Consider the following 138,030-nt stretch of genomic DNA (forward strand, 5'->3'; position numbering starts at 1 on the left):
CACGACATATTTGTTAGGTGATATATGAAGCTAAAATAACAATAAATAAATAAATTTGGAATATCTCAGAAAGTTATGCTCATTTTGTGAGAGCTACCTGGTCATTAAGTGTGTGAGTTTACGGCTTTCTGGTTCTTTTTTGTGGCACTCACTGACCGTGACAAGTTGTGCAAATGGTGACACTACGGTTTTCGCAAACCACCGGAATTCCCGGGCGGAATTCGTCTATGTTTGCGTTGTAAAAAAGCACACCGTGAATAGCTGACCAGGACCTCGACCATGCTGGTCACCCGAAGTCTGGTCATAATAATTTCCGCATACATGTAATGTAACGTCCCGTGTAACGTAAGCGACTGAGTGTCGGGCCGAAGTTAGCATTTCTCAAATCTGAAGGTTACTTAGGGCCTATATAAGTAGGCCTATAACGTAAGCGAAGTCCCGGAGCGAAGTGCGTATAGATTCTGACCACATCTCAGCATGTCCAAATCAGACAAATCAGCAATGCCCAGGCCACTTTCTGAGGACTTAGCTCACTATACAAAAGCGTTCAAATACATAGCAAGCGTTGGAGATTATTTTGAAGTTGCACAAAAATGGACCGAAGAGACTTTCTATGGGCACGTCGTGGAGAAACTGGTCACAAATCTAGGTGATGGTACCGATGGTAAACTACTTCGTGTCTTAGGAATAGGGAGTGGAAGTGGTAAGTTTAATGGATATTTAACCATTTTTATATTTTCAAATATCGAAATGGCTCAGAGGCAGTCAAAAATATTCATTTCCATTTATCTAAATCAATATATTTTTGAAAAATAAGATCTTGATAAGTTCATCTCTAAATCATATATACTTTGAAAACCTGCTACATGTAATTATTGATTTATTGTTGTTATACGTTTGACAAAATGTGATGTTGTCTCAGCCCTCGGCGACCCTCTTTACAACATAACACATACCGTACTTGTATGATTTGTAGAATGGACTTTTCCAAAACATCAAAGTATAAAGAAGTTATTTTTCAATATTGATATATTGATAATGAAAATTGATTTGTTGGCTACTTCGACCAACAATACCTTGTCTACCCGTAAGTTCCTAAACAACATGAACAAAGTTGTGATGTGTCAGAGAAGATGTACCGGTAACAGATCTCAAAGTAAAGGGTTCACAAAAAATAACTCCCCCCCCTAAAATGACAAGACATTTCTTTGCATAACTTGACATACATTTCGTTGATTTGAAAAATCTAAAAACCAGTGAATAAAGGAATCATTTTCATACCCTCCCAAAGTTCTTTTCTTAAAAAATCTTTTTGTTTTGGCCAAAAAAAATCACATTTTCCAAAATTGATGCTTTCAGAAAAAGTTGCACTTCTCCACATCCTATACATTTAATGTACAAAAACATTCTCGATATCAATGTTTTGATTTATTTAATGGTGTTTTTGTTTTCTTTAAACTTTATGTATACGATTACCCAGTCACCCATGCATCTTGCAGTATAAAACAATGACTAATTGACATGTACGGGGATTTTCTAGAAGATTTTATTGAGTCGGTGTTTCAAAAATGGTAAAATCAATTTAGGAGTTAAAAAACATTTCTTTGCATAACTTAACATTCATTTTGTTGATTTGAAAAATTTAAAAACCTGTGAATAGAGGCATCTTTTTGCTACCCTACCAAAGTTATCCTTCTCAAAATCTTTTTGTTTTGGTCAAAAGAATCACATTTTTCAAAAATGATGCTTTAAAAAAAGCTGCGCTTTTCAACATCCCATACATGTAATGTACAAAACTTTCTCGGTATTAATGTTACGATTTATTTAATTGGTTTTTTTTTTCCTTCACCTTTTTGTCTCTGAACTCTTAGTCAACCATGCAACGATCACGTAGTGCAAAAAAATGATTTGTTGAAGCTAATTTTGACATAAATGAGGATGTTGAAAAGTGCAACTTTTTCTGAAAGCATCATTTTAAGAAAACGTGATTATTTTTGGCCAAAACAAAAAGATTTTCAGACGAAAGAATGTTGGGAGGGTAGAAAAACAATTCCTTTATTCACAGGTTTTTAAATTTTTCAAATCCACGAAATGTATGTCAAGTTATGCAAAAAAATGTTTTGTAATTTTAGGGGGGAGTTATTTTGTGTGAACCCTTTATATACTATATTAGTCTACTGTAGTATACCATTTAAATCTATCATCCCTCTAATCCCACCATGGAAAACCACCAATCCTGTTCTGAGCCAACAAGCTCCAACAGCTATCTATCCATGAGAAAAATGCTTTTTTCTCTGGGCAGGGCATTAACCGGCAGTCACTGGGGATGTGGATGTGTTGTGTTTTATGCATGGTATGAATTGTTTAAAAAAGGAATGCAATGCAGTCTAATACTATATCTGTGTACATGTAACCATGGTTATAGACCTACTCATAAACATATATCGTAATCGTGACTCCAAGGTTTATTTGATTAAAATGATGTGGTGTGTGTTTTTTTTATAAGATAATGTTGGTTATTAAGGGGCCTACATATTTGGTATGTCGGAAACGGTTCAGGCAAACGTTATATTAAGCATCATTGTGGCTTTGAAAAATCTCCATAAAAATGTATTTAAGATGAGGTTGTCCAACAGCTTACTCAGGATAAATATTTTGTTATGCATTGTGACTTCAACACATTAATAAAACATGTTTTATATGAGAAGAAAACTTCGAAGGACACCCATATCGTTTGTGGAATTTGCCAGATTTCGGCTATAGCTTTTAAGGGTAAGGCCGAGTAAAAAAAAAATACATGTTTCTCGTCCGCGCCCTCCTCATTTTTTGAAGATTTTCAAATTTCTTTTTATTTTGTAAACTTTCAGTTATAACTTGTTGAAAAAGATGTTTCAGAAGTTGAAACTTATTTTACGGCTTTGTAAATGCATAATACATCATTTAAGAAGAGTTTTGTGATCACTAAAGGGGTCTACCTCTCAAAACAATAAAATAAAAAGGGCCTCCTCCTTTTTCTCAGATATCAATCTGTATGTCGAATACCCGAAATATGGTGCCAAATACAGGTATTTAGCGTCATTTTCCAATAAAAAATACAAAATAAAAAGGCCCTCATTCTCCTAATTTTTAAAAACCCGGACGAGAAACATGTTTTTATTTTTACTTGGCCTAATACGTAATTCCGATGATTTTAGGCAATGGGTGCATCTTGACGTGAGATGAACAGTTTGTTCACGGCCTTGTAAATAGATACTTAGGCCCACAATACAAACTGTGCATACATGTACCATACCAGACTTATTGATTTAAACGTATGTTCATTGAATTGTGATATTCATTGCAATAAGTACTCACCCGATGATCTAAGTCAACAACCTATATGGAAATGGTTAAATATATTGAGGCTATATTCTGAATATGTAGCACAGCCCTACACCAGGCACAAAAAGAAACTCGTCAGTTATATTCATCCTTGCTGTTCAATAACTTGATAATTTTGGATTATTCTGAAATATACATTTTGTTAATGGACTTTTCTTTCTCATTTGACACCCTGTTCGTGAAAAACGAACAAGAATTGACCAAGATATGCGCTTCCAAAGCCTCAAACCCCAAAATCAAAAGTTGCATTTTCAACGATTTTCAATGGAAACGCATCGTTGTATTGCACACAAGCACCACGGGCCAATCAATAAAGCACACAGTGTAACAGGCACAATTGAATCGTTAAAATTGCAACTTTTCATTTTGGGGTTTGACAGTTTGGAGGCGCATATCTTTGTCAATTCTTGCTCAATGTTCACGAACAGGGTGTCAAATGAGGAAAAAAAGTCTAATTAACAAAATGTATATTTCAGAATAATCCAAAATTATCAAGTTATTGAACAGCAAAGATGAATAAAACTGACGAGTTTCTTTTTGTGCCTGGTGTATATCGGTTTTGTTGTACAAGACAGTCTAAGACCAAGTATAAACTGTAAGTTACAGTATTAGATATTGGTTAGGCTAAATTATTGGAACTAATCATTTTCGGAAATAATTTTGAAATGAATTCCATTTAGATGTGGCCAAGTTTTTAATTAAAATTTGCCTTGTACTTTTCAGACCGTTCCCCACATTACACACCAAATTCGCTTTCTTCTCTGAACCAACATATCTATGAAACAACAAAAAAATTACATTTTCAAATCAAATCACTATGTTGTAGCGAAGATTTGAGAATATCAGCATTATCCTTGTACGTAAGATAGAATGTTTGAATGATCCTCATATAAAATTGTGTCTTTTCAACAGGGAAAATAGTACTCTAATACTTTTTTTACCCACAAATTATACTATAGGTAGGGATGACCAATGAACCATCAACTTGATTAGAACACTCCCATAGACATGCAGGGAGCTCAACTGTGCACTGCTTGCACAGACATTTCTAAATTGAGCTCATTCTTTTATTTTTCATAATTTTTCTGTAAAAATTGGTGATGTTAATGCCAATTATGTTTTGTAACTATCCTGCAAATTACAGCATCATAACTTATTTGGTTTTTCTGTAAGTGTGAGTCAAAATTGGTCCATCGCCACAGTGCGCTTAATTGCCAGTGGCCCAGTGCAGCACTGCTCAGAATGGCACAAAATATTCAGATGAATAAGATCAGGTGAACACCTTGACCTACTGAGCTGTAATTTGGCAGAGTTGTTGTTATTACCTCTATCATACCCTCTGTAAAAAGAAAAAAAACGGACAAGTAGATCTCGAGTTAAAATTAAATCACCAGCTTCCCTTTGGAATTTCCAAACACCTTTCGAATCATGTTAAATAGACACCTTTCTAAACATAATTGTGAAGTTTCATGCTCATTTGTTGTATTATTCACCTGATCTCAACCCTAAACATTTTCTTATATTTATACCATCTGCACTGACTTGCTGCTATACACGCACAGGAGCTGTACTTTTAAAATACGCGCCTAATCAATAATGAGTCTTTCACTCCATTGTTAAAGTACTGTGCTCCCTGTAGCATATGGAGTGACCAGTCCCTGGAGTGTGATGGTTTTGTAGCACATGACAGTATTCATTCAAGCCTATCAAGGTCAGTTATTAGCCACTTGCTGAATGGCTGGGCATTATCAGCTATCAAAGAGATACCTTATGCTGCTGCCAATCACAATAGAGGTTAAACATTTTGTTAAAACCCCAGAAGTGATATCAGGACAAAGCTGTGCATGTTGGTACTTGATTGTTTGGATTCCTATGTTGAAAATCCCTTGTAGTACATTAGTATTTTTCTTATGTGTAGTGTATATTGTTGTGGAAAAAAAGTTCACCTGGACTTTTGATTTTGTGCCACTTTGGCCATTATGGATGATTTTTGGCAAATGTTTTCTAAAAGCATGATTTCAGTGCCTCGGTTGGAAGAAATACTTAATGCTATTGACTAGTAAAGTGCCATTTCATAAGAAACCCCTTTGATACTTTCACAATATGCTTGTTTCATGTTTGCATATATATTAAAATAAAGAAATATAAAAAGGTAAATATATGCTTATACCAATTTTGCTCACATTGCTATATTTAGACTTTGTCAATTTATTTCGTTCCAATGACCGGTCAGAATGGGAAACTTTGAAAATTCATAATTCGAAAAGTTTTTGACCGATTTTGACCATTTAACCACCAAAATACTTCTGTTGATGAGTTCTTTCCAGAAAACAATCTTTTGTAGCAAAAGGGGCAACATGAAATTATGATGGTCATACCTAGGCTACTATAGGCCTACAGCTGCAGGCAATTACCGGGCCATTCACTTCGTACAAAGATTTATTCACAATATTCCTTTATTATATTTGCAAGTTATTTCTGCTGAGAAACACAATTAATAGCCATTACGATTATTATGTTTGGTTATTTCCGGGGGTGTCACTCCCATTGTGACCTGTACACCAACCGCGGACCGCGATAATAAAAACGCGTAAAAAGGGTAGTTTTTCGTGTTTAGGGTAAATAATCTGATCTGTATTTTGATATTCTTACAGGTGAACTTGAACTCGGTTTTCTGAATAAGCTGCTTACCAAATTTCCAAAAATTCAAAACTGCGTCGTGGAAGTTACCCAGTGAATCACTACTCAAAAAGTATGAGACCAACATCAAGCCGGAGCATGAGACGGGTATTACATTCGATTGGCAAAATCGTACATTCGATGAGTTCCTGGAAAATCAGCCAGAAAACAGCCAAAAAGTCCACTTTATAAGTGCTTGTAATTTCCTCTATATGTGAAGGACCTGAACGAAGCACTGCAAACCCTTTATGATATGCTGGCACCGGGTGGCATTTTGCTAGCAATAATTACCGCAGGTAGGCCCCTACGTATTTAGTTGACTAATCAAACGGGAAGAAATTGAAGTTAGAGTTGTAAAAGATTTTGATACAGCTATAATTAGGAAATAAGCTTGAAAATGATACCATATTTGTGTTTGCCTCACACAATACCATAAATTTATTGTTTGTGCGGGGGGGAGGAGGGGCACTTAAAAGGGCATTTCGTGATCTACAGCCTCATCCCCCCACTTTTCTCAAAAAAAGTTGAGATTTTTACATCACTGGAAACCTCTGGCTACATAATGTTTATGTACAAAATATTTCTTGCAGATTAATTCGTTTAGCAAAGATATCGTGAAATTTGAATTTCGTTCTGGTGCACCAGAACGAAATTACAACGCATTGTCTATGGAGCAGTGTAATACACATAATCACGCATAACTCGCGAACGTAAAATCGGAATCGAAATTTTGGGAATAGGTTTTTTCGTGGATATCTAATGAAACATGACATAAATAGAGGATGCTAGGATCATGAAATACTCCTTTAACACAAATGACCATACGGAAATATGCCGCCCCCGGAAAGACCCCTTTTGGATTTCACAGTTGTGAAAGACTCTCTAAATTTGACCAAAACAGAGCTCCGTAAGACCCTTGATTTCGATCATTTTATCTCTAGTAAAAGACCCCGACTAGACTGGTGCATTATGGTGCTGTACTGATGATCTTCTTCATAATTATTAGATTGCGATTCAAAGTTATGACCTCCTCTCGATGCACGCATCGTTCTTTTTAAAGAATGACTGAACAATATCAATTTGTAAGTGCTCTTTAGCAAAGTCATAGCTAGTTCATTGAATGTACAAAAGTATGACAAAACAGGCGAAATCAGTAACTTTTTGCACCGTTTTGCAATTTAAAGAGAATTGACCATTGCTCACTAATGAAGCTGGTATATGGCCAATATAAGTGTGCTCTTTCATTTAATGACATAAAATTTGACAAATAATGTAAGGAACACTTGAGGTTTTGACTTTTAAAAGCTACATTTTGGTCAAAATGTGCTTGGATAGGTAGTTTTCAACAGATGTACCACATTCGCCTTGCTATAACATTGAATTGCGTTATCTGTTGACCTAGTGTATAAAAAAGGTGTTTTTAGGGGGAAGTGTTAGCTTTCGTTCATACAAAAAAACCAGTTGATTTGATTAAGGGAACACTTGAGGTTTTGGCAAAAACCAATCACAGATGTCTATTTTCCACTAGATCTTACACAGCTCTTATGATGCTATGCACTCTACAAACCTCTCTATATGAAACGCAAGTAACACGTTCTGCTTCTTCTACTTTTCTTCTTTTCAGACTACACTGGTTATGGGAAGTTGTGGAGGACATTCCCTACTCTCGGGTGTGAGACTGCATCCCAGGATGGATCACAAGACAACTCATCCCCATCACATCGCATAGACGCTGGTTATGTACGCGATGCACTGCGTCAATTACAAATACCGAACCACGAAGACGGGTTTGCGGGAAATTATAAGATCACAGAGTGTTTTAGTGATGAAGAAAGCGACGAGGGCAATCTAGCGCTAGATTTTTTAACTCATACCATCAGATTCAGAGACGCGCCAAGTGATCTTTTTCAGCAGGTGTTAGCATGTATCAAAGAAAGCTGTGTCCAACGCGGAGATGAGCGGTATTTCCAATCCAAAAACGTATGCTTTGTCATTACCAAACCTACAGAAAGCGCCACTCAATAGGTTGATTCAAGTTTTTGGTTTGAATTGACCTTTTCGGTAAAGCCCGAGTACACCCGAGATGTCGTCATTTGACGTCATGCCGATCTGCACTGATGCCCGGGCGCCGATGGCGCACATCGTTGATCGAACCCCAGACAAACTAGTACCTGGTATGTCTATGGATCGAACATTGTTGCTGTGGTGCATTGCAAGTCGGCGTGACGTCAAATCTCAAATGAAGACATCTCAGGTGTACTCACAAAGGCTTATGGGATTTACCGAATAGGTCAATTTGTAACTCGCGCTCAAAGAAAAATCGGGCCTTTTAATTAAGTGTTTGTAATCTGTATTTCTAATCCATGCTACTGCCACTGATTATGCTGGTATGCTTCTTTAATATTTCATAACGTTATGGGTTCAGAACTGAGGCCTATTAATCGTAGGCTATTCATTCACAATCTCAATAAACTTCTTGTTTTTAAATTAAGATTTATCAAAATACAAAATAACATTTAATGCTGTATATTTTGTTGAAATATTTTAAACTGTTTGCAAATGTAGTGGAACTACAATAATAAAATATTTTTACATAATTCAAGATATTTGTTTGTTTTCTTAATCCACTAATAGTTGATGCAAACATACTACAAAATTATATTTTACAGTTTAGGCAAAAGAGTGATATACACAATTTATCTGACTTCATTTTATTTTTCATCTTATCATCTCCATATCGTATGGAATCCTCACCTCATCTCATCTTACCTCTTATCTCATCTCACCTCCTCTTATCTCACCTCCTCTCATCTCATCTTATCTCATCTCACCTCCTCACCTCATGTCACCTCCTCTCCTCTCACCTCCTCTCCTCTCCTCGCCTCATTTCACCTCCTCATCTCACCTCATCTCATCTCACCCCATCTCACCTCATCTCATCTCTTCTCACCTCCTCATCTCATCTCACCTCCTCTCTGATCTCATCTGATCTCATCTCATCCCATCTTACCTCATCTCTTCTCCTCCTGCTCCTACTGCTGATATCAGCATTGCCGGCTGATATTAGTATTAATGACAAAGTAGCTACCTACTGCTGATATCAGCATTGATGAAGTAGTTATCTACGGATGATATTAATATTGACAAAATAGCTACCTACTGCTGATATCAGCATTGATGTAGTAGTTATCTATGCGATTGATATTAGTATCAACAAAGTAGCTTCCTACTGCTGATAACAGCATTGATGAAGTAGTTATCTACGGCTGATATTACTATTGACGACGTAGCTATCTACTGCTGATATCAGCATTGATGAAGTAGTTATCTACGGCTGATATTAGTATTGACAAAATAGCTACCTACTATTACTGCTGATATCAGCATTGATGAAGCAGTTATCTACGGCTGATATTAGTATTGACAAAATAGCTACCTACTATTACTGCTGATATCAGCATTGATGAAGCAGTTATCTACGGCTGATATTAGTATTGACAAATTAGCTACCTACTGCTGATATTAGCATTGATGAAGTAGTTATGTACGGCTGATATTAGTATTGACAAAATAGCTACCTACTGCTGATATCAGCATTGATGGAGTAGTTATCTACGGCTGATATTAGTATTGACAAAATAGCTACCTACTGCTGATATCAGCGTTGATGAAGTAGTTATCTACGACTGATATTAGTATTGACAAAATAGCTACCTACTGCTGATATCAGCATTGCTGAAGTAGTTATCTACGGCTGATATTAGTATTGACAAAATAGCTACCTACTGCTGATATCAGCATTGACGAAGTAGTTATCTACGGCTGATATTAGTATTGACAAAATAGCTACCTACTGCTGATATCAGCATTGATGAGATAGTTATCTACCGCTGATATTAGTATTGACAAAATAGCTACCTACCGCTGATATCAGCATTGATGAAGTAGTTATCTACAGCTGATATCAGGAGGGCAAAAAAAAGTAAAAAAATGGGGCAAGGAGCCCCTATTCTGCCTGATTATGGGCCAAAATAGTGTCAAATACAAAATTTGTGCATGTGACGCGAGCACATTGTAAAGACAAAGCCATTTCCATCCTGATTATGGGCACATTTTTTTGCAAGCTATGCGTGCACATCGTCCCAATAAAGCCTTTTTTTGAAGCTGTCTCTATGTATTGTATGATGCAACTAATTTTTTTCGGCGGCTGTGGCCCGAAATTTTATTTTGCACCCCCACTATGCTAGCAAGTAAGGAAAGAAACTGTCAGATCCAGAATAAATGATACTTGATCATATATTTGTTTTATTTATCCATCTTCAGTAGAGTTGAACAACTTTCATTCCATGTAAGTAAGTACAATTGAAGAGTAGTTTTCCAAAATTCACTCAGCCCACTTAACCCATGAAGAGAAAATCACCTTTAAACTTTTTAAGAGTTTTTCAATACCAGTGTATTGCAATACCAAAGCGTGAGAACTGAGTGAGTTTTGAAGTAAAACAGATTCACCTGACCGATGATAGGGACCGAGTGATTTGTAATCATTTATGCATCAATATTCACTATAATGATGGGTGTCATTTGCTTGGTTTGACCACAACTGGACTGAGTGAGTTTTAGAAAACAAATCTTCAACTGTATACATAAGATATATTGGCGACTTGAGAATAAAAGTTTCACAACGGTCTGTTAGCCATCAATTTATATTACTACTCTGTATATTGCATTCATAATCTTCAATAAACTTTGCGTTAAAAAATTAAGATTTATCAAAATATAAATATAACATTTAATGCTGTATTTTTTGTTGCATTACTTTAAATTGTTTGCAAAATGTAATGGAACTGCAATAATAAGACGTTTTTATATATTCAAGACATTTTGGTTTTTTTAAATCCACTAGAGTTGATGAAATTATTGAAACGGATTGTACTGACAATCTGTCCACCATTTACGACATACTACAAATTTATATTTTACAGTTTAGGCAACAATTTCATTTACACAATCTAACCCCATGGACACTACTTCTTTTCTTACAGTGCCCCTGATTGGTCAGTTACATGATATAATCATCTGAGTAACCAATCAAAATAGAGCTAGCACACTTCCCTTCAGCCATACTGGCCATTCTTACCACATCTCTGATTGGCTACATATATGATATAAGCCTTTTTTGTAACCAATCAAAACAGTTCTAAGATAAAATGGCCGGTAGAGTCCATGGGGGTTATGATGATTTTGACACTGTGCAATGAAATGCTAACCCTGATACTGGCTTCAGACAGTATTTTGTACAACTAAAAAACATTTACTTATGCAACATTGACATGGGTGCATAAACAAACTGGCCTGCATTATTATCACAGCACCAACCTTGGGATTCCTCTGCCACATAACACGAACATGAAATTTTCCAGTTATAGTTAAATCAGCACTATATAGACGGGAATTGTTCATTTTTTGTATCTTTCTGTATACAAAAGTGGACCAGGCTAACACAAGCAACTAGTGTCGAATGTCTCCTGAAAGCATTTGTTGTTGCACCTACGAAGTTGTGCTATGCTGTCAGTATCAATACGCTGTCAGGAGGCCCGTCTATTTGGCACTGATTGACTATAGTTTGACAAAGACAAGTTTTTACCTGTTTGATCTTTGACAACGTAGCCAATAATGTCACAAAATACGAGAACAAACAATACAAACATGTAAATACAAGCACAGAAAAGACCCTGGGAAAAATAAGAACACAACAGAAGCAAACAGATATTTATATACCACAGACCTGATATGCATATATATAAATTGCTTGTAATACTATTAAGAGTACACACTGGGTATACATTGCATTGTCCCATTATATGTAATCCTCTCTCCTGTCCTGTATGGAAATCTCCAAAAATATAACACCATTTGTGCGAGTTGGACATTCGTTCACCATGTATTGTTTTTGTCATGTTGGAAAGCTTCCCGGGAGTTTCCAGAATGCTTACCAAAAATTTCCTTAGTTAAGCATACTTGCAGTATATAATGCATAATCATACAAATCAACCAATCTGTAGCTCATGTGATATAACGTTGTTGGGCAGGAAAAACCTCATGTGTACTTGTGGCCCTTGAACATGTTTAAACAAAACTGCCAAGAGGTTACATAAGAGGTTTTGCTTTGCTCAGGGGCCAAAAATATGTTTTTCTGCCCAACGACGATAGACAATATTAAGACATATCCAGTTACCAAGTGTTAGATGGCACTTGCATGTGTAATTGTTTATCCTTGGTAAAAGGAATTTCACACAGGAATTTAATAGACACTACCGTGTCTTTCACCATGGTTTTATAATTATTTCTTATAATATAAACAAACACTTTACATATATCATAGCAAAATGTGCTATTACATTGAGATAAAGATCAACTTCCCTGAACGGGAATTTAGAATTAATAGTATTTTGTTTTTCAACACACTGGTGTAATTAATTCTTAATTGATTGATAATTTTTATTGAAAAATATCGTAACTTTTTCACTGGCATAAACGTGGCAGTAGTAATACTTCTACATTAAAAATAAGTCTCTATATAATGGATACTATATTTGAAGAAAATGGTTTATAGTACTGTTAGGAATTTAATGCAAATAAAAATAACCTGGGCTTTTTGTGTTACATGTATCTTCAATATGCACTCTTCGAGCACCAAAATAACTAAAACTAAAAAACACACCTCATAAACTATCAACCAATATGCTAATTAAGTAACAAATAATGTCCTTTCCATATATGCAAAGCAACAACATTGGGCTATTCCACTTAAAATACAAACTACCCCTGTAGAAGATTAGAAGCGGGAGTATGAATTTCAAATGGAATAAGTACATTAGCAGCACCATTTGCAACTCACCCCCCCCCGCTGTGGAAGATTCATGTTGAATCTTTCTCAGAGGGTGTATGAAATTCAAATGGAGCTGCCTAATGAGCTAATTCCATCTGAAATTCATACTCCCCCTGTGGTAGATATTTCCAAAATCTTCCACAGGGGTAGTGTGTATTTTAAATAGAACAGTCCATTGCTAACAGTTACTACTCTCCTGAATCCAAAATTGAATGAGCAACTTTTTCTTCACAAAATACCAAAAAACATGCAAATGGTATTTGACAATTTATGTATCCTATTTGCATAGTCTATCCCCTCCTTCAATCAACTTTTGATTCATGTTCGAGTTGATGTATTACAGGATCTTTGCCTTATGGTATTGGCTGTGTCACCATTATAACCTAGAGAGTCACTTGCTGTGTGATTTGATATGGTTGATAAGACCATTGGTAGAGCTGTCATGTGAACTCACAGGATCTTTGCCTCGTAGCTCAGGTTGGATGACTTTGGCTAGTTGTTTACCCAATTCAACTCTGTAAGAAAGGTTACACACAAAATGTATCAATTGAGAACACTGAGCCATGGTTACATAAACTACCTCATAGGGCAGCTATGTATTATCACTATCTTTGAATTCAGACGATCTTTAATTTTCAGTTCTTCTATCAGACAAAATTTAATAATAAAGTTTAAAATTTTAAAATACAACAGAGACACATTTTCCTAATAAACCACACATATAATAATGAATAGAGCCATTATGAGGTGAGGACACATGTTGTGGTGCAGGTGCTCACTATGTTAAAGGAATCTCAAATAATCCATATAATATGAAAATCCAAGTATTTGCCCCACCAGGTCAAACTAACCTGACTGAATAATTTTCCCGTTCCCACCAAAAACTGTTGTAAGAAAATACTCTTTCTGGCCGAGAACAGTAACTGACTGGAACAAACTATACCATTTTTCACCCTGATGTGGCAGTGACATCAACACGTTGAGGCAGCTGTTTCACTTGCATATCTATGCAGCATCATTAGGCAAAAAAAAAAAAATTTGTTTGCTTGAATGAATTTTAAAAATTGGGTCGGTCGGTCGGGAAAAGTTTTTTTGTTTTTGTTTTTTTCTTTCCCTGTTTAGATGGTCTTTTTTCCAGGTACCAAACATTGAATTTCCGTAGCTGTAACATCACGCCATGGTCCAGCATCTGTGCTCGCCACTTGCACCTTAAAAAATGATAGCTCTTCTACATGTACAATTCTCCTAGTGTTTTCTGCTTTTCAAAACTACCTACCATATTAATCAGCGTTTTCGGTCCTTGCTTCACCCGTACAGATAGCGCTATACTCGTGTTGTGTCCGCCATGTTTAAAGTGAAATCATATTTATACTGAGCAATTTGTGCTCTTAATAAAAGTAGCCTCGACAAACATGTTGAAAAAAAATAGTGCATGTTACTTCCTTGTCAAACTGTTTTCAAATTTTATCTACTTTTACCATATTTTAAAATCTGCTATATTGTATACATTCTTGTACGATATGCACGGTTATATTTTGCCTGTAAATAAACTCATCCCTAGATGCGCCGTCCGAAATGTGCAAGTGGATAGCAAGTTGTATTAGAGCTTAGACACTGAGGTGGTATACAAAATTGCGGAACCCGACAGTCAGGTACAGCCGAACACGTAAACATGCAGGAAATAGTATTTTACAACGTTTCTTTTAAATCATCAGTTTTTCAGACGAAAAATACGTGCCATTTTTGGGAAAATTGCAACAAAAAAAACTTTTTTCAAAAAAAAGTTCTACGGTTGGGACTGCCAAGACGGTCGGTCAGAGGAGAGCAAGCAAACAACTTTTTTTTTTTTGGCCTTAAGAGCATGCGTGTGAATGCTAGCACTTTAAGCGAAGGCTATTGAATTGAGGCTGTGCCTAATGACATGCGCACCAATGTCAATGCCAAAACAGGGTGAAAAATGGTGTGTACTACATCACCACAATACAGGACTCCCAACAAATTCAAGAAAGAAGCAAGCAAAAAGCTACCTAACACAACTCCAATAAAAGCATTCGGAATGTGCACACTATTGCTTTCCATCTGGTTTCATCTGCAGTTTGGGAAAGTTTCGCTAAAGACACAGATACCAAACACAAAAACGAAACAAGCTTTCACTGATTATCATGACTTACCCCCACTGGTCATAGGAGTTGATGTCCCAAATAGTCCCCTGGGTGAAGATCTTATGTTCATACATAGCAATCAGGAGTCCCAGAACAAATGGCGTCAGTTTCTGGAACAATATGGAGTTAGTGGGGCGGTTGCCTTCAAAAACCTGCAACAAAATGAATAGAAGGGAACAATTGCTACTTAAAAAGGAATGCAATTTGCACTACTATAGTTCTAAAGAAGGTTCTTTTGCACTTGCCAACTGTCTTTCATTGGTTCCTTATCGATTAACTTGGAATAAAAGAATCAAACAGGCATGCTATACCATAATCAAGCCCATTAAATATTGTGTAGAACCTCTGACATCCTCTGGTTAGTGAGGCATTAAATAAATGTTTTCCGATTGTGCTCAGAGACTACTAAATTAAAGGGATGTCAACCGAATATGATGGAATAGAGATATAGGAAGAGGTCCAATTACAGAAGCAGGAGGACCCAAAGAAAAACCTGCAATGACGAGCATGGATCAGCAACCAAGCTCAATGTCGGGAATTGAACCCGGGCCGCAGTGGTAAGAAGCGAGTAATAAGACCACTATACTATTACTAACCCAACCCCTCTTGACTTAACATCCTGTCAATTATGATCCTATTGTCCTGGTGTTGCTAATGTACATCTGCTCATGCTTTAGGTTGATAAAAGATGGAGTTGTGCCCATATATTGCACAAGACCAGTGCTACACAGAGTAACCTCTGCAACGCTCAAGCTCAAAATCGCAAATTATCCTTCAATTTCAAGCTCCTGCCAATAAATTCTGGAGGCACACTATTTGCTCTCCATGTGTGACAAACCAAAATGGTGGATTTACCATAGTGTTACGCACAGGGTAATTCTGAGTTGGTACTCTTTGGGAATAACCTCTATGGTGGATTTACCATAGTGTTACTAACAACAATTTTTTTTTTGTTACTCTTTGGGTATAATCTCTATGGTGCATTTACAATAGAATTAGTGGGGAGAATTACACACAGAGCAATTCTGAGTTGGTTCTAATCTCTATGCATGGTTTTTACCTTATGTGGCAAGATAAGCTTGATTTGATCCTCTGGCATGCCATCCTTCTTCAACTCTGCCTCTGCTTCCTCCCTAGTCTTACCCATCATCAAGGCTTCTGATTGAGCCAAGAAATTGGCCAGCAAAATCTGTAGCAAAGTAAGGAATATACGGGTGTATGTTCATGTGTGCAATGAATAAGTGACTGAATATGGCACATACAATCTACAGGAAATTGGGAGTTATTATTAGACACATAATTGTGACACGATCAAGGGAAATGAGTCGGATGTCGCTAATATTGATTTTGAAATATTGGCAAAGAAAGTGTTAAAATTCTTTTATATTGTTTCCAGCGGATTGATAAATTGACGTAACTTCGCAATGAAAAGTTGTATCAACATGGGGTTTTCAGTTTCTGAAAGCTCTAAATGTCCTCTTTAGAAATGTATGTAAAACTCATTTTCGACCAGGGTCGACATGTGACTCATTCCCCTTGATCATATCACATGATCGCAACACAAAGTCTATGGCATGTACTACCAATTCTAAAAGGGGCCTGATCCAGTTACCAGGGAGTTAGGTAACCACTTTGCTGGCAAATTAAGATGAGTAAAGAGGTTGACTTCAACACTATAATATATTTCTTTCACCTGGCACTAGATTGACTATTTCTAATCCGTTAGGCAACAAAAAAAGAAAACCCTGTTCTACAGGCCCGACCGACCCAGATTTTGAACAAATTGGGAAAAAAAATGTCCTGTTCAAATGAATGCCGACTCACATTTCGGAAATTTCACGAATTTTTTTTTTGTATTTTCTCAAATTGCAAATTATTTTCAGATTTTAGTGATTTTTTGGGTCATTTCCAAAACAAAAAAAGGCTGACCGACCGACCCTACTTGAAAGGTCCGTCCGCCCGTAGAACAGGGTTTCTTTTTTTCGTCGCCGCTTCCAAAACTCTCCAGGAAAAACCTTTACATTTTCCCTATCAATCTGGTGGCCTTTAGATGCTCCCTGACAGACTGAATTGAGATAAAGGACAAGAAATAGATCCTATTTGGGATAACCTGCTGATGTCTGGGGCGATACAACATGCTATGACATGATGACATCATCTTGTCAATCATATGAAGTCACCAGATAGGACTATTCTGATTATAGGCAAGATATCATCCAAGCATCAACATCTGCTGTTGAAAGATGCTAGTTGAGCTAGTGAAAATATTTCAGGTAAGCAAAAAATAGCGTACTGTTGAAGTTTAACTCTTTAATCATTTTATCTACCGCTACGTATGAAGAACACTGATTTTTAAGAAAAATGCTGTTTCCTAATCATGTTAAATACTTGTTTACAATATCAAATGTTTTAAATTGTGTCAAAAACAGACTGGTACTCCTTTATTTTACAAAAACAATTCTTTGTGACAAATGTGTTTTGTTTAGTGGGTAGTTGTTGCTAGGGATGTCATGAAATCCAATATTTGTCCAGGGTTTTATTTGTTGAGAGTACAATTCCCATTCCTGAAGCTGTTATCATTTTAAAATAGCTTAGTTTAAGCTTTCTAATTTATTGGCTGTGCCACATTATTGATGCAAAAATCGAGTGGCTTGCCAAAGTGTTTGAGAATCGCTTATTTGACGTAGCTTACCTCATGATGCAGACCATTTTGGATAGGATTCTGGGTTTCCACTGGTGCAAGGAAGTCAGCAGGGACCAGGCGAGTACCTACAAATATGAAACAGATATAAGCAAAAATTGATGTCAGATATTCTTTGACAAAACCTTGAAATTTTTCTTTGACCACTGTATGTCACCTACCAGTAATCTGCTCTTAAGATTGTTCTTCAGTGCTTTGAACGACGTTTTTATAATCTGGTGCACCTGTTAACAAATTTTTGTATGCAATCTTTAAAATTATAATTTGTTCATTTCATGCATGTTTGAAAGTTTGTATATTTTGATATTTTTCAATACCTAGATAGTTAGTCTTTTGATTAGAGTCAATATTGTTGTGCAATTTTGTGCTTTTCTAAATGTAATACTTTTTTCTATATAGATGCAAATTTTACAACCAAGTCCACCTAGGCAATTGTTTTTATGACTCGGGGGGGGGGGACTTAACACAAATGACTATGGGTACGCTTCCCTGGAAAGACCCCTTTTTGGATTTTGCAGCTCCGAAACACCTCCAATATTTGACCAAAATAGAGCTCCGAAAGACCCTTGATTTTGATAATTTCAGCTCTAAAAGACCCCGAAATTGCTCATTCTTCATATTTCTGGGTTTTTTCCAGACGATTTTCAACCAGAAAGCCAAGAAAGACCCTTGATTTTGACTGTTTGCAGCTCCAAAAGTCTCCCATTTTACTTGTTCGCAGCTCCAACAGACCCCCTTTTACCGGTACGCAGTCAGCTCCCAAAGATCCACCACCTCAAAATTTTGGGGGACATACCCACCAAATGTTTTTGATGTGCCCCCCCCCTGGATTAGACTCCATACCAGTCTGCTTACCTTGATGTATAAGTTGATAGAATGCATGTTGCCCATTAGTACCTGGTTCACCCCATACAATAGGTCCTGTGGTGTAGTCTACTCTATGACCACTGCGTGTCACATATTTACCATTAGACTCCATATCACCCTGTTGGAAATAAGCTGCAAACCTATGCATATACTGTAACAGAAATGAAACATAACAAAAGACAAATTTAAGTAATTGGATAGCAACATGTGCACAGTATTCTTTGTGGGACCTGAGAGCACATCAGACACACCAAATTGCATTCTGAATACGAGGAATGTCCTGATGATATCAAATAAGTTAATTTGCGATATAATGCAAATGTTATGGCAAATTATTAAAAATTTATATTCTTTTTATTTTTGATGTTTAACAGTACTCAAAATACGTTTGTGAAGGTTGTCATTCATCCAGGTATAATCAAATATAAAATTAAACTTGTTAAATCTATTCAACTGGACTCACGGTTTTTGAGAGGCAGCGGTTTCACACCTTATCCTAGGTGCATCTTCAGGCCGCCTGTTGGTCTGAAGATGCACCTTGGATAAGGTGTGAAACCATTGCCTCTCAAAACTGTGAGTCCAGTTGAATAGATTTAACAAGTTTAATTTTATAACAGTACTCAAAGTAAACTTCGTAAACCTAATGATATGTACTGAAAGTGTATGTAGCTGGGAAGAAAAGCTGTTTATCACTTAAAAATTTTGACCATTTATATAGAGATTGTGCATATGATGTATCATACCCTAAATATGGCGGACTACTCAAATGCACTCAACAAAAGCATGATTGCAATCTACCGCAAAATAGTTCGTCTCACACACATAACAAATGCACTGCGATCAAATAGGGTGACGACAACATTTGATTGAATGGACTGCACGTCACTGCGCCATGATTAAGGTGAAGGACACTGGTTCAAAAACTTTGTTTGGAGACAATCAATAAAAGCATGCAGGGCCTCGATTGAAGATATTATTGAAGATATTTTCCCAAAAGACCTAAAATTTTTATTAGATGTTTTTAGGTATTCATTCTATTGATGTTTATAGAAACTAAAGCTGTGCACAAACAAACATACAAACCTGATCATATGGTAGCAATGCATGCGTCTCTGCACCACAGAAGTTATGATACCACACACCCAGCATAGCCAAGATCACTGGGATGTTCTTCTCCAATGGGGCTGTGCGGAAGTGGTTGTCCATGAAATGAGCTCCAGCTAAGAGTGACTCAAAGTTGTCCATGCCGACGTACAGAGCTATTGATAGGCCGATGGCTGACCACAATGAGTAGCGACCTCCGACCCACTGAAAATAAGTTTAAATTGGAAACTGTGTAAAACTATCATTATATGTGTAGTAATTAATTAATTAACCTGCATTTACTTTGCTTGGAATAAACTGGATTATTTATAGAATGAAAATGGTAGCAGTATACTGTAAAACCTTGTCTACAAGCATATAGAGTGATTCTGATGAAAGCTAAATTAATCCAGGCACCATTATGGAGTTTGAGCAAATAAATTACAGATCCAAGCATATACAAATAAGTATTATTGTAAGACCAATCTATTGTATTGGCATATTACCGCATGTATCGTATTAACTTAGCTTTCATCAAAAACACTGTATGCTTGTAGACGAGGTTTTACAGTATTAGATCTGCAGATTAGGTGCATTTAGGGCTTGTAAATATTGAACACTTTTTGTGAATCAAATTAATGGTTTATTTCATATAACCATACACTCCTGGGAAGATTGTAACCTTTTCTGATGTCAATTTGGAATAATAATAGCACAACGGTAATATAAAACAATTTATTTATTTCGTTTACAGTTGCACTCATGTTTGAGGGTATGTGGTTGAAGTTGAATATGTACCAAATTAACATACTTACATCCCAAAATTCAAACATGTTGACTTTGTCAATACCAAATGCTGTAACCTTGGCCTGGAAAAAAAAGGAGAAATGCAAAATGGTGGTTTTTTTTAAATTCATGATTAAAAACATACAATTTACATTGGGAAGTATAATGGTTATGGTATTCAGCAAATTCCTTCAGCGGGGTCCATCTGCTCTTTCCAATTATCATGTAGAAAGAACTAGGTCACACGTTGCTACGCAGGTTTACCAGCGAATGAGGTGCCGATGTGATGATAATGTGATTCAATTAGCCAATCTGGACCCCACTTCAGTATTTATGCCATAAATAGCACCAAATAGGCAGAACACTGAAGTACCTTGCTGAAACCTATAGTTGATTTTAAATGCTGAGTAGACCAAAACTCCTATTTCCACAGTGTCACACATTGACTTTGTTGGAAGTCCTGTCATGACACATTAAGGTGGTTATATAGCAAATTTAATATTTTATTTGAAAATTTATGGTCCATTTAGAGCAAATATTTGTCCCAGTCAAAGGGCATATCTGGTCAAAATTGTGCTCATTTATCACAAATGAGATGTTTATACCACTGGAAACCTCTGGCTACATAATGTTTATGTACCAAAAATTTCTTGCAGATTAATTCGTTTATCGAAAATATCGTCAAATTTGAATTTCGTTCTGGTATACCAGTACGAAATTACAACAGTGGCCAATGGAGCAGTGTAATACACATAATCATGCATAACTCTCAAACGCAAAATCGGAATCAACTGAAATTTTGGGAATAAGTTTTTTCGTGGATATCTACTGAAAAATGTTATAAAAAGAGGATGCTAGGATCACAAAATCCTCCTTTAACCTCAATTTATTTTCTCCAGCACCACTCTCCCCCTCCCTTTTCACTCCACTGATAAAACATACACTCACCTCATTTGTAGAAAGAGCAACAAAATGCTTAGCAACAGCAGCATTATCCTTGGCTTTTTCCAGGAACCAGGATTTTGCTGAATTTGCATTGGTGATAGTTTCTAGAGTTGTAAATGTCTGGGGAAAAATAATTAAAACTGATAAATGGATGGTAAACCATTAAATAAGTATGTGACACAAACCATAAAAGTAAACAAATTGGATACACAACTGCCTTGACATCCCATTAAAAATAGATTTCATTCAAAGTAATCTATATATATACAATAACTTCTATTATTTATATTCCCCATTAACAGAGCAGAGCATTTCGTGAGCCACAGCCTCCCCCCCACTTGTCTCCCGCCTCCCCTCACCACCACCATCTGAAACCTTTAGCAACACAATGCTTGTTTCCAAAAAGTAAATTCTTGCAGATTTATTCGCTTGACAAAAATATCGTCAAATTTGTATCTACAATGTATGTTCTGTTTACAGAACAAAATTTCAACACAGTGGCCTAGAGCCTGTGTGATACACATAATCATGCACTTAACTCAAAATTGCAAAATCAGAACCATGCAACTGACATTATGGGAATAAGATTTTTTGTGTGGATATCTACTGAAACATACCTGTAAAAATGGAATGATAGAATTACAAAATACTCCTTTTACATGCAAGTATTATTTTACTTGAATACAATTATCATTCAAACCAAAAACTGTATATTCAGAAAAATAATAAGTTGGCCTGTACCTATAAAACCCCAACAAATTTCTGGATATGAGAAAGCAAGTTTCTACACAACATTTGACCATTTGTGAAAAAAAAGTTGCTGCAAAATTAAGTTGCTTTACAGCAATCAAATGCTGTTATGCAGCACCTGACACCTGCCATTTAATTACAGAATTAATGATAAACTTTCTTATTTCAGTTATGAATCCACTTTTCAAAATTAAAATTACATATGTGACCAGATCTATTCCAATCAGGCTAATGTCGGCAATATAGGCCAGTAAATCTAGCATTTTCTAAGGAACTAATTGCAACAGAATTTTTTTCACCACAATGCATTTCCTTGAGGTCCCCAAAGTACCATACTAAAAGTCCCAAAATATCCAAGTATGGGAAAGGTGCCTAATTTGCATAAATCCAAAATGGCCGCCAAAATTTCAGAAAAATCTAGATTTTGATATATCTTCACTTCTAAATGGCCTATTACAATGGCTTAACTTTCTAGGAAAGGGGTTTTGGACACAACAAGTATCATAAGATAGATTAAAAATTGATTACATAAACAGATCATCGTTATATTTTCAAAATGGCCGCCAAAATCTTTTTACACACGTAATTAACACATCATTTTCATGAGAGAATAGCAATATTGTACTTGGAACAAATTGAAACCTATTTTTTTTTCACCACAACACATTAATTTGAGGTCTCTTGACACCAGACTAAAAGTCCCAAAGTATCCAATCATAGAAAAGATGCCTAATTTGCATAAATCCAAGATGGCTGCCTGTCAAAATTCAGAAAATGTCAACGTCGACATATATCTTCACTTCTAAATGACCTAACACAATGATTCAGGTCTTATGGGATAGGTTGGAAAATGATTACACAAATGAATCATGAACAGCTCCACAATATTCAAATATTGCAAAAGGTGCCTAATTTGCATAAATCCAAAATGGCCACCTGTCGAAATCAATAAAAAAATATAAACTTTGAAATATCTTTACTTCCTAATGACCACGATGACCAGTCTGATGGTTTGATTTTCAAGGATGTATATAATTATGATATTGTACGAGCCTGTAGAATGTAGAATCCTCCTGCATTTCTCAGAAAGCAGTGTGGGGAAAGAATTATGCCAAGAAGACTGCTAGAATTGTCTAAAATTAACATTTTTGACATGAAAAGAAAAAATCCTACTTGTGTGATGTAAAGCATTTACATTACGAAATATTCATATTTCATGGCAGCGATAATCTGAAAATCGTTTTTTGACCTGACATGTCTCCCAATACATTCATTGAATCCACAAACTACATTATATAAAGTTTAGCTATTGTAATGAAACTATTAGTGAGGGTGACGGTGTTGAATTTTGGAAATACCTACCTACCTACCGTGCATATCTGTACCTGCTGCCTTACGTAGGAAAAACTTCCACATGGCCCGTAGCAATTTCAGCTTCTTCCACAGACCACCTGGTGCCAAGTCTATCCAAGTCCCTCTGAATAACACTCTTCCAAGTTGTCCTAGGGCGTCCAGGTCTTCTTTTTCCATGGGTGGGATTCCAGAAGTAGAGATTTCTTGGGCCGCATTCGACTCTCATCCAATCTGTGCAGATGGACAAACCACTGTAAGCATCGCTTTCCTATGATAGTAGTAAGCTTCTGTTGTTTCGTCACTGATGATCTTATGAAGTCGTTGGTGATATGCCGGGTCCATTTGTTGCGAAGAATTTTCATTTGGCATCTCATATCAAATGCATCTAATCTGGACTCATCTCTGTCAGTGAGGGTTCAGCATTCAGAAGCATATAGAAGGGTAGAGAGAACGCATGCACTATAGAATTTCATCTTGGTGTCTAAGTTGATATACCGGTCCTTCCACACCTTCTTAAGTTCTTTAAAAGCACCAGATGCTTTGCCACTCCTATGATTCAGCTCCTTAGTATATGATCCATCAGCACTAAAGTATGCTCCCAGATACTTAAAGCGACCCATGACCTTGATGAGACCTTCATCTCCCATTGGAACCAACGGTGCTGAGCTCGAACGACCAAGTGATGGCTTCAGTTGTATCTGTCATCTTGGCATCAGAATCTTCTATAGGAGGGCTATGTCAGCATAGTCTGGATCAACCAGTTTTACCTCCGGTACCTCAAGCTTCGCCTAGGTTGAAGGGTTATACTTTTCTTGCTCTCTATACTGAAGTCGATGGGAAAGTAGTGGTGACCAAATATCACCCTAGCTGTCTTACGCCAGTGACTATACTGAAGAATTTGGAAAGGGAGCCCTCTGATTTGACCACACATGTTGTGGCATGAAAAGAGTTAATTATGATGTTGATGATCTTCCTTGGGATGCCATAGATGTGCAGGATTTTCCATAGAGTTGGTTGGTGAGTCAAAGGCAGCCTTAAAGTCGATGAAGTTAATTATAGCTTGGTAGCTGTTGGTTCAGACATTTCTCGATGATTTGGTTCAGGCCGAATGTTTAATCCTGGCATGAGCGTCCCTAAAACCAGCTTGGTCTTCCCTCATTCTTACGTCAACGTCATCCTTCACTCTTAGAAGTACGATTGTGGAGAAAACTTTGCCTACAATGTCCAGTAGAGTGATACCACAGTTATTGCCACAGTGAGAAAGGTCTCCCTTCTTTGGTAATGGAAGGATTATGTCTTGTCCCCATTCTCCTAGTGTTTTCTCGATTCGCCTTTATCAGTTTACAAATTATCAGCAACCATTCTTTGACGTTGTCGCCACCATCCTTGAGAAGCGAGTGGGAGGATGTTATCAATGCCCGGTGCTTTGTTTCGTTGGAGCAGGCTAAGTGCCTTGTAAAGTTCTTCTATGGTTGGTGCATGGTTCCGTATCAATTTTCAGTTCTTCGCAAGGATTGAACCTTGAGAAGTTTAATAACTCACTGGGCTCTTCAGCGTTGAGCAGGTCTTCAACAGATTCAACCCATCTCTACCAACAAGAACATTCTTCAGCTGGTAGACTTCTCTCTCTCATGTTGTTTTTACTTGAGGCTACTTCCAAGTCATCAGCGATCTTGCTTGTCCAGGTCTTTTTGTCATTCTTAAGCAATTCTTTTGTGTCTGTTGAGTTCACGGTAGTCACTATCCATTGCTGGTTTTACTACCTTTCTCTTGTCAATAAGCTTCTTTGTCTCGGTTGAGATCCAGCCTGCCTTCTTCTTCATTCTGAATCCAAGGTGTTCTACTGATGCTCTATTTACGGTATCAACAAATACATTCCACTCTTCATCAACATCAGTATTAGCATCTAATTCAGCCAATGCATGGAACCTTCCACCGATTTTAGCATTAAAGCATTTCAAAACATCACTCTCTAGCAGTTTACTGGTGTCATATTTTACGTGAATGGTAGTAATTGCCAGGTTATGGTCACTTCCAACATCAGCTCTTTTGTACACTCTAACGTCTTTTAAGGAGTTACGCCATTTCCGGTTGATTAAGGTTTGGTCAAATTGGTTGAATGTCCTTCCATTGGGAGAATTCCAAGTTAACTTATGGATTTTCTTGTGTGGGAAGAGTAACAATCCTACAATAAGATTGAGTTCTTTGTGATTGTGTAATGTTGGTGGCCATCTTGGGTACATTTATTGGATTTATGCAAATAAATCTTTCCCATCATTTCCCATAATACTTATATATTTGAGAACTTTTAGAATGTTGTTCAGGGAACTCAGATACATTGTATTAAGCATAGGCGTAGTTGTACATAGTGATAATGGTTGTGTAAATAGGCCTATGGCCATTTTTGAAAATATCATTCTCTATGGTCAGTTTATATCCTATTCCATAAGAATGGTTGTGTCCACAAACCAAAAGTTAAATCATTGTAATAGTCCATTTAGCATGTTTAGAAGTGAAGGTATGTCCAAATCTACATTTTCTGAATTTTGGCAGGCGGCCATCTTGGATTTATTCAAATTAATCATCTTTTTTGATACTTGGATACTTTGGTACCATTAGTATAGTATTCAAGGGTTCTCAAATGATTATTGTGGTGAAAAAAACCAATGTTTCAGTTGTTCCAAGCTATTCTACAATACGAAATGATGTGTTTCCTGTGTAAAATACAGATAATTTACATTTTGGCGGCCATTTTGAAAATATGCTAATGATGCTGCTGTGTAAACATTTTGTAACATATCCCATTAGACTCTATGTGTCCAAAAAACCCTTCCTAGAATGTTAAATCACTGTAATAGGCCATCTAGAAGTGAAGGTATGTCAAAATTTTGATTTTTCTGAAATTTTAGCGGCCATTTTGGATTTATGCAAATTAGGCACCTTTCCCATACTTGGATATTTTGGGACTTTTAATATGGTACTTTGGGGACCTCAAGGAAATGCATTGTGGTGAAAAAAATTCTGTTGCAATTAGTTCCTTAGTTGGCCCCCAAAAGTGCTAGATTTACTGGCCTAATAATGGAACTGAGATATAAGCAAAAAATGAGGAGAAAAACAATTAACAAAAACAAAAGAAAATAGACATGTCAAAGGTTCATAACTTTGCAACCAAGTATTCAAGAGACCTGGGGATTCAGCATTAGTAATTGTATGTACTGAGCAAGTTATTAATGGTACATGTAGTAAGTAACTCAATTTTCAAAATTATTGACTTTAGCCTGAGTGGACCAAATTGGGTCACATATTTATAAAGGCCACACAGTCATAACACACACACACACAAAACAATACCACCATGCCTCAGTGGCAGTTAAGAATGTCTCAAGGGCAGTTGAGATTGGATAAAAATTTCCTTTCTCTTGACCCAAATGGTGATGAAGCATGAAAATCTTTTCAATTGTACACTCTTTCAGCTAAGGAAAAATTGTGTGTTTACAAGGTCAATTTTAATCACAAAACAGTTTCAGTTGGTGATATAAAATTGATCAATATTGCATCTTATCTACAATTTTAGCTAGATAAAGATGCCACTCATATTTTATCTCCCGATAAAGATAAATTTTGGTCCTCTTCTGTCACTTTCTCACACATTTTTAGATAAGCTTGAAACATGAATGTGATAACATTTTCAAAATGTTTAAGACATGTGTCAATGAAGGCCAACCATTTTTTTCCTCCAAAATTTCACATTACATTTCACTACCTGGAGAGAAGTGATCAAAAATTGAATTCCCTCCTGAGGTTGGTATCTGTCAATGAGTTGACCAGATCACAAGGATGTCATATAGCTATAGGCAGTATATAACACAATGGGTGACTTTGGAGAACCACTGGACCTATTCTGAAGTGCTAGGACCATTCAGAGTGAATTTGAAAAAAAAAAAAAATTGGAAAAAAAATATGAAAAATTGAAGTTTTTAACAACATGTCAAATGCAACCTACCTTTGAAGCAATTACAAATAGCGTTGTCTCCGGGTCCAGCTTCTGCAGAGTAACAGCAGCGTGCGTCCCATCAATGTTGGATATAAAGTGACATTTCAAGTTACCACCGTATGGTTTGAGAGATTCAGTGGCCATCAGTGGACCCAAATCAGAACCGCCGATACCGATATTGACCACATCGGTCATTGCTTTGCCTGTGTAGCCCTTCCACTCTCCACTTCTTACCGACTGAAAGGTGCAAATTATAAAAGTGAAGAAGTCAATTGCCAAGTTTGAAATTGAGACATATTGGTTACAAGTTACAACACAATGATGACCTAAAATAGAATCAGTATTAAAGCAATATTATAACATTTTCAAACAAAATAGATTAGCATTTCTTTGCCATAAAATGTTAGCTTTTACTGTCAGATATATCCCTTTTATTTTTGAGCCGAACAACTACGGCAAAGCAAAGAAAATTGGAATTTACTACCAGCGCACATATGTCGCCAATACGTACCACTCCTTCGGTCATGTTGTGGTATGACCCTTTGTTGTGTATATCACCGTCCCGCACACCGTGACGTACTGTGTGTTATGAACATCGTGTATGCGTTCGACTAATAATTCCATCGTAATAATAAAGCGCTGAATCAGCCATTTATTCAAAATCGCGGATTTTGACAAAACTACAGCACTTAGAATCTTGATTTTTGCAGGGTATATTGGTTTAATAAAGTACAATTTAATCGTGTAAAAAAGGAATTTTAAAAATTCAGTGAGGGCGTCTTCCTCAGCAAATGTTATAATATGGCTTTAAGTAATAAATGACTGAATGTTCTTAGTCATCCAATAGTTTTTCAACAGAGTTTGGAATTAATACTGGAAATTACTTTTTGCAACTTTGCTATGTTACGTCTGGAATCACCAGACCAATCATGTGACCAGTCCAGCGGGTCAGTTGCCCGATGAAGTCTGGTGGTTCCAGATGCTATGTAGCAAAGTAAGTTCCAGTATTAGATTTATTTCCAAACTTTGTTAGTATTAGGTAATATTGGAACTAGGATTTGGATTTTAAGGAAAATGACTTGTGACATTGGACAATAGTTTAACTGCTCTTCTTCATCACTCTCGATTAGCTCAGTTAGTACAATGTAGTTCCGGTGATCTGAAGGTCCCTGGTTTCCTCCCGGGTAACCGGGTAACCCTTAATAGGGATCTGGGTAATTCTTGAAAGTATTTTTGTTCCTAACAGTTTTTATTCTAAAGGTTCATTTGCTGAAAACGCTCTTCTATGGAAGACCATAACCCAAAAAGGTTTCTGCATAAACATGTTTGTCATATTCAAAGCAATGACTTTCAGAATAATAGGTCGATCCTTCATGTAATTATTTCGTGTAATCTAATCCTAACTCTAACCCTAATCCTAACCCTAATCCTAAGCCTAATCCTAATCCTAATCCTAACCCTAATCCTAACCCTAAACTAACCCTAACCTTAACCCTAACCCTAACCCTAATTTCGTGTAAAATTACATGAAGGAATAACCGAATAATAACCTTTTGGAGTAAAACCTGTCGAAAGCAAGACTTTTCAGATCAAAGACCATTCAGAATAAAGTACTTCCAAAGAAAAACCATTCAGAACAAAAACACTTTGGCACATAGACCTGCATCCACCCTTATGTATGTGTAACCCATGAAAATTCCATACCTCTGTGAAAGTTCTCATTTGCTGCAATACTCGGTTGACATCAGGCATTACGTCTTTGCCGTTGACTTCAATTGGTGTATTAGACCGGTTCCTCAATGCAATATGCAGCACAGCACGGTCTTCGGTAAAGTTGATCTTTGCTCCGCCAAAGAGTTTGTCACGTGCTGCTTCGATGCCTCTGGCTCTGGCCTACATGTAAGATAAAAGAAGATTTACAATGCATTATCATTCACCTACATGCTCAAGCTTTTACATCAGGGCTTGAGATTGGAACTCCAGTTTCCTTTCTCACCAAGTAAGAGTAAAATTGTACAATTGTGTTTGGGAGTGGCCTAGCTTCTCTCTTTCTTCTTTTCCGTGCTATTTTCTTCCATTTCTTGCTTTGTTTAATCAAAACTATCTAGGCCAGCATGCATTTGATTAGCCTACACTGGCTATCCAGGCTTGTGCTGTTTTATAGTATGAGCTTGGAACGGTCCATGGATTTCCCATGGATTAGCATGTGTCCCTCACGGACCAACCTGGGTAAACCCGGGGTAAACAAACAAACAAACAAACAAATGTAGGAAAGCAGCGTGGATACTGATATTGGACTCTGTCATTCTTGACATTTGCTTAATAAGTAATAAGTTACCTCTTTCAGAGTCTTGGTTAGCAGCGACGTAGCTTGCGACACCATCACGGCGGCTTCAATCAGCGTATTGTTTACAATCCTGATGTAGGAAGTTTAAAATTTTGCAGAACTCCAGGTCTTTCTAAAAGTTGATGAACATGTATAAAAAGTTGCGATGATGCCCCCATCCCTGCCCCCCCCAATCACCAAAGGCCAAAACATTTTCCCATTTCCCATCCACAGGGGTAGTGTGGATTTTAAATGGAATAGCCTAATGGATCAACTTACCAGCTGCATAAGCAAGTCCAGAACTTCATCATTAATCTGATTCTTGGAGTAATCCAGAAGAAATTCTCCATTGTCACCAGTATCCAGCTTAAGACTGAAGAAAATGAAAATGAAGACAACAAAGATATCAAAAGAAGGTACAGCAGAAGGGAAGAGTAGAGGAAGAACAGATGGGCAGTGGCTTAGAGTCAAATGGTTCCCATAAGCACCCACATCTCCCTGCCCCCCCCCAAATTGATCTGAAAATTTAGAAAATCCCATAGGAAAATTGCCAAAAAATGGCTTGTGCTCCCTCCCCCATCAGACCCGGTGCCCATGGCCAGTGCTCTCCCCAATATGATGACCCATGCTACGCCTGGCACTGAGAAGGGGAGGAGAAAAAATCCAACATGAATATTAAAATATCTGTTTCTAATAAATACAAGCTAAAACACTCTCCCATTTGCGCAAATAGATTCATCAGGATTGTCCATTAAAATTATATTAAAATGTTCTCAAACAAATCCAAATAAAGGTGATGTTAACATACCTCAATGACGTTTAGTGCTGTAACACAGCACTTTCTCAAATTGAATGACCAGCTTTGACCTTTGGCGTCGGCTGCTTCCTGTTGGTAGCTGGACGTAGGTGGTGCTGTCAATAACTGATCATAGATGTGCGGAAGGAAGTAGTTCCCACAATCCCTGTTGAGAGTATTAGCCTGCCCCTCTTCCTTATCCATATTGATTCTTTGATGTGTATCCTTTTCCTGTTAGTTTCAATGTCTCTTATTTTGGCTTCTTCCCAGCCTATCACATGATTGTCCTCGGCGACATGGTCCGTGAGAGCGGATTTCTTAGAGGCGCTGGCGACAGATGTTTTTCTTTGGGCCCTGGTATAAGGTTTTTCTGAAGCCAGGTCCGATTCAGTTTTATGTTCTTTCATCCTTGTACCGAAAAGTCTGCAAGTCTCTCCGATATAGGATTTGGGGCAACCTAGGCAGGGAATTTCATACACGCAATCTGCTGTTGTTTTGGTATCCCGTTTATCTTTGGGATGCACCAGGTGATTTCTAGGCGTTTTGTGTGGTTTAAAGTTCGCTTGGTAGCCGTGTTTTTTGAAAATTCTTCTAGTCTTTTCCGACAAGCCCTGCTTATAAGGGAGGCACACAAAGCCACGACTTTTGGTGGTTTGAGATTGGTCAATAGAGAGCTTGCGAAATGAAGTTACTTTAACTTTAACTTTAACGTCTAGAGGATTATAGAGGATTGTGTATTCAAAACCACCTTGGTTTTGAATACATAATCTTCTATAATCCTCTAGACGTTAAAGTTAAAGTTAAAGTAACTTCATTTCGCAAGCTCTCTAATGACTTTTGGCTTACTGGGCTCCTGAACCTTTTTAAAGGCCCACTCCGGGTAGCCGCAACGCGTAAGGGCTTCCTTTATTTTTTACTCCTCCGCTCTCACGGACCATGTCGCCGAGGACAATCATGTGATAGGCTGGGAAGAAGCCAAAATAAGAGACATTGAAACTAACAGGAAAAGGAGACACATCAAAGAATCAATATGGATAAGGAAGAGGGGCAGGCTAATACTCTCAACAGGGATTGTGGGAACTACTTCCTTCCGCACATCTATGATCAGTCTTTGACAGCACAACGTACGTCAGCTACCGACAGGAAGCAGCCGACGTCAAAGGTCAAAGCTGGTCATTCAATTTGAGAAAGTGCTGTGTTACAGCACGAAACGTCATTGAGGTATGTTAACATCAGGGTCTTAGCTAGCCACCCGTCTGGCCGTCATTTTAGATGGCCAGTTTGCTCCTGGGACGGGCAAAGTTAATACCTTTGACAGATGCTATATTATAAATTGTATGTTTTGAGAAGCTAATTGCCCTTTTTAGTAGAACCAATTGGTAGAACAAGGCCATATCAACACATATTTGAACTCTTTGATCCCCCAATGGGCTATAGATGTCAGGTAAATGTTTTAAAGGTCAAATTAGGACAGGCAATTTTATTCAAATGACGGGCAACCCTCAATTTCTAGCTAAGTCCCTGGTTAACATCACCTTTATTTGGATTTGTTTGAGAACATTTTAATATAACTCTCCCATTTGATTCATATGTGATAGGCATCATTGAAATGCACTGATTCCATACACTTTCAGCGTGTTTCTATTGAGCAAACGGTTGCGGGTGAATTCGGGGTGATGGAAGCAAAATCAATATTTTTTATTAGTTTAGAAATACTAACCACATCCTCCTGATTATTATTTTGAAATACCGGTAGTACCGTATTCTCTTTAATTAAAGCCCTCTCTAATAAATACCTAGTCTGCCATTTTTCAGCCACAAGACCCACAAAAGTTTTACTGTGATATTTGAATGAATTCTTTGTCAAGTCCACTTCAAAATAACCACAACAAATGTCACCAGAGGCCATTACTATTCACAGGACGATACCAAACTTTGGCCAATTCACAACAGTTAACTAGTACTGTACTCTCACTAGTCTTAATGCTGATCTGCCAAAAATGATAAAGGACTCTTAGCTTAAAAAGAATACGTATTCCACTTTTTTGCAAAGACCTATCGCACTGGCCGACCGATCGCATAAAATCACGTCTGTGTTACGCTTTGCTACACAGATTGATCGGCAAATGAGGTCCTGATGTGATTCAAGCCAATCAGAACTAACTGTAGTAACTACAAATTTCGACTTGTTCTCAAGGTGTAGTAAGTACCATACATGTAGGGTGTCTTCAGTGAAAACTCTTTTCATTTAAAATTAGTATATGTTGCAAAATATTAATTTTGACAATAATTGACAATCTGTTTGAACTATCCATATTCAAATCCGTATCATACTTTGTGGTGAAAAATGATTACAAATGTGTAATTTGCAATCAGAGCAAAGACTTCTTCGTTGCTTGAGAAGTCTAGCTACGAATTTGCTCTAGTCGGATTCGCTGAAGCATGACACTGTGTAAAGCAATGGAAGTTAAGAAGTAAACACAGCCGATCATGATGGGTGATCGCATCACAAATGTTGCTAAAATTGCACTTCAACAAAATTTTAGACTGTTCAAAATATGCAAATTTTACTCAAAAAATACAGTTGACTCATCGAAATAACTTTCATACAAATTTCAACATTAACAAATAACATCCATTGCAAAAAATGGTAACACTGTCCGACCAAAAAAATGATAGCAACGTACTCTAGCATCGAATGCGTAACTATCGTGTGCAAATTCGAAGCTAAGAGTTCTCGAGTAACTTCTTTGTTCCGAGGGCTAAGTAGTACAGTATACCCTGTGTGGGTAAGTCATACTTCAGTATGACTTACCCTGAACGTCCAAATATACGCGTAAGATATAGAGACATTGCACGAGAGCCTGCCAATTTAAGCTTCCTATAATATCAATTTCATTTTATATACTGAAGTCACAAACTTACAAACTTCAATATGCACTTCAAATACTGCAGACCAGCTGTTAATCATTACCGATCCTTTAGAATAAATAACTCTTGTTGTTGTTTGATGCAAAATGTGATTTCACTTTTCCGTTTTCCTCCATGAACTGTCAAAGTGTGCGGAAATGGTGCAAGGCATTATGGTCGGTATCTAATAAGTTAAATATGCAAATAGCTTATGAATATTTAATAGATCAACGTCATCGATTTATTAAATACTCGTAGACGCTTATAATGCGATTTGTGATCGCTGGCGATATGAAAAATAGATAATTAATATTTTAATATAGATTTCAGTGTTGCCAAGTCAGCAGTCGCTCAAAATTTATAGAGAAGTATGACCTGACAAGCAGGATGACACTAGCCAGGTTAAATGTCGCAGTTCAATAAAGAGATGATATAGAGGCCTTGCATTCGTTTATCGATTGGCTCCAAACAAAGGATTTGAAGCGGTGTCCTTCACCGTAGTTATGGCGGAGTGCAGTCCATTCAATCAAATGTTGTCATCAACCTATTTGATCGTAGTGCAGGGTTATGTGTGTGAGACGAACTGTCACGGTAGATTGCAATCATGCTTTTGTTGAAATGCATTTGAGTACTCCGCCATATTTACGGGATGATACGTCACATGGAAGGCCTCTATAGGCCTACCACCGATTTGCGGAAACAATAAGGGAGCGATCGTTATTTACGCCACGGGGGGGGTCTCCCAGTCAGAACCCCCCAGTAAAACCACAAATTGCAAAAAATTGTCCGTAACATTTTTTTGTTTTCCCCGCCCTGAAATTATTTTTCTACTCAATGCCCCCCTAAAAATTGGTGGCGCCGCCATTGAGGGGGAACCCTAAATTTTTGTGTGGGCTTTGAGGGGTGAATTTTTGGTAGAAACAGGAGGGGGGATGTTTAATTTTCAATGGAGTAATGCGGAACAACAAGGGGAATCCCAGGGGGGATGGTTGATACATTCACCCCCCCCCCCAATGTTGACGTCTGGTAGGCCTAATGGGTGTCTGTCCAAGTTGACCTCATTTTTAGCCCAAATAGTGCAAATTGCGCACCTCGTACCCTTGGCTTGCCACAAATTGTTTGCGCTGCAGTTTCCCCCCCCCCCCCCCGCATACACACCCAACCAGTGTATAATCCCACCCACGGAGGCACTGACTCAAAATGTGTAACGGGGATGTGCAGCCACATTGACCCCCATTTGAACTCCCTCGACCCTCTCACCCCCTAATTGTTTGTTTTCTTGAAGTCCCCCTTTTTTCACAAATTTGTGGGAACATTCTGATAATCTCTCACTGAATGATATCAGTTTTTCAGTAGGCCTAGACTATTTTGTCTCGATCCAAAAATGTTCCCAGTCTTATTGAATAATCCATTTTGGGTCAAATTTTTCCCAGTTTCACTGAAACACCCCTTTTCCGGGGTCTAGGCTTTCACCGAAAGACCCCTAGTTTCGAACTGCTGTCCGCATATCCCTGTCACTTGAAAGTCAAGTGCCCCGCACCGAAAAAAAGTGACACGTTTTAGATTGTGAATGTTCATTACATTTTCATATACAAAATAAGTGTATCCACATCAATGTGGCATCACCAGTGCCATTCCTCTCATGGCTTCAATAACAAATCGTATATTTCTCGAGAGGCCAGTCTAAAGGTATCAGCCAAAATCGGGACGTTATTTGGGCGCACTAGTCCTAATGTTATTGTTTCTTTTGCCAGTCGTTTAACACGCAGCAGTCGTTTAAAGTTATTTCACGCCGTCGCAGTGTGGAAGATGTGTCAGCCAGGCCCGAAACTAGTGGAGGGGACAAAAATCCCAAAATGCCGACAAAGTGAACTTCTTTGAACCAAATAGGCCTATCCCATTTGTAGCGTAGGCAGTGCAAAAGCGTCTTTTTAAGTCAACAAACGTCCAAATTTGGGAGCCAAAAATATATATTGTTCAGGCTGGGGGGGGCACTTGTATTTCAAGGTGGACACCATGCTCATGTAAAAAAACAAGTAAAATGGGTTGTTTTTCAGCATTGGGCAAGTACAGCGCTGTACCTGTTTAGGGTGTCAAAAACGCCAAAAATCAGGAAAAAGGGTATACTTTTTCAAGCAAAATACTTGCTTAGGCCTTTTTATGGTACCAAAGTTTATGCATCAACTGCTACTAAATATGGGAATGTACAAAGAACATATAAATAATTATGACCACAGAGGAATAAACTATATTCATCATGTTCATATCTAGCAAACAGACACGTTGTTCCTTCCTCCTCCCTCCCTCCCTCCTCCTCCCTCCCTCCTTCCTTCCTTCCTTCCTTCCTTCCTTCCTTCCTTCCTTCCTTCCTTCCTTCCTTCCTTCCTTCCTTCCTTCCTTCCTTCCTTCCTTCCTTCCTTCCTTCCTTCCTTCCTTCCTTCCTTCCTTCCTTCCTTCCTTCCTTCCTTCCTTCCTTCTTTCTTTCTTTCTTTCTTAATTTCTTTCTTTTTTTCTTTCTTTCTTTCTTTTTTCTTTCTCTATTTTTCCAATCAAAACAGGATAACATTTTGTTAATCACAAGAAGTCATAAATGTAGCCTATTGTCTGCAATCGAGAATGTCGACTGCAATAAAACGACTGGACAACAAAAACTATTTTAAGGTATTGCCACACAACCTGTTTTGGTAACATTCTACAATCGTTGTCACCAAAATCAATACACACACAAATATATGCAAATCAAAATTGATCTGACAACGTCAAGCCTGGTCAAAGGTCAAACCTGGTCATAGGTTAAATTTCAATTTCTTTTGTCGTAGTCGAGATAGCATGGTGAGGCAATCTTTCTGCAGAAGAATTTGTATCAATTTTGCTGATCAATATAGTGGCGATGACCAGTGTTTACGTACATTGAGGACCTACAGGTACGTTTGTTCGTGATAGGGTACATTATATAGCTGTACAAATTGTACAAAATATCAATTTGACAGTGAACTCAAATTGTTTACAAAAATATATTTTTCCATACGTTGTCATTGTAGTGCAGGGTTATGCATGTAGTAGTACAGTGTCAATGCACACTAAACTGCGGCAACACATAGAGAGCACTTTTTGGAGCTCCTGGCGGGAGTTTCAATTATTGGAACTGATCAGAACCCCACTTCATGTTTACGCCATAAACTGCGCCAAATCGGGCAGTGCGAAAGATCTTTGCAAAATGCTGTACACTATCAAATCAAATCAAATCCAAATCAAATCAAATTAATTTTATCCAATCATCATGAAAACAATATACAATGAATTACATGAAAAATAACTATCATGTGCAAATTTAAAGCTAGAGTTCTCAAGTAACTTTTCTGTTGCTTTTGTTTGGCTAACACTAGTCATACTTAGCAAGTTCATGTTAACAATCGACAATATATACCATGATTAAACATGCTAAAGTATTTACTAAATTATATGCAGTCTGCAACCAACTTTATGCAAATACTCCGACATATACCTTTAAGTATTGTACTACTTTCTAACAAAGCAAACACACGGAAGCAAACAAACGCGGAAGTGAAATAATCACCTGGATGTTCACCAGGAAGTTAAAATCCAATGAATGTCCTCAATCATCATTGACTCAATGCTGAACACACAGGTAAGCTTACATTCACTCACCTATATTTATCGAATCTTTTAGGGTCAGCCTTAAACATCTGCAGTATATTCAGCTTGCCACTGGAATCCGTATGATATTTTTTGAGCTTTCCCCATACTGGATCTTTTGTCAAAGCCATTTTCAATAACAAATTTAAGCAAAATTTGATAACAACTTTCGCACGTAGATCAAGACTTGCAGCGCACGCTGATCCAGAGACCGGTCAGCTGTGGGTTGTTTCTAGACAGTGAATGTCTTGATGAAAATATTTCCCTAGTTGTTAAAAATTATTCACTTTTCCAGTTTTAAATCAATTACTTTTATCAGTATATGGAATTATGATTTTAATGATACATTATCATTACTATCGTGCTATGTATTTGGGAGATTTCGATCGTAAACTTTGATGTAACAAAATAAATTACAACAAAGAAAGTAAAAACGCTGTTTAAATGGCATGACCCGGTTTTCCAGGGCTGCGGTTTTCCGCATCCCTGGATGTGGGCGTGGCATGGGAGGTGTCCTTGTACTTTTTGTAAATAAATTTTAAACCAAAGTTCAGAAATAAAGAATAGACCTATAAACTCCCAAGATTTACACACGTTTCAACTTTTCAAGTTACCTTTGGAATTATTTTATTGGGTTCAAAATACCATTCAACATCAACACTATTTGTTATGATGTGCTTTAAAAAATATTGCTATCTTCTGAAGACAGCCATTGTACCCAGTGCAGTGCCAATGAATCGGTTTAACATAGGGATGGCTTTCACATAAAGGCTTTGTAACTCGACTTCAGTTTAAAATGTCTCTCACAAATTCAGCCCAGAGCTCGCATGTTTAGTCCATTTTTTGAAATTGTGTGGTAGCTTTTATAGTGAATGTTGCCACAATTTGAACATGTCCTTTCTGAAACAAAATTATTGACATTTCAGTGAAAAAAGAACTGCGTCATATGCCACCTTATATACAATTTCTGTCATTTTAATTTGTTAATTCTTTGCCAAATATTATTGGTAACAACTGGCTGGCAAGTTTTCTGCTAATTTTCAGCCAAACTATATAATTATGACTTTAATTCAAACTGGTTCTGTAGTCCTAAAACACAATGAATCCACTTGTTGGGACATGTGTAAACATAATTATACAAATGTGCCAAAAAATCAGGTTTGAAAAATATTGACCATAACCTATTTCAAAAGATCGCACATTCAGTGGCTTTAATAACATAATTTTTTTTCCAAACCTTCTGTTTTTGGCATATTTTAATATTATCTAATCGGGGAATCCGATCTGGTGCCTTTTGTATTGTATTTTATGAGGCTGTGGATCATAAAATGCAACTTTAGTTTAGCATCTTTCATGTTAAAAAACTTACCATAACACAGTTCAATAGCAGATAAGCTCAACATACACTGACAATATGTCTCTTACTTTCAATATTATTATAAGGATTTTAGGTGCTAGTGCCCTAAAAGCAACACATTTTTATGTATAGTACCATTTTTTCAACATTTTTTACACTTTTTCAAATTTTTCCGCCCTTTTTCTTTACTAATTCTTTTTGGCGCCCTTCGTTTTTTGCCGCCCTGTTTTTGCCGCCCTTCTTCTTCTGTCGCCCCTGCTTTTACCCCAGGGGCTTGCACCAAAGCCCCCCCCAAATATGCGCATGATTTTGGATCTCAATTTCTTTACGCCTGCAACAAAAAACTGACGGGGGGCACAAATTAAATTTTCCTTGCTTATTTGTTTTCACCAAATAGCTGCTATTCAAGTAATACAACACGTCTCATGCGCCCTGACACACACACTTAACATTTTCAGGATGCATGGCAAAATTGCCAATAGACACATTCAATAAAGAGACACATTAAAAATAAGTTGCACTTTTTATCATGGGAGAGAGGTTAGAGAGAGTTGAGGATTAGTTTTAGGCGGATTGAAATTTTCTTTTTGAGGGTTCGACTTAGCAAACCAACTCATTGGGGTTTAACACCCTCAAAGACCACGCTGCCCAGGCCACACTGCCTGCAGCATGTGACATGTTGATTACAATTTTCAGAATATATCTTATATATTTAGATGATCCAAATACACAAATTAAGACACATAGAAAGTGAAAATATGTTTATTTGCATTTTTATTATTACACTGTTTTGTAAGACATATCAATAGTCTTCATGAAAATCAACTGCTGTTTGCAAAATGGATTCTTTGTAACCTTTGACACTCCTAGCTACAACTTAAGGGGATCTGCCCTTTCTGCATACCAATATTTCATTCTTCAAGTATCATACTCAGTAGTGGCGCCAGGGATGGGGGGGGGGCAAAATGAATTTCGGAGGGGGGGGGGCAAAATCAACCAATTTTGAGCAAAATTGCTGCAAAAAGTGGAAATTTTCGCAATTTTTGGGTTTTACTGGGGGAAATAGTTCTGACTGGGGGCACCCCCCCCCGGTGGGCCGCCACTGACCGTACTCAACCTAAATTACGGACCCCTTACAGAATTTTTCAAGTGACAACTGTAAAAGTGCCCTCTCCACTAAATTCTGTCAAATGTTAAAATTACAATCTAAACCGTCAAATTGTATATTTTTATCATTTTCGTTGTCGTCTGCATAACATACTGTCATATCTCAAAACGCTGCCTTGAGTGAATTTTATTATCCTTGTTGTATTTCATATTGTTATTTTACATTCCTTTCTTTTAAGAATGGACATGGAATTGTAATATTAATATTAACTCACAATTGATATATCAAGTTAATTTTAAAATGCATTATATCACAATGTTTAGATGATTGTAAAAAAATCACACAAGGCAGCCTTTTGAGATACGACAGTATGTGATGGAGAGGACGATGCATGTACAATACTTAGCCTTGTATCAAGACAAGGATAATGTCTTATACAGCTTAGGGAATAAAGCTGTCTAATCCCTCAATGAAGTCTTGCCTAGTTTTGTGCATGCTCGCATGAAAGATAGAGCATATAGAGTCATTAAGGCCTCAGCACACTAAAATACTCTGTAATGCATAAGACATATTGTATATACAGCCAGTTCTCACTTTGGTTTCTTTTTATCATCTTTCACAGGGTCTTGACTTCTGTCTTTCATCCATCAATTGCTAACTGAGACAAAAATGCCTAGGTATTTTAGTCTTAGATTGCTAAGAGACCTCATAATTAAGGCAGAAGTGAAATACCTCATGTGACATCTTGTATACACTGGTTAACTTCAAGTTCGGTAGTAACGTCAATGCCATTACGTGATTATACCACAATCCTGCTGAAGATTGTACCTGTGTGTGTACAATTTATTTTACGTGCACAGATTCGATATTGCGACAAGTAATATGTGTATACGTCACTACCAAATTTGAGGTGTAAATTCTATTTTTTCCTTCTTGCTTACTTTCTTTTTTTGCTGGAGTGCCAAAATCAGGCCTTCATTTATACTAAGGAGCACTATCATGCTGGCACTCCTACTGCACACATAAACAAAAAATCAGTTCTCCTTAGTTTTCCGCCCATTAAAAAATTCTTTTCTGTAAACATTTAAGTTGATGAAGTTCTGTAAGTCCTTTTGAGAGCTTCAAATATGCTCAATTATATTTCATGCCATGCTGATAACTGATATTTATATATTTTCCTCAGTCACACGGCACACTCCCTTGGTATCAACTTAATCGAGGGAAAAATGTCAGATATCTGCAGAGACAGGCATGCATGATAAAGTGCCGAATTTTGACATACATTTACTTCAAAGTTCAAAACAAACTGCGCTCCTCTGTGATCCAGGCGAGTGATCTAAGGATTGCCAAAAAAGAAAAGCGAGTAATCGAGCACAATTATGTTATTAAAATGAAGGTCTGTCAGATGGATGGTGGCTTTTTTCACATCTTCCACAAAGTATCATTTCTATGCAGTCTTGGATATATTAAGGGGCATATTTGTTTCAATGACTTCACTCAGTAAGATAGAACTTGCATTTCTTGCCGATTGTTAGACATCAATGCCCACTATGAACAATCATGCAAGCAAAAAATGGCTGCTCATGCATGAGAAATTCCATTATTACAGAAACTGACATATTTAAAAGAGTTACAAGCACACGAAAATGTAATGTGATCTGCTGCCAAGAAATGTGCATAAAGTCGCCAAGTTGGGAGTTTCGAGACGTTCCAACTGTTGAGTTGATGTTTGAAGACACCTATATTGGCAGTGATCTTTCCTTTGAGAATGGGGACAGAATTGAAAACTGAGTACAGCATATCCCTATTCACAAAGGACATACCACAAGTGTCTTCAAACAAAGATCAGCCACTCAACAATTGGAAGGTCTTAAAACCATCAACATGTAACTCTACACTCATTTTGTGGGAACAGGTCACAAATCGTCAGCCTGCTACGCTAATTGCCTAAGTCATTTTTACATGTTTCTCATTTGCAATTTTGATTTTCTGAGTAATAAACCCATAATTAATCAAATTTCCAGCCGCATTCTTCATTAACTTGTGGAATATGTCAAAAGAGATCTCTTTTGACATATTCCACAAGTTATGGGTTTATTACTCAGAAAATCAAAATTGCAAATGAGAAACATGTAAAAATGACTTGGGCAATTAACGTAGCAGGCTGACGAAATTACCCCACTATTTGCCATTGACACAAACAACAGTCTGGTTTGATATGCAGTCATTAGGCTTTAGCCTACTCTATGCTCCGAGATGCATTGGATACATTATACACAGAGTTCTCCCTTTGTGTCTTTCACCATCTTTCACTGTCTCCCATCCACCAAAGATAATCACCACATTACCACAATGCACCATGCTTTTGCAAAAGACCCTAAAACTGCTTCCTGATGTATGCAAGTTCCCATTGAACATGTACACGAAGGAGGGCTTTACAGCAGCAATATCACACAGGGCTCATTATGCTTTGGGTGTTATTAATGGGTAACCAGAGTCTCATGTACTCATTATAAGTGTTCAAAAATTAAGAGCTCACAAAAGTAAGACAAAATAGAGTTATGAAATTTGAAATGAAAAATGGGAGCAGTCATCGAAATGTTGACCCCGAAATCAACCTAGCTTCTCTTTTGATGTTCACTGATGTATGTAGACCGCATTCAAGTTTCGAAAGGCATAACAGTAGGAGAGTGTGAAATTGGTTATTTGCACATGAAAGAAAATTATAATCCTTTCCTGGCGCATGTGCATATAAAAGATATGTCATGGTTTGGTCTGGCTGAAAAAGGTCAAATGTCATGTAAGTCACATACACAGCATATGGTGTATTCTGAGATGCTGTGAAAGTCTTCTTTGCCTGTCAACCATCGATTGCAAAGAGATCTCCTGCCGACGGGAGAGGCGCAAGACCTCCTGTGACATCTGGTAGTAATGTCAGATCTGGCAGGTTCTGTATATGTGATTTGAGTTCTTTTCTTACTGATGTCACTTTGGCAAGCTTTGATTTGTATTCCTGTGTGAAAAGACAAAAACAACAGAATATTATTGCTAAAAATAGAACATAACTGACTACGACAGCTTGATTTAAGTTGACCTCAGTATCAGGGGTCGCATTCTTGTGTGTCTGCGCATCCTGGATGGTTTGGACCTCTTAAATTACAAGTTGAAATTGGCCAACGGGTCCGATCAAAACTACATCTATCCCTTAAATTTTACGATGCACAGAAGCTTAAATTATGTAAATCCTTTGCCAAGTTGCTCATAATAAATTTGTTGATACAAAAAAGGAACCAATTATGACACAGAAAACCCAAGAAATCTTCCGAATAGAGCATTCCAAAATCATGTAAATAACAGTTCATAACTTCGGACCCCTTAAAATTCTCATTCGACCCCTCAAATTTGGGTTTAACAGGACTTAAAAGGGTCCGGAAAAAATCAATTGGACCCTTTAAAATAATGTTTGAGCTTGGGCTATGCCTGCTCATTATCAATATGTCATCTAAGAAACGACAGAGGATATTTTACATTCGCTTCAACAAATTAATTTCCGGCAAACACAGAAATGTTTCTGTTTTGTTCAAAACAGTTTAAGAACATTTAAAAGTTGTATTAAAAAGTTATGAAAATGTTTCATATGAAACCACACTTCCCTTACAACTACATTTTCAAAATGTTACTGTTATTAATTAATGTCTTGCAGTACCTCAAATAAATCATCCACAAGTCAAGGAAGCAACTAGTAAGTGAATGAAGAGACACAAAAGACTTGTCGATATTGGGGGAAAAGTTTCTGTACGGCTAGCTATGTTAAACACCACAAAAGGCTTCATACCAATGAAGGGCTCATTTCTCAGGTGCACAATTCACCTGGCATGAGTGATCATCTTAAACTTTGACATTGCCATTTCACCAAAGCCAAGAAAAGTACCAACCAAGTATGATTTGGAATTATAAGAAAGCTGACTCCACAACCAAAGTTCAGCAGTCGCTGAAGAAGGCCACAGAGGAGTACTTCTTATCATCTCCAGATCTACGCAATATGGATGAAAATTGAAACTACTTTAAAAATACAGTGTGTAACGAGCTGTAACGCCATGGAGAGCTGTATTCCACACAAGCTGTCAAAAGGGAAGATATCCCACCCAAGGATTTCCTGGGACATTAATCATCTCATGAGAAGACAGAATAGGTTGTACCACAAAACCAAATCTACCAAAAAACAGAGTGTCAGGGATAAGAACAGGGCACAGTGAAATAAAGTTAAAAGAATCATGGCAGAATCACACACAGACTACATCAATAATACTGTAGCTTCTGATGGCAAGAAATTCTGGTCATACATCAAGTCAAAAAAGAAACTTTGGGTATTCCTACATTAAGAACCAGTAATTGAGAACACTTTACTGGGTAATCCAAAGCTACTGCAGTCTGCACTCAATGCTCAGTTTGCATCAGTATCTCCCAGAGCCGATGATCTTCCTTTGCCTCTTAAGGGACTTTCACCATAGCCACATATAAATGAACTTATTGAAGAGGAAGGAGTAGCCAAGCAACCTCACCAACTTAGCAGTCGCGCATTGCACAACATGCAACTAGTGTAGCTGCTGCGGCCCACTGCATGCACACCATTACATATCAATATATGAAGAGCTTTGTTTCAAAACCCCTTACATCCACTTGCCCATTTTGAGAACACATCAAAAATCATCAAAAAATCACTGATATATGGGGGCTTGCAACAAAAGCAGTTTTTGGCAGGATGCTTGGGTACTGAGCATCCCGCCAAAAACTGCTTTTGTTGAAAAACACCTTACATAATATATCAGTGATTATTTTGATGATTTTTTGATGTGTTCTCAAAATTGGGCAAGTGGATGTAAGGGGTTTCGAAACAAAGCTCTTCATATGATGCTTTGAGTCTCGTTTTTTTGCCAATTATAATATAAGTCAAACAAACTATAGGCCTAACCCCATACATGACTAACTACCCACTCACCTCCAATTTCTCCTCAGCTGATTTCAGTTCTAATTTCTGTCCTAGTCTGTAGTTATGGAACATTTTGAATGTATGTTGCCTGTCCTCTAATTCTTTATTTAATCTGTCGTTGTAATCTGTCAGTAATGAGCAGGCATCGTTGACTAGCTTGGACAGGTTTTCAGCGGAATCTTTTTCTGTTATATGAAAAAATACGACCAAATGTTAGTTAAAACATGTTACTCGAATGTAAGTTCATACCGTATTTCGTCAAATAAACGCCCCCGGGGGCGTTACATTTTCCCAAGGGGGGGGGGTTTATTCAAGGCCAATTTTAGAACGATAATTCCCGTTAAAATCATTAGGTGAACTTAAAACTCACGCTAAAATAACAAATTATGAACTAGAAACACTGACTTCTGGTTCACTTCCAGGTTTCCAATCCAGATTTTTGCCAATTATTGACGCTATTATCGACCATGTGGGCAACTTGGTAAGCTGACTACACAAGAGAGCATGGAAATATAGGCATTTTGAAACATCTTGGTTGAAAAAAAGTGGTGGGGGCGTTTATTTGAGGGGGGGCGACTATTTGACTAAATACGGCACGTCCTGGTATTAAACAATTTCCAAAAGTTTCAGCACAACAAATTCAACTGACCTTGAACTTTTGATGTGTCACACACATCTTCATCAGAAGAAGTCCTATGACGTTGTGTTAGACTTGCCCTTCTGTTGACCAATGGCGATATTTGGTCGAATGAGGGCATTGTATAAGGATGGCAATTCTAGTCCCTGATTGCGATTTAGTTACATCTGGCAATTTTTTCTTGATTTGTATCACAAATACAAGGATGTACTATACTGAGTCTAGTCCCTCCCCTATTTAAGGTGAAAAATTCAGACGATGGTGGACTACATTATTCAATGTGGCAACAGCCAAAAGCGTAAACAAAACAGACAATATGACGGCAACACTGCCTGCACGATGGACTTAATTATTTTTTCCCGGAGCCAAGATCCGTTTTAGCTCTATTGGCGGGTGGCCCCATTACAGAAAAAAAAATGCACAAAATATATTTCCGAGTGCAATATATACATTTTCACATGAAAATAAATAATTTTAAATTCAAAAAAAAAAGAAGAAGAAAAATTTTTAATCATCGCCGGGATGGGAATCGATCTCGGGACCCTTTGCGTGGGGGCGAGATCCGTAACCACTACACCACGTAAACTCATTGATACACGAGAGGAAATTTTCAGTATATATCGTAACATATCGTATGCGTTATTCATACAAAAAATCAAAAAATCAGTACTTATAATGAGGTTCACTGGCGAACCTCAACGGATTTAGACTGATAAAATAGTGCTTAATAACATACGTACAGTTTTGGAATAATTTGAGACATTTTTGTGTTTACGTGTAAAACCAATGACAACGTCAAAATTGAGCCAATCTTGGCCGGCCCCCCCCTGGAAAAATGATCAAAACCGGGGGTGGGACTATACTCAAATAACAACATTTGTTTTGGATTTTGAGTGTCCCTGGAACTAGAGCTAAATGCTAGGATCATTCATGGTTGATTAAAAAAAAAGTAAAAAAATAGAAGCATTTTGTATTTTTAATATGCAAAGTTATAATTTGTGTTCATGTCATAGCATATTAATGATTTAATGGATACAAATCCAATGCATCTTGAAATCATTAATAGACAATGACATGAACATTAATGATATCTTTGCATATGGTCATTTTCACGGTAAAGAGTGTAACTTTGGATTTTTAACATTTTGATCCGTAGTGTTCTAATAAAGCCACAGAATTCCATGATTTTTGGCCACATAAGTCATCTAGTTAGCAGCTACCTTGGGTTGCATAATCATCTTTGGGAGTTACTGCATTCAGTTTTAGCAGGCTTAAATGTACTTAATATTGCCATTTTGAAAAACTATAAAAAACAGTAACATTTTTGTAAAACCCTGTGTTTTCTTCAGTTAGTTCATGGATAATTTTTCTTATCCTGAAAGTACGGTCATATGTTCAGTAAACACTGCCACATTAGATTTAATTTTGAACAGCCCTGTATTTTTGAGAACCGGACTTGATATTTGTCGTTTGGAGGCTTCATTTTCCGTTAACAATTGTTAACAAACTTTGTGGGTATAGCTTTGGTTCATAATTCTTGGTTATTTCTTCACTTCTTCTTGATTCATAACAGTTGATATCTTAACTTGAAATGGGTAACAAAAATTAGTCGATTTGCAAGCTTTAAAATTTTTTATAAAATCTTGACTTCAAAGAGCCGATTTTCCGTTAACTTTTTTGAAGCCTCCGAAACAAACTGTTCAGCAAGCTTGGGCAAATATAAATAAAAGAGCTCATCAAATCTATTTATCAAAATGTAGCAAAGTAGATCCTCAAGTCACTTGTTTTTAAATCGTGGAGATATATATCACCGTTTGAAAATGGGACCCAATAAAAACTTTCCGTTAACAATTGAAGCCTCCGAAACAAATGAAGCCTCCGAAACAACAATAAGATTAATTATCATCTATGCATATCTATATTGGTGTGTTTCATACTGATATCTGCATTGTAATTGTTACTTGATATGTGCAGAATGTCATAAATTAAAAATTTTTTTTGATATTATGGTTAAAGGAAGTGTCCGGCAATGACAACATTAGGTCTTATATGTTAGACAAATAATTATCAAGCACGGAGCACATGGTTTTATTTCAATCAAACTCATATTAACCATAAAAGCGAATAAACGCAGCCGGCTCTCGACACGCGATATGCAAGATTGCCGCGCCGAAATGTTCTAGAGCAGTGACGTCATGGTTATTTGTGCTCATTTGTCGTCAGGCTTCATTGAACTATTGGGACGCCACTGCTCTAGACAATTTCGGCGCGGGGATTTTGAATATCGCGTGTTGAGAGATGGCTGTTTTATTCGCTTTTATGTTTAATATGAGTTTGTTTGAAATAAAACCATGTGATTCGTGCTTGATAATTATTTTTCTAACATATAAGGCTTAATGTTGTGATTACCGGACACTTCCTTTAATGTTTGAAAAATATACTGATACCCAAAAAAGCCTGTTTCGGAGGCTTCACATGCAAGTTAACACCATACTTAACAAATGGGTGAAAAAATTAACATGTGATATTAAAATCTACAATATCTTCCGCATAGAATCATTGATTCAATACACACAAGAAAATAACAGCTTAGATGATCCCAACAGTGTTGTTTTCAAAAAAACTACTTCTGCAATGTTTAACCAATGTGAAACAAACAAAAATGACTTGCTGTGATAATTTAATTTTTGTCACAACTGAAATTCAATACTTAGAAGCAAAGCATGAAAATTGGTAATTGTGATATTTTTTACCTATTTTTTCATGTCAACTTGTAGTATTTAGCCAAATATTTTACTTTTATGATCACCTGTGTTGTTAACTGAAGCCTCCGAAACACAAATCGCTTGAATTGCCAATTCTAAAAAATAACTCCAATTTCTGTGAAACTTGGCTGGGAGGTTCCATTCATCAAGTAGTATTTGTACATGAAGTTAGACATTCAAATTATTTCAGGAACCCAATTAAAACTTTAAAAATATGTTTAAGGTTGGGAAATTTCCATTGTAAATGACACTTGACGTTAAAAATTTTCAAAACTGCAATTACAAACATAGCAAAACATGGTATAAAATGTAACTTATATCTGTTGACTTACTTTGGAATGGGATTTCACATGTATTCCAGCTTTCATGTCATAATTTTCTGAGCTTATGTAAAATACATTTTTCTTAGATTTTAACCAAAATGTTATGGAAATGTCAAATTTTTATTAGAAATCAAAAGGTTTAAGCCTTGAAACATTATTTTACTGGAATTTAAGTTGCCTCTATGCATGATTTCAGTAAACAGAAACATATTTAAGTGGTTTGAAATTTTGACCCTAAAAATCAAAAGTTACACCCTTTACTGTGCAAATGACCATATTGAAGACACAAAATACTTTTTCTTTTACAATTTCTAGAATTTTCTCAAAAAATTACGGGTGGGACTAGAGTCACTAGACTCGAAGTTGGGACATTACTTGTGCCAGTATGGTCTAAACATAGGTAACAAATCCATTTCCCGAGACCTTTTTATGCTTCATTTGAATTACTTTTAGCATCCACTTGTTTTTCCATTTCTGAATTTCTAGGAATACCCAGAGGATAAGTAAACCCCTATATGACTCTGTGATTCAGAAATTTGATTCAACTTGGTTGTGCAAAACCTTACAGAGCCTAATGTTTGTCAGGGATGATAGCGGCCTGAAGTGACTTTGCAGGAAAAGTCTGAAAAAGTGCGCACATTTGGGCTATAAAGTCTCAAAACAGGCTAAAAATAAATAAAAATGCAGAAATTTGAATTAACAAAAAGTAGAAAATCCTACAATTGTAGGAAATCTAGCATCCCTGGTTTGTATAAGGTAGTAATTATAGTAACTCAATTTTCAAATATGCCTCCTTTGGCCTTCATGGAGCAGGTTGTATCACATTTATGCTTTCTTTATTCAGTGTAGTACCATTCAGTGACAAGACACAGTTTTTTTCCCAGGAGGCCCTAAAATACTTCCAAATGTTAACACTTTTAAAAACACATTTCATGAAGTACCTTATTAGCATGTAGATTAATATTGGACTCTGTCATGTTGACGTATGCTTAAAAAGTTACCTTTTCAGAGTCTGAATAGAGCAGTGAAGTAGCTTGCAATGCCATCACGGCATCGTCATTCAGCGTAGGTGACCGGAGGAGAGTAATCACTATGCTGAATGAAGATGCCATGATGGTTTCGCAAGCTACTTTGCTGCTCTATTCAGACTCTGAAAAGGTAACTTTTAAAGATAATTATAAGTACCTTGTATTTTCTCCAGCATACTGATGTCTTGTACTTCTGGTGGTAATTTAGCAATCTTCTCTCTAACACCAGCATCACTGGATGCAGCATTCTCTAGCTCTCTTAATGATTTCACCAGTGCTTCAGGCTGCAAAAAAAATCAATGCATGCACAATACTATGGTTATACACTAACAAGAGCACCAATGGTGCTGCAGCTCATTTTCCCTAATTAAATATGCAAATTAGCTAATTAATATGCTTAACATTTGAGTTTTTTTTTTTTATATCAGTTACTTTGTACCAAGTTTTGAATTTCTATGATCTTCACACAAAAACCGATTACACCTGTCGTGACCTTAATATAAAGCAGGGCCAAATTTTTGAGCTGCATAGTCAATAAGATAACAATAATGTTAATTGGACCACTAAGTACTTATCTTGGAGACAAACAACTGGGTGAGAAGGAAAACAAGAAACAATTATATTGAGGGTTTAGGACCATACACTGCAAACCCAAAGTGCCTATATTTCAGCAGATCCTCTAAAATTGGTTTGGCAGTAACATTACTAAATATAGGCACACATTTAGACCACTATTTGGGGAGTATACAATCCAGAAGATCAGATTTCAAATGTAGTCTGATAAATAGACTCAAAATTAGACATAGTGTCTAATTTTGAGCCCAACACAGCATAGGGTGCATTTTACACATGGGTGGTTCTGGAATAAGAAGCAAACATGGGTATCATTATGGGCTCTTATAAATCATTGCAAAGGAGCAATTTCAATGGTGATGTTATTAATAGTAATTTTAACAGTAATTTTACATATAGTTGTACAACAATCAACATTGAATAATAGTTAGTGATCTTCAGAAAAAGTGTAAAACAACCCATTTGGACTGGTAAATTGGGAGGGAGCTAGCAGACCATGAATGTATAAAATGTTAACATAAAACGTCTTCTGTTATGATGTGAAGGGTTGATATGAAAACAGGGAAAATCTGTTCCAACTGACCAGCAGGGAACCAAAGGATAAGCAATTGATAAGATTATAAAAATCAGGGAAAATATGACACAACCTCCAATGGGGAATAACATAACGTCATAAAAGTTAAAAACTCTTTTCTCCGTCTTTTAACTTTGTTTATACATTTTGTGTTATTTCCCCATTGGAAATTGATGTTGTGTCATATTTTCCTGTTTTTAATACTCATTCTTTCATTTCTCTTGACAATTTTTCATTTGCCGCCCTATTCCTTTTAAAGGAATTTTTATTAATGCTATTTTCATTTACAGCCTATTATAGATCTGTAGTTACAGCCCTTTAAACATGAGTGTATTTTTTTTAAAATCAGATTGTATGATCATCTACTGTTTGGAATTAGGGGCTCCACACATAATTCCATTATCTCTGTTGCTCAGTCATTTTATTGATATTGATACAACAACTTGACCTAACAAGTAGGTGTTAATATGTTAAAAAGACACAGAGTCTGGACATTAATTTCTTCTATGCTAATAGTCAATTGATTAAATTTCCTTGCATTTCTGGTTTATATTTACAGTGTACATGATCTGTGCAAGACCAATTAAGCCATTACATGTTGTAGCATTTAATGTGTTAATTGAAAAACTAAACCATTGTGGTGGATATATTATACAAATATTTACTGCTCTAAATTCGGGATCTGGTGGAATCTATTGGTCCCCGAGGTGAACTGGAGACCGTGAGCCTACTATTTCCCGAGACCGCCAGGTCGAGGGAAATAGTAGGCTCACGGTCTCCAGTTCACCGGGACCAATAGATTCCACCAGATCCCTAATTTAGAGCAGTAAATATTTGTTTTATATCCTTCATTAATATATTCTTTGTTCATTAATTGGTTAAATAATAGAAAGGCCTTTATCAGAGACATAGGCCTAGGCATAAATGTAGGCTAAGCCCGGGCTAAGCCCTAGCATAATCAAGGCTAGGCTAGGCTTGCCGTGCTTTGTTTTGATTGAATACATGTAGGCCTACATGCACAAAGGCAAAGCACGCACACAATTGAGTGGCTATAAGCTTACCGTGGCGTTGTAATGTTGTAACCTCTACAATACCGCCGTGAAACGAGTAACCATGTTCTCTGTTATTTCGCCGTCAATATTAAGATATTGTTCCTGATGTAACTCAGATTATGTCATTAAACCGCCGTATTTTAGCTGCACCTATGTGCTGCTGCTTGTGTACTTCGCAAGACAACACGACTTGCTACACATTAATACCCCAGAACCGTAGCGATATCCAGCGTATGTGGCGAGTTGCACCGACCACTAGGAACTGCGACGCTGCTATGAGGTCATACTGGCGCTCAGAGAGGAGTATAGCAAAAAATATATCCCGGGAAATAGCACTTTGAGTCGGCTTTTTGACTGCTTTGCAAAATAGCAAAACTATTTTTGGTCACATGATACTCGTTTAACCAATTAATGAACGAGAATATATTAATGAAGGATATAATATGCTATATTATCTTACACTTCCCATAATGCATTTCTTCCATTTCAATATTCTGTACTGATTTGCTATGTTGTGCCACGGTCTACAAAATATAGCTCAGTAAACAGAGCACATCCAGATCTTGCAAAATATGTTTAATTCTTGACTAGCGGCCCTTGTTCAGCCAGTCTATTCTTAAAATGAAAACATGAAAAATGAAAAAAATGAAACCTGTACAAAGTAGTGGGAGCATTTGTTGAAATGAGGGGATGTATTATGTTGCAAAGGTTTCTGGGAAGGGCAAGATATTTTCTGTGCATGCTTGCTATCCCTATGGGTTTTCTTGCCCTAAACCTCTGTGTACATAATCTCTTATACCCAAAATTGTAAAAACACATACAGATCTAGGGTTAAATGCAATAGCTGCCAGGTGCTTTATCTTAAGATTATGTACAATGTAGAATGCAGAAATAGTCAAATGTCTATAGGGTAGCTATTGCAGATAATGGCCTTCTCGATATCATTACAAGTTTTGCAACATATGTTTGCCTGGCCTAATTAAGTGTATTAGGTCTCATTTTATTTACTCAGTAGTTCTGAATATGCACAAATTGGGAGAATTTGAGACACTAGTTGCTCATGGCTCGTGCACAGAAGTAAGGGCCTATAGAGAGCACAAGCCCAATTGGTGCTTTATCTATTGAAGGCAAAGCAACACTGAAAAGCAAACATTGTAGCCGCACTGAATCAGTAAAGTTCAACATCTCTTTGACAAAATCACCAGATCAAGGAGTTTGTACAGTGTTTATAATATGAAAAGCACCACAAACAGTCTGCATAGGAGACTATTCCATGAAATTTGGTAAAAATTTTCGTAACAAAATGCTCCAAAAATGACACTTTCCGTCCGAATTTTCCTAGCTAAATAAGTAACAATCCAGGGGTAGAAATAAGGGACCATTTCCTGATAGCCATCCGGGCTATCTAGCCATTTTTTCTGATAGCCCTGAAGGAAATTCAATAGCCCTGAAAAAAGACATTGTTTTTGCGCACAATTCAAACCAATCGTTCGTTCAAATATTCAGTTATTAGTGAGTAACCCTTACCCCCCATAATCAGGGGTAGCACTAGGTTTTAAAACCAGGGGTTCTCAAAGTGTTAAAAATATGCGCTCAAATCCTAAAATGAAGGGTTCTTTAGGCCCTTCACAATTAATTCTTAGTTTCCTGTTTCATGGTTGAAAACCAGGGATGAGGCGACTTTTATGAATTATCTTTTATTTTCTTTATTTTAAAATAAGTGGTCGCAACCTACATCAAGCCATTTTGACAAGGAGCATGCATTTAATTATTTTACTACTATGTTTGATTTTATACATAAGTAATGGTACAATTAGGTTCTATGTTTATTCATCATTAGGCCTATAGATGATATGATCAAAGTCAGAAAGTAGCAAATGGTAGTCATTAAAAGTTATTTTTAAAGAGAAAATCCAAAATATAAATAAAATAATTAAATATTTTGCAATTCTCTACTTTGGACGCGGGCGGGAAACAGGAAACTAAGAATCAATTGTAATTGACCTTATAATCTCGAATCTGTCAAGTAGGCCTATTACCGTTTTAATTAATTGGTATCAGATTTTGTGATTTTGGTTACAATGATGTGTTACCGGTATAGATTCATGGTATGAATAGTTAGCCCGGCAAAAAATGTGATCTCGCTTTTCACGCCACTATTCTCGCCTGTATAAACCAACTATCTCGCTTTTTAAGAAACTTCCCAAGCAGTTTACTTACTATAAAAGTGTTGCTTTATGCCATAAAAGTTCGCCGAATTCCACAAAATGCAGTGAACTTCGGCAAAGTGCAGAATTCAACACCATTGGCACCACATGGAACCCATGCATTTCTCAATAAAAAATGACATTTCATTGCAAATGAGTTCAAGTTTAGGCCAAATATTATGATATTTATTGAATTACTGGAGTATGATGACTATAAAACATAATTCAAGGGCAACTTTTTGTCACTTTTTTCTTCTGCGGCCGATCATTGTGTCGTATTTCACCGATGGCATATCTCCACACACCACCCACAAAGCATTTCTTTCCGATCCCTAGAATTAGAAAATTTTCCAACTCATGTACGTGTCATCATTCAGCACTGCAATAACTTAGCAGCAGTGGTTCTAGACAATATCGCAATCTGTGTAATTATGCCGGCGGAGTGTATTTTATTTCTATTTTTAAATTATGTTACAATGCTACGGTGACGTCACTTCAACAAATGTCGTTACATTGCATTTTATGTTACATAATTTCTGGACAAGCCGAAATATTGGAGATCGAAGCTTTTATTTTTCTTTCACATGTTTTCATTTTTCTGCGCGAATGAAAACCCCTGTAGCCCGACGGGCTACATGGAGATAAAACCCAATAGCCCGACAGAAAACCTAATAGCCATGGCTATCGGGCTATCGCTTATTTCGACCCCTGCAATCATGAACGATCATGCAAAGATCGCAGCCTCAAATTACCAGATCCATTGCTCAAACGATGTAGCAAGAGAAAGAAAAAAACATACAGAAATCTAGACTATGCCTATAGTGCATTGCGTTTACGCAATGAGCTAAAAATGCGGTCAAGATTCAAGAAGCCAATTTGATTGGTTTTCGGATGTATAATATCACACAATAGTGGATAGTGATAAAAGACAGCGCAACGGCAGCACGCTTGTTGATCCTCAATGATCGCGAGATAATGCGTTAGCATAATATATGTGCGCGAACTAAGAACATGGTTCGGCAGCTTAGATGTTTGTGACTGCTTCGTTCAATTAAAACAACAGGGATGTCCTCACAAAAGTAATATTATTTTTTTCTGGGAAAAAGCAGTTGTTCTTACAAAAATTATACTTGAACTGAATCAAAATATTTGCCAGCCCATCCATTCTGTCACAATATTGGATAGGCAAAATCCTGTCTTTTATTCTCTAAATAAAAAATAGTCCTTGAACTTACATCCGGCATATCGTCTGGGTTAAACTTCTCTTGGTCTTCCTCATCTTGCTCCTCAAGAATTTCTTTAAATTTTTCAGGGTTCACATCTTCTTCTTTTTCCTTTTCCTTTGGTTTTTTCTCAGTCATCTTGGCTTTCTTTGCTGTTCTAGGTTGTTCTGGGGAGTCTGGTGGAACAACTACCTCACCACCTAAATCAATCAATCAATCAATCAATCAATCAATCAAATAATCAATCAATAAAATAATCAATCAGTCAACATGTTAGTCAGTCAATCAATCAATCAAACAAACAAATTTCATGCAATCAAGAATCTAGCTTTTGGTTAGTCATCTTCTTACAAAGCTCTACCTTATAATTTTTTGTTACTGTGCATATCAATAAGTCCCTACTCATACTCGCGTAAACAAAAGCTCAATAATTTGAAAATCACACTCCCTGCGTGGAAGATTAAGGTCATATCTTCCATAGGGGTGTATGCATTTCAACTGGAATAGCCCATTGCTAGTGCCTTTTAACCACCTACCTGTGAACACAGCCTTCATTCTTCGTAAGAGTTCCTTATCAAACACATTACGTTGGGCCCAAACATTCAATGTCTTCTCCAAAGCTCTCTTAGTTCTATCATGTCTATCATTCTGACATTGCCTAATGACAAAAACAAAACAAACTAGAGTCAACAGACGCTGAATACAAGCCATAATTTGACCCTATAACTTGACCCCTGGGTTACGGATGGGGTCAACTGCTCTTGCATTGTGCTTAGGATGTCATAAGAAATATTCCTGGTCAATTTCAGCTTAATCGGAACTTAAACATGGATTTTGATTTTTTAAATTTTGATTGACCTTTTGACCCCTTTTTTAATGACCTTTGACCTCAATGAAAAAAAAAACCCTATGTACACCGACAAAATGCATTGTTCCAATTTTAATTAAAAAAATTCTAACATGTTCAGTTCTTGAGATAAAAATTCTTGAAGTTATTCAGCTAAAAACAGGAAGTGACCCCTTAATGACCTTTGACCCCCAAAATAAAAATACCATGCATACATCAGGGAACACTAATTCATGTATGTTGGTTATATTATTCTGGTCTGTTTACATTTTGAGATAAAAATGTTTTGAACATTTTGATAATTTTGGTTTTTGACCGAAGTAACCCCTTAATGACCTTTGACCCCGAAACTGTAGGCATCCTAAAGACCCTGGCTAATAGCAATGCATGTGTGCTAATGGCGACACTCTGCTATGTAATTTGTACAGACAGTGATATTTTGAATATTTTTTACAAATTTTTCAGATTTTGACCGGAAATGACCCCTTAATGACCTTTGACCTCAATTCTTTTTAGGAAGTTTTAAGCACTGCCACATGTTGATTCATATGCATGAGTCACATGATCATTGCATGTAATTTGTGGAAGAAGTAGCATTTTTGTGAAATCAACATTTTTGGCCATAAGGTCAAGGTCAAAGGTCACAGTCAGGTCAAAGTCAAATGTAAGGTTTGGCCTAGTCCAGTGGTCATTTGGCTGAAGTATGGTTGAAATCTGTCGAAGCATAAGAGAGCTAGGGCGAAACGTGGCAAGTCACGCAAAATGTCACGAGTTGCCAGAAGAAGAAAGAATTGAGAAGAGACAGAACAAGCCGACATCCGTCGTCGGCTTGTAATCAGTAATTGGTTGCCTGGACGCAGAGACAATTAGGTACAACCTACAGAACCCAGCTTGCTAACCATTTCTACTCCAATAGAGTGGTTGAGCATTGAAATAAGTTACCAGATCAAGCTGTTTCTGCAACTACATTGGAATTTTTAAAAAGATTTATGAGAGTCCTCCCAACAAAAATAAATGACTAGTCAACAAAGTATGTACCAAGTAAGTACCGGTATAGCAAGTAAGTAAGTATAAGATGTCATATTGGTTGTCCGGCACAAAACCAAAATCTGTACACAAACTACAGTGAGCCAAAGAATTAAGGTACCAGTTATGTTCACCCCTGTATATCCTAAATAATGACAAATATGTCAAAATTAAAACAAGCAGTCAATACCTGTATTCTTTAGCTCTGATTTAAGACCTTTTTGTTGAAATTGGTTGAGAATTAAAGAAACGATAATCTAAAACCTAATGAAGAAACAAAATCAAAAGTTGCACTTTTGTGTTCTAATCAATGAAAGCACGACGCTAGTTTTAACGTGTACTGTTAATCAATGGAAGCGCAGCGCTAGTTCTCTTGTTCACAAACACTTTGTGTACAAATCAATAGGGCATTTAATTAGGCAAACTGCAACTTTTAAATTGGTATCTTCCTTGGGTTTTGGGATCGACGTGACTTTATTTCTTGAACAATTTCAACGAATGAGGTCTTAAATTCGAGCTAAAAGATGCGGCTATTGGCTGTTAGTTCCAATTATGACATATTTGCCTTTGTTTAGGATATACAGGAGGCGAACATAACTGGTACCTTAATTTTTTGGCTTACTGTATTTAGACGCATCATTCTGTCAAATGGTAATGAGGATCAATTCATAATATACAAACTAAATTAGGCAGTAAAACAAATTACCGTATTCGTTCCAATAAGCACCCATGCCCCAATAAGCGCCCACCCAGGGTATTTTCGATTTGCTAAAGGGTACCATTAATGTTGAAGTGACGGATAGACGTCGATGTGAAATAGCTGGGAGATTAGAAGTCCTGTGTAAACTTGTATTTTACTTTTTTTTGTATCAGAAAAGTTACCCAGGACCCTTTAATAACATTATGTAAACCATGTAAAGAATAAGCGCCCACCCAAAATGCCTTTGTTACTGGAATGAATACGGTATGTATTATTTGCATTTGTAGCAATACTTGCAGTTAAAGAAACTTGTATCTGCCAACCAAAATATCTGGCCTGGTTGTCCGTTGGGCACTCTCCACGCTTGCCGTATTTTGTTATACATTTATCAAGTACCTTCTGTAATCCAATAAGCGCCCAGGGCGATTAACAAAGTCATTTTGGGTGGGCGCTTATTTTTTACATGGTTTGCCTAATTTTTTCCTGACAGGTGTTTATTAGAGATAAATCTATGTACGTTATAAAAGGGTCCCGAGACGTTCTAGTAGCTTTTCTGATGCAGAAAATGTATTGCAAGTTTACACAGAACTTCTAATCTCCCAGCTATTTCACATTGACGTCTATCCATCACTTCAACATTATGGTACCCTTTAGCAAATTGAAAATACCCTGGGTGGGAGCTTATTAGGGCATGGGCGTTTATTGGAATGAATACGGTGTGTTGAAGAATTTTCAATTCAATACTTACTCTACCACATGAGAGAAGGCCTTGTCAATAACAGTTGTGAATTCCATGGTGAACTCACTGCCTTTCTTCTTGCTATTTTGTACCACATCATTGGCAAGGTAGACAAAAACCAACTTCTTATTTGGTTTGGCTGTGAAATAATGTAAAGAATACAAATATATCAAGTTCAAAAAATGTCCAAATATTTGACACGTTCAAGGGGAATCAGTCGGATGTCGCTAAATATAGTTTTTAGTCTTTTGCTTTATATTGTTTTCAGCCATTGATAATTGCTCTTAACTCGGTAACCAGAAAACTTCATATTGAAAATTGCCAACAATCGGACATGTGACTCATTCCCCTTGATCATGTGTCAAGGAAAAAAGCAATTTGCAACCATTGGTATTGAAATACTGCTGTGTTAATATCATTGAAGGATTTGAGAAATTTTACTGTGAGTTATAGGATGTCAAGTGGTGAAACTTGAAACCAGCAAGTTTGCACACTATGAAGCCTGAAAATAAACAGCTGAGAATCGCATTTTCAGTCATTTTGTTATGATATCAACATGATCATATGCAGCGGGCGAGTGATGTACCCATGTTTATAAAATCGCAAAAAGGTTTGCCTGGGATACCTACATATTGTAACAGTTCCATTTGAAATAGATAAATAGTATACATTTGCTAGTCAGCCAAATTCGCCGAAAATGTCAATGCATATTTACATAGAAATTTAAAATAACTGGCCGAAGAAGGAAACCTACATAAATATGTTTTCTATACTTCACTTGACCCAAGTATATAATTTTTTATGGTGATAAGACAATCGCACATGGAATTTTAGAGGGATTTTGATAGCAGTTCCATTATTAAAAGCTGCTATCATAATGAGACTAAGATCTAGAAACACCCCCGAAATGCGGTTTTGGGGAATTTTGCTAGCTGAATCTTTTTGATGAAAGTCAATCTTTGACAAGATGTAACTTTGCTACCGAAAGTGCTATGAAAAACGGTTTTCAGTTTTGGCTTTGTTTACTCAAGGGCTTTAATTTGATATATAAAATGATGCAGTTTGATGGCAAATTTGAATTCACCTTGCATACCTACAATATCATGGCTTTAATAATACAGTGAATGTTTTTTTGGTTTTTTTTTACCTCTTTGAAGTTCACCCCACCAAACCTTTACAATTGCTTTAGCATGTTTTCTGTGATGAATAAGCCACAGTGACATTGTCTGGATGCTCTGCTGTGAGTTGTTGAGGCCACCAAGTTTTTCCATCAACGCTTTCTCCGAAAATGAGCTCATTTTGGCACACTTCTGATATGAACTTGTCATACAATCCAACACACCAAAATGTAAACATCAGCAGTCAGCGTGTGTACAGATTGGTGACCTGTGACCTGGTAAATTGAAGAAAATTAAAAAACAAGATCACATTTTGCAATATATATGTACTTAGATATAATTTATGTAAAAATGTAATTTACACACTTTTTAAAAATAATTTTGTTCTACAAACAAGAGTTTTTATTATTTTTATACTGTACTATAAAATCAAATGATGTAATATAATTGAACGAGTCTGAAAAGGTCAGAGATCAAACGCATTTTGGACGGGATTCGACGATTTTGTGTTTTTCACATGAAAAATACACTATAAAAATGCCGTACGCAAATCAGCCTCAGATTCTCATATCGGAACTTACCGAGGAAAACGTCAAATTTATAATTGAAGACACTGATTTGAGGTAAACACTTTTGAAGTAGTAAAAACTGTTATCATAAACAGGCACTGCTCATATCGACTTCAAAATTCGGAAACTGTGACAGGTTTAACATGTAAAATAAAACGAACGAAGACGGGAAACAGGTGTACAACAGCAGCAAATTTTCGGTACTAAGCGTACCTTCTTCAGGCTTTATTTATAAAATGACACAAGAAAACAATCTAAAAATAAGCAAGAAAATTAATGCGTAACACGTAAAAAAACAAGCATGAAAAAATCGCGACTTAAAAACGGATGCGTCGCAGTGTGTGGAGGCGCACCTTAAAAACGTGTGCGTGAAAAAGTGGGGGGGGGGGGTGAAAAAACCTATTCAATAAGATTAAGGCCTTCGGGTTGAAGGGAATGAAGCTTGTTGATCCAGAACAGAATTTCTCGCGCTGCTGGCGCTGGCGTCTTAATTTGGATTGGCGACCAAGAGATTCAATGACCGTGACTTTGACATCATCGATGCTGTGATCTGGAAGGTTTAACATGTTTAATGCAAGACCCGGGCACAGTGTCGACACCCTGTCCCTGTATTATAAATATTATTTCCCTGCAACTTAACATGCATGTACTCCGTTAACGTTGGTGAGCGCCGATGGGCGATTGGTATTTCACCGAACGCAAGAAATGGAGTCCAATCTGATTGGCATGAAATCGATCGCTATCGCCTCAGTCACGTCAGTCAGTGTGTGTCAGACTAATTCCAATCAGCCGTCTACACTTCGCATGTACTGTGTATGCTTCGTAGTGACAATCTATACGCAGAACATGGTACATACTTACAATCCACATACAAACTAGGAAAGCATACTTTCAATGTACAGCTGGTTTTTTTCACAACAAATGACTTACTCACCAATGTCTTCTGTGGCCAAACTTGATTATTTAAAGTCCTACTGCATTATAGTCCACTTAAAATATCAATTTGGTTGAAATTTGTTGCCAAAAACTGTGTTTTAATGTGTTTATTCCACCACATAAATTCTTGTGATCAAAATTCCCACCATTAGAATGTGCTATCTCCAGCATGTAGCCCTTTACACATAGCATGTAACCTCATCTCTGCTGTTACAGGCATGTGTATACAGCATGGTTTACAGATAGGAGCACATTCAGGCTTGGTTTAAAAAGTATATCTTGTTATGATATGTTTGGTAAATTGGCCAATTAGGTCAAGACATGTCATCAATTTAACCTTGGCATGAGAAACAGTTGCCACTCATGCTTAAAATCCACCACATTATGATGGATTAAAGAATAGCTTAATCTATTATGTACAGCTGTGTGTGGTCAAAAGAGTATACTTCATGACTTCTAGTATTATTTGCCCCAACACATGTGTCTGGCACTTAACACTTTGGGTGGAATATTTGGAAACAGGTATTTATTTATTTTTAGTCCACAAAATGTAAACATGGAGACATGTACAATTACAGAATTTGACCTACTGGAAATGGGTTTTTGCTGAACAAAAGTAAGGTCGTGCGTCATGAATTGGGGTATTGGAAAAGGTGGAGGCGTTACATTTTTTCATTTTATTCAGGACGTTTTGTCCTAGATCTGAATAGTGGAGAGGGGTACTGAACTAGTTTTGGTCTCATTTTGTTGCTTATTTATCTAGCTCAAATTATGGAAAGAAAGAACATCACACTTTATTTACTTCTTGAGATATTGCAGTTCAAACGATGTGAAGTCAGGGGTGGAGGATCCTACGGTTGAGGATCCGACGGTTGAGGCATGTGTTAAAGTATAGGGAATGTTGATTTTTCGCGCCTCACAAATATATTTTTTACTGTAACTTTATAACGCAGTAAGGTATTGAGATGGATTGTTTTGGTATTTATGTCTAGTTTGAAATGTGACCAGTTTTACTCCAAGCTAAGTTAATTTGTTGCAAGTGTGCTGCATTCTGTGTCATGGGTTCGAGACTTTTCCTATACGTTACTGTGTTAAGTATTCATTTATGCTCGAAATGTTCCAAAGGTCATATTTCTTGAAGGAGTTACCCTACTGCTGTAAAAGTTTACATTTTTGGATGGAAATTTGATGAGGAATTCAAATATGCCATTGGTTTTTGTGTAGGTCATAAAGGAAAAAAGGTTTTGATTGATTATGTAATAAAAATCATAAAAATTATGTACGACTTTTGAACACCCTGTATCTCAGTTGGGGAACATAACTCATCATTACAAGTTTGCTTTTTTTGGAAGCCTACAATGTTATTAGCACATCTAAAAAGGTTTCAGCAGAACAGGAATTTTTGCTAGTAAATAAGAGAGGAACAAAATTGTATACTTTTTGAACCAAAATTTAACTTTTCCACCCTATATGACATTTGTGGCACCCTGTATATTGACCAATTGTTTGTACATGTGTATTCCTGGTACCCTAAGCTTTACAGTGATATATAATTTTATAGGGTTTTGATGAACAGTTTATGAATTAGATCAGTCTAAGTACAAAAACATGCAAATTGTTCAATTTTTTAGTATGTAACGCATTTGGCCCCCAATTCATGGCGCACGACCGTAAGTAAACATTACGGATCATATTTTTCAAAAATGGATTTACAGGGTTTCAGTGTATTTTGAAAATGATGGGTTTGTGTGAATTTTTATAACTGGTGCAGTTATCATGTTTTGAAATATACACTCTTTGACAGCTCTCTCCGTGCCTGTTTGAATGCCTGGTTATACCATGTACCCATACACTAGGTATGGGTACATGGGACCAGGTATAGTGACAATCCATATCATGACTGACTTCTGAAAACTATTCAATGCGATGTTGGTTGTGTGCGCTGTAGCGCGACTGACTAGCGGCGCCCGTGTACCGCGTCGCTGTACCTCGCCGCTGTGACAAGATCGCGCTCTGAACTTCTAAAAACAACAAACTCGGTCAAAAGTTCAATTTGGACACAACTGCGCATGCTCTATGCCACAGGAATCGTGTTGCAAAATCCGTCACTTTTTTTCCCACGTAGTTTTCTCAGTCGTCAATCCAGATGGTTGACGACCGAGGGCAGTGCTCAGTCTATGTGTCAGTGGCGAAGTAGAAACTCAAAATGTAGAGATGTATTCAATTCAATTTGAATCAATATTCTATTATTGACGCAGATACAGAAAGTTGCATAGTGTCTCGATATGTGCATTGTATTTGTATTATAGACTTGTGATTTAATATTCTATACAGCACATGGATGGATCTGAGCTGATGGGCTATATTACGTGGGATTATAATTCTCAAACAGTTGAATATATCACAATTTTGATGTGCGATTTAAAATCGTTATGGTGAAAATGCAGTAAAATATATCCACAGCAAACAGCAATCGCCGCTGATTAGTGTATTGAATTTCCAGTTACAGTGTAGTGTATTGAAAACAAAACCTGGGTTTTACCTGACAAATCGATTTTTTCTTGTAATGGCAACCTCATATGGGGTACTGAGCATGCGCAAATCGTAAAAACGTGTAGAATAGAAACTCTGGTATCGCATATCGTGTAAATGGTATGCTTAGCCTGAGTCGCTCGGCCTATCTTTAACAAAATCGCCATGCTATTTCTGGCGTCCCTGTCCTACTTGGCAAAATAAATTTAGTATCAAATTAAAGCTTTGTGTCTGTAGATTTCAAAACTTTTCAAATTCAATAATGTCAATTGTCGGGAACGGCATGTATTGTCAATGACCGGACAATAAGGCCCTTCGCACTTGATTATTAGTTTCCTGTTTAAAAAGATTTTGAAAAAGGGACAAGGTGACTTTTAATTATTAATAATTAATTATCTTTTATTTAGTTTGAACTATTTAAGCAACTATTGACTCGTTTTGACTAGAGCGGGCATTTAATTATTTCGCAACAATATTTGATTTTATAAATAAGTGAAGGTGGAGTTGTACTCTTTGTTCATTCATCATTATTGTTGATATTATTAAAGTCAGAAAATGGCAAACTTTGTAGAAGTAGTTGAAAGTTATTCTAAAGGAGAAAATTAGAAATAAAAATAAAATAATTAATTATTTTGAGATTTTCAATTTTGGACGCGGGCGGTAAATAGGAAACTAATAATCAAGTGCGAAGGGCCTAATGTTACTAAATTTATTGTATATGTAGCTTGTAGGTCATCACTGGTTTCTAGTGGACTAATCCGAAATTTAATTGAATGAAGAACACAACATGACGAAAGCTGTCAACTTGTGAGGGGGAAAATCGGGGGAATATAGGAATATTCATTGCCATTGCCAAATGCGCTAGCAAAAAAGACGAGTAACTGCTTAACATACAGAATACATTGTAAATAACATCCGTTGCAAAAAATGTCAACGCTGTCCGATTGAAAGGAACGTACTCGAGCATTGAATGCGTAACTATCGTATGTAAATTCGAAGCTAGAGTTCTTGAGTAAACGAGTAGTAGCATGCGCACATGATAATTTCACAGGAAATCTTTCTGAAAATGAAAAATTCAGCTAGATTTCCAAAAAGAAATAAAGAACAGTTTACCAACCCGAAGTGCTACAATTAAAAAATAAGACAACAAATAAACACAAATCCCGACCGGCACATAACCCAACTTGATACACAACCAATAATAATAAAACCTTGTAAAAAGATATTCCTTGCACACAACATGACCAAAAAAATCTGATTTTTCATACCTTTTACTACCAATATTTCTTTATTCTACAGTGTGGCCAATAGTATCAGACGAGTGTTCCAAGCAGAAGTGCCAACAATTGCTATAGATTGGATCCAGATTGAAACCAATTCATCTGTGCTTCATGATGAATTTATTTCACATCGGGTTGGTGAGTACTTACTGTAAAGTATGAAATGTTTGTGTACATGAAAATGTCGCGATTTTGCAAGTGCAGTTGATTCATGAAGGTTTCATGCATGCAAATATTTTTTCTTTCTAGGCAGTTTAAGGAAATGTGCTAAATTGACGAAAATTTCATGTCACAAAAACAGGGATTCTATCCACAAATTTTGGGATTTTGCAAGTGTTGATTCAGGAAAGTTTCATGCACAAAAATGTGGGTTTTTTTTTCTTATAGGCCTTTTAGGAAATGTTCAAATTGACAAAAATTTCATGTTGCAGAATCAGGGATTCTATCCACAAATGCAAAATTGTAATGCTGTGAAAATATCATGATTTACATTATATTAAAGCCATATGTCGACAAGAGAACACTGTTCTTTGGGCGGACTTTCCTTTCAAATAATTATGGTCGGTAAGTCAAGCGTTAGTGAAGAACAACAAAATAAAAAATTGACGAAAATTGTACATTAATGGCTTTAACTTAACAGTTCAAGTTCCTTTAACTTTTTAGTTATAATACAAAAAGATTTGGTAGAGATTCTCCAACATTCTCATATATTTTTTGAGCCTACACGGTAAGTAGATGGGGGAGAATCTAATTCTCTGATTGTTCTCATAAAATGCTGATTGCCAGAATCCAAATGGGGTCTAGCGAGGTGAAGCAAAATTCTACCCCAGAAGGGCAATTGCCCCCAAATTTCATAAAATTTCGTTATAAATAATTGTCAGAGGCAAAAAAATCTACACAAGAGCCACTTTTTCGCAGAATCTATTCAAAATTATAATGCTTTGTGATAGGTAGGGTTTGAAGGTTGGGTCAATGGGTGTGTAATTTCAGTGTAAATCAAAAACCTGGTTGTGTAAATTAAAGATTTCTGTACAAAGTATAGACCATGTGGGCAAAAACTGGGTGTGTATTTAAAAATTTAGGTGCTCCTTACATGGCTGGCTGCATAAATCCTTGCTTCAGAGCATTAGTGTTAAAACTTGTAAGAAGCTTTTATACCACAATCAATTTAAGATATATAATTGAATTGATTATTCCTTTGTCTACAAACAGGTTTGATTCCACTAACGAGTGATGAGATGGTTGAAAAAATGAATTACAACAGAGTAAGTACACATCTTGTTGGCTTGAGTGGATGATTTTATCACTGATAATTTTATCACTGGTAATTTTATCACTAATGATTTTATCACTGATAATTTTATCACTAATGATTTTACCACTGATAATTTTATCGCTGATAATTTTATCGCTGATGATTTTATCGCTGATGATTTTATCACTGATAATTTTATCGCTGATAATTTTATCGCTGATGATTTTATAATTTTATCACTGATAATTTTATCATTCATGATTTCATCACTGATACATTGTAGTTTTATCACTGATAATTTTATCCCTGATAATTTTATCGCTGATGATTTTATCGCTGATGATTTTATCACTGATAATTTTATCGCTGATAATTTTATCGCTGATGATTTTATCGCTGATAATTTTATCGCTGATAATTTTATCGCTGATGATTTTATCACTGATAATTTTATCACTGGTAATTTTATCACTAATGATTTTATCACTGATAATTTTATCACTAATGATTTTACCACTGATAATTTTATCGCTGATAATTTTATCGCTGATGATTTTATCGCTGATAATTTTGTCGCTGATGATTTTATCGCTGATAATTTTGTTGCTGGTGATTTTATCGCTAATAATTTTATCGCTGATAATTTTATCCCTGATAATTTTATCCCTGATGATTGAATACCTGAGTGGAAGAAGGGCCCAACTCCATCAAAACTGATTTTGAGATATTAAGAAAAAACTTAATATTTGGAAAAGTTTTATAGACAGAATGTTTTCATCTTCAGGGGACCTTTAATACAGGAACATACAATATTACATACATTCAAAATTATGTATAATGTTTCCATGGCAATGGTACAGGTGTTAATACGAGATGGAGTTGGGCCCTTCTTCCACTAATATTCTGCAAGTGCCAGTTCCGTAAGCAGATGTGTTATAAATAGCTACATAAATTTGGTAATTATCCATTAATTGCGCAAGTAGAAGCATGTAATATGTTAGGAAAAAAATTATTGTAGTGAAAAGCAGATTTCATGGATGAACAAAATTCCTCTTTAACCCAATATTTGTGGAAGAAGGGCCCAACTCGATGATTAAGTGTATGTGGAAGACTATTTAGAGAGTGGATTTTTGGCTCATCTTTCACACACAAGGAAGAACAGTCTGCTGGCAATAAAATTGTGGGTCTAACTCATTTTTGTAAAAAATTGGAGTTGGGCCCTTCTTCCACTCAGGTATTCAATTTTATCACTGATAATTTTATCGCTGATAATTTTATCGCTGATAATTTCAATACTGATCATTTTATCCCTGATGATTTCATCACTGATAATTTTATCAGTGATGATTTCATCAATGATAGTTTTATCACTGATAATTTTAACCCTGATAATTTTATCACTGATAATTTATCACTGATAATTTTATCACTGATTTTATCTCTGATAATATTATCACTGATAATTTTATCGCTAATAATTTTATAGCTGATAATTTTATCATTGGTAATTTTATCTGGGTGTGGTAAATGCATGTTAGCATTAGGTTTGCTACACATGGGATTATGGAAAATATGTTGTCCATTTTTCAAATTTTGTGTCCACTTCTCTTTGGAACTGTAATAGTTTTTGTGTTTTTGCCCCCAAAAATGTTTTAAAAAAACATTCTTCCAATATGTAAAATGCCTAACTATCAATGTACAAAAACGGATTAATTTTGTTAAAGAAATCAACATTTTTTATGTGGAAAATGTGGTTTGAACTGGTGTCCATTCTTGAAATTGGTCTCCATTCTTGAAAATGCTTAAGCTTCAGGGGGATTTGCTCCCCTGCCCCCCCCCCCACCAGGGTGCTCCCCGCTGAGAACCAGTACTCAGACACCACGCTTAGTTCCATTATTTTGACAAAAACCTAGTGGCATCTCTATGAAACTCTCAATTGGATCAGCCCCCATTAAGCATCATGATAAGTATTAAAAACTTATTGGGGGATAGGCTTTTACGACGGTAATTCATAACAATTTGTGGGTTTTTTAGCGGGTTCGCCGTCCGACAAGTTCAGAACTGTCAAGCTTTCGTCAGGAGTAGCTCTGACTTCTTCAGGACAAAGTACCTAAGAATGAAACATGTAGACCGCCCCTTGCCTACTGATGGCTCTGAAAAGAGCCGTTCACTGAAGACTGCCCCTTGTCAACAGAGAACAAGCAGATCTCGACTATCTGCTAAATTTAAAGGTTTGGTGGCCCTAAAAGAGCCGTTTACTGAAGACTGCCCCTTGTCAACAGAAAACAAGCAGACCTCACCTATCTGCTAAATTTAAAGGTTTGGTGGCTCTGAAAGGAGCCGTTCACTGAAAACTTAACTATTATTAACAACTTAACTATTTTTTGTCTCAATTACATGTAGGACTGCACATGTGATGAGTTTTGTCCAGAGTGTTCAGTGGAATTTACATTAGATGTGAAGTGTACTGATGACCAAACCAGACATGTAACATCAAGAGATCTAATGACTAGTAATCCAAGGGTAGTACCGGTAAGTAGCTTGGTGCCAACATGTATGTGTATGATCAGTGATGCCAACGCCGCACCGTAGGCGCACAATTGCGCTACTTGGCGATCACTTGCCGCTACTCAGAAAAATGTGCAGCTACTTGCCTAAAATTGGGATAATTTGCAAAAGTCAGGTCGCGGCAGTAGTTTGATGTATCTGTCTTTCAATTTAGCCAATTTATAAAGATTTTGAGTCTCTGAAGCTCCGATTTTAATTACAAAGGGTTTTGTGACCATTTATTGATCGGTCCGTAACGTCTTATTAACTACCAGAAGTTTTTAAGTCAAGTGCTTTTACGCCCAATTGGGTGATTTGTGTTCTAAATTTGGGTCAATCCACCCAAATATCCAGTATTGGGCGCTTTTCTCTCATTACAGGGGAATTTAAAACCCAAGTTGTTAAATTTGTGTGAATTGCGGTTGTTTTGAGCCATGCATGTACTATGTGTCCTCCTTCCTACATAGATAAAATGTGTAATGTTCAGAAACTTGTAATTATTGCAGGTGACGTCAAGAAACAGAGAAGATGAATCCAGTGAATATGGAGAAACAGATGGTAAGTATGGACAATGGGCAAGTTATGGATGATTCATAACCCCATGTATATACACGAAGCATGTGATTCAATTAAAAGAAATTGACCGCGCACTAATTGCACGGTCATTAACTCGCAATGACTCCTGGAATACACAGAGACACGCTACAATGACTTCTGTGCATGTGTAATACCCTGGGTCGTCAATGGTCTCTATCCTCGACTAGTGGGAGATTAAGGTCAAGTCTTTCATAGGGGGTGTGTGGATTTGAACTGGAGTTCCAGGTGTGCGATGGTGATCATTTAGTGTGTAGAATAGGCAAAGTCTCATCCTCTATGCATTGGGTCAACCATCATGTTATATTTCCTCACAGGGCGGATGGCTCCCTGGCCGAGTGGTTAGGGCACAGGTCTCGTAAACATGAGGTCCTGGGTTCGATTCCTTGGCGGATCACTTTTTCACTTGTCTCCTTTATTATTTGTGACGGCGAACCTGGTAAAAAATCATGTTTATTTATATAATTCCTGTCAATCATGCCACTGTTTTTCCATGTCATCTTGTTATGATTGTCAATCAGTGTGATTGTTTATCACTTCTGCCCTCCTGCTCGCATACACTCAACGCATTGTACATACGGTTGTAGAATTGTGAATTTTACTCAAGCACACAAAATTAGCACGATACATGACTCGCATATTGCAAAATCTGCTCAGCACAACATGAAGTAATCCAGAGATGCAATATTATTTCCTAATTCACAGGTTCAACCGGAAATAAATTATTTCCCATTGCACTTTCTGTCCTGCAACAAACACATGTTAATACACCCGTAATAATAATAATAATAATGTGAATTTATATTGCGCACATCTCCACCTAATTAATTGGCGCTCAAGGCGCGATACAGAGATTTTCTTGCACTACAAAATGAAAATTAACTTACAATACAACTTAATCTACTCATAAACAACAATCAATAGGTGAACAAATAATATGGTGATGCACATCAAGAAAATGCTTCTTTCATTAAATGAGTTTTTAAATAACTTTTAAACTGTGCTAAAGATGTACTTAATTTGACGTGGGTTGGTAGAGTATTCCAGACACGTGGTGAAGCAATTGAAAAAGCCCTGTTCCCCCCAAGAATGTTTTGAACGGAGTTCGCAGAGAAGTGATTTGTCGCTGGAGCGGAGCATACGTGGAGGGTTTATGGTTGAAGGCAGGGTTGCCAAAAGATTTCAGCCCGAATCGCGGGTCAAATAATCGAAAAGTCGCCCAATTTTTCTCTTTACCATTGGTTTCTATGGGGCATGAAACTATCGGAAATCGCGGGAGCCAATGTTGAAAAGTCGCCCAAATTTTTTCTTAACCATTGGTTTCTATGGGACAGGAAATTGTCAAAAGTCGCGGGCAAAATCTTCAAAAGTCGCCCAATTGGGCTACCAAATCGCGGGTTTGGCAACCCTGGTTGAAGGAGACATTTGATGTATTCAGGCGCCAGATCATTTAGTGACACACTTAGGGGAGCATAGGGTTTTTAGCAATTCAGGATATAGAGTTATACTTAGGGGAGGACGGATCTTCAGCGACGGGCTCATAGCCTCAGCGTTCCCCGTGTCATTGCTATCAGAAGCACCATTAATATTAGAATCAAATGCCCATCTCTTAGACTGGAACGCCTTACCTGATCTTGCTCTGGCTTGGGCACTTCTGATTCTCTTTTCATCATCGCTATTGGAAGCTATATGTAGCTCTTCCTCTATGTATTCGTCTATCACTCTCCAGGCGAATTATTTTGTTTCTCTTGTTTTCCGTGTATGTTCCTTTTCTTTATGTCAGCTAAAGCCTTCTTCACCATTAATATTAGAATCAAATGCCCATCTCTTAGCCTGGAACGCCTTACCTGATCTTTGTTATCCAGTACCTTGCCTCTTGCGCTTTGACGCCGCTCTGGCTTGGGCACTTCTGATTCTCTTAGAGGAGGACGGATCTTCGGCGACGGGCTTATAGCCTCTGCGTTCCCCGTGTCATTGCTATCAGAAGCACCATTAATATTAGAATCAAATGCCCGTCTCTTGGACTGGAACACCTTACCTGATCTTTGTTTTCCAGTACCTTGCCTCTGAAGCTTTGATGCTACTCTGGCTTGGGCACTTCTGATTCTCTTTTCATTATCGCTATCGGAAGCTTGCTCTTCCTCTACGTATTCGTCTATCACTCTCCAGCCGTCATCCGATTTATCGGCCAGGCGGATTAGTTTGTTCCGCCTGCTTTCCGTGTAGTTTGTTCCTTTTCTTTTTGTCAGCTACCGCCTTCTGCATGGCGTCTAAAGCCACCATCTCTTTTCCTTCTGATATATAACTCTGCAGTTTAACAAGGTGATCCAATAATTCGGAATTGAACTCAAACTGCAAACGATTTCCTCTACACTTAAACTGTAGCTGAGCAGCTTTCCTTACAGGTCTGCTCCGTGGCACTCTCGATCGCCTTTTCACTTTCCTCCTGTTCTTCTAACTTCTTATCGATGTATCCTTGTACATCACCTACCGCTTCGTTAATTATCACTGATATATCCTTTGCAGTCAAAACAGCGCTAGCATGTGGTTTTTGCCCAGTAGATGTTGATTGTTGATCGTCAGTAGACATCATTTACTAGCCTGTAGGCCTATGCTACGCAATGCAGCTCAATGCCACACCCAGTTAACTCAATGTATAGCAAAGCTGTAAATTTAGTATGTCGGCTATCGTCGTGTCGAAATCCATCATCTACCAATAGAAAATTCAATTTTCCCCGTCTACGAGCAACAGACAAGACACTTGAGTCGGATCATCTCTTATCTCCTGGGTTTCAGATTTACAAAGTCCAAAGAGCTGGAATATATGCAACACTTAATCTTAACGTCTTGCTTATGGAACCTTGAATCTATACTATACTATACTACCGTAGAATTCCGTCTAGAAGCATATATGCCTCTAAACGAGGGGTTTTTTTTAACGAAAGATATGAAAGGCCAATACCCTTCTCAAAAACATTGCAATAGATTGGTCTTACAAATATACATGTTTGTACAGCCACCTTTATCAGTAATATAGTTGTTCAAACTCCAAATAACGTTTTTGTTGAGAGTGTCTGCCTCTTGTCTCTTGTGTCAAAAAAACCTCGTTTAGAGGCATATTCTGTCGGTCCGTGTCACGTCACTTCCGGTTGATGATGTTCGAGTGAAAACAAGTCCCTGATTCGATTTTTGTTGATGATTTCTGTCATTGGTGTAATGTAAATTTCAATCGCAAATAGTCAGTGGAATCAAACAACCGTTTCTAAGTCTTCAGAGTGAAAGAAACTTACTTGATTTACCGTTTATATACTGAATTAAATTCCATGGTCGAGTGTCGTTTTTTCCGAAATTGAATATCACTCCAGCAACATCGCTATGTAGCCTCCTTCACAGCCGGTTTCTGTTGTTCACAACAAACCGTGAGCCACATGCAGTTTGGGCCCGAGACTAGAGATAGCCCGGATGTCCGACCGACAGAATATATGCTTGTAGACGGAATTTTACGGTATACTATACTATACTATACTATACTATACTATACTATACTATACTATACTATACTATACTATACTATGCAGGCACTTATATAGCGCTCTTACAAAGAAAACCATGTATCACAGTGCTTTACAAAAGAAAATAAAGAAGAAAAACAACATACAAGATCAAACATGATATCAAATAAATGAGTCTTTAGATTAGACCGGAAGGTTGCCAGCATTGGAGCGTGGCGGATATGGCGAAGGAGTTTGTTCCAAAGAAAAGGTCCTGCTACAAAGAAAGCTTTATCACCAGTTACAGTGTGTGTATGCGGTACAATGAGAAGCCTGGTGTCCTGGGCAGAGCGTAATCTTTTTTGCCTTGAAGATGAGCTTGGCAGCACGGTTCTGTAGACGTTGAAGTCTGTTTGAGTCTTTTGATGTAATACCATAAAGCAGTGAGTTGGCATAATCAAGCCTAGGTGTTATAATGGCTCGGATTGCATCTTGACAGGCAGCTTGGTCCAGGAACATTCCGATATGTGATAAGTTGCTGAGGTGGAAGCTTATTGAACTGCATATCGATGAGACCTGGTTTGACATTGATAACGTTTTGTCAAACACAACACCAAGGTTCTTTATGGTAGAAGATGGAACAATAATGTCAGATCCAATGTTCAGCCTCACCTCTGATATAGAGTGTTTCGAATCGTGGGCTGGATATGACGAAGAACTCAGTATTCGTTTCATTTAATTGAAGCATGTTGTGGTCCATCCAAAGTTTGATATCCATGATGCAATTAGTGAGAGTGCACAGTGCATTGTCCAGTTCAGATTTATTGCGTAGACTGAATGGAATGTACAGTTGTATGTCGTCGGCATAGAAGTGGTATTTTACATTCTTATGACCGCTGATGATGTTGGCAATGGGATGAGTGTAGAATGAGAATGACTGTGGACCGATTACAGAGCCTTGTGGCAGGCTGAAGTTCAAAGTTTGCGAATCAGATAGTACACCAGCAACCTTCACTCTGTTTGTGCGATTACTCAGGTATGACTTAAACCAGTCTTAAACATTACCACAAGATTTTGGTTCAAGATATAATAATTCATGTTCCATTGATCATTTTCTTTTTTTTACAGATATCCTTATAGTAAAACTCCGGAAAGGTCAGGAACTCAAGTTCCGCGGTTTTGCCAAGAAGGGCTTTGGCAAGGAACATGCCAAGTGGATACCGACGTCCGCAGTAGCGTTTGAATATGATCCCGATAACTCATTCCGTCATACAGTGTTCCCTAAACCAGAAGAATGGCCAAAGAGTGAATACTCGGGTCTTATTGAGCAAGAAGAAGTGTGTAAGTATATATAGGGAAGTCCTTGACTGAAGAGGTTCATCAGGTCTGTTGATTAATCAGCTAATTAAAGTTCTTTGCCAAGACCAAAGGAAAAACTTACGTTTTTCTGCTGACAGTTTCGCCAGAAACCTTCTGGCTTTGTCAAAGCGATTGATGTTGTTATTGATCCATCTGCTTGGAGCGGTAATCCCGGCCGGATGTTATTGTTTTACCGGAAGTGCACCTGTCTCAAACGTTGGTCTTGAGCAGAGGATCAAAGATGTGGCTCAGAAAGAATGTCCCTCGTCTCTGTTCATGGTGTTGTCTCCTCTCTTGCGAATTGGTGAGACAAAAAGACAGTTCGGTGTCCGCATGAATGAACACAAAAGGGAAGCGGAGAAAGCTAGCCAACTTAAATACACACGATCCAAGAGGAAGGAATCGCTCACCGCAATTAACAAATCGGCCATCACAGATCACGTGTCAAGGGATAACCATTTAATAGACTGGGACAGCTCATCAATCCTTGATAGGGAAGAAAACCGCAGGGCACGATGGGTCATGGAATCAGTATGGATTCGCAAGAGAGGAGACAACACCATGAACAGAGACGAGGGGACATTCTTTCTGAGCCACATCTTTGATCCTCTGCTCAAGACCAACGTTGGAGACAGGAGTACTTCCGGTAAAACAATAACATCCGGCCGGGATTCCCGCTCCAAGCAGATGGATCAATAACAACATCAATCGCTTTGACAAAGCCAGAAGGTTTCTGGCGAAACTGTCAGCAGAAAAACGTAGGTTTTTCCTTTGGTCTTGGCAAAGAACTTTAATTAGCTAGGGAAGTCCTTGTTCATGCCAACACAGTATTGGGCTGTATATTTTTTTCATATACTAGTCCAGATTATATACACTTATGTGAAGATGTTATCGCCTTCTCAATGCTACTGTTGATGTGACGATAGTTGAACAGCAGTTGTAGATCGCTGCTTGGCAACAAAGTTGCCAGACGAATTACTCCATAACAGGTTGAAAATTATGGACTTGAGGCAACAACAAAAATTCCCCATTCTTAGGACAGACTTTTCAAGTAGGTCAGTCAGTCAGGCATTTTTTTTTTCTTTTTTTTTCTGGAGGCTAAAATTACCATAAAATTTCCCCAAAATCTGTAAAAAATCTGAACATATTTTCTAAAAATGGTCAGACAATATTGATAAATTTTGGGCAAAAAAATCCAGCTGATTTTACATGATTTTAGCAAAATTTAAAAAACAATTCTCCAAAACACAAATTCTGGGTCGGTCGGACCCGTAGAACAGGGGTTTTTTATGGTTACATATTGCCCCTCATCTCGGTTTATTATGTTTTGCCTTTGCTTTCTGATTGTGATAAGCAGCAATTAACAACTGTTATATACCTCATATATAGATTCCTCTCATCTGATTGGTTAAAAGTGGAGTCATTAAAATAGCTGTGCCCCCTTTTTTTTATCAAGATGACGTCATAAGCAACTGTGCCCCGGGCATAGAATCAACTGTGCCCGATAAATAATTGGATAGTCGCAACCCCGAATACACAGATCGCTCGTATACATTACGCACCCACTATACGGTCGGCGTTGATTACGCAAAAAGAGACTAGCGGTCGGTCACAGTTCGCGATGAATTTGACCTCCTCTTGCAGACGACGACCTCTGATCGCCATGGCGTAGTCAGTGCAGTGTTTTGTTTACAATCAGTTACATGTCAAGGATTTATACCTGCCAAATGTCACTTTTTAGACAAATTACTATGACCTGAAGACTAAGCAGTACAGAAACGGTAGGGTTTTCGATATGAAATGGCGTCGGTAGATATCGGTCCAAATTCTGCACCCTTGCTCTTGCATGCACTGTGCATTTTACTTCATGCACTTTATCAAGGCCTATGCAGTTAAAAGCCTGTAGGCCTTGCCAGCTCAAGAAATCTTTTAACCAATCAAATGAGAAGAATCTATATTATTCGGTATATAAAACAAATATTGACTGCTTAATATTCGGGGCACAGTTTAAAATTATAGGCCCTCGGTGATGTCAAAACCATGACTATGCCCTCAGCTTCGCTCGAGCATAGTCATGGTTTTGACATCACCTCGGGCCTATAATTTTAACTGTGCCCCTCATAGCAGTCAATATTTGTATACTGTTCAATGATCATCGCATCAACAGTAACATTGAGATAACTGGTAGTTATCCAAATTATTGGCCTCTAACTTCTAAGAACTATTTTGATTGGTTAAAAAGGCCATATATCATGTATTGAGCCAATCAGAGATATGGTAAGACTGGCAAGTAGGGCTGAAGGGGATTAAGCTTAAAAGTGCAAAGAGATTTAAAAACACTTATTTTGATTGGTTACTCAAATGATAACAACATGTAACAACCAATCAGGGGCACTGTAAGAAAAATTCAAACAAATTACATGGATTTTCTTCCCTTGTGATTATTTTCTCTCCTCTCATATTCTCTTGCAGTTGAAGCACCCTACAACCCCGGTAACAACCCCAGGAAATTCTATTACAATCTGGAGTCGATAGGCGCCCTCAAACCTGAGAACATAGTATTAGCAGGGTTGGCGATATTGAAGAAAAAACTCAGTGACTTGCAGACACAGCACAGTCATGAAACACAGAGTGAAGGACTGGCTATCAACTGAATGCAGCTGTGTTCTGTGAACTGGAATTTTATCCTTTTCTTTACTATGCTCTGGGAAAAACAAAATGTTGGTGAAAATGCATAGATAAGGACTTGCAGCCAACTGTATACATTTTGCATATTGAAACCATGTTTCTTTGTTTTCAAGTTTATGCTCAAGCTAAAGTGAAGACAAGATTTGCAATTCTTCATCAGCAATACTTCAGTGCAGCATTTTGGACTACATGTAGTTAATGACATTAGATGAATGTATCACTGAGCCAGTATGTTGTTGTGTCATTTGAAAGCACACCCTGATCAACACGCTACGAAATCGAGGGAGGTAAAAAAACCAGTACCAAATACAGTGGAAAGTTGTTAATACGAAATCTGGGCCGGTGTGTTTAGCTGGTATTAAACGGAGTTAATGTGTCTGAAGACAGTGTTGTTTAAGTCGGCACAGTGTGCAAACATCGATTACTACAGTATATGATGGATTTTCAGAGGGATAGTTGTCTTTATTATTTTATATCCCCGGTTTATACCACACTTAACCTTAGCTGATTTTCCGCTTCCAAGCAATTTCACAGCTCAAAAGTCCCTTGATATGAGAGGCTAATATCATTCCATTTTTGTTTTCAGCAATTTTTTTCACAACGTTTTCTAATGAAATTTGGATGATTTCTCAAGCTGATTATCGTAAACAATCGGGTATAGGCATGTTTGTTTTGTTTTTTACATTCCAGCTGATTCTGTGAATGAAAACTTTATAAAGTAGTCTTAAGTTTTGCTTGTGTGACACATATAATTCAGTGTTTTGCTAGCTTTTAACATGTTGGTTAATCGCTCTGTTTTGTTACCTCTGCAGCATGATTTTTCAAGTTGGTTGGATAACATGTTTATTTCCCGATATATTCATGCTTGTAAAGTTGGTAACAATCAAGTGGGAGACGGGAGCCGTTTGGCCCCAGAAACTCTGAAATGGCCCCTGGTTCCCCTGGATAGTGAACCAAAAATATAAAATTCAAAGCAACTAGTGCTTATTTAACTCATCCAGCACATCTTTATTTTTTATTGCCCCTTGGTAATTGGAATTGGCCACTGGTTCCTCCAAATCTTAGTGAACCAGGGGCCACTTTTTTGCCAAAGTGGCCCCTGGTACAAGCTCTCTTATTTTCACCCTTGGTAAAAATTTGATTATTGTCATTGTTATTGATATAAGTTTGGTCTAAAGTGTCTATTTATTATGCAGAATATCTGAAACATCATGCTTTAGTTGACACTAATATTTATAGTTCAAGTGCTGAAATTTGATTGTAAAAATATAAGCTAAAAAGGTTGTATCATGTTATGCATTTAAGGTTGATTTTAGTAGGTTTCCTGATTCATCAAAAGAATAAGGTAACAAACGACAAGTTTGCTGACGTCCTTGAAACGAAAGCCTGTTTGTTAGGGAGAAGGGATCAAAAAGTCTGATTATGTTTGTAAAAAACTATCAGTCAAAGTTTACCTTTTTATTAAGGATTGAATATATATTTCTCAAATTGAAGTATTTTCTGAAATTTGATGTTGACTCTCCACATTTGTTGCTTCAAAAATATTTCAAATTGAATTAATATACTAAATATATGAAGGGCATGATATGAAGAAAAATATGCATCAGTATTAATGAGTCTGTTTAAGAAAGGTCAACAGCTATTTAAAACACATGGGTTTGATAGCATCCTGAGGTTTTACAATTACGCGAGTCAAAATTTAACAATTTAGCAAACAAAGAGCACAAAGACAAATACTGGTATGTATTGGTATTTTAAGATCCAATGATCAATTTGTCTCAAAATATTTGGGATTAATTGATTGATATCTGTTTGAATTGTACAGTTACAATAAATTTTGAAATAAGAAGTGAAAAAATTACATTTTATCTATTTATTATATTGTCTTCAAAATGTCACAGGTCATCTATGGTCATGAATCCTGGTAGCAATTTCTTTAAGGGGGTACTACACCCCTGTGGTAAATTTGTGACTATTTTTGCATTTTTCTCAAAAAATAATAACACACTGGTAACAAAAGTTATACATGTAATTGGGGCAAGGAATCCAATTACTACACTGAAATTTCAGAGACTCAAGACAAGCGGTTCAGTATATATGATAGGAAATGTGGTACAGCCTATCGGTACCTTATTTCTTATCATAAATAACAAACCATTTGTCTTAAGTCATTAAAATTCCAGTGTAGTAATTGGATTCCTTGCCCCTATAATATACATAACTTTTGTTACCACTGTGTTATTAGTTTTGAGAAAAATGCAAAATAGACACAATTTATCGAGGGTGTAGTACCTCTTAAGACCAAAGAATAACATGTGTCTTGCAATGTCTTACACCCTGCTAGGGTGAAGCATATAGGCCGCCTCCTTCTTCTTTATTTTAATATTTTATAATTGGCTGCTTAGCCAGAGTGAGCGAGTTATCACGAGGACTTTAGTTGAGATTACCCGAGTGCCAACTGTGAACTCTGGTAGTGCAGTGGTTAAGACTCTGGACTGGTAATACATCGACCAGGGTTCAATCCGCGCTGAGTCCTGATTTTTTTATCTCTAAAATTTATCATGTGCCAGTTTGGTTGAGCCCCAAAATCATCAAATGAATAATGTGTCCGCTATTGGGCTACTCCAGTTGAAATCTTTACACCCCCTATGGAAGACACAACCTGTTCAGTGTTCAAATGAGGTTACTTAAAGTTAAATGGACTCCTTTTAAAATCTATACCCCCCCCTCCTTGTGCTGGAGATTAGGTCATGTCGTCCATGGAATGTGTATGGATTTCAAGTGGAATAGCGCATTTCAGAAATGTGCACTATTAATAGGCAAAGTAAAACATATTACTGTAAAAATGGATTAATAATTATTAACTAAATATATTATAAGCAGATCCGCCATGAGCTGTTATGGCGTGTGGTGGTGAACTCAATGACATGTAATCATGGGTGCGCGCTGGTTCGAATCTGATTCTGATTTTTTCTCTCCTTTATTATAATGCCAGTTTGTCTGAGCTTCATTTCTTTAATTATTATATATTTTCTCGGGCATGAATCCTTTGGATCCTCGCATTTAATATTTAATGTCTCATATTGACTGATGTCCTGCTAGGGCACAGCAGATAGGCCGCCCTCTCTAATTATAATAAAAAATTACATTGGCCGTCAGATATTTTTGAGAGAATAAAATCACTACATGTTCAATTCGCCAGCAGATCCGCCATGAGCTGTTATGGCGTGTGGTGGTGAACTCAACAACTTGTAATCGTGGGTGCGCGCTGGTTCGAATCCGAACGGTTCTGATTTTTTCTCTCCTTTATTATAATGCCAGTTTGTCTGAGCTTCATTTCTTTAATTAAAATATATTATAGACGGTAAATGGCTTGGAAAACACGGGGGAAAACCTTGTCGTACGTTAATGATGATTTACAGCAGATTTATCACTGTTGAATGCACCAGGGCTGTTACATTTCAGCGAATTTCCAGGCTTTTTCCTGAATTCAGGCAGTTTTGTTGTCCAAATTTTTTGTTTTTTTAGCCAAATTCACATGCTTTTTCAGGCAGTTTTCAAAAAAGCCATTCTCATGGTTGCCTGTACTTGCATACAAATGTACTTGAAAGATATTGCATACAGGCCCCCTTGACATAAATGGAATTCGATTTTCAGAGGGGGGGAGCTCTCTACTCTCTATTTGTATGTGTAATTTACCCTAATAGGCAAACCTTTACGGTACTAGCCCCCCCCCCCCCAATGCTTGGTTGCACCGACTGAAAAAATTAAATATCTTGGGTCAGGCTTTTTTTTCCAATCACTTTTTTAAAAGAAAATGGAGGAACAGCCCATGGAAACAAAAATGACCTACAGACTCCAAATTTTTGTCTTGGAAGGGCAACCAAATTATTTTTTTGGCTTTGTATTACTGCCTGTACAACTGATGAAGTTACTTTCATTGGCAGTTTAACTGGGGTATTTTTAGCCTAAAATTGGCATAAAAATCAGCAATACAAGACCAAAAAAAAAAAGGTTTGTCTCAAAGCTCACGCGTGCATTTGTAAAATTGTGCGATTTGAAAAAAGGAAATGCAGACATTTTTCAGGAAAAATTCGGCAAAAATTAGATTTTTTTTTCAAAATACCATAAAAATACCAAGTCCGGAATTTAAAAAAAAAAAATTACATTTTGCATTTGTTTTCAAACCACTCGTGAGCTTTGAGACAAACCTTTATTTTTTTTTGGCCCAATCATGCCAGCAGTGGCAAAAATGTGGACATTTTTCAAATTACAAAGTTTCTTCCAAGAAAATGTAGGGTATTTGGAGGGAAATTTTGCCATTGGAGGGAAAATCTTCCTGTATAAATCCATAGGGAATTTTGGTGAATATTGCCACTTTTGTGGGAAATTTGACTTAGGCATATCTTCTGGGGAAATAAATATTGTTTGTTCTAGGCCTGAATTAATAGTAGAACAGACGTACCTCATAAATTTGCTTGACAGCTGCTATGAAGTATTGGGCTATTCCAGTTGAAATACATGCACCTCCTATGGAAGATACGATGTTAATCTTCCACACAGGGAGTGTGAATTTCAAATAGGGTTACCTCAATGGGTGACTCCATTTGAAATTTACACCCCCTGGAGGAGAGCTCGAGGCCATGTCTTCCATGGGGGTGTATAGATTTCAACTGGAATGACCAATGGAACCAAGTATACTTGGTTCCCCATCTGGTGGTTTCAATATTCTTCTCAATCAAAATTTGTTCTTATTGTAAATTGGAAGTTGTCTGTCCCTGACTGGATGAAATCTACATCATGAAGTATGCCCTCTATTGATATTTATTTGTTGTCAATTGTCCTGATTGTAGTGCTGAGAATAAGTTTGGCATGCATAGCGCTCCCTGTGGGACTCCCAGGGCTCCATGGGATGCTGGCCACCCTGATATTTAAGATTTTAGGCCTTTTTTGAAATTTTGACCCATTGACCTTTTTCGTCAACATTTGTCCCTCTTGAATGTTGCCTTGCCACCACTCCCTTTGCCTACCCTGTGAAAAGGTGTTGGCTATAATGGCACTGCAGGGCTACCAAACCTAAATGGAACCAAACATTAAAAAACCGGGCCTTGTTGTACAAAGCAACTACAAGCACCCCAGGGGCTATTTGGTGAGGGGGCAGAAAGGACGAAAGAAAAAAGAAGAGAAAACTTTTTTTCTTTGGTACCATGTCAAACCACAGACCTCTGATCACTCTCCAGTGCCAGACACTTGACTGGGGATAGCACACCACGGGGGTGTACCTTGGCCAGTCAAGCTGTCCATGCCTGTGTGTGTTCGCATTATGATGCAATAGGATCACTTGGGATACCTGCGCTTGCAGTTGCTTTTGTGACTTGAGGTTTTTTCATGTTTGATTCAGTTGGGGTTAATTTTGGGCTATTACTATTTGTATAACACTTTTACGTTGATCCCAGACGATATAAACTTTAATATTTTTTCCTCATTTTTTACCAATACTATGATAAAATCATGTGTAAATTTAAATAACAAAAGCAAAAGGAGACAGAAAACCAATTTTAATTCACTTGCAATTCACAATATTTCATCAAATAGTCAAAAATTAAGTCCTTTTTGTGTGTAAACCAGTGTCACCCATAACTCTTGATTTCTATTCTTGCATTACATTTTAGCCCTAAGGCATAGAAGAAATCTTAAGCCAAACATTGTAAAGCTGATATGGCGCGTGAAATGTTGACAGAAATAACAATAGAGCTTGAATTGGTACCGAACATAATCTCTTTTGTATGCTAAGTCCCCTTATTAACCCAATATCAAGTGCATATGTCTGCAGAAAATATTTGTACAAAATTGTCACAAATTTTGTTTAATTGCTAAACACACATATCCCGAAGTGTTAAAGTTTAAAAGCATAAAATTCGAAAACAATCAATAGAAATAAGTCCTGAAGTTTTGGGTACGGATTTGACAGCTCGGGTAATTTTTCGATATATTTTGCATGTTGGAACGTCGATGAAAAGTTGCGGACAAAACGCTATTTAAAAGATCAGTTCAAATGTTAAGAGTTAGTAACATTATAGCGTTGTGGTTACATGAATGGTGGATTATGTACTTGGGCAGTTTGTAGTCAAGCCTGTAAGGAAAAAAGGGTTCATTTGCTCGGAAGAAAAAGCGGTATGTGTGCTGCACTTCCAGCGCGCAGCGGTGAATAACCAGATACAAATATTTGGGCTGTGGAATGTATTTTGTGGACTTAAAATGGAGTCTTCAACATTAAAATGGGGGACATGTTTTGCCTTTTTTTTGGCAAAAATGTCTGCTTGAAGTTCAAATTTTGAAGCTAATTTTAGGGGTATTTGGAAGAAAATGGAGCCAAAAGTCTCTGTAACTTCTAGGGATGTATTTTTTCAAGCTATTGCCTGAATTCAGTCGTCTTTGTAGTCCAGATTTATGCAATTTCTTTTATTTTCTGCCCATTTTAGGGCCATTCTGTTCATTTTCTCACTGTTTTCAGGCTTTTTTTCAAAAGTGGTATTTCATCCTGAACTTCAAGTGGGCTTCCAGAGTGAAAAAGGAGCTTGAAAAAGAGGCATTGAGGAAACCATGAAAAATGGTATATCCTATAATGTATTAAGCAGCATGTGACTGGCAACATGGTCAGGAATAAGCCGATAATAAGTTTACCAGTTGAGTACTTGCAGCTTAAGGGGTGGTGCAATAATTATGTGTACTCGGGGGTGAATTATAGGGGGGCAAAGATTTTTGGCAGGCCAAAAGGGGGGGCAAGCATTTTTGGCAGGTCGAAGGGGGGTCAAGCGATTTTTGGCAGGTCGAAAGGGGGGGGGGGCAAGCAATTTTTGGCACAGATATTTTGGGCACTGTTTCTATATTACGCCCTAAAAGGCGAGGAAAACGTTACGAACACGCTCAAATATGCAAAATTTCCTGCTCGCTGTGCTCGCATTATATGTTAAGACAATTTAAGGTTTTAAATTTGGGTTCCCCAAAATCTTGCATGTGTAAGGGGGGGGCAAAGATTTTTGGCACGTCAAAAGGGGGGCAAAGGTTTTTGGCACGTCGAAGGGGGGCAAAGGTTTTTGGCACGGCCAAAGGGGGAACAAGCGATTTTTGGCAGACCATTTTGAGAATTCACCCCGGGTACACATAATTATTGCACCACCCCTAACTTATCAACCTGTTTAGAAGCCCATTTACAAAATGGTTTTCACATGACTATATGATGAACACTCAAAAAAATGTGATGGCTTTCATGACTGTGACGTTTCAATTTATGATACTATTGTTGCTTTATTAACCCTTTGCTCTTGCTACATTTTTTAGGCCGCAAACCTATCTACTTTTACAGACAAAGGTGGGAAAAAAAAGACGGAAGAAAGAAAGAAGATGCACTAGAACGTGGATAGCCCGGGGGTCTTCCTGGTTGAAGGTATACGGGATGTGCCACGGTTTTGGGGTACCTTTTCAGCGATTTTGGTATATCGATGGGTGGGTTTTCAGTGGAGACCAATGCGCCCAAATGGGCGCATTTTGGCAAAAGTGCCCTTAAAGCGCCCAATTATGGCAAATTTGGGTGCTTTTTGGGTGCTTTTTCTTGAAAATTGGTATACTGATGGGTAGCAAAAACAGCAAAAAGTAGGTATAGAGAAAGTCAGCATCCGAAAGTCTGCGTGGCACACCCCCGTACAAATTTTTTCGAAGAACCCCCCCCCCGGGGGATAGTGTGCCACGGACATTGACCTTTCCGTGTCTCTGTATCTACTCTGATTATTGCGTAATCGTATCATGTGGGATGTTTGGGACTTAACTATTCTGCTGTGCTGTAGGAGTTTTTCAAAATTTAAAGTCAAAATCATTTTCATTTCAAAATCATTTTTGCCAAAAATTTTACATTTTAAGTGATTAGCAAAATAAAAAATTAAATTATCCTAAAAAGCAAAATCTGGGTCAGTTGGGCCTGAACAGTGTTTGTTTGGTTTTTTTCGTCCCTGAAAGTTTACGAATGGCAAGTATAAATGTCATAACTTGTAATTATTACAGTATCTGTGAAAGACAAATTAGATATTTTTATTTGTTACAAATGTCCTGTCACGTTGGAATGAAAATATTTAAATTTCAGCTGCTTTTGCAAAATCTGATTTATGCGCCCTATCAACATTCTTTATCAAATTGAAGTTAATTATTACATTTGCTATTTTATACAGCGCATAAAGAATTATGTCATTTTGTAATAAATGGTATCATTTAATGCATAGTTGTTATATGCTGTCACTAAATTGCAAAGAAAACTATTTTTGCAAAATATTCAATTTTATTTTCAGTGCTAATATTGGCGCTGCAGTTGCCCAGTGCAAACAAATTGCACATTAATATTTTCATAAATTATTACTAGTTTCGGTAAAGCCCTAGTATCACAACATCTTTTGCATAAATGTGATAATATCCCATTTTAGTAATAATCACTATAGACCACAATAGCCTCATCCCAATGGCATAGTCCAATAAGCTCAATTAAACAATCATAGTGCAAAATTTGACCTCAAGTTGCAGAGTATGAGTTTTTGTACCCAAATTTTCAAAGGTCATTCAATGAATGTACAAATGTATTGGGGTTAAAGAACTGTGCACTAATAGATGAGAATGTTTTGGATCCTGGTGAATGTCCTGCCTGGGAACCATGTTTTCATTATCAAAGTCAAGTTCATTATTCATGACAAGGTCAATGTTTGGCTATAGGGGTATATGAGCTAGTCTGACTCATAGGACCAGATATTGCTTTGGCCCTCTGGTATTCTATAGTATTACGACTTACAAAAAGGATCAATAGAACATGAAGAAAGCTGTTACTAAAAGTGGAATTTTTGCGTTACATTTATTTTCGCACCCCGGTTTTCGCATTTCCATGCAGCTGCTGTGAACAAAATTACAATTTGCGAATATAGTCCATTTGTGTACAGTTCACTTCAATATGTAAGCTTTGAGTTGCAAATTTAAAAACCGAAACTGTTCAAAATTGGTACAAAGTGTGAGAAATTCCACAAGCAAAAATTTGCACTGTTACAGTATCATGAACCCAAACAGCCTCACTTCCAATGCAGAGTTCAATAACCCTCATTGAATAACCCAAGCTCAAAATTTGACATCAAGTTGCTGGGTATGATTTTTTGTACCCAATTTTTCCAAAGGTCTTTCTGTGAATGTACAAACATTTTGGTGTTAACTGTGTTTTGAAAGAGGGGAAAACCGGGTGCAAACCCAGAGGGAATTTATGATGGGGGCCTCAGTTCATATAGGTTCCTACTCCCAATTCCACAAAAAGTTACATCACTATTTTTTTCTTAATTAGAAAAATATGATTTTGTTTTGTCAAATGAAACATAGCTAAATCATAATCCTTTAGTTCTAACTGGCAATAAAAGTAAAATTTTAATATTTTTGCACTTATTGCTGAAGTCGGGTGAAATACACGCAGTCGGGGGAAATCATAGGATTATGGTGGGGCGAGCCAAATTTTTTGGCGCAGTGGGGGGATCGAGACATGTAGCAACTAATGGTATTATGTAAACTGTAAAGAAAGATGGAACTAATACATTAAGTGATAATTATTAAAAATTAAGTGCTAATTAAGGCAGTTTTTCCTATACATCACTGTTATAAACATGCACGAAAGCTCTGACATTTTATAAGTGGCCTATCTCTTGAAGGCCTAATCCTACATAATATAAAAGTATACATTTTTAAAGGAAATTTGATAAGGAATTGAAATATGGCATTGTGTTTTTATTAATTTATAATGAAAATTTGGTTTTCTGACATTTTGCTCTTGACCTTGGAAATTTAAGTGGGAAGCTGGATTATTGTGAAAAATGCATGGTTTTCAATGTTATCATACTTCCAATGCATACTGTGAATTTTAGAAGGTAAAGTTAGCCTGTTAGCTGGATTTAGGATATCAATGTTAAGTGGTCCCACTACTCACACATTCAATTTATGCATACATGGTATGGGGAGGGGGAAGGAAAAATGGTGCCTTACAAGTGAGACTAGATTGGAGGACAATGACCCATAAGAGAGTCCCTTGTGAAAATGATTCATATACAACAGCATAGTCAAATAATAACCAGTGAAAGTTGGAGGAATTATGCTTATTTTGGAAATTGATTTATTTTCAGAATTTATTTCATTTTTAATGAAATTAAGCCAAAAATATTGTGAGAAATATCATAGGATATATAAGTGAAGATTGTATGTTTTAATTTGGCATATGTGTAAAATTAACAGATAGCAGAATATTTCTGTGATTGGGTGAAAATATTTTCAAGTGAAAATAGTTCCATGTCCTGCCTACAAAAAAGGATGCCCTGGAAATTGTACGGCCTAATGTAAAAGTTCTAATTTTCACACATTGAATTTTTCACGCTAGATTGTATAACAATTTTAAATATTTTTGCCTGTTCTATCTATCTTAAATAAATCTTATGTTGGCTAAATATTTAACAGACTTATATACTACTTGCATCTTTTTGCACATTTTTAATTTTGCACAATATAAGAAGAGCGCCACCAAAAGTGTAGAAATAAATGTAGCACTAAAAATTCCAACTTTTGTAGTATTCTATTTTAATATTTTCCAAAAATATTTTTTGTTATTATGTAATGTTGACATCCTCTCAAGGGGGCTATTAAGTGTAGTTGAGGGGCAAAACCTGTTCCTTGACTTATTTCCTGTTGTGGGGTGTCAACGAACTGAAGATTGTATTAAAGTATAAAAGTTTAGTAAATCCATATTTTTGAATTATAATGACCAAGATAAAAGCTATACATACATGTATTATGTTAGGCTATATGCAATACAAGCTAGGAAGAATCACAGAATTGGAAAAACGCAAAACACAGAATTGGGGATATCAAACATAAATTATGCTTTCCACCTAAAATCTCGGCTATTTTGAATGTACATTCAGCATAAGGCCCAAGTAAACCCCCTATTTTATATATTTTCTTCAATTCCCTACCTTCAGGACCAATTTTGTGGTCATTTAATTTTACTGTTTATTCCCTAAACCATATTGGATGTTTGTTTACATATTGTATCTAGAACCTAAATTAATTTACTAATGGCCAATTTACTTAGAATCTTCAAGTTTTAGAAAACAAAAAGGAATTTGAACACAGAATTTGACTTTAGAAACCATCATGTCAGAGGGCGCGAGATAGAACAGCCAAATCACAGCAAAACAACCAATGACATGCGATGAAGCTAATGGAAGCTAACTATCGTGACTGATGTCATGCCGAATATAAAAGTATTTGAAAATCATGCAAATGGTCGGAGTAACTGATAAGCACCAATATATATAAGTTTAATATACAAGCACCCAACCCAGCCTTGACAAGTTAATCAGTCTTTTATGCCACAAAATAGTGCAGGCGTGATTCAGGGGGGCCCGGCAGGGCCTGGCCCCCCCTCCTCCCAAAAAAAAAGAGGAAAGGAGAGAAGAGAAGAGAAAGAGGAGAAAAGGAGAAAAAAAGAAGAAAAAAGGGAGAAAAGGAGAAGGGAAAAGGTTAAATTGCACGTATAGTAGGCCCATGCCTAAATCTCAGCCGGGTCAGTCTATATAGGTATGTGATTATTTTGCTTGAAGGTGGGTCCTCTGCCTAAAAGCATGTGAAAATTACGGCGGGCCCACCGATATGTAGGGCCCGTCACATTTTGTCACCAAAGTCAGTAGGCCTATTAAGACGGACTCCGAGCCGACTTCAATTCAACACCATGCATGCTTTAATTGCGAATCTCAAGTGTCAGTGTTACATTTAAAATTTTACAAATCGAGTTCGGGCCCTTTTTTGTTTTATAAAGCAATGATAGTGTAAAAATGGTCCACCAAATGGCTTCAATTAGGTCTTCATTTTGCACAAGTTTTCACTTATGAGGGGGGCATATCCCCCTCAGACACCCCCTGTGCGCAACTTTATGTTTACATCCGGGGTTTACATCTAAAGCAATATCGGGTAATTTATTTATAAAGGTTAAAACTTGTCCACGAATGGCTTCAATTGGGCCTTCATTTCGCAAAAATTCGGCCTTTTGAAACATAAAATTTTACACAATAAATAGTGCAAAATAGTCCACCAAATGGCTTCAATTAGACCTTCATTTTACAAAATTTTTTCACTTCTGAGGGGGAACATCCCCTCAGACACCCTCATGTCATGCAACTTTATTGGTACATAATTATAAAGCAATAATTCACACAATAAAAATCAAAACTTGTCCACAAATGGCTTCAATTGGGCTGTTTTTCTCAAATTTTAGGCTTTTTCAAACCAAAATTTTACACAATAATAGTGACAAAATGGTCCACCAAATGGCTTCAAATGGGTCTACATTTTCCAAAAGTTTCTAACTTCTGAGGGGGCACATCCCCCTCAGACATTTCTGCGTCACAAGCAAGCGCCTCGGGATGAGCGCTTCGCGGCCATTACTTACATTTTTTTTCCAAATATTGGCCCCCCCCTCTGACTGCTCTGGATCCGCCACTGATTGGGCCCCCCTGACTGCCCTGGATCCGCCACTGAAATAGTGTGTATAGTAGACCTACCCAAAAAGTTGAAAGAAACCATTTGACACTTACCAGTGAACTTGCAATGTACTGTATTACTGATTCAGTCGTGTCATTTTTCCCAGGCCATTCTGAGGTAGATAACCTCTTCAACTTCTTTTCATTAGAACATTTTTGTGTGTTTGAATCATGCACACAAAACATGCTAAATAGGGAAAAAAATACTGGCCAAGTGAATGAATTCAACATAAATGTAGAGATTGTAGAGATTTATATGTGTTGACTGTTGGTATATTAGTATAGTCATCAACGAAAAGTTAAAAACTATATATAAAATAACATTAATGTTATTGTCACCATGTAACCATGTTGTTGGCGGTGTGATAGTGGTGAATGACTGATGTATAACCTCCACTTCTTCCTGGATGTAGAGTGTCCTTTTTTGTCCTTTGGACTTGTTTCTAAAGTAGTATATGTCTAAAGTCAAAGTGTTTCTATGTCATAAAGAACATGCTGGGTGTCAGCAATTATAGCAGAGTACCAAAACACTCAGGACATGATGCGGACACTGACAATGACAAAGTGTTCAGTAGAGAAGAAAAACTTGCCAAGAAAAGTGAGAAAGGCAATTTCTAGAGACTAAAATAATAGGGACTGGGGCCAAGAACTCTCCAAAATCTATGACACTTTACTTCTAGAAATAGCTTCCAAAAGGACACTGTCAACATGCAGAAGAAGGAAAAGGTCATACATCAGTCATTCACTAGTATCACACCACTGACGAAGATGACGATGACAAAGAATTGTTACTCGGAAATTTTTCTGACAAAAACATTAATCAGTAATATGGTGTTGTGAAACATATGAATATATTATTATTTAAAACACTTATGAAAAAAAAAAAAGCAAGATTCATTTCTGGCTATACACTATTGAACCATCTACTAATGATTACATTAGCCTGTAAATGAACTCGGAGCATTAAAAACTAATCATGCAAGACCACATTGGAACATTTCATGGCATTGCATTGTTAATGTGCAATGTGCAGCATTATACTCATACAAACTAACATATTAGTGAGCTCGACATATATTTATTATTGAGTAGGATTATCTGTCAATTTCTACCATGTATACTCCAAAGGCTGGTTTACAGTATACTCCACATTCAATGTTGCATAATTAGATAATCAAATGCTTTCTGTGACATCAACAAAAGTATGTGACATCAAATATAAACTGGTGAAATATATTTGTAGTAGCCCCTCCCTCCACCGTCAGGACAAAAAATCACAGAAAATCAACTTTTGGGGCCAAATTCGCCATATTTTGGGCCAAAATAGTGCAATTTATGGTATGTTATCTGATTTTGCCCCCTAACTTTTAATGTTCCTGGCACTGCTACTGGCTGGGATGTAGTATGCAGCAACAGCAAATTGGTCACACACCTTTGCACAGTATTTTTGTAGGGCCTGAGAGCACATCAGACATATCAAATTGCATTCAGAATATGAGGAATATCCTTCTAAAATCAAATATAAGATTTTTTAAACATTTGCGATATTTATAATACAAATTTTATGGCAAATTATTAAAAATTGATTTTTTTTATATTTTACGGTCCTTGAAGTAAACTTTATAAATGTAATGATATGCACTTAAAGTGTATGTAGCTGGGAGGAAAAGCTGTCCATCATATGAAAATTTTGACCTTTCATATTGAAGATATACATTTTTTTCCTAAAAACACAAAAAAAATTTTTGTAAAAGTTCCATGAGCCAGGGGAGGGGCGAGGGGTGTGGATACATGTGTCTTTGTCAAAGACTACTCGCGATTCAGGGGGACACAAGCCGCAAGTTACAAACTGTGATGCCCCACGAATAGCGAGCAGCGAGTGTAGGGCTGGTTTCCAAGAGTGTGTGGTTCCCAGTAGTTTAATCCCTATGGTTAATATAGGTACACAGTCGGTAACACAGACTACCAATACACCAAAGTCCAAAATATCACTTCAAATCTGACCAAATACTCTAAACCCTAAAAATCACCAAAATTAGCCCAAGATCATTCACAATTTCCCCAAATCCACTTTTTCTGTGAAAATCTGTCCCAAAACAAAAAGTTCCGCTATTTCAACAACAACCCCAATTTTTACTAGTCCAAATGTTCTGGGTGTGTTATCATGCCATGTGCTCAAAAAGTTAATGCTGCGAGGACGTAAGCTATAGAGGGGGTAGTAGGGTATACATAGCGAGGATGTGTGTTTAGGTCCTCGTTGAGCACAAGGTCCTTGGTGTGGCCCTGTGTTGTTATGTGAGAGTCCTCAGAAGTATGCAATGCACCCCCCCCCCTCCACACACACACACACAAATTTGCCGAACCTGGATGGCAAGGCTTTGTTTTGTCATTGATATGGATGACCAATTCACACCCATCTGTATAAATTTGTCTTTTAAAGGATCATTAAAAGGATAACCTGTCCTGTAGTTTGTTCTCTGATCATAAAAGACAACAAAATGCACTATCAATCTCTTTCTCAAACTTGAATCTTTTGATAATGACCATCTGATACTTTGAAATGGGTGTTGCCAAAATGTGGATTTGGAGTCTTAGCAGCTGGTTTAGTAAATCAAAATTTGGAGGGGGCCAAAACATATACAATCTTTGGACTAAATTTTCAACAACAAAAAATACACTAAGTACGGTAAGTTGACAAAGTTTAGAAAAACTACACTTTTTCTTGAAACTAAAAAAAAACCACCCCTTTTCACTCATTCAAGTTTTATTCAAGTTTTAGCTATGCAATTTCTTGAAGCTTCTTGAGTGGCCCATTCTGTAACAATTTTGCAGGCACACAACTCTGGTACAAAATGGGCAAAAATATTTTGCTTTGGATGTGAGATTTTGAAAAAGCAGGTCATTGCAGGTTTGACAGGTTCACTGATTAGGTCATAGGGGTAGGGGCACAGGGGTGGGGGCACTTGTCCCCCAATTAATCTGAAATTTAAGAAAATCCCATAGGAAAATTGACAAAAAAAATGGGTTGCCCGGGATGGCTTGTTCCCCCAATCAGACCTGGTGCCCCCAATCATGATGACCCATGCTACGCCACTGGACAGGCTACACATCTGGTCCCCCCGGGGGGCACTCAACTTAAATTTTGGTAGGGGTGTGCGGCGCGGAGTGCCAAACTTTGGGAACTGATTTTCGGGCAAAATAGGGGCTTGAAGAACTGAAATTAGGGCCAAATTATAGGCTGTTGAGCTAAAAATTTACCACATTTTATGGCAACCCTGTATTCAGTGATAAGAATACATCTAAATACTAAAGTTATCCTGATAGTTAATTTTTACTTGCTGATCAAAGAAACCACCCCACTTTTTGTTTGCATGCATGTTTGTTCTCAAACAAAATATAAAAATTTGTAATACAGGTTTGCAATTGATACAAGTGGATACACAGCAAACAGTCTTCCAAATTCCACTTGTATGTTAATATATTACTTCCAAATGATATAAATGGCTTTATGGCTCAAACTGGCCCAGTGTCTTGAGAAATTGGCCAGCCTGAAAAATCTGAGAAATACAGTTCAACTTTTGTTATGCAGACCTCTTTGGTATCCATTTATGTGGAATCTTCATAGGAAAACATGTTTTTAATGCTTTGGCACCTTAATTTCATGCCTTTTAGCAGAACATTTATCTATATACACACATCAATCAAATACCATCTTTCACAATGTATTTCCCATATTGAGTATATTTTTGTTGTCCCAATTTTAATACTTTGGACATTCAATGCATAATTCACGTATCTGGATTTTTCAACTATCCGGACAATGCTTGGTCCCATCATCATGTTGGATAAAAGAGATTGGACTGTGGAGTGGCTTTTATCAGTCACAGGGCCAATGTTGTAATGAAAAATAGCTGGAAGAGTTGAATGTGAATGTGTTCCAATTATATGCACCGTCTAATTGTAATTTCAAGTTTCTTGCACAGGGCCTAATATGGTAGAAGAGTGTATCTTCTGAACGCATCACTAAAAATTTGATTTCTTTTAACATGATTGAGATTAACCTTTTTTTGTACGCTCTTAGATAGCAAGAACCAATCAGAGCAAGCGTTAGAAAAGTCAAACCGTACATTGATTGTGTCTAATTTTCTTCTACGGTATGAAATAGGTTAATGAACGTGTATTACTTGTTGGGAGAGAATTTAGACAAAATAATGTACTTGCGCTGATGATGATGCGTCTAATGCACTCCCCCCTTTTAAGCTTGTGCATTAGATGCATCAACATCAGCGCGCATGCATTATTTTGTCTAAAATCTCTCCCAACAAGTAATACATGTTCATTAACCTATAAATGTGACTCTCAAGGTAAACATACAAAGAGATACAATGTTACTGCCTTTTGCTATAGTTGCCAAAATTGTTTGTTAACAATAAGGCACATACTTTGGCAAAAGAAATTATCATCCTCTTACAAGAACTTGACAAGTTACATTCCTTTAGCATGTGATGGCCATTGAAAAAAGATCTGGGGAAAAAGTTTGGCCAAATATATGGCTAAAGGAAGTAACATAATATGGTGTAGTTAATATAAGATATACCCTTTTAGCATGTTATGGCCATGCAGATGTGATTTGCAAGCATATGTAATAGGAACAAACATAATGTCATTTTGAACCACTTTTGTGACAAACATAACATCATATAATTGGATTTGTGCCAAAACACGTACATGCGTTCATCGAACTACTCAAGCAATTTCATTCAGAAATTTCATGAAAAATATTAAGGCTTGTAGGTCTACATTTGTTCAGTACACACTACACAGTATGAAATGGGTAATTGGGCTATGCATCCTGCACACGAACATAGAAAACATAATGGGAAACGATTTCTTGCTAGAAGGGGTAACTGTATATCTGTAAACTGAGTAAAACACAATGTTGACAATATGTGTGTGATGCTATCACTAGGATCCACAACATACTCATCTATCAGGGGAACAGTTCTTAAACCCCAATACATTTGTACATTCATTGAATGACCTTTGAAGATTTGGGTACAAAAACTCATACTCTGGAACTTGAGGTCAAATTTTGCACTATGATTATGTAATTGAGGTTACTGGACTATGCCATTTGGATGAGGCTCTTGTGGTCCATAGTGTATTGAGGCATCATATTTGTGTTCCTTAGTTACCAAGCTTAGTTACTATAATCCCTATCAAAATGATGAATTTTGATATAACATATTTCAATTTTAGTAAATACATTTTGAGCAATTAAATACTGGGACTCTGATAAAAGCTGATAAATTTGGTGTGCAATAAAATTCTTTTCAATTTCTTCACAAAACTTGCAAGTTGCAAGTTAACAACAAAAGGGATTTATATAATCATAGACACTGCTTATGTTAAAAAGTGGAAAAATAAAATGTATTAAATGTCATTTATTTTCAAAACAGTTAATAAGAATGCAAATATATAAATAAACATACATAAATGTAAAGAAATGAATGAATGAATAAATAAGGAAACAAATTATTATACATATAAGCGAATGTATGGGTAAATGAGAATGAATGAATGAATGCAAAAAGCCGGGGCAAAAATGGGGGCAAAATAGTAACTTTGAGAAAACAAAAATTACAGATCGCATCGATTTTGTATATTATATAGGCTACTACACATGGGTATGTGTGGTATCGTAAACACAGCCCTGGCCCAGAGCCATTGGTTTGTAGATTACAAGGAAATACCAGGGAGGAAATTACACAATTAAACAATGTTACATAACAGTATGATTATGTAATATGCTTGGATATCAGCCAATGTTTATTACCAAATTTGCAAATTGGTATGAAAAGATATGGTTCAGGATTGCGTTTGCTTGGCAACCAGCCCAAACTTGTGATTTGGAGCCCAATTGGGCAATTTTTGACAATTTTCCGTGCAACTTCTTACCATAGAAACAAAATAAGAAGAAAACAATTGGAAAATAGATTTGAGTCAATATTTTTTACCCACTGGCAGCACACCTGTACTCCATTTTGGATCAAGGCCCCTTTCCCAGGTTCATATTTTCCTTTTCCTAATATATGGCCTTAAATATGTGGTGTGATCAAGCAAAATCAGTCGAACATTTTCAATTTTCAGTTTCTAACAGGATTGTAAACAGCATTTGCAAAGCTACATTTTGCAGAAAATCCCATTGAAGTTGGACAACCAGTTCAAAAGATGTGAGCAGTTACAGAGTTTTCAAAACCATAGGAAAATAAGGAAATACTTCCTTTGTTTGGCTATAGTTCAAAATCAACATTTCCGACTTCCGACTGATTTTCCTTGATCACATCACATATGTATTTAAAAGAAAATATATAAATTTTCCCTCAACAAACCACAAACATGATAATCTTTTCAAATTGTGAAAAATTTTACCAAGAAAATATTGTGCTTATTGCTCAACAGAACACATTTATATATGATTAGGTAAAAAAAAAAAAAAAGTTTGTCTCAACGCTCTTTTTTTAATTCCCGACTTGGTATTTTCACAGTATTTTGAGAAAAAAGTCTGATTTTTCCGGAAAAACTAAAAAAAAAGATTTTTTTTTGAAATAAAAAAAATTTCCGTATTTCTTTTTTTTCAAATTGTGTGATTTTACAAATGTGCACGCAAGCTTTGAGACAAACCTTTTTTTTTTTGGCCTTACTTTTAGCTACTTTTATTTTATGGGACATAAATTTACCAGGAAAATTTACTTTGGCAATTTATTTTACCTGCCTGCAGCCTCGCCTGCAGCAGCCAAATACTTATAATATAAGTGGTAATTTTCACGTACAGTTATTTTTGTGATTTGGAGTGAGAGACACTTTTTCGCTAATGTTATTTTCACGATTGCCCAGTCATTCGCGAAAAAAAAACCCTCATGAAAATTACCAGTTTATTTACAGTACTATAGGCCCCCTATAGCGCTTGATCTGTACATGTCATGTAGTGTATGCATTTGAGTGCCAACTTCTTTTTTGGGGGGACAGTCTATAGAAGCAAACTTGCTGACTGTCCAGGCCAGCCAGGCCAGTCCATTGTAACAAGATAGTGGTCAGCCACTCCCCAAGGTCAAGTTCAATGCATCTCAGCCAGTGGTCATGTACTTGGCCTGATTTGAAGAATGAACAAGCATACCACCATATCAACTGCTTTAAAAGGTATATAGGGATTACAATGTAGCAGTTTGATTTATACCATATAACAAAATCTGACATCAAAATGAAGGAAAAATTGCACCTTCCAATAAAAGTATACTTACCATAGTTAGAAACCATAAACTTACTCATTAGCAGCTGATGCTGGTGATAGCAGACCTGTGACCAGGGGCTGGGCAGCCACCCCCTCCATCCCCAAATGGCCAAAAAGTCCTCTTTTTTGACCCAAAAAGTCCTATTTGCGAGTCTAAAAAGGTCCAAAATTTGGAAAAAAAAAAGTCCACTTTTTCAAAATCTGCCCCCTCTAGTCCAAAAAGGTCCAGATTTTGAAAAAAAAAGTCCACTTTTTCAAAATCAGCCCCCCAAAAAATAAATTCTGGTTACGTGCCTGGGTGATAGTGATTTAGACTAAGAGAACAGGTTATGCAATCAATCCTGTTTTATGAATGTCATGAGATATTATGCCCTCCCACCCCTGTTAGAAATTCACGCCAGCATTTGAATTCATTATATTTAATTTACGGATTTTAACTAAAATTAAAAATTGTGTTGTTGTAGTAGAAAGACCAGCTAAAATTTTGGGCATTTTTTAATTTTTATACTCGGAACGCAATTTGAATTCTCTTCACACACCTCACATGCTGGAGTGTGTACATCCCTTCTTAGGTAGACCTAAATTAGTGTATTAATATAGACCAATGGACATCAATGTTTATCAACAAAGGCGAGGGATTGGTCTTTCGATATGCTCGAACGAACCGCTTCACTGTTTAATGGCTTTCTTGTACTATATGAAATGTGGTGGGAGATTTAAAATACACATGCCCTGAGCAAACTACGATGCGCACGCACACTGCAGGGCAAAGAACAATGGAAAGTGCCATAATGCGTGCGCATACTGCCGGGAAATGACGTCACATGTCAAGTGGTCTATAGAAGACTGTGTAGGCCTATGCCACATTTAGACAGATAATGAAAGTTTGGAAAATAAATGAATAGCCATTGATGGGAGCAGGGCCAGATTTACCTTTTTGGAGGCCCTTTGCTTCAGGTATAAGATCGACAGTGCATGTAGCGGCTGGAGCATTACAATTTAGAGGGAGATAAACTTAGATTTGATATGGACATAAACTTGCGCGCGAAGCAGTGGCGGCGCCAGGACATTTTTTCGGGGGGCATTAGGGGGCAAAGTGAATTTCAGGGTGGCAAAATCATAATTTTGGGTTTTTTTCTGGGGGAAACAGGGGGGCAATAGTACTGACTGGGGGGAATTTGCCCTGCGAACAAAATTCAATTTCAGACTCTTTAGCCCAAAGTGAAAGTGAAATTTGCTATATAATGAGCTTGTGCGCACAATTTTTTTTGTAATTTTAACCTATTTGGGCCCAAATCATGGTGTTTTTCGGGTTAAAAGGAAGCAGGGGCTATTTTAACGTGCCTCACTGTCACGTACGTGACGAGATAAAATATCCGTGCAGTGACAATTAACCATCCATGTAGATATGCTTTAATAGTAGACAATGGTAGAGCCTTTCTTACGGTCACATTCAGGTAAAAATGTCAATTTTTTAATTTTTGAAACGCACTCTACTTCATCAACACTTTTATCTCATTGCACGAACGTGAAGGTGAGGCACGTTAAAATAGCCCCTGAAAGGAAGACAATGGGCAATTTTTTTGGGGGGGGCCCATCTGGCTGGGGGGGGGGGGCTCATAATCAAGTTATGATCAACTTGGCCTATTGTTGATCATTTGTGGTGTAGTCTGTACAGAAAATCTCTCATAACACTAGGATCCAAAACATTCTCATCTAATAGTGCACAGTTCTTTAATAGCAATGCATTTGTACATTCATTGAATGACCTTTGAAATTTGGGTACAAAACCTCATACTCTGCAACTTAGGTCAAATTTTGCACTATGATTGTTTAATTGAGGTTATTGGACTATGCCATTGGGATGAGGCCATTGTGGTCCTTAGTGTAATTCCTTGAGTGACCTATTTGAGAGCGTACCTTGACCTGGTTGAAATTACTCTACTGTCAGAAAATATTTTCAGAAAAAACTTGAAATGCAAAGAATTATGAAAACTTGACCCATATTTCACCAATTTCTTCTCCATTCTGACCAGGACATTTCCCCTTTCGCCCTCTTGGCATTTACACTGCAATGGTTGGGCAAAGGGTTGTGGGCATTGGGTGCTATAGCTGTGTCCAGCCTGAGCTGATTCAGTAGATCAAGTGACCATCATTGGGCTATTCCATTTAAAATCCACACTACCACTGTGGAAGATTTTGGAAATATCTTTCACAGGGGGAGTATACATTTCAAATGGAATTAACACATTAGCAGCACCATTTGAAACTCACCCTCCCTCAGTGGAAGATTCAGGTTGAATCTTTCTCAGAGGGTGTATGCGATTCAAATGGAGCTGCCTATGTGTTCATTCCATTTGAAATTCATACTCCCCCTGTGAAAGATATTTCCAAAATCTTCCACAGTGGTAGTGTGGATTTTTAATGGAATAGCCCATTTGACACTTTTGCACAAAAAACACACAAATTACATAACTCACAGAATTAATTGTTCTTGACTTACAACCCTACAACACAATGGCTCAAAAGACAATGACACCTATAACTAGTTAGTATATCCATGGAAATAGTAGTATCTACTATTTCCATGGTATATCCATATTATTTATTTCAAATATGATTTGCATCACTTGAAATAACGAAAATACAGTCAAATTATCAATTGACCTTTCTATTGCTAAACTATTCCTGGTCATCCATATATTGAAATTTACATAACCCGTACTTTTACAGAATTCCAACACACCCTAGTGCAAAGTAAAAGGTATACTGATACTGTGATTGTATGCAGTCCAGAGAATATCCGAAAAGGTCATTCTTTTGAGATATACAGTGCATATAAACTATTTATTCCAAAAGCTAGCTATTTGCTACTTGCATGGTTCCCCCATTATGCACTATGTGCGGGGAGAGCCCCGAACTGGCAGCATACATGAATGGGAATTGAACCAGTCATATAACATTCTGTGTAAGGTTATGCTTTTTAGGATGATTTTCATCCTTTCATGTATGCTGCCAATCCAAGGCGCTCCCCGCACATAGTGCATAATGGCAGAACTATACAAGTAGCAAATAGGTTCCAAAAGGGGAAACATGTCCCGGGAACATGTCATTTGTTTAAAGAATCTTTGCCATTACTTTACAGAATAGAAAGCACCTCCATCCCGCTAAAGTATCTCTCTCTTACTCTCTTACTCCGTCGACTCTTGCTGTCGGGCATCAATGATGGCTCGCCATAACCGCCTGTCCTGCATGCTGGTCTCAATTTCTGCAACTGTGTATCCTGTGTCTTGTTGAAGCAGGTCCACAAAGGTCTTCTTGGGACGTCCTTTGGTTCGTTTTCCTTTGGTGGGCTTCCATGTAACCAGATCAGATGTAACCCTCCCTTTGGCTCTCTTACAGTGTCCCGCAAACCGTAGCCGTCTTGTGCTGATTTTTGAGGTCACAGGTGGAATGTCCCCATACAATTCCTTATTGGTTATATGCATTTTCCAGTTCACATTTAGTGCTGATCTTAACATTCTTGTATAGCAGCCATCCATTGCTTTGCCAATTTTCTTGGTAATGGTCCAGGTTTCACAACCATACAGCAGGACGCTTTCTACAGTAGCTTGGAATAGGTGTGTTTTGAGGTGTCCGGGTAGAGAAGATTTCCAAATATTATTGAGCTTGTTACAAGCTTTCCATGCCATTGCCTTTCTTACTCTGATGTCTTGCTCAGTACTTCTGACCCACGACCCCAAGTACTTGAAGTCTTTTACTTCTTCCAGGAAGCTGCCATCCTCGGTTTGGATTTCAACATCTGTTGAATGGTTGTACACCATGAATTGTGTTTTCTTCGCATTCATGTGTAATCCCACAAGTGCAGCGTTTTCTACGTTTTGAGCAGTTCCTGTGCTTGGTTGGCAGTATCAGATAGTAGTGCAATGTCGTCAGCGAAGTCAAGCTAAGTAATGTTCAGTGGACCAACTCGTCGGCTTCTTCTAGGTTTTATTGTGAAGCCTAATCTCTCCTCCCTGCCGTCTATTGCAGATCTGAGGCAATAGTCTAGGATGATGATGAACAGATATGGTGCCAGCGTATCACCTTGTAACACACCTGCTAAAATTTCAAATTCATCTGTGTCACCATCTGGGGTCGTCACTTTAGCTTCTGTACCCTGGTAGGTGTCTTCAATTGCATTCACAATGATATCTGGGATGCCATAAGCTTTCAAGATCTTGATCATTTTCCCTCTGTGGACTGTATCGAAAGCTTTTTTGAAATCAATAAATGTTACCACTGCAGAGAGGTTCTTTTCTTCAATGCCCTCAATAATCCTTCTCAAGGCAAGAATCTGTTCAGTGGTCGATCTCTTTTCTCTAAAGCCACATTGATTCTGTCTGAGCTTATCATCAAGGTGTGGTCTGATCCTGTTCAAGAGCATCCTGTTGAATGTTTTAGCAACTATTGAGCTTAGGCTGATTCCCCTGTAGTTGGCTGTTAGGCTGAGATCGCCGCTCTTAGGTACTGGGATGAGGTTCAAGATGGACCACTGGTTAGGTTTCTGTCGGTTTAGTAATACTTGATTGCAAAAATCAAGTATGATTATGTCAATATTGCATCTCTTGATCACCTCTGGTGGAATACCATCTTCTCCATAACTCTTGCCTTCCTTAATAGCCATCTTTGCTTTCTGGTATTCCTCCATATCAAAAGCATCTGTTCTGATGGGTAGTTCATGAAATATAGTTGGTATATCCTCATTTTCCATTGTCACTTGTGGTGGATTCCCTAGTAGGTTCTTGAAATGGTCATGCCATTTCTTCAGTCTTTCTTCTTTGTTGTCATCCTTTAGTCTTCCACTAAAGTATATGTGGACATATCCAGTCTCGTAGCCACAATTTTTTGTGTGGGTGCGGGTTTTCCAAATGCAGACCTTATCAAGAGAAAATTTCATTCAGGACTAAAGTAGACCTCTGCAATTGACTTTTGGATTCAATTTTTTAACAAATTTCACAGAAAGTTGTTGATTTGGGGTGTATTTAACAACATATTGAATGTGCTGCTGCCTATATGGGTCTGTTTTTCACAACAAATTCGTAGACATAGGGGTAGGGTTTTGACAGAAAATCAAGTTATAGACTTGAATCCATGTTTTGAAAAATTGTCCAAAAGCTGCACAAATGCAGTATTTATTTACCTATTTATTTCTATGTTTAGAAAAAATTGCCCTAAAAGAACAACATTTTGCTTTAAACTTAATACATAAATTCTGCGAAATAAATAAGTTCTCACAATTTCCAAAAATCCCCAAATTTGAGAATAATTATGCATACAGCCTTATACTAGGTATGTCACAGTGGCTGCACAATAATTCTGCTACACTGTGCATGCAAGCATAACAGTGAATTGAAAAGGGCGCGCTTCAAATTTGGCCAATTTTAGAAAACATCCATGTCGATAAATGAATTTCTTCATATGCTTCATTTATCCAAATTGTTTAAATTTTTAATATATGGTGTGTGAAGCCTTTCCGAGGCTAACATCCGGTCCTTAAATAAAAAAATTGTTTTGTTTGAGAGCTACTGCCTGTTTTTATGGATTTTTGAAGATCGCTCATAAATCAGTAAATATAGGCCTATTGAAGTCAAGGAACTACCACCATTTAGCTGAAATACTAATCTTTCTTAGCATGTAAATTAATTCCGTCGACAACGAATGAAACACTTCCTAAAACTAGTTGAAGCAAAACATTAATCAATGATATTTTTAGGGAGTAATTTTCCAAACCACAATAGCTCTAAGCCATTGTGTGTGTCCAAGGCCATACTATTTTTGTATCGCGGTACAGTAAAATAGCTTTTGCTTTTACCGATTATCCTCCCATGTTAATCCAGATGACAAAAAGTTAATTTAAAGTCTCTTTGCAACTGAATTTTAATTTTTACTTTTCGGACTTGGCTTTGAGTAATGGTGACACATACCATGTTTACAGTAAAATGAAAATTATATTCCAGACACCGTCAAAATGTCAATTTTTTTATTTTTTGTATTGTTTTTAAATAATTAACTGCAGTTCATTTATTCAACCTCATAACAGGATCATACTTAAAAATTTATGATGAATGAACAGGCGTTCATTAAATATTGAAAAAACCTAAAATTACTCATGCCTAATTTGCATAATAATATCATAAATACATAATTAGCTGTAATTACCTAATTTGCATAATTAATTACTTTTTGTGTATTTTTTGTTATCAATTGAAAGAACTTTGTATACATATGTGTGCAAAAAAAACCGCACCTGTATATCATGTACGGTTTTCTATTGGCATCAATTTTGCATATTAATTAGCTGAACTTAGTCATTTTTTGAGATTTAATTTGTCTGCAGATTGGCGAAATTGCTAAAATAGTATATTTGGTTAATTTCTTATAATTATTCAATGATAGATTTTTTAATTTTGTTTTCTGTAACGAAGTCAGGAAAGATATGCATTTAACATGTGATATTTAAATTAACGCTGCTTTTTCAAGCAAGCGTCCAAATATACCTTCAAAATCTTAAAATGTGCCAATTTTGTCATTACAGCCATTTGTGGCAGGATTTCATTCCATCTACGAGCATCTTTAAATTGACACTCACGTCACAATGCATCGACCGATTTCAATTCTGTTTTTTGATTTTTGATGCTTTAATAAAGCTCAATAATGTAGGAACATTAAATAACATGTTTCTGCTGCGATTATTTTTGAGGTGATATGCCTACTTATACGGGGATATAATGCAACTATAATGAGACTCATTTTGGGGCCTCTTGTATAACAATTGCACCCCTTGCGTTTAATTTGGTATAAAAATGGGTAATATTTTGCAAAAACACCCAAATTTCACCTAACAATGTCTAAAACTTAACTAGAGTCTCAATTTTACATTTTGTTTGAAATATTTGTAAATACTTCACAAAATTGTATTAAATTGGGCCAAAAATCTGTTAAAATTTGGGTTCAAATTTTCAGATTTCTCATGGGCACATCCCTATTCCCAAATCAAAGGGAAAACGATAATAATTCATATCTTTGCATTTTGCTTCCACCGTGTCACCCCTTTGGTTTATATGAATATGGTTTACAGGGTTTCCAGCCATTCAGGGAAATCACAGCAAATGAAAAGCCATTTTTCCAGACAGTTAAAGCTCAGGGAATTTGAGGAAAACAGCCATAAGCAAGGAAACTCAATATGAGTGGCCCAAGATGTGTGTCATTTTGGAACTTGAGAAAGTATGACTTCAAACTGTCAGCTTCTAACTGTGTTCATATTTCTTGGAAAGAATTCTACCTTCTCCATCTCAGGTAGCACTACTTTGGGGCTCTGTTGCTGACGCGCTCGATTGAACGTCTCGCGCTACGCGCTCGTTAAGTCTGTGAGGGCCACAGACTGCGGCTACATCTCAGGTAGTTGTTTGAAATGGTCCACACCCTGATACAATTACCATACAATCTTGGTAAAGTGAAAATATTTCTAATGGAATTTTGGAAATTTGTCTCTGATTTGCACCACAAAATTCTACTCAACTGTATATTATTTTACATACATGTAGTTACCAATTCCTGCCAGAACTGGAGCTAACTGGTACAAGAAATTAATTTGGCATAATTTTGGCTCAACTGCTAATCTTTAGCGTTGTCAAAAAAAAGTGCGCTTGTGCAGATTTTTTGGAATAAGTTGACCTAACCCCACCACCCCTAAAAATTCACTTATTTTGGACTTTTTGAACACTTAGTCACAAAAAGTGGACCTTTCATTAATTTTTCTTCCACTTTTGGCCCTTTTAATTGAAAAAAAAATAGCAAATAGTGGACCTTCGTGTGTTGTGGATTCGAGGGGATGCTACAACTCCCGACTGTAACCCCCTTGCATATGGGCCTGCTGGGCATAATTGCAATATTATTGAGGAACAAGGAACATTACAAGTTCTGGTGTTCAGTGACTGATTGTATACTACATAGGGGCCTACAGTGACAGGTGTGGAATCCCTGTGTGAATATGCCCAATAATAATATGCTTTAGTTACTTCCTCTAGGATTATAATAATTTGCCAGTCCAAAAATAAAAGTTTGCTATCTGGTCTACGATCTACTCGTCTCAAGTATCTCCCAGATGTTATCATAGCAAGTACGTAATCAAGGCTTATTTTTATTTTGGAGAATTTTATTTATTTGTATATTTTGTGTGATATCTGATTTCCAATATTTATCATTGTGTCTGAGTTGATCGTCTAGTCAGTTCATCACATGATAGTATATGGACGGTAGTCAATGCAGACAATTATCAATAATTTGGCAGGTATCCATGATAAGGCCTTAATTTCAGAAACAGCAGAATAATATCAAAATTTGACATACAAAATGAAAAAGAAAAATTATATGATGGGTAATACACATTGGGGTTCTAAAAATTGCCCTAAAATCACCTTAAGGGAGCTGGATTAGCGTTTTAAGCGTTTCTACAGTATTTTTTGTGGGACATGAGAGCACATCAGACATATCGAATTGCATTCTGAATACATTTTTTGAAATTCACAATATAATACAAATTTTATGACAAATTATAAAAATTTGATATTTTTCACATTTTAATATATAACAGTCCTCAAGTAAATGTTATAAATCTAACGATATATTCTTAAAGTGTATGTAGCTGGGAGGAAAAGCCGATGATCCATTGAAAATTTTGACCTTTCATATTGAAGATATGGATTTTTTCCCAAAAAAGACCTAATTTCTTTTGGTGTTTGGGGAAAAAAATCCATGTCTTCAATAATAATCTGAGTGTTCACTGATCAAAGCAAAGGAACTTACATGAGGGATGTGCAATAATTATGAGCATGCCCAAAATTGCCCCCCTCCCCAGGCTGACCCAAATTTGCCCCCCCCTTTCACATGCCAAATTTTGGGAACCAAATTTGCAAACCTAAAATGGTCTAGATATATAATGCGAGCATAGCAACCAGGAAATTTTGCATGTTGAACATTTCTATACTGTTTCCTTAGCCATTTTAGAGGGTTTTTTTAGGTGTCCCATCAATGTATGCCACATATTGCTTGCCCCCCTCCCTTTAGACCTGCCAAAAATTGTTTGCCCCACATTTTGCAAGCTAAAACAAATTCACCCAACCTCAATTTTACCCTCCCAGGGCTCGTAATTATTGCACAGCCCTACATGTAGATCTCAATTGGGCATAAATACATTTGTAACACCCAAGGTATTTTAAGCACTTTTATTTCACACCATGATCAATGCAGGAAAGAAACCGTTACACAAGAAATTTTAGCCTTAGGCTAAAAATAAGAGATGTCTCTAAGCGTCTGTCTTGCGTTCCCGGGCGCTTTCGTTTTCTAAGCATGTCCATTCACAGATATTGGAAATTAATTTCAGCTGAAACGGCAAATTCATTTTTTTACCATAAAATGATGAATTTCTGATAAATATTTGGAAAATTTACTGATTCAATTCTCACATTGTTTAGGCAGGTACTTCAGTTGTGTAAATGTACCATATAATGTCATGCTGTGTACTTTTGCACACTTGCAATTGACATCTTAATTTAAAATTAAGTTTAAAAAAATCTTTTTAAAAAATTCTTTAAAAAAACCACCGCATTCGTTTTTGAAACTGCAAAGGGTGCTTTCAGACATTTTTTAGCCTTATATGACAATGTTGAAACCTTAATCCTTGCAAATTAATTTACTTTTACTACTTTAAAATTATTATTCATTGCAGATTAGTGAAATTGAAATACTCACAAATTTCAAATGCTTGCATTTTTAGGAGGTACTAAACTGTAACATTGGATTCCCGGATTTGCAAAATTAAATCCCCACAAAAATATTGGTCATTGGTAATCAAAAAAATAAAGTAGTTTTAATACGTTCATGTATATAGCGGGATATTTTAGCGATGCATTTTTTTTGCCATTTTAATTTAAGCGGTTTCTTTTATTTGCAGTTTCAAATAACAACAAATTTAAGCATATGGGTTAAAATATTTTCACCATTTTGAAATTTGCAACTCTTGTTTAACTGGTAACTGCGAAGAGTATGAAAATAAAAACTTCACAAAATTTCCCCGCTTACAATAACGAAACCTGTTACCTGATACAACAAACCGAGTGATAAAATTTGACACAATTCCCGGACACTGACCAGTAATACATATTATGCAAATTATGTGATTCAACCATACTGCAGGCAGAGCAAGCCCATTATGCGTGTTTATGCGCACACAAGCTGGAGGTACCTAGTTTCCTGATCGATTTGTGCTGTACTTGGCATGCATCACCCTTAAAAAGGCTCTTCCAGTTAAAATCCATCCACCCCATATGGAAGACATGATCTTAATCTTCCACACGGGGAGTGTGAATTTCAAATAGGGTTACCTGAATGTGCGACTCTATTTTTGCGATCTTTACCCCCCTGTGTTGGAGATTAAGATCATGTCTTCCATAGGGGTGATGGATTTTAACTGGAATTGCCCAATGTGTGCACAACTAGATTGTATCCCAAATAAAAGGTACATGCAAAGCATTTATAAATACCATGTTTTCACTAACAGGAATCTGTAATTTGGAGAATCGTTATTTACATATAAACACATGGTATTTTACTATTAGAATTCAAATGTAAATATTTTTAACTCCCTCAATGGATAGATATATAGGTTAAAATGCAAAAAGGAGTCTAGCATGTTACAATGTCAGCAAATCATTATTTGAGACAACAAAATAAAATGGTCTTAAGGCCTGAGTATTTTGTGATCCTAGCATCATCTTTTTATGATAATATGCAGTTTTGTGAAAAGTGGACTTTCTTCCCAAAATGTGGACTTTTTTGAGTGCCATAAAAAATTTCATATTTTGCGACTTTATTCATACTTTTAGGCGTACCGGCCTGGGCACGGAATATCAACATTTATGAAAATGTTCTTGTTTCTCATTATTGATGGTTTTCAACATTTTCTTAGGAAAATTTTTCTTTTGTCAGCTGAATTTAAATCTGTAATTTTCAAGCATTATGGCTGAAGAACCACACTTACATTTAGCATGTAAGTAATTAAATCACCCAAGAGGTATATGTCCCATTATGTTTTTTGGGTTGGACTTAAGCAAAAACATCAATTTTCAAGATATTTAATTAGAGGGATAAAACTTTTCTGAAAATTATTGTATAAGGACCCCTGAGTGCTTCCTAGGAACATACAATTTTGTGTTTTATGAATGCGCATTCTCTTAAGGGAACTGGAATGAGCATTTTGAGTGTTTCGACAGCATTTTTGTGGGACATGAGAGCACATCAGACCTATCGAATTGCATTCTGAATACGAAGAATGTCTTTCTGATATCAAATAATTTTCATTTTATGAAATTCACGATATAATACAAATTTTATGACAAATTATTAAAATTGGATAATTTTCACATTTTGGAGATATAAGAGTCCTCGAAGTAAATTTTATAAATTTAATGATATAGTCTTAAAGTGTATGTAGCTGGGAGGAAAAGCCGACGATGGATTTTTTCCCAAAAAGACCTAATTTTTTTTGGTGTTTTAGGAAAAGGTCAAAATTTTCAATTGATCGTGGACTTTTCATCCCACCTACATACACTTTAGGTAGAAATCATCAGATTTATAAAGTTTACTTGAGTACTGTTAAATATCAAAATATAAATTTTAATGATTTGCCATAAAATGTGTATTACATTCATTGCAATTTAAAAAATCAAAATTATTTGATATCAGAAGGCCATTCTTCGTATTCAGAATGCAATTCGATATGTCTGATGTGCTCTAATGTCCCACAATAAATACTGTTCAAACGTTCATACCCCTTCCCTTAAGGGCAACTTGGATTATTATTGATTGGATATGTATGTGCCAACCTGGTAATTGAATTGATTGATACCCAGGATTGATACATAAACTATCGTAATACATTATCATGAAACACTGAATTATTTGACACTTACAATGATGACATCATTGGACACTTTCAACAGGAATTATGTAACTAAATGTTTGCTTTTGCACATTTTTGCATTCAAGTGTGGAATTGAAATGTCACACAATGGGCAATGTAAATGGACTTGTGGTCATGGACATAGATCACAAAGGCAGATGGGTAGTCACTTTATGCTGCAAGTTTCCTCATGCTTTGGCCATCAATGCTGCTGGATTCATATGCATCTCACCCACTGGCGTGCGCAGCGCATTGAAAGTGGGGGGGGGGGCCAGGTTGTTCAGTTCCCCCGAAAGGAGTCTGATTAGGAGCAAATTTTGATGTTTTTAATGTTTTCCCCGAATGACCAACAAAAGTGGGGGCATGGCCCCCTGCCCCTCCCCCTTGCCCACGCCACTGATCTCACCTACAATAAATGCATGCCCTTGGTTGTGTTATGGTTTTTACAGTACATTGTAGCAGCACTAGAAAATTAGCCTAAAATTTTGCATTTTTTGCCCACAATCGAGATATTCTGTATTTGTATTATTAAGGGGTACTACACCCATGTGGTAAATTTGTGACTATTTTTGCATTTTTCTCAAAAAATAATTACACACTGGTAACAAAAGTTATGTATATTATTGGGGCAAGGACTCCAATTACTACACTGAAATTTCAGTGACTCAAGACAAGCGGTTCAGTATATATGATAGGAAACGAGGTACATCCTAGCGGTACCTTATTTCTGATCATAAATAACAAACCGCTTGTCTTGGGTCACTGAAATTCAATGTAGTAATTGGATTCCTTGCCCTATAATATACATAACTTTGTTACCACTGTGTTATTAGTTTTGAGAAAATGCAAAAAATAGACACAAATTTATCGAGGGGTGTAGTACCCCTTAACTGGGGAAAATTAGGGTGTGTTTTTGGTGGGTTTTTTTTTTGCGGGGGGAAGTTGTATCTTTCCTTGGCATGGCCTCAGCATAGTGCCAGTGCATTTGCACAGGTTTGCTACAATCATACCTGGGTACGTGCGTGTATGCTGTCATCACAAAGTTGGCAAAGTGCATGAATGAGTATATTGACATAATGTATCATAATATTTGTTTACGTTATACAACACACTTCTGGCTACAAGCCAGGAAAGGTTGCAGCAAAAGCTGAAAACCATACCTCCATGTTGTAGATAACATCTGTGACCAAACATAATATCACGTTTAATACGCAATGTCCGATAACCATGACGATTTGAAAGATATAGTACAAGGCTGGCTGCACTATGTATATTGTCAAAAAACAATCAAGATGAAGCAAGGTACACAAAAACAGCAAGTGTCATTGACACCAGTATTTACAATACTGAGTCATCTAACAGCATTTCTGATTGGTTGATAACTTTATATGCTCATTTCAATTGCCAATTATAACTAGGCTTTTAAACTATTTATGGTCAAACTTGCATTTGCAGATGATCTTATTAATACTCTCCTTGATTGGTTTAAAATTGGACACAATATTTATTTTGGCCAATCGGCATGTAGTTCTCATGTATTGTGTATTTTTGTGAAGTGCAATGTTATTCAAAGCAATTTTCTGACAAACTTGATTATAATTATTATCAATTTTAAAAGAAATAATTTCATAGTCCCATTTCTTAAACAAGGGGAGACCTTTTAAAGGATACCTTGAGGGGCACAAATTTTCCATGTAAAATCCCATTCATACATTGTACATCACTGGGGCAACATAAGAATCGTCTAGATGATGTTACGATGTGCTCGGCAACATTCAATGCATTCAATTCCGACTTTGGAAATCATAATCGCTACAAATATTTTTTTTTAAATAACAATTGGCCCAAAAATACAACCACAAATAAATGAGAGAGTTCCAGCATAGTGATTTTACTATTTCTTATAAGACCAGCCTTTTTTGGCTTGGTCTTAGCTTATTGTAGATGCCAAAAGGGACTATAAAAGGAGTTCCGATTTATGTGCTTTTATGGATTTCAATGGGACTTAGACACAATGACCCATGGGAGAGCCCCAAAGCTACCATCATGGGCCCACCAATGTCATCTTCAGGAGATAGCAAAATACTTATTTGCAAATACTTTGTACAATCCAAAACTACCACCATGGATCCACCAAATGTCATCTTCAGAAGATAGCAAAAATACTTATTTGCAAATATATGTTCATTTTGCACAGTCCAACATCTCTTATCTATATCTGGACCTCTTTCATACAGCTCTTTCTCTCTCTATGTTACATGTACATGTATCTGGACGTGTGATCTTTATCAGAAATCAAACTGCTATTCTTTGACACATTAATTTCACTTAGGGACCGTTCACAAACACTTGTTAGGGGGGCCTGATGCAAAAGAATTTCATCACAACATTTTTTTAGCCCCCCCCCCCCTTTACAGACCTCAAAAATTTCAGGGCCCCCCTTTTTGACATGGAAAATTATGAGTCAACCCCATAGAAAGGCATATAAACTCTATTTTCCCAGGAAAATTTGTGGTCATTTTTTCAGGCACCCCCCCCTTAGGAGGGTCAGAAATTTTCAGGGCCTCCTTTTTGCATCAGGCCCCCCTAACAAGTGTTTGTGAAGGTCCCCTACCCAGATTTTTCACTTATCCAGTCAATTCTTATCATGAACCAAATAAAAGAGGTTGGACAGTACAATACAATTTATATTCAGGGCTGTCAACTTTTTGGAATTGCTTGGCGTGAGACAGGCGTACCGGGATTTGCCGACTCCAATGTTCATTTTGTACCATGATTATTTGAGCCACAGCGCTCGAGAATGTGAAAAGCATAGGGGGGTAGGAGCAACAAATTATTTATGACGATGCGTGAGATTTTACTCATTTTCCAGCTTTTTGCGTGAGATTTACTACCTAGGCGTGAGATTATACTACCTTGGCGTGAGAAAGTGACACAATGCGTGAGACTCATGGCCAATGCGTGAGAGTTGACAGCCCTGTTTATATTATGCAATGAATTAAGGTTGGTCTTGGCTACGTTTAACCAAAAAGAAGTGGGCCAAAAAAAATATTGGGGGGATTTGGGCCAAAAATGAGCATTTTGGCCAAAATTTGACCTCACAGATGAATTTATCAAGTCTTTGCCATTTTAAATATGTATACTTTTATATACTTTAGATCAACAATTTATGACGCCCGAAAGCTTTCATAATTCCAGGGTTAAGACCAACCTTAATATTTGTATTGATTTTGAAAGTCACATGACACAAATCACAGTAAAATGAGTTTGAAATCACAAGTCACAAAATGTTGGGTCACTGTTATATAAATTTATTTTGTCGTTAGTGCAACTACAAGAAAAAAACACAAGACTACAGTAATAAACTACAAAATAAAGACTACATATTTATCACTCACATCAATTTTTTTAAATCTGATTTTTTGACTCATGATTTTTACAAAGTACAAGCGGACAGCTTGACATCTATTTTAGGTTACAATATTATGTTAGTTGCACAGAACTACATTAATTTAAACGCACACCACATTTCAAAAGATATATATTTGTTTTCTTTTTAAAAAGCTGTTTCAGCCCGTAATACACAGAACAGGGAACCATATCCAGCTGCAGAAATTTAAAACCAGTTTTACTCATTACATGAGCATCCCATAATAATCACTCCAAGAGTAATCTTCACAGGATAAATGTTCTGTTCATTTAAAAAATGTTGCTATTTTTTTGTAAATGTTAAAATTTTGAGGTATATTTATTATTACTATTGTGTAGTTTTTACTTCGCTTGCAAAATGATATACATGTTTACAACAGTACAAGGTATATTTAATCAATTCTGCATGGGCACTGCCAGGTCTCCATGGCAACCACTTTGACCATAGCACTGACCAACAGAAGAGTACATGTGACCTGATTTAGAGTAATATATTGTTTTTAATTGCTACAAACAGGTTGCCTGTTTACTGCCAAATTTCTAGACACTATACTGTTGATGTTCAGGGGGTATCTTCCTGGTTTAAGATATTTCGGGGATGTGCTACGATTTTGGGGTACCTTTTCAGCGATTTTGGTATATCGATGGGTGGGTTTTCAGTGGAGACCAATGTGTCCTATTGGGCGCATTTGGGCAAAAGTGCCCTCAAAATTTGGGCAAATTTGGGTGATTTTTGTGCAAAATTGTTATACTAATGGGTTGCAAAAGCAGCAAAAAGTATGAAAGTCAGCATCCGAAAGTCTGTGTGGCACATCCCCGTATAAATATTTTTCGAAGAACCCTTCCCTGGGTTTATACATGTACTACATGGTACACAACGTACATGTATACTGTATATCAGTTACACCGAGAGCCAGCCAATAATGGTGACAATTCGCTGGTGTAGTGCATGTTAGAATATGACCGTTGCTAGGTCAACAGGCACACACTTTCTTTGTTACGAACCACTGATTGAAATGATCACAACATAAAGCATTGGCATATCGGAACAGGTGTATGAGTCACGGAGGCTTGAACCAGTAACCAATGGTCAGTGTTCAAAATAAGCACTTATCCTCTTGTCCAAAAATCACTGGGGACAACCATATTGAGCTAAGTACTTATCCCCTGGACAACTACTATTTGGATTCTTTGCACTCAAAAACATGACATATATATTTTGGGGATAACCAAAATGTTTTGAGGACAAGCAGAATTCATGCTTTACATGTATAGTTGTCCTCGGGACAACCTCCATATTTTCCTTATTTCGGACACTGCCAATGGTTATTAACATGCACTACGTCAGCGAATAGTACTCTCTCTCGGATATTACACTGTACCTGGAAAACCTATATGAAGGTAGTAAATTGTAGAGACTTCTCCAGGTCAACTTTGTTGTATATTAATATGCATATGCACAACCCCCGTCACCAATGGTACATTTCTACATGTACCTTATATGGCAAATCGGAATCGTATCGTATTGGGAGATACATTAAATATTATATTCAATGAGTGCATATACATGTACATTGCTATAACAGGCAGTACAGTTTTTCTTTGAGAAACATGTTTACATGTATATGATAATACATTATATTTATGAGGTATTTATTCATAGAGATAAAATGATGACAGTTACTTGTAGCAATGCTTTAAAATAAGCTTATTCATGAATTAAAGTAGATACATCATTCTTATGTGTATATAGGTATAATTTGAAGTTTGTTTCTGATAAATATGTACATGGATGTATAATGCAATGCCAGAGAATCCACAATGTATAAAACATCTATGTGTATACCATGACATCATCATGATCATAGCGTAAATACCAGAATTGGTCTTGTGGCAAAATACATGTAAAATTAACCTTGTTACATAATAGGTTATGCAGTGCATTCACAGCATAAACCAAATTACATGATGTAATGAATATTTGAGGGTTTTTATATTCAAGTTAGCTGCTTGGAACGCAAAAAGCCTGTACAAATATTATGTACATGATCCATTATTATGTTTTCATGACTCCAAGTGTGTGAAAATATTGGATCCAAAACATAACAATGATAAAATTGGATGCTTGACACCCAAAATTTATTGGTCTCGCTATGAGTTTCAAAATATTGGACTTGGACTATGTCTCCTCCAATATTTTTAAAATTCTTAATAAATATGGGCTCAATCAATCCAATTTTATATCAAACTTCTACTAATTAGAGCTGAACCGAAATTACTTTTGTCCACCAATCCGATGTATTGATTTTCGAATATTGGCTGATATCCGATCCGATATTTTTTAAATTACAGGTTGGGAGATTTAAATACATTGATTTTGTAATGCATTTTTTTATCTTGATAGATTGTGAAGTGAATTTTTGATACAATATTGTTTGAATTTTTGATACAATATTGTTTGAATTTTTGATACAATATTGTTATTTTGTGGCAATTTTTCCAAAATATATTTGATATAAATCAATGACGAATGATCCTAGCCAGTGACTCTACATGTAAGTCCAGGGACTCTCCAAATACCAGGAAAAATAAAAACTTAAAATCTTTATCGGGCCAATCGGATATGCAATCCGGTAATCGGTTCAGCCTTACTAATTAGCAACCTGCATACAGTTAGTTCTAGTATGTCAATCTGAAAATGTTTGTATTGATTTGTACAATAAAGCACATTTAAAATAAACTCATGTACGTTTGCTTTTTTTCTCATTGACCTTGTAGGCCATACATGATTTACAACAAGTAATTTTTGATGTCGGGCAGCTTTGAGCCTCAAAAATTTGTATGTTTACCATTTTGAACAGCATGGCAGTAATGTACTACCTTATTTAAAAACAAAATAATCTACATAATTCACCTGAGCAGTATATTGAGGTTAGGCGACGAAATAAAACCACACCGTTTTACGAGCGCGAGCGGATAGACCTTTTTTCTGGAGGCTAAAATATCACCAAAAGCTAGAAATTTTGGCAAAAATTTGATTTATTTTGCAAACATATTTTGAAAATGTTCTGAATTATTTTTACATGATTTTAGCAAAAAGTCCAAAAAAAAATCTCCAAAAATGCAAAATCAGGGTCGGTCAGGCCCGTAAAACAGGTGAGTTTTTTTGTCGCCTTATAGCACTTTAAATAGATTTTATTTCTACCGATTCAATTAATTGTGATTTTGTGTTTTTAACCCATTTTTGTTCACAAATATTGAGATAGAAGCTAGTCAACCTTTAACATAATTATTCAGTATACATCATACATTTAAATCCCTGAATTTTCACACTAAGGTACTGGCGCAGAAAAAAACTACATAATGTGATTAATCTTATTACGAGGTTGGTTGGATACATAATTTATTTCATTTTAATAAACAATTTAAAACCTGATGACCCAACCTGAGAACTAATAATTATTTGACCCTTGACCCTGACTTGTGAGAACTGGCTAATTTGAGGTGCTTGGGTTTGGCTATTTATTGGCTATATAATCTTTAAATACAATGTTATGCTTTTATTAAATGTCATTTATTTTGTGCCATTTGACGAACACAAATCACACTACAAGAATTCAATTCCGGGAAGGGGCACTTCAATATGAAATTGATACATATACATGTAGACGAGTGGCCAAGACTTTCAAAGTAAGGGGCACTTGGTGACAGAAATATGTAAAAAGATGGGGGCTACAATGTATGCGCCTGGGCTATGAGTGTACATGTAGACTTTATGGGATTATGGAATTATGGGGTCATTGAGTGCGCATATGATTGTTACAAAATCTCAACAATATTCTTGGGTAAAAAAACAGCCCACAGAAGCCTAGAGTATCGAATTGCTAGTTAAAATGGGTTTTTAAATGGCTGTGTTCAATTTCATGGAGTTATTTAAAAACTAGTAATGGTGAATTAATGGAAGTTGCCATTCTCCTACTTTGAAAATATGTCTTTGGGTGATTATTGGGTGATGATGATACACATGTGGGTGACATTATCCAAAAAGGGGGACTTTATAACAGCCCAACATACATGTAGGTGTCACCTCCATAAGTGCCTCCCATGTACTTTTACCCATCTAGGCTCTACAGCCATCGAAAGTTAAATTACAATTTCAAGATTTGCATAAACGTGCTTACATGTATCAGTGTGTACATTACATTATATGTGTGTACACATTCACAAGAATTCTGTGTACATCCTTAGCTACATATATATGTTAAGCAGTTCTTTAACCCCTATAACATTTCCCAAAGCCCAATATTTTTCCAAACATTGATGGTAAAGGGAAACACATCACATACACGGGTTTGTATATTTAACTTCTATACTGGGAAATACATATATGGGGAACAAGCACTGAAACAGAAAAATGTTTGCATCCAACAGTACACATAGGGATGCACCATTTGATTTGATTTTGGGGGCACAGGAGTTTGGGTCAGGAGGATTTTTTTTTGCGCGGAGGCAGCTTCTTCTTCTTTTTGCTGCCAAAGGCGGCAATTTTTTTTCAATTTTAATGTATTAATTTATAGAGTTGGGTGGGGGAATTTTTTTTTCTCATCAGTGAGGCGATTTTTTTTTCATCTCACTAGTGGGCGAAGGTTTTTTCTCCAAAACACTCCCATGCCCGCCCCTGGAAATCAAATGGTGCGCCCCCATTGTAAATTACCTAAACACAAACGTCGGGAAGGTCAAATCCGCCCTACATTTGTGCTAATAAAAAAGCAGGGCTGCCTGAGAATAATGTTTATACATAAGCATTGTTTTTTAAAACCAGCTTTCAAAGAGCTAACTTATGTTATTATTTAGTATACATTGTACATAAAATTTCATATCATTACAACAACCATGCTAAGCATTAGATATGCGTGACTAGTAGTATTATACAATGCACAGACCTTATTTGATAAATGTGCACATTCAAACACTGGTTAATTTTTGCTTTATTATACTATTTACAAAATACTGGCCACCATTAAAAGCATTGACAATTACACAAAGCATTTTGCTCTTATTTCTTAAGCTTACAAACAAACATTATACTTGAGCGTGCATATATTCAGCGACATTACGATATACCCAGGATGAAATATATTGTGAAGGGCATTGACACGATTCGTTTCCTGAAATAGAGCAGGCCCTAAGGAGAGTTCATGTTAAGGACATTTGAAGGATACAGCAGAGAAACTCAATGTCAGGCCAGGGAAGCTTAAATACATGTACTGTGCAAAAAGCATGTCAAGGAACTATCCATTGATTGATTGGTGCGTCATGTTGGGATTGTATGATATTAAAACAGTTTTATATTATGGATACATGTATGTACAGTGCATTCATTTTTTATGAAGTGATATTGGAAAAATCATGCAAACCCTAATTACGGTAATTGTAAATAGACTTTTTTTTTTATAAAGTATATTTGATTGAATGAGAGATAAGGTATTTCTAGTTTTATTTTAGAATCAAGTTTAAATTACGTTTCAGTTCACACAAAATTATGTAGTTAATGTACATGAAAATATCAAATTTCTTTAAATTATTTTTAACGGTACAATAATTTTTAAAACTGTTACATAACAATATCAGTAAATGTCCTGAAGAATTATATAAATATTTTTAAATATGTACATCTATAATTGTAAATTATATTTATATTTCAATTATGGTAACATTTAATTAGTTCAGAGTTGAATGGTGATGAGCTTGACATTATTTATAACACTCTCAACATTTTAAATTAAATTATCATCTGAATGTAAAAATGGAAATATGTTTTCAAAACATTTGCATTGTACACATTTAAACCCAGTTAACTAATAACATTTGCAAATGTATAATGGAATCTATCTGCCGAGCAAATGCATAATGTTAGGAAAGTTATCAAAATGTCCATTAATCTAAAAGCACTGAGGAAGAAACATTGATTTTTAGGAAGAAAATTAGGATAATGCCCGCAGGATAATAAAACCAACATGATGAATTGAAATGTTGAGGTACAGGACACATTGCTACAGCATACAATATGCTAATTCAAAACATGATTGGGTGTGACATTGTGGTGGGGGCACAGGTCATTGACCCTGTTCACATTAGAAAATTTCTTCATTCGGACGAAGATAAGTGAAATCTTGATTTTAACTAAAGCATGTGTACACATTACGCTGAATGAAGACCGAATGATGACATTGCACTGTACACATTAAACGAAAATTAACGAAGCTCAAACGAAGCTACTAACGCCCGGCTATTATTAAAACCGGCGAAGGTCACTTGTCACATGATCACTTTCCTTCGTTGAACGAAGCGAACGTACACATTACAAAATTAGCTTCGTCGAACACAGTATTACTTCGTCGAAACAACCTTTTTAGCTTCGTTGAACAAAGCAATTTTAATCTATGTCGAAGGAAGAAAAGTGCGTACACATTAGGAAAAAACAATTTTTAATCTTCGTTCGAGGTTCGTCGAAAGAAGAAAATTACCTAATGTGAACAGGGTCATTGACAAGGGGGTATCATGTGTGGCCATGGGGTATGCCTTTAGATGCAATTTCCTAGTACCCTAAACATGTTATTGAAATTGTTTTACCCCTTTACTTAGAAGCATACATGTATAGTAAAACAATCATTTTCTGGTCAAGTTTAATTTTGATCTCTTTGTGATTCGGAACGTTGACAACAATGTAAATGGTAAATAAAAATTGTACCAACACTAATTTTATCCAGAAAACCTGCAAAATCTTCTTTTCAACTGTACAGACCTTAAATACATGTACATATACTGTTGTGTAAAAGATATGCTTTTTCTCAAATTGCCATGTTTTTGATCGTGACCCTATTCATCACGATACACAAGTAGTGAAGTACAGTGATTGAAGGGGGGAAAAAAGACACTTTTTACGCGAATCTTTGGCCACTCATGATAAATGATACCCCTGGTCAATGACCAGCCAGCCCTGTTCTCTATATTACCGTATTCGTCCGAGTATAGTCCCACGTTCGAGTATAATCCCACCCCCCCATTTTTCGAAAAATTTCAGAAATTGTAAAAAAAAAAAAAAATTTTTTTTTTATAAGTTTTTTTTTTTCGGTTTTGGAGTGTCCCTGGACCTAGACCTAGATTAGGATCATTTTATGGTTGAAATTCGAGTATAATCCCACCCCCCAATTGTGAAAAATGTTCACATAAAAAACGGGTGGGACTATACTCGGACCAATACGGTAATTAATACATAGCTATAAATAGTAAGTAACATTTGAAGGAACGTTAAGGGGGTACTACGCCCCTGCCCAATTTTGTACCTATTTTTGCATTTTTCTCAAAAATTATAGTGCATTGGGGACAAGTAAGATATGTATATTATAGGGCAAGGACTACAACTACTGCACTGGAAATTTTATTTCAGCACAGACAACAGTTGTGGAGTTACAGTCAAAAATGAGGGAAACCCAATATTTGATCAATAAATCAATAACTACTTGCTTTGAGTTGCTGAATTTTCAGTACAGTAGTTGTAGTCCTTGCCCCTATAGTATAATACATGTACATACATATCTTACTTGTCACCAATGTGCTATAATTTTGAGAAAAATGCAAAAATAGGCATAAAATTGGCCAGTGTGTAGTACCCCTTAACATTACATACCATACATATTATTAATAATCTAAGTTAAATGAAGTGAGCAATTGTTTATGTGGACTTGTGGAGTATATGATATGGGTTCTGATTCAGTCAAATGTGAATTAACATGAACATAATAGGCATAACTTTATCCACTTGCTAGGGTTCTGGTAGGATAACTTTCCAAACAGTCACATTTCCTCGAATAAACTTAGGAGATAAACAACAATCATGACCAAAATTCTATAATTGATTTTTATTTAAATATCTGTAATATATATATTTGGAGCGACTGCTGAATAGGATGCAACTCTACTAGTCTTACATGTAGTACAAGACTGCCCTACCCCAATGGTGGATAACCCCATGACCAAGTCCAAAACTTTTTGCCCCCCCTCCCTGTTTACCAGCCCCCCTACCAAAGTATTATTGAACACTCCCTAATCATGTTACTTAAAATTATACAAATATCAATATTTCCATATTTTATGTAGTACATATTAAATCATGATAATTGTTAGGATTACATTGTACAGTTTGATTTTGAGAAATCACAAATCTGTTAACTAGTTCTCCTATACTACTCATTTCCCATTTCTTCCGCACAGAAATCAAGATACCTGATTTTTCCAATTTACCTAAAAACACATTATTTCAATTTGCGACTTACATTATTTTATACATTGCATTACAAATTGTTTCTCACATTACATGTATAATTGTGCACAATTTCACATAAAGCATAATTACATTTAGTTATTTAAGTAGATTTTATATACATACATTTTGTAGATTAGTGAACCTAGACTTTACAAATTACTGATACAAACAAGCAAACAAAAACACTACCTACAAGCAATCTAGAAACACTACTTACATACTAGAAACACTACATTATACAATACAATCTACCTACAGGGTTGCCACAACAAGGCACCTTACACACCCAATTGGGCTACTTTAAAATGTCTTTGATTAGAATTGGGCTACTTAAAATGCCTTTGATCATAATTGGGCTACTTTAGCAAGTTTCGAGGCAACAGCGTTAATAATTTACATGTAATTTCAATTTGCAGATTACTCAATTTTTTCGACTGACCAAAGTGCAGAACTGCCCTTTTCACAAATTTATGCTCATTTGCCAAATTGTGCGTTTCTTTTTCAAAATTCAGCTGAAGCACCAAATTATTGGGATTTTGGGTACCATTTTCAGCCAACTGGAAATTGGGCTATCTGTACACCACCCGACATTGCCTTGGCATACATTTGCCCAGGGACTGCCTTTTGAAGAGAGCGAGAGCAAAAAAGCAATCACTCTCTACTGCTCTCCTTATATCTGATATAGGATAGTAATTTTTAGCTCTCCTTAGTCGACCATTCTCTCCTTACATTTACATACTATGTATACATGCCCTAAACTGGTCTCCTTGAAGGCTGGCTCCAGAAGAGCTACATATATTTAATGCTCTCCTGCAAATTCCAAAAGACAGTCTCCGATTTGCCACACCTTTTGGCAACCCCATCTACAGTATACCCGTTTACAAATACTCATGCAGCTACATACAAACATATGGTTAAGTAGCCATGTTGATGCTCTTAGTATACATGCTATATACACAATAAACAAAACAATTTACATGTAGTTAAACTTTTCCTCTTTTTACATAATTTATTAATTACCAGTTATTTTATTCTCAGCTGCAGAACAAAGTGGCGATTTCTTCATATATACCGGTAACTTAAGTCTACAATGACATGCACATATCCTACTTTATGTAGGGGTGGCCAACATAAGAATAAGAATGGCCTATAATAATAATGCAAGTTGTGGATCACTAGTTGCGGTTATTAATGCAAGTGTCAATTTGAAGCTTGAACCTACCGACCTAAAGCCTCAACATAATTATCAACGTCGTTGCGAGGTGGGTAGGTTCAAGCTTCAAATTGACGCTTGCATACATGTACGTTTGAAAGTGTTTTTCTGGAGCCCACTAAAATTGGTGGAATGTTTAAAGGCCACATAAATACAGTGACCACAAGGACCAAGCCCGTACGCAGGGGGTACACAAAAAAATCCCAATTTATTTGCGAACGTATCGAGAGAAAAAAATCAAGTTTTTTATGCATTTGTGGTTGAAAAAGGTCCAAAATTTGGGAAGGTCACTTTTTCACAAAATTGCCCCCCCGTCAACTTTTTTCAAAATCTGCATCCCTCAAAAAACAAATGCATACGGGCCTGAGTCAGCCTGACAAGGACATCACATGTTGCACTATTAAATTGGGTCATTCTTATTCGCATCAGACCCAACCACCTTACATAACTACCAGGTAATTTCAATTAGGGAAAATCTTCATGATTGAAAGAGCTCTACATTACATGTATAATATGTTAATTTATCTCTACATATATTTTACAGTTTTCATGCTTGGAACAAATTTACTTTATAATAAAAATGGATTTAAACAAGAATTAGAACCTACCACCGCTTGAATTAAATGAGAATTAAAAAAAAAATGATGAGTAAGAAGATTTTTTTAAATAGTGTAGGGCATAAGTGGGGGCTAAAGCCATTGGTGTCACCACTACATGTATTTTACATTATTCAAAAATGGATCTACATGTACATGTACGATCTATTATAATAGCAGGAGCTGGTATAGTAGAAAATGCTATATATAATAAGCATATTAGAATAAATTGCTAGAATTTAATATTTTTTTACACAATTGTTTTAATTACTTACTGACAGTCCCTCAAAATCAAACATATTTTTATTAGAGTTTAAACTATTCAAAATATAATAAAAATCACAGGATGGGCCAAACAAAAAGTGCTTAGTTTTTGGGGAAAATTTTCATCCATTGCACCTATGGTACAATAAAGAATAGTTGAAAACTTCGAATCTTTACCAATGGGAGGCTGGGAGAGTAAGAAAAAGGAAGTAGTGTTTTAAAAGACCAAACTTTTTACCTGAATTGACAAAATTACCAATTAAATGTAAAAAATGAACGTCGAAAGGATCGGGAATTTGACGGGAAAGCTTCGTACAAAATACCGGTAAGAAGGAGGTGCTAACTCTACAGGTGTGTAAGTCAATTCAAAATATCAATGAGGTAGAACAAACTACGATTTCTACTGCAACGACTGAGGTAGATTACATAATATATAGTATAATACGAGAAGGTGAGGTTTTGTGTTGCCATGGATATTGTATGCTCTTGGAGCTAATGATCCAGTCGTTTTTATTGTATTTTTTTTCTTCAAAATTTCTTGAGTTTTGTTTTTAACATTAAATACATTTTTGTATGCACAACTTTTTATGCACACACACTTACATCCACACGCACACAAGCAAAAAAAAAGCGACTACCCGTAAAATAATATTGATAATAAAAAGTATATTTTGATTATTTTCTCTTAGTTATAAGCATCAGCTACATAAGCTTCCAGTTTTTTGACACTGGTATCAATTTAAGAATCCAACACAGCAGCACGTTGTTTTTGGCATTTCCTTGGATTAACAGGCCACAAGCGAAAAAAAGAAAAGGGGGAGGGTAAAATTTACAGATGGGGTTCATCAGATCATTTTTATGATTCACAGAAATTAATCATAATAATACATTTAACATATAATACAAGTCATCTAAAAAGAAAAAAATGGGTCCTTATGACGGACTCACACACACGAGAATGCACAAAATAATTGTCAATTATTTCACTTTAAATTTCTTATGCAATATTTAGCTTTTTACAGACATAACGACCCATTGTGGGACTTTTAATGCCATTTTTTTTTGCGGTTTTCAGATTAATACATTTAATAAGACTTTAGCAATGGCAGCAGATTCACAAAATGGCAGAAAAAAAAAGAACTGATTTTAGAACCAGTGATTCGTAATCATGATATAGTATTGTTGCATACAAAATTTGTGGGCAGAATTATGCTTCAATTTTCTCACAGAAAATACCAGGGCTTGTTTTACAACCCCAACTAGCCATAGATTTATGTTAAACACATACATTTTGTACAAATTCTATTCGTTTGACAAAACTGGTTAACAGTTACACAGTGAACACTATTTAAAGTTTTGAAATTTGAATAGATTTCATTATATTCAAAATCAGGGGTGTCTATATTTCCAATGTTATTCCCCATTCCCCAACAAAGATTTTGGAAAGATTTTCAGGTAGTTGGTCAAAAAATGTAAACAAACTACATGTAGGAAAAAATGCAAATTAATAAATTTACATGATTATTTGTGCCATATGGCCAATTTTTATAAATAGACAATTGGTGCAAGATGCTTCCCATTCCTGTTTTAACATAAAAAGTCTCCTTGAGATTGGTAAAGACCATTTCAACGGAATCATGGAGGCGCGAGGGTCAAGGAATCTATTTTTCTTTGCCTTTTTGGAAGATATAGACACCTCTTTTCAAAACAAAACAGACCAACTACATTTGTAGCTCACCTTGAATTTACATAAATATATGGTTGTTTCAGCCCATTGGATGCTTTATTTTTACATCATCTTATTTTTTTAAAGACGTTTGCCTCAACTGCAACAAAATGCTAGTGAACCATAAATGCAATAAGTAACAAATGGTTTATTATGACGCAGTCACAGCGCTAGAAAGCGATAACACAACTGACCGTTCAGCCAGGCGTTCAGCAACACTTAGTGTATTATGTAGTCTTAACATTTTCGCTGCCATCCGAGCTAAAACAATCACAACAAATTGTCATTCAAGGTTTAATTGTTATTAATTTTTGTACACGCATATTGTAACTACTATCTATGGCATGTTACACCTATATATTAGCCACTCCATACTTAATAATATTGCTTTCTTTAGAATTGAAGCTTGTGCTTCACTCCTTAATGTACTGCATAGTGCCAAGCACTACACGTTGCATGCGCAGCCATTATTCAGATACTTGCTACTCTGCGTGCATACACATACATATTCACAAGTAAGCTATAACTGTACATCACGGTATAATTTGGACCAACGGTCATTCAATCAACACTACATCAATGACGACGGCGTTTTATTTACATTTATTTCTGATTATATACCACACGACACGTTAGCATAGTTTATGTTGTAAAACAGCCCGAAACATCTACCGTTTTAATATATCCTCTGAGTTAACAACGCAATAATGTCTGTTATACAGAACATTGAAGAAACTGGTACACAGTACACACACACAGATGCAAGGACAAACGACAACACAAAACAATACACAAAATTTAATTTTTGAATTAGTTGAAGTCTACAAAGAGCACTGCTCCACAGTTAAAATGACGGTAATTAATTTTCTTGCATGATTTCACCGCGCTCAGCTTTGCCTGCTATTCATCTTAATATTTTATTAAATCCCTGAGCATTTTAATTCCATATTTGGTTTGAACTAAATTGCTTTGCAAACTAATCAAGTAAAAACAGGTAGTAGTATTTTTTTTAATCAACACAAAAATATTGTTTATATTTTTTTTTAATTTAAAGATCATTATTACTTCAAATATTCACTTGCATTTGATGCGTGGACACTATACAAACACACGGCATATGAAATGCAAAATATTTTTTGTATTCCTTTTTTCCTCAGAAAAGGTCATTGTGACCCCTTAGAATATTACACGACACAGATTTAAATTCAAATGTCCTGTACATGTACACTAGTGCCATACAACCTCTGCATAGATTACAAATATGCAATAACATGTACGTTTCACCAGGCCACTTCAATACCTGGGTTTACTATAATGTACATTGTACATGCACCGTTGGTCATTTTAAAAGTACATGCACAGCACAGCACAGTAAGGTTTTAGGCTTGTCAAGTACAGTGGCAGTTCAAAGACATAAAATGTACAAAAATGGTGAAAAAGTTTTGGTAGTGATCTTTACGAACTTTCAGTTCAATTTAATCACAACGTGTGTGCGTATCTTACGGCGAGAAAAAATAAAATACATGTACATAATGATCTATATATAGGTATCATCAATTGCAATAACACGCAGTGAGCACCAGCTTATAGCCGTGCATCTTGCTCCTCATTTTTAAAGCAGGCAAAGACGGAGTTAAACAGCAATTAGCTTTGCTTACATACAAACGAAAAACCTGAGTCGCTTTTTTTAGTACATTTTGTACCATTTTTTGTTTGTTTTCAACATTTCCCTGGCTTTATTTTTTTAATATAAAGGCACTACATGTACAACAGTGTTAATATGCAGCTTTGTATTGCCTGCCTATATAAGCCATTTCTTATATTCGTAAGGAAAACAGAAACAGACTGGACTTGGATGGAGCCACTTATGACATCAATTTTCAGGGGGGGGGGTCGGATGCAATATTGCAATTTATTTAGGTCACCATAATTGGATTTTAAAAAGACATATAATCATGAAATCTTCACCAACAATTCTAAATGTGTAATACCAAAAAATCTGTTGGTGTTCAAAAACATTAGTCCACTGTAAGTAGTAGGTCTACATGTTGTTTTTCAATTTGTTCGATTTTGAACGGGCTTTCAACCTAGTAGTTTCGCCAGCATCGTACATCACGTGACGTGTGTTCTATTATACTGCCTGTCAATTTTAAAAGCATGTGTGAAACTACTTTAGAAAAATGTTTCAAGAAATTCTTCCACTGCCTTTTATTTAAAGCTCAACAGCCTCGTCCCCCCCCCCCCTCATTTTTCCTATCAAAGTGGAGATTTGGCATCAGAAGAAAGCTCAAATTTTTCTCATGTAATCCCAGTGAAATTTTAGGCTTGAAATATGTTCCGTTTAGATGTAATGAATGAAAAAGTGATAGCCTCTATGGGCGGATGTGAAACATGTTACTTCTATTTTTAAAACCACTTTAATTACAAGCGTCATTTACTTTGAAACTTGGGAATCAGATTATTCTGGTACAGGCCTCAATGTGAGGTACAAAACACAATATGAAAAAATCTGACCATGTCTCTTTAAAGGGTGGGGTATGAACCTTTGGACAGTATTTATTGTGGGACATTAGAGCACATCAGACATATCGCATTGCATTCTGAATACGAAGAATGTCCTTCTAATATCAAATAATTTTGATATTTTGAAATTTAATGTAATACACATTTTATGGCAAATCATTAAAAATTGATATTTTTGATATTTAACAGTACTTGAAGTAAACTTTATAAATCTGATAATATGTACTTAACGTGTATGTAGGTGGGATGAAAAGCAGACGATCAATTGAAAATTTTGACCTTTTGTATTGAAAATATGGATTTTTCCCAAAACACAAAAAAACTAGGTCTTTTTGGGAAAAATCCATATCTTCAATATGAAAGGTCAAAATTTTCAATTGATCGTCGGCTTTTCCTTCCAGCTACATACACTTTAAGAATATATCATTAGATTTATAAAATTTACTTCGAGGACTGTTATATATCAAAATGTGAAAAATATCAAATTTTAATAATTTGTCATAAAATTTGTATTATATCGTGAATTTCAAAAATGAAAATTATTTGATATCAGAAAGACATTCTTCGTATTCAGAATGCAATTCTAAATGTCTGATGTGCTCTAATGCCCACAAAAAATACTGTCTAAACGCTTTCATTCCAGATCCCTTAAGGCTATAAAGGGATAATAAATATAATATTTGATAAAACTAAGAAAATGCTCTTTTCATTCAATTCTTGTTTACAATTTTTTAAATGATTGAGAGTCTACAAAAATGATACACTTGCATCTGAAAACCCCCTCATTGGACAAACAAGTGTAATCGTGAGCATACTTTTTCGATGTTGTTGCCAGTTTTGCAGGACAACAAAGTCATCGAGCACCAAACTCAGAAAGGCCCACTTTTTCAAAATCATCACACCCAATCCCAGGTACATTGCGAATGTTATTTTATGGTTATTATATGGACATTATAAGTGGCTCCACAAGTCCACAGAAGTCATCAATACATATTTTATAAAATATACATTGCAACAGAACCAATTACAGGGTGGGAAGGCTTGATACAACTTTGGGAGATGACACTATATACTTTTACTACGTATTACAAATTTACAACCGTTAAAATTTTCATTCACCTTTATTCAGTCTTTGGCGATGCTCAAAAATTAGAGTGCCAAGAGTTTTTTTTTGACACCACACTTTTAAAAAGTATAAATTCCTCAAGAGAACTTGTACACATCGCCATTTGCTCCCAAATACTACGGACATAACCACCTTATGACCCATGACAACATTGATTAATATCTTATAGCTGTATTGATACATTACATTTAGAGAATTTGTACATCCATGGTCATTCAATGTACCACCTAAATATTATTGTCGAATATCAATTTTTTTTTCAGTTATATTTTCAATTAAAAAGTTATGCAATTGCAAACATGTACAATAAATTAACTTTTTTTACAACATTAATATTATTCTTAGATTGTAAAAACCAATTCATAATTTTGGAGGGACATTGTGAATTAGTAAAAAAAAAATTCAAACTTGATCAATCTGATCTTAATTTCTTAACTTTCCTGAAATGACCATGGATAACAATGAAGCATCAAAGTGTTACATATATGTTCATTTCAAATTTACAAAAAATTGTTCACAAAACGTGACGACTTGGTACACATATAAGGAAGCAGGTAGAGGTTATCAATGAGCTGCAGATTTGCTGTATTTCTTCCATAGTAATATTATATAATGCTAATAACTATTAGTAATATTATTTTATTATACACACAAAAAAAAGTGATTTCAACTCTTCCTGACCAATTTTTTTTTTTTCGTCGGGTCGTCGGCACTTCTGACCAACTGCCATTTTAAAAGCACCTTGAAATTGCTAGCATTCTCTCTAACAACACAGTTTATAAACCTGAGAAAGCACTCTGAGATAAAATATAATCTTGTCTTATAATACACCGTGTTGCACGAGTTACCATCATTCGTGCAAAGAAGTCAAGAGAAATTTTTTTTTTTAATCTGCCCAGGGCTATACTTTACAAGGCAGCTTCAAACTTCAACATTTCATGTGTACTTTTATGTTGTATTTTTTTTCATTATATAACTTATCCTACAACAACATAAAGTACTGGTTTTAAAGCTGCATTCTGCTTAGAGCATGAAAAAGCTATAGATAGACATTGACAACAACAATTAACGTGTAGACGAGAAATGCAGCCCAACTTCAAGGTACCAAACACCTTTTTAAAATATATATTAAAATTTAGCAATTAGTCATCCACGACCGACACCAACCCGACCATCAAACATTTTACTACCCGTAATTAATTTAAAATGCTTGCACACGATTGTTGCCGAAATCGACAACTAAAATGAATCCTTCTGGAGACACGCAGATACCAGAAGGCCGATCCATTTGTCCAGGACTTGAACCGGGGATGCCAAACTTACATAGGAAGGTGCCGTTAGCCTGGAACACTTGAATGCGGTGATTTCGAGAATCCGCTACAATGATATTTCCTTCCTGATCGATTGCCACGCCCTGAGGTCGTAGGAACTGGCCGTTGTTGTTGCCTTCCGATCCAAGGCAGCGCGCGGTTTGGAAATCGGGGCTTATAACGAGCAGCCTATGGTTGTTGAAATCCGTAACAACAACATGACCCTCGTTATTGAAGGCAACACCACGCGGCGAATCAAAGTGTTTCCACAAAGCGCCCTCGAAGCCATACTTGTTGCAGAAGCTACCATCCGGATGAAATAGCTGGATACGATGGTTGCGCGTATCCGACACTAAGATTTTCCCCTCGTTGTTAACGGAGACATCCCATGGATAGTTGAACTGGCCATTCTTGCTGCCTTTCTCGCCAAACTTGAAGAGAAACTGCCCGTCTACTGAGAACACTTGAATGCGATGGTTATCCTTGTCTGCTACAATAACACGTCCCTGAGAATCAACGGCTACACCTGCTGGTCTATCGAACTGTCCGTTTCTGGAACCTGCTGAGCCGAACTGATGATGATAACTTCCATCTGGGTTGAACACTTGGATGCGGTTGTTACTCCGATCAGCGATGACGATGAAGCCATCTTTGTGGACTGCAATGCCCCACGGACGACACAGTTGACCTTCAGTTTCTCCTTCGCCACCAAAGGTCAGCAATACCGGACCGATGTTGGCGTAGTTGCGTCCAGTGCGAGCAGTTACCACAAAAGGACTATCCTGGATATGCTGACCGCGAACAGTCACAGACACCAGGTGTTGGCCTTCGACTTGAGGGCGGTAGCTAACAGCATATGTTCCATTCTGACGATCGATGATTTCCGCTGGATACATTCCACCTTCAGGTCCCTGCACGATGACTTCCACAGGCTCTCCACCAACACAACGAGGTTCTCCGTTGTGATCTTTGGTGTGGATCATGAAGAATGCCAGCTTACTACGGAGGGCTCGTTTCAGTCCATCACCAGTTGCATAACAAGTTGACGCATATGCGCTGCTGCTGATGAAACCAAGCGAACCTATGGCTGTGTGTAGGGCGGCATCCGGTGGCGTAAACATGATGTTATCATCTTCATGTGGTTGCAAATGTCCTCGTAGGATCTTTAGGGATTGCATTTGTGTGACGATCTCATCCTTGGCTTTTAGAACATCCAAGTCTGTTCCACTGTGAAGTGATTTTTCCACAGATCCAATGCATTCGCCAAGTCCTTCTAATCCACGCTTCAGATCTTCGGACTGCTGGTGTAAAGCCGTCCCTTTGACTTGCCGAATCGTTTCAACTTTCCTGAGAAGATCGCGTTCCCTTTCTTCCAAAGCGCTCATGTGTCTACGAATCGTTGAGCGGACATCGGATGCTACAGATTGGGTTCTCATTTCAACTCTTTCAGCTACATTCTGCGTGGTCGATAGACTTTCCTGTAACATCCGAACACTGTTCTTAGCATCGCTCAGTAATCGCAGAGTAATCGACTTGCTATCGTGGACAGCATCTTGGAGATAAACGCAGCTATGGCCTCGATGTTCTAGCACACAGTCGCGACATATTGCCTTTGTACAGGAGTCACAGTAAAGTCTCAACACCTCATTAGGGTGGATATCGCAGTAACTAGGTGGTCTATCAGATACTGGTTGCATTTGCATATGCCCCTGAAAATGCTGCTTCTGTATGGGTGCATGAAATCTTCTATTATCGGACATTCGTGTGTTGTCAATTCTTATAATTTCATGTTCTTTTGTCAGTCGTACCCGTTGATGTGCCGATACACAACTCTCGCATAATTGCTCATTACACTGTCGACATAACCGTGTTGCTATTTGGCCGTCATCGCACGATCTACAAGTTCGTGGACTTTCAGATAATGTAGCCGGCCCATTTTCGGTCTCATCTTCATGGCTACCAACTACATCCAAGATATTATTGATGAGAAAGCTAGATGGTAGACTATCCAGTCCCATATCTCCAAGTGGTGATTCTTGGTAACATACAGGACACCGGATGCGGTCGGGCTCGCCTACTTTTTTCAGCAAACAAGCCCGACAAAAACTGTGCAAGCACGGTAGGATTTTCGGCTCTGTCAAACGGTCGGAGCACAGCGGACACCATAGCTGTTCTACGCTGCTCAGATCCTCCACAACTTCGGCGAATGCGGCCATTGGCATAGGTAGAGTGACGCATTGCATTGGGCTTCTTGATGAGGTAGTTCTGTTATAATAGCGGATTTAAATGCAGGCCAGGAAACTCCTTTCTGATGTTACGTAAAAATGGCTTATCACTTCCAAACACCAGTTTAGTTGTGTTCATTCACCGGGCCAATTTTCAGCTTTTGTGAAGTGTGAAAAACGTTTACATCACTACCAAGATAAGCCTATGTGTATAGATCCAATTTGACACACATTCGCGATAGCCGACCGCTTATTTCTCTTCGTTTTCTCGCCGATTTGGTGTATAAATTCACTTTTTCGCGTACCATGCTGATAAACCACCTAGACTGAGATGCTAGAACATCGTTTTCCACCAAAAAAAGTTACAAAATCCGTCGGTTTTTAGCCGATTTTTCCATTTGTTTAGGGTGGTTATTTCGCGAAACGTCAGTATTATTCCAGTACTCTGTGAATAGTTTACGTACGTCCTTGGCCCTGACTTAGTACGGCAAATTTGATGTGTGTAAATTCTGTGGAACGTAACATTTCCACCTGGGGTGTATGGACTTCCTCAACCCTGGTTGGATAGATGGAGGTGGGCGGGACCTCGACTCCCTCATACTCCGAGGTCAGCAGGCTCTATAAAAACTAAAATAGCTGAAAATCATAGAAAAGGGAAGGAAAATAATTATAAAATGTTTTTGTTCACTTTTCAAAAATGACTCTCTATGTTTCATGAGTATTATTGCTCAAAAGAATAGATGTTTATGTAAAAGACCTGACAACCAAGTTTGACCTACTTCTGTTTTGACCCAAATTTTGGCATTATTCTGTTCCAAAACTGGGGTTAAACTATTAGTTTGTTTATCCATTTATTAAATAGTAGTAGATATGAAAGTATTTGAATTATTTTCTAAATTCAGTGGCCAACGGTAGTCAGTGGTTCATATCCAGACCTAGGCTAGAACCAATGATCAGTTTTGACCCTATCAACATTTACTTTTTCATGATTTTATTAATTTAGGTTAATCAACACCATAATCAGCACTTTCAAAATACAGCATAACTTTTTTTTCGTTTCTAAAACTCAACATTATTGTTTCTTTGTTTTGGTTTTATATCGGTAGTGCACTTTAATTGAGTATTGTTTTAGGCCTATATTTTATAATATCGGATATCTATCAACTGATGAAAATTGTTGGATTTTATCATATCATAAATTATATCTTCTCTGGAAGTTCATTTTAGTTCAATGTATTATAGGCCTAAGTATAACAACAGCTTTATTGTTTGTTTGGAGTTTTTTTTTTATATAGATAGTCTCAAACTTGGAGATATTTTACTATAAAAACCTGGTATCTTCCTTACTTTTTATGTCCGTCCCGAGTCCTTACCATGCGCCTTCCGCCGGACATCTAAATAGGTTCCGTTGAGATCTTCCAGGCTTTCTAGAACATTTTTACTCCAATACACCGACCCCTCTCCCTACGTGGAAAGTGGTTAAGTCTGAGTTTACGTATGCAAATCACCTTTCATCTTTGGCCATGCATAACTCCCTTTACAAATGGTCACTGATCGGTCAAATTGGACATTATGAATGAGGGCGGATGACTACATCGATTTATGCATGCAGTTCTGTATGCAACAGCGCCTGGAAAGGGGGATGAACTCAGCAAAAAAAATGCATATGAGATTATATTACTTTAAGTTAAAATCAATAATTATTGATTATAATCAAACACGAGTAAATAAATAAACTTGAAATGTAAATAAACAAAAGGGGGAAGCGAATTGGCCGTTTTTTGATAATAATATAATGAGCGACTTTTACTCAAAGTAGCTATTCTTATCACAAACGGCCACTTCTCGGAGGAAGTGCGGCTCGGGCTCATCTGTTCACTTTTGTTTAGTTTGGCACTAACTTTATTCATTTGATAATTAAACGGTTGTTCCGTGCGGAGGTACACTTGGATCCTGACTCCTGAATCCTGATGGGACCAGGCTCAAACAAAATGCTCAAACCAGAGAAGATGAAACCAGGCTAAACAGAATATGTTCAGCATGCTGGCTTGTGTAGAGAGAAGCAGATTTGCACTTTGAGATTAAGGGCTGGGGTATGAACGTTTGGACAGTATTTATTTTGGGACATTAGAGCACATCAGACATATCGAATTGCATTCTGAATACGAAGAATGTCATTCTGATATCAAATAATTTTGATTTTTGAAATTCGCAATTTAATACACATTTTATGGCAAATCATTAAAATTGATATTTTTGATATTTAACAGTACTTGAAGTAAACTTTATAAATCTGATGATTTATACTTAAAGTGTATGTAGGTGGGAGGAAAAGCCGACGATCAATTGAAAATTTTGACCTTTCGTATTGAAGATATGGATTTTTTCCCCAAAACACCAAAAAAAAATTAGGTCTTTTGGGAAAAATCCATATCTTCAATATGAAAGGTCAAAATTTTCAATTGACCGTCGGCTTTTCCTCCCTGCTACATACACTTTAAGAATATATCATTAGATTTATATAATTTACTTCGAGGACTGTTATATATCAAAAATTTGAAAAATATCAAATTTTTATAATTTGTCATAAAATTTGTATTATATTGTGATTTTTAAAAATGAAAATTATTTGATATCAGAAAGACATGCTTCGTATTCAGAATGCAATTGATAGGTCTGAGGTGCTCTCATGTCCCACAAAAAATACTGTCGAAACTCAATAAACGCTCATTTTGGATCCCTTAAGAATAAGGAAAAGATTTATTGATCATTCATTCATCTATTCATTCGTTCGTTCATTCATTCATTCATTCAGTTATGGAGGGCGAGATGGCCGAGTGGTTAAGGCGTTGCGCTGCCGGCCGGGAGAAACGATCGACGAGGGTTCGAGCCTTGGGCTTGCCTTAGGTGAAAATTCTCTTCCCTCCCAAAAAGTTCCTATATGGTCAGGAATCCTTCAATTCAGTTCAGAAATTTAATTTCAGAATTTAATTGAAGAATTTCTTCTCGCCCCCATACACTGCTTATCACGTGCAGATATAGGTAGTGTATGTGCTTCGTCCGTGGTTCGGAAGTCACGTAAAGCCGTTGGTCCCGTGTACAGGAGGGCTCTCGATCATCCCTGTGCACGTAAAAGTGTCAGAGCTATTCGGAAAGAATAGGGGATCACCCCCCGGTTCTGGTATCTGTACCCCCTTCCCCTAGGTTCCAGGGCAGTAGTAGTTGTGTGTAGTGATGGTAATAGGTGTTTGTGAAATGGTGATATAGTTTATACATGTAAAAATCGAAATTCGAAAAATTACACTGCCGTTGCAGTGACGCGTGAATTGTCGAATTTACACTGCCGTTGCAGTGGTGCGCCTGAAAAAAATAGGCGGGATGTCCTTGAATTATTATTATTATTATGGATCTCCGTTTTGTATGTTTTTCTTATTCAGATATTCATTACCATTGATCATCATTACGGAAATAGTAAGTCTCCAATTGTAAAAAATATAATAGGTTTATGATGTTTCGTCTTTTAGAGACCATGCATGCGATGCGCATAGGCCCGGTCCGGCCTACATTCTGAATTCAGAACAAGTTTTAAAAGTTATGAAATGAAATGAAATGAAATCTGAGACTCATACCTGATATACCTGACCAGGTATAATAGTCTCAAATGAAATGAAATGAAATGAAATGAAATGAAATGAAATGAAATGAAATGAAATGAAATGAAATGAAATGAAATGAAATGAAATGAAACGAAATGAAACGAAATGAAACGAAATGAAACGAAATGAAACGAAATGAAACGAAATGAAACGAAATGAAACGAAATGAAATGAAACGACTGAAACGGTGCATCATTGCTCTGACCATAAACCATAAACGCGTAATCAAATTGATGTATAGCTATGCATGTATAGTTGTAGGCCTATTTATAATCATCCGATTACAATGAATTATTTGGGTATGTAACTATGTACTGGGGAAACTTGGCCTGGGCGAGCAACGGTCAGCATAGTATTGACTTTTGTCAACTGGTCATCGCTGCCAGCTTCGGACAAACTTCACACTTGAACCCTTTAAAAGTAATTCATACGACGGAAGTAACTGGTAACTAATAATTTCCTGGTTTTTGATCATGATATAACACGCATGTTAGGAAAAAAAAGCGGAAACCCCGGCTCAAAACCAAACAAAACGCGTGCTGATTTTTCCCGGTGATTTTGAGACTCCGTTTTCATGGTTTTATTAATAAATTGAAAATTGGTTTGGCATTCTAAAGCAGTGTTCGGGTTCAGGGTTTGAAGCGAACTATGTTCAACCGGCTGGAGCCTATAACCTTCTCGTATCCCCCTTGGTTTATGCACAGACGGTACGTACCGTTGTGTAGGCCTACTGAACAGAATTGACCAGAAAATGGATTTTCCATCGGAAAGATCCTACATTAACCATGCATGAGAAAGTGAACAATATATGGACAAAGTGTCACATTCGCCAGATTTACGATAGCCTATATCATTTCCGTCACAATTAATACAAGCCCTATACAAGTTCCAAGCCCAATACGAAGATAATGGAACGTTTATTCCAACTAGGCCCATAGCCAGAATTTTTTCATGAAGTGCGGTTTTCTAAATGCAGACCTTTGCAAAAGATAAGCAGGTTTTATGAATAATTACAGTGTCCATACATTCATTTCACGGCGAATCAATCCTAGTTTTACAAATAGAATAGAAATAGAATAGAAAGAGGATCGCATTTTTCTCAGTAAAATTTAGGGAACATCCCATAAAGTCTAGATTGATTGCAGCTTAGCCTCCTCAGCCCCAATATAAAGTTATCAGTCTGAGTAACCTCGGACTAGATTTTACGTTTGTTTAACAACGTTGGTCTAAAGAAGGCAAGTCAGTTTTCGCTTCTGGCAAGGAAATAAAATAAAAATAGTTTCGACTTTCCACTACAATACACATTTTTGCTTGCTTCTTAATCTTAATATCCGAATTGTCGGAACTTTTACTGAGAGATACACCGTTTTTAGGTGATAGGCTTCTATATATTCAACAGTTTTTCAACCAATTAGCGCCCCTGTGAAAGTACATCTATCTATTGAAGCGCTCCATTTAAATTCACTTTTCAAAATAAAAGGTAAAATATGTTGGCTTAATCACAGCAAAATGTTCGGTTTGATGGTGTTTATTAAGCACCCCTTCACATATCGATGATCAGATTAATTATATTGAAAAAAATTGTATACAACAAAATGTCCAGTTTGATGATTATTTAAAGGAGGATTTCGTGATCCTAGCATCCTCTTTTTATGACATTTTTCAGTAGATATCCACGAAAAAAGCTTATTTCCAAAATTTCAGTTGATTTTGCGTTTGCGAGTTATGCATGATTATGTGTATTACACTGCTCCATAGACAATGCGTTGTAATTTCGTTCTGGTGCACCAGAACGAAATTCAAATTTCACGATATCTTTGCAAAACGAATTAATCTGCAAGAAATATTTTGTACATAAACATTATGTAGCCAGAGGTTTCCAGTGATATAAAAATCTCAACTTTTTTTTAGAAAAGTGGGGGATGAGGCTGTGGATCACGAAATGCCCTTTTAAAGTGTGCATCACAGTGGCCCACAGCAGGGTAGCGCTAGGTTGCTTTTTGGGTCCCGGACCCACCAAAATAGAGTTCGAACCCCCTGTTTTTAAATTTTCTGCAAGTCCAGGGGTCCCTGCAGACCCCCAGTTTTTCAATCTAGCGCTATTGCAGACATGCTATTTATGCTGTATTTGTGCAACTCGGACTCGCCAAACTCTACTCTGGACCCCCTACTTTTTAATTTTCTGCAAGTTCGGGGGTCTCTGCGGACACTGGAGTGTTTAGTTCTAGCGCTGCTCCTGGCCCACAGAACAAAATCCGAAGTACACGACTTCCAGGGTAGAAACCAACCATTTTTTTTTTATACCCTAACGAAACGTCAATTTTTCAGTCATTTTTAATGACACTTTACTCTTTGCCGTCCCGATTTTCATCCCTGAAATCCTGTGGGGAAAACTTGCCCCCCGGGTTCCCCCTGCCTATACCACTGTGGGGCAAAGTGGGGGGGGGATTGGACAACCCACCCACTTCAAACAGTTCTTGCCAATTCAAACAAGAATCTCATCAAAATTGGATTTCTTGATATTTGGAAAAAATCTAAAAACATTTTTTGAAATTAAAAAAAAAATCACGAAATTGGAGAGTCCCTTGACCTAGAGTGGTTGATTTCTAAAAATTTGGGAAAAAGTTACCAAAAAATTTGTATCCAAATGGGACCGATTTGTAATTTGTTTTCACTTCAAAATCTATTTAAGATATAAACTTGTGTACGAAACCAATGCATTTTTATATCTTCAATAGATTATGCAGTGAACACAAGTTACAAATCGGTCCTATTTGGATACAAACTAGTAAATTTTTGGTAACTTTTTTCCAATTTTTTTTAAAATTAACTACAAATGATTGCAGTACTTTGCTCTAGGTTGAGGGACTCTCCAAATGGTTTTTTTAACACAATTTTTTTAAACAATGGCAGCACTTGATGTTAGCTCCAGGGACTCCAAATCCGTA

At 36.7% G+C, this 138,030-nt stretch overlaps 5 protein-coding genes across 5 annotated transcripts; 2 read left to right on the forward strand and 3 right to left on the reverse strand.

The window, feature by feature from the left end:
* Positions 1 to 448: 448 nt before the first annotated feature.
* LOC140136390 (histamine N-methyltransferase A-like) lies at positions 449 to 8,650 on the forward strand. The gene is made up of 3 exons (XM_072158115.1): positions 449 to 703; positions 6,036 to 6,116; positions 7,685 to 8,650. The coding sequence occupies exons 1-3, from the start codon at positions 478 to 480 to the stop codon at positions 8,083 to 8,085; spliced, it is 708 nt and encodes a 235-aa protein (XP_072014216.1). The 5' UTR covers positions 449 to 477; the 3' UTR covers positions 8,086 to 8,650.
* A 4,055-nt stretch (positions 8,651 to 12,705) lies between these two features.
* On the reverse strand, positions 12,706 to 37,498 carry LOC140135891 (glucose-6-phosphate isomerase-like). The gene is made up of 12 exons (XM_072157554.1): positions 37,292 to 37,498; positions 30,196 to 30,289; positions 29,295 to 29,483; positions 27,600 to 27,827; positions 21,497 to 21,613; positions 20,578 to 20,631; positions 19,763 to 19,987; positions 18,668 to 18,830; positions 17,804 to 17,880; positions 16,172 to 16,300; positions 15,121 to 15,263; positions 12,706 to 13,464 (listed from the first exon to the last, which is right to left on the reverse strand). The coding sequence occupies exons 1-12, from the start codon at positions 37,408 to 37,410 to the stop codon at positions 13,341 to 13,343; spliced, it is 1,662 nt and encodes a 553-aa protein (XP_072013655.1). The 5' UTR covers positions 37,411 to 37,498; the 3' UTR covers positions 12,706 to 13,340.
* Positions 37,499 to 41,836: 4,338 nt separating this feature from the next.
* On the reverse strand, positions 41,837 to 59,811 carry LOC140135892 (regulation of nuclear pre-mRNA domain-containing protein 1B-like). Its single transcript, XM_072157556.1, has 7 exons — positions 59,576 to 59,811; positions 58,438 to 58,567; positions 55,653 to 55,774; positions 55,129 to 55,316; positions 49,645 to 49,771; positions 44,744 to 44,919; positions 41,837 to 42,757 (listed from the first exon to the last, which is right to left on the reverse strand). Exons 1-7 carry the CDS (start codon positions 59,754 to 59,756, stop codon positions 42,605 to 42,607), a joined length of 1,077 nt encoding a protein of 358 aa, XP_072013657.1. The 5' UTR covers positions 59,757 to 59,811; the 3' UTR covers positions 41,837 to 42,604.
* A 200-nt stretch (positions 59,812 to 60,011) lies between these two features.
* On the forward strand, positions 60,012 to 76,867 carry LOC140135893 (DNA-directed RNA polymerase II subunit RPB3-like). The gene is made up of 7 exons (XM_072157557.1): positions 60,012 to 60,169; positions 64,883 to 65,001; positions 66,076 to 66,128; positions 68,522 to 68,650; positions 69,172 to 69,223; positions 73,879 to 74,091; positions 76,582 to 76,867. The coding sequence occupies exons 1-7, from the start codon at positions 60,084 to 60,086 to the stop codon at positions 76,761 to 76,763; spliced, it is 834 nt and encodes a 277-aa protein (XP_072013658.1). The 5' UTR covers positions 60,012 to 60,083; the 3' UTR covers positions 76,764 to 76,867.
* A 50,549-nt stretch (positions 76,868 to 127,416) lies between these two features.
* LOC140135894 (E3 ubiquitin-protein ligase TRIM71-like) lies at positions 127,417 to 131,950 on the reverse strand. Its single transcript, XM_072157558.1, has one exon. The coding sequence runs from the start codon at positions 131,442 to 131,444 to the stop codon at positions 129,093 to 129,095; it is 2,352 nt and encodes a 783-aa protein (XP_072013659.1). The 5' UTR covers positions 131,445 to 131,950; the 3' UTR covers positions 127,417 to 129,092.
* Positions 131,951 to 138,030: the final 6,080 nt, after the last annotated feature.

This window comes from Amphiura filiformis, chromosome 16, assembly GCF_039555335.1.
Source record: "Amphiura filiformis chromosome 16, Afil_fr2py, whole genome shotgun sequence".
Classification (NCBI taxonomy): domain Eukaryota; kingdom Metazoa; phylum Echinodermata; class Ophiuroidea; order Amphilepidida; family Amphiuridae; genus Amphiura; species Amphiura filiformis.

Bases quoted from the DNA above. Each gene is read 5' to 3' on its own strand.
- LOC140136390 (XM_072158115.1), top strand. From the start codon at position 478: ATGTCCAAATCAGACAAATCAGCAATGCCCAGGCCACTTTCTGAGGAC. The intron at 704-6,035 runs GTAAGTTTAATG...ATATTCTTACAG, and splicing joins AGGAATAGGGAGTGGAAGTG to GTGAACTTGAACTCGGTTTT. The intron at 6,117-7,684 runs GAATCACTACTC...TCTTCTTTTCAG, and splicing joins CGTCGTGGAAGTTACCCAGT to ACTACACTGGTTATGGGAAG.
- LOC140135891 (XM_072157554.1), bottom strand. From the start codon at position 37,410: ATGGCTTTGACAAAAGATCCAGTATGGGGAAAGCTCAAAAAATATCAT. The intron at 27,828-29,294 runs GTATGGAATTTT...TGCACCTTTCAG, and splicing joins AAATGAGAACTTTCACAGAG to TCGGTAAGAAGTGGAGAGTG. The intron at 19,988-20,577 runs GTAAGTATGTTA...ACTTATTTTCAG, and splicing joins ACATGTTTGAATTTTGGGAT to TGGGTCGGAGGTCGCTACTC.
- LOC140135892 (XM_072157556.1), bottom strand. From the start codon at position 59,756: ATGACAAGTTCATATCAGAAGTGTGCCAAAATGAGCTCATTTTCGGAG. The intron at 49,772-55,128 runs GTAAGTTCAAGG...TTTTTTTTGCAG, and splicing joins ACCCAGACGATATGCCGGAT to CCTGAAGCACTGGTGAAATC. The intron at 42,758-44,743 runs GTGAGTGGGTAG...CTTTTCACACAG, and splicing joins CAGCTGAGGAGAAATTGGAG to GAATACAAATCAAAGCTTGC.
- LOC140135893 (XM_072157557.1), top strand. From the start codon at position 60,084: ATGCCGTACGCAAATCAGCCTCAGATTCTCATATCGGAACTTACCGAG. The intron at 65,002-66,075 runs GTGAGTACTTAC...GTCTACAAACAG, and splicing joins ATTTATTTCACATCGGGTTG to GTTTGATTCCACTAACGAGT. The intron at 68,651-69,171 runs GTAAGTAGCTTG...TAATTATTGCAG, and splicing joins GTAATCCAAGGGTAGTACCG to GTGACGTCAAGAAACAGAGA.
- LOC140135894 (XM_072157558.1), bottom strand. From the start codon at position 131,444: ATGCAATGCGTCACTCTACCTATGCCAATGGCCGCATTCGCCGAAGTT.